The sequence below is a fragment of the Vanellus vanellus genome (genome assembly GCF_965231255.1).
Source record: "Vanellus vanellus genome assembly, chromosome: Z".
Taxonomy (NCBI): Eukaryota; Metazoa; Chordata; class Aves; order Charadriiformes; family Charadriidae; genus Vanellus; species Vanellus vanellus.
The window spans coordinates 82,481,395-82,625,573 of NC_138908.1; the positions used below are offsets into that span (position 1 = coordinate 82,481,395).

A 144,179-nucleotide genomic window follows, 5' to 3' on the forward strand; every position below is an offset into this window, starting at 1 on the left:
TATATGCTGCTGTCCGAACCCTCGGTTAGACATTGCACGTTTGCTCCCTGCTCCGTATGGCCTACTTATGAAAGCTTGCTGAGCACATTACAGGGACAGCTTTCTTTCAAGGCTGGAATTGTAAGAAGGATCACTTTTTGGACTCAAATGATACTACTAGGTTTGAATTTAGGGCAACCAAACCAGTGAGGGGTCTGGAGCACATGTCTTATAAGGAGAGGCTGAGGGAACTTGGGTTGTTCAGCCTGGAGAAAGGGAGGCTGAGGGAAGACCTTATCACTCTCTACAACTATCTGAAAGGAGGGTGCAGAGAGGTGGGAGTCGACCTGTTCTGTCAAGTAACAGGTGACAGAACAAGAGGAAATGGCTTCAAGTTGCACCAAGGGAACTTTAGATTGGATATTAGGAAGAATTTCTTTACTGAAAGGGTCACCAGGCATTGGAACGCGTTACCCAGGGCAGTGGTGGAGTCCCCATCCCTGGAGGTATTTAAGGGTCATGTAGATATAGTGCTGAGGGACATGGTTTAGTGGTGGGCTTCTCAGTGTTAGGTTAATGATTGGACTAGATGATCTCACAGGTCTTTTCCAATCTAGGAGATTCTGTGACTCTGTGAATTTAATGCCAATTTGATGGTTTTTTTTTTTTACAGCTAACTACAGTTCTGCATGTATACTTAAAATTATTCAGTATCTACAGTACATGAATCAATGACCTTTAAATGCACCTACAAATAAATGCCAAAATTAGATTTGAGGGAAGGTATGCTCTTTTCTTAAACCCCATTCTTGTCCATTTTTAAAGGAAATATGATAACCACTGTGTTAACCACCTCTCCATTTTGGTTCTCAAAACCTGCCCGTCATTGTGGCATGCAAACAGCAGAAATTCTCTCTGCTGTACATCCAACATGTAAAGTCTTTCTTGGGATATTACTAGAGGGAATAAGGTGGTTGCCAATTCTGTTTTGTTCCAGTTCATTAGTGACCGAAAAGTCATTACCATCTGACAGATGTACTAAGGGTTATGTATTGTTTTTAATTGTCTCAATCCAGTTTCCAGTGGACAGATGTCCACATTCAGAAAAGATGAAATAAAGCAAGTCTGACAACGCAGCTACTTTGCTGAAAGTCTTTACCAAGAACCTGGGACGTGGGTGAACATCTGAACAGATCAGTTCTCTTGCTTATCGTGGTAGTCCCACTAGCAGAAAATAGATGGTGTATGAGGAAGCAATGTTGTCCTCTGGAAAGATGCTATATATTTCTTAGTAGGGTTGAGAGGTTACATATTTCTTTGTGGCTATCAACTGAATACGGACTGAGAGTGATACTTTTGCTTCAAAGCAAGAAAAATAGCTCTGTTTAGTTTAGAGAATAGTGTCAGCAGCAAAGCTCTGTACTGCTCCCACTGTTTTCTTGACGGTTCACCTCATCAGGGTTCTGAGACCTGACAGACTATCAGACTGAAAAACAGAAAAGGCATGGGGGAGATTTTAATGCACGAGCAAAGTAACAAAGAGTGCCAATCACATGCTTCTATAGGTTTTCAGTGACAAGAATAGCATAATATCAGTAAGTCCAGGTGCAGTTAGCCTGTTACTTATAGTCTTCATGAGAAAAAACAGATTTATCTTCGTGTATCTTTCTTCAAAAACTTTGTAAATGCTTACATGCATTGAGTTAAATTGGTGTTTCAAGATCAAACACTCAGGTAAACATTAGGGCACTACAGGAACGTGTGGCAGAAAGCCGGGGCTTGTCTCACTGCTCCAGCCAGAGAGCAGGGCAGACTGGGGCATGTCCAGGGCACCTCCAGCCCTGGGCTTCAGGGACCTCCATGGGAATGGGACAGTAGCCCAAGAGTGGGAGCTGGCTCAATGGAGACCATGGCTGGGCTAGGCAGGGCCATGGTGGAGCAGGAGACTGATATCTATGGCATTCTTGGGACACAGAACTCTCTGAAATGGAGTCCTGGGCCCATCAGCAGGGGACACTGGTGACCATTAAGGCTTATTAGTCCCTCAGGTCCCTCTCGGTTTCACCCCAAGTCTAGAAGGGACAGATGCTCTTTTTCTGTTGGCATGATAAAGGTCAGAGTTTGCTTCACAACGTACTTGGAGCATCAGCAATCATGACACTCTGGTTTGCTTCCAGAACTGTTACCTGTACAGTGTGTGTGCTAGTTCATTCCCAGACTCCCTTCTGGAATATATTTATGAGTCTCCTTAAAGAAGAAACCCAAGTAGAGTTGCCAGGAGAGTTTGCTTACGGGTGTGCTGCAGATTGGCAATAGGAGAACAGATGTGCCTTGTTTGACACACAGCACGGAATAATCCTGCCCTACTTCAGTAGGCCAGAAGCACTCAACGACCACAATGTGCCTTCATGTCATCCCCTAGATGTTACACTATAAAAACCTTCCTGCAGGCTGCAAAACAACCCTTACATTGGATCAGGCACTTTGAGTTGGAAAACACACACAGAAATAATCATGTCTTTTGGCCACAAGAGCAGTCACTGAAGCTTAGAGAAGAGACAGACCAAATATTATTGCAGTTGGGACACAGATGGACCAGTCTGCAGGTGCCAAGTCAAGACAGGGTAGATGTGAGCCACGCTTACCACTCAATTCAGGGGCAACAACCTACGGTGGCTGTTTTTAGCAGTATAGGTGTTGTCATGAACGCCGAGTGCCCTGAGTGATCCACAGAAGTGGCAGCAGAGAGAAAACGGGATAACGTCCTTATCCAGCTCTGCATCTACTCCCTACCGAACGGCCCTGTTCAGCTCTCATGTGCTACCTCGGTTGCAGCAGCGTGGCATGTCGTACAGACACCGCACCCGCTCAGACATCTGTCACCTCCGGCAAGATCGGTGTCAGCAGTGTCGGCAGTGATTCCCAGACACATATAGTGTGTTCACCGCTGCGTTTTCAAACTACTTTAGGATCCTTCAAGGTGAAAAACACTCTTTCTATCTGCCTTTATGGCAGTATTTGAGAAGGTTATTAATATGAGAAAGTTGTATAAAGTGACATTTTTGATTGAAATCACATCTTTCTACAATTTTATTGTCAAAAATGTCTTTCCTAAATATTTTTCTCCTCTTTTGCCTCCCACAGACTTAATTTACTTACTTAGTTAGGCACACTAGAATCTGAGAAAGTTGGGCAATATACCACTTCAAAAACTTTTTTTGATGCCAACTTCTGAGGTCTTCTGTAATTTTTTCCCTTAGCTTTTTCCTGATAAATAAACAAAATCTGAATAATGACTAAAAAAGTCTCTGCAATGGTGAACTCAATGGTGAGATCATTTAACTGATACTACTAATTCCATTAATTGGAAAAGGATCCAATTTTTCCTGAGACAAAATAATATCAAAATGGGTTCACGCATACAAATTCACTTGCCTTTCGTGTACATACTTACATACACATTGCTTAGCTTTAAAACCGTGAGATTTATTTGTCTTTTAAATCTTTACACTTGCATGGTTTACTTTTTCTCCACAGCCAAGAAGAGCAATACGTTTGTTTATCTTTGTTATGGAAAGCAGAGATTTTATGAAAAAACTGGGCTGGAATCAAACTCATAAACAGAAGCTATCAAAAATTACAAGGCAGGCAATAAATAAATGGCAGTTGCCAGAGCTGTAGAAAGTATAAATGTGATCAAAAAGTGACAAATTAAGATAAAGAAAGCTGAATAAAATATCACTTTTTTTCCCCCTAAGTTATTTCAACATCATCTATGCAAAGAAATTTGTTAATTTAATTATGTTTAAATTACATTTTGCACTCATGACATACGACAGCTTGGCAGTGCTGGAAAGCAAAGGCTTCATTTTAGTGATACATGGTTTTGGGTCACGGCCTTCTATAATTTCCTAGTTTTTTGGAGAAAAGGGAAAAAAAAAAAAAAAGACCTCCTGGTCACAACACCTGAGGGAAAAAAGTATAGCATTGAGGTGAAACAGTCCTTCTTTCGTTAAAGAAGGGTTCCTCCCCTGCTTCAGCGTCTTCCCCCATTGCTGCTGACTTGCAATAGGAAAGGACTGGCTGAAGACATGTCCTCCCACGTCCACCTGTTAATGGTTCTTGATGGTTCTTGCTGTGAAAATGGAGGAGAACATGCTGGTACCAAATGACAATTGTGGGGTTTTTTGTTTGTTTGTTTGAGTTTTTTTTTTTTAACATGAGCAGTGCATGCTGGGGGAGAGCACCTGTCCCGATGCTTCCTCAGGACTGGCGCTGCTGCACGTACAGCGAGCTACACCAAAACTGCACTTTTTATACTTACATTCAGCAGCCCTGAGAAGATCAGCGGCTGTGGTCGATGATAAAACACAAACCTATTTAGTCAGCCCCAGCTGCTTGGCCTGCATAGAATAAGCATACAATAGTAACAATGTGTGTATTTTTATTACTTGAAAGTGCCTGTAATCCTTATTAACCCTGGAAACATTCAGGATTGTTTAAAGTCATACGATTATTTACAATATGCAAGTCATGAGTGATTTTTCTGTTGCCTCTGTCAGCTGTAGAGTCATTCTGCGCACACGTTTGACAATTTTGTTTTCTGTTAGGTGATGATTGCTGATCACCTACTGCTGTTAGCAGCTGAGGCTTCAGGAAAAACATAACAAATGAGCAAAGAATACCCCCAAAGTAAGCGTGGCAAGACTCATGATAAAATCAGCATGATGAATTCAACGATCAACCCGTCATGTCCGCTGCACGGTAGCAGAAAACTGCCGTTTCTACCCGGCCTTCTTCAGAGCTGTCAGTAAGGTAAAGCACGAATCATTAATTCTAAAATTACCCAGTGTGTGGTTACCTCTGGAAAAAAAACATACTGTATACAGCCCATAAGCATCACAGAAGCAGCACCCACCTTCTGGGGCACTGAAGGGTTTTGGAGATGAGGGATGTGGCTGTGGCGTGAAGAATCACAGCCTGAGGAGATAGTGTGAAATCAAGGTAAACTGCTAGAAAACCGAGCAGCAGGTAGAGCCTTGGCCCCTTCAGACACATCACCCTGGAGGCTGCTACCGCGCCGCCCAGCCCTCTCTGCCCTCAGGTGAGACAGGCGGCCATCTCGCATTCAGCTGGGGCAGCAGCCATCTTGCCGTGCCCCTCAAGGAAGCGGCCATCTTGCGTGCCGTACAGCTGGCGGCAGCCATGTTGGTGAGAAAGGGAAACGTGGGCGCAGCCATCTTGGAGACCGCTCACTTGGCGGACTCAGGCTGGCGGCCATTTTGGTAAAGGGCCGTGGCTCCCCCCCAACCCGCTCTCCTTCCTCCCTTAAACGAGATGGCGGCCGCGGCGCATGCTCAGAGGGCAGCGGGGCCCAGGCGGCGGGCCGGTCGGCGCTCGTGCCCGCGGGCCGTTGTGGTGGTGGGGGCTTGGGCGCCGCTGAGGCGGCGGGCGGGGGCCAGCGGCAGCAGTTGCCATGGGCGAGACCGAGAAGCTTTATTATGTTTATAGCTGCGACCTGGACATCAACGTGCAGCTGAAGATGTGAGTGAGGGCGGTCGGAGCTGTGTGGGAAGCGGCCCGGTCCCCTCCGGCTTGGGGGAGGCCGGGCCGCCCGCCCGCCCGCTCACCGTAGCTGCGCTGGGTTCCCGAGGACTGGCTTCCACGCCGGAGCCCGGTTCCGCGGCCGGGCTGGCTCGGTCTGCCCTCCCCAGCGCCAGAGGCTCCTGGATGCCGCCGTCGCCGACTTCCCCGGGCGGAGGCGGCGCGGCCGCGTCCCTGTCAGCGTCCCCCGGCGGCGGGCGGGACGGGCAAGGGGCTGCGGCGGGTCCGGGGTGGCGAGCTTCGCTCTGAACGCCTTACCGGCGTTCGTGGCCTTAGGTCCTGCTGTGTGGGGCGGTGCTTTGAGGCAAAGATTGATTGTCAGTTCAGCGCTAATGTCTCTGATAACCTTTCATCTGCCGGTGTCAACACTCAGTGTTAGGGGAAGGGTATAAACTGGCCACGCTCTTTTTCCTACTTGTTTGTATGCTCCTTCGAAAGCAAGTCGGGTTCTTTGTGCTGCAACATGTGAGTATGTTCCTATTTGGGTGTATGCAAGCACTCTTGTTGAAGCTGGTGTTACCAGACGCTGGTGTATTTGCTGGTTCATCTTTTAATTTTTGAGGCTCTTCTTTTCTGTGTCACGCAGTGGGATGTTTATACTTCTAAACTTTACACTGGCTTTAAAATGTAGTATACTTAATGCTGCCACTTTAAGGTGTGTAGCACTTTTTGGGAAAACTAACATGGGAAAGCATATTCGGAGGTTGTTTTAACTTTCGAATAGAAGGTGGTATCTGAAGTCAGATGCATGTGTCCTCTTTGCTAATTCATTCTGCCTATCAAAAGTGTAACTAGGATTTTTTAATGCATCAGAGTGTATGTCGTCCTGGAATGTGATATGCTACTTTCTTGCAAGAAACTTGTGTACTGTGAAGTGGTTTTGTGGTACTGATAGATTTTTGTTTGCTGGAAGTTTGATCTTACATGTTTTCCCATCACCACCACAATTCCATTTTTGTTTTCATATTTGCATATACAGTCAGATATTTAATATGCATGATTCTTTTCATCGTGGTGTAGCTGAGGCCTGAGAAATTTCATCAATTTACTGTTAACACCAGCATTCTGCAAATTGTTTCTGGGCTTTAATCAAGTTTGATTTGGACAGCCTGCTTAGTTTTGAGCTTTGATTTGTTGTTGGTTTGAGAGACGGCTGGCATCCAAAGCCAGTCATACGTTTCACATTTCATACAGCTTAAAATAAGGCTTTCCTTAGCGTTTTTTTTTTTTTTCAAGTAGTATTTAGAGCATATGTATGCTGACATTTGTTTTGTTTTTTTTAGTAATAGCAGCATATGTCATGTCATTGTTGCCCTGCTTAGCGTACCTCATTTGATGCAGTCTGAGAATCTACAGGTTGTACTAGAAAAAGTTATCTCCATTGAAAAGACAAACAAGTAATTCTTCTCTTCCCTGCTTCCCTCCCACCCCCCCTTCCCAGATCAGTATAACAAATTCTGTATTTGTTTATCACTTCATATCCTGAGTTCCTCTCCAATATTTGGATTTCACTACTGACTAGTAATGTGAAGTGAGGATAGCCTCAGTACTGGGTAATTGAAATACATGCTATGGAAATAAAATAGGATTTTTACTGTGGATAAAGTAAATTTTGGTTTGTTTATTTTTTCTCTCCCCCCCCCTTTTTTTTTTTCTCCCCACATAGAGGAAGTCTGGAGGGGAAAAGAGAACAGAAGAGTTACAAAGCTCTCCTAGAAGATCCAATGCTGAAATTCTCAGGACTGTATCAAGAAACTTGCTCTGACTTGTATGTAACTTGTCAGGTGTTCGCAGAAGGGAAGCCTCTTGCTCTTCCGGTTAGAACTTCCTACAAAGCTTTTAGCACTAGGTGGAAGTAAGTGACTGTCTTTTATTTCATATTCCTCTTACTTGCTGGGGCATCAAGTTACATAAATAAATCTGTATGTTTTTTATTTGTGTCAGAAAGATTTGTTTTCTGTTGTCTTCTTCAAATAACATCTTTCTGCAAGTCTCTGTATGGTTATTAAGCGTTACCCTGACAGCACAAACCCAACCTTTTTGTGTAATGGGTAAGTGATAAAATTGTTGCTTGTGTGTTTAAACATGCCTCCCTACTTAAATAACTTTTGGGGCCTGGACTAGCACATTTTTATACTGTTTACAGGGCAGAGATCAAGCCAGAGTATTTTTCCTTTGGTGTCTAGCCTTTTAATCATGCTCAAGACAGGTATTTGAATGGTTAAAGCCCACAGGAAAATAGTCCATCTGCCCTTAGAAATTTATATTCTAAGGAGAATCTGGGTTGTACGAACTAATACACAGTAACTTGAATTCTAAAGCTTTGTGACTAATAAAAGTGTCTCTCTGCAGCTGGAATGAGTGGCTGAAACTGCCTGTGAAGTATCCAGACTTGCCTCGCAATGCGCAAGTGGCTCTGACCATCTGGGATGTATATGGACCTGGTAAAGCAGTTCCGGTGGGAGGAACAACGGTCTCGCTCTTTGGGAAATATGGGTATACTGCTTTTTCTTCTGTGGTACAGATTTGAAGCTCACTTGTGAATAGTAAGGTAGCAGTGGTTACAAAAGACTTTTAACCTGGTTTAGAAACATTTGAAAAAAACAGTTCATGCTTGAAAAATTGGAATCATAGATGATTTACTCTATTTCCTTCTGAGTGTAACTTCATACATGCTAGTGTTGTAAAAAAAATAAAAAACCCAACAGTATTCTGTCTTATAATACCAAAATTTAGGCTTTTTTTTTTTTTTTTCCAGATCTGTGAACTTGGATTTTAAGGCAGCAAATGCTGAAGTAACTTCATATTTATACTTTTGTAATGCATGGATGCCAGTACTGATTACTTAACATAATTGATTTAATTGGCTTGCAATTGCATTGTTAATGCAGTATTATTTATAACAAATAAAGTATAACTCAGTAAATCAGGAGTTTTCAAAATTAATAATCTGTGATCCAATACAGGGTGGGTTTAGTAAATTTGTTGATGATAACACTAAGATGGGAAGGATTACAGGTGTGCTAGAAGGTGACAGTACGTCAGAAGGATCTTGGGTAATTGCAAAGGGGACTGAAAAAATAGGATGCAGTTTAAGGAAAAGTATAAGGCACTGGTAGTTTTTTCAATTAATTGTAGTCAAATACAGAATGGGGTGCAGCTTCCCAGTAAAACAGAGGAAAAGATTTGTGTTTAAGAGTAAATCTTTAGTTTTGCACAGTTCAGCATTGTGATGCTCTTGTGAAATGTGCAAACAACATTGAATGTATGAACAGTTTACAAGTGTGCACATCAGGGACAATGTGGACAAGTATGGAAAAGGGGGAAACAACTTGGCTGGGATATGTTCAGTTCTATACAACTGACTTTAAGTTGCTGACTACTGGGGGTCTAAGGGAGTCCATATCGTTGAATGTCTAGCAAATAAGTGTGATGGAGGAGGAGCAAAGACTGTAGGAACGCGTTTCCAGTGCATTGTAGGTAGCGTTGGAAAATGGGGAGAAATAGCCTTTTTTGGTCCTGTCAGTGGATGAGAAGTAATAAAGCTAAACTGAAGTACAGGAAAAGTTTAGTTTAGCATTAGGAAAGCTGTTTTAGTCATGCTTGAATGCAGAAAATGATTGTAGAGAGAGGTTGTGTCTCTGTCATTGAAGATACTGCTTTGACAGTGTCTTAGGGCAGAAAATTGAACTGGATCAATTGGACTGCGCCCCAAAGACTGCTGGTAGTTTCTAAAGCACTAGAGCATAGTTCCTGGAAAAAGACAAAATTTATAAATGAAACTTACTTTTATTTTCAGTGTGTGGGGCCTGGGGGAAGTAGGAGGACAGAAAGCAACAAATAATATTGAAATTATTTGGAAATTACATTTACTTGTAAATGGAAGCCCTTGTAGTAGTATTCCACAGAGTGACATGTAAATTCAAAGTCAGATGGTCCTTCTAGTTGGTATTTCTCATTTTTAATGTTTGACTTTTTGCAGTGTTCCTTCCAGTTGTATTTACCTGAAGCCATTAGAGTTAAGTGATCAGTTCTTATTGGCAAAAGTGATGCATTTGATTTCTTGAAACACCTTTTATAGGTGGGTTGGACAAATATGCAAGGGAAGCAGGGTTTTGCAGAGAAAAGGTGTGGTCAGTTAACCTGCAAAGTTCTGTTCACTGCACAGTTTTAGTTGCCAATTCAATTTCAAGCACAGATGGAGAAAATGATGTGTTGAGGGTAGGAGGGGTGTGTGTGTTTGTATTTTGTTTTTTTTTTCTTTTCTTCTTTTTATTTGGCAGCTCAGAAGGCTGTTTTATATCAGTTGACCTTCAGATGAAACTTAGGTAGTTTTTTAGTTCAATTTTTTTTCACACTGGCAGACCTAAATTCAGTATTATAACTTGCAAGTCAAGAGGAATACTTTCTGCTTCATTACAAACAATAAATCTATGAAGGTCAAGCTCTGTCCTCAGTTTGTGTTTGTACCAGCCCACTGACTTTGGGAATTACCCATTTTTCTTCCACTTGCCAAATAACTTATCTCAGACTTCCTCATTTTCATCTAAACTCTGTGTGCCAATAAAAATGAAGGCCGTGGAGGGAGTGAGAACCAAGGCACTTTTGCAGTTCAGTTAAATTATGCATGGCAGTGCACGTTTGTAGGTTTGGCAAAGGAAGCTACTTCATTTTCTTGTAGCTGCTCATGTACTTTGATTCCTGACAGCTGTATTATTTTGAATTTACTGAAGCGATTCTGCATTTTTCCCTGCAGTATGTTTCGTCAAGGAATGCATGATTTGAAAGTCTGGCCCAACGTAGAAGCTGATGGCTCGGAGCCCACCAAAACTCCTGGGAGAACCAGCAGCACAGTCTCTGAAGATCAAATGAGCCGCTTGGCAAAGGTAATGGAATAGCAAGTAACCTTTAAGGTGTATGTGGAAAGCTTGCACTTTCACTGGAGTGCAATGAAGACAAGGTTGAATGAAGACAGGCTTCTTATGTTGTTTTCTCATGTGAAAGCTATCTTCCTTTGATTGTTTAGATATTCCACAGCATTTATACAAATGAGTAAACTAGATCATGCTCATTTGCTTCTGAAGTATTTTTTAAAAAGGGCATACAAATACCTTTTAATATACATAGCATTCTGTTCTAAAAACTTAAATTCCTAATTTTTTGATAAAGATTGAAAATGTAAACATGGCTTGAAGATGCTTGAAGCCAAAATTCCATCAGGTTCAGTAACAGCAGCTCCTAATAGTAACTTGTGAGGACAGTCTAGTTTCTTTTAGTAGCCATCCTTTAGATGTAAGGCTGTCTGGTGTATATGACATACCTCTATGTTAGAAAGGATTTTAGTAGAACTGCAAAAAATTAACAAAAGTTTCATTCATTTAAGCTCACCTGTATGTGTGTATATTAGTATTTCTTCTCCCAGCTTGACGGCAGAGTGTATTTTTGCCATCAGAACTACTTCTGCAATTGATCAGTAAATGTTAGTTCTCAAACTGTTTGACTACCTGATCTCTCTTGTTCTTCAGCTAAACTTACCCTAAGCTTGCCTAATGGTTCAACCCACTTAGTGTACTTTCTTCTTAATCTTGGTCTCCTAGATTTCATCCTTATCTTTGTAAAACTGCAATTGAAAGATAGGTCTAGTGCCATAAGTACGTCCATTTTATCATGTAGAGATTTATCACAGCAATAAACCAACTTTCATTTAGGGTCTGTCTTTTATTAGTTTAGTTCACCTTGACTTTATAATGGAAAACTAATTAAAGCTTTCTGCCAGCAGTGGTACCCAATTTCTTGATCATAGTAGAATAAATCCCCTCTAGCCTAAGGAAGCTCTGTAGACAGACACTAAATATCAAGGCTTGTTTATAGTTCACCAAATGGTTATGTGATGTAGGCAGTGGGTCTCTGAGAAAGGGTTTTAGAGCGTAGGCTTTCCGTTTCATGTTAGTTCTTTTATGCAAACACGACCATACCATACCAATGTCCAGGGTTTTTGTCCTCTTCCCTTCACTCGCTTCTGCTGCCTGGCTCAAGAAATACAAATAAGGTAGACCATTTCAGTCTCAAAATACCTGCGTCTGTTCTAGCCTGTTCTTTTGGCATGTGGGAGATGATGGCTCAAAGCTTCTGAGGAGGAGGAGGAGGGGATTCTTCTTTCACATCCCAGTTGAGAGCTCTAGTTAATGGCTAATAAAAACCTGATAACATCACTGCCACCATGTTCTTTTCTGAAAGCTGTTTTGGGAGATACTAATTTCTGAAAGATGAGAATGTTTTCACTGACGTTTTGTAGTGTTTGTTGATAAAAACATTTTACTATTAGTTGCTAGCAAAGTGAATAGGGTTTCTGGGTAGTGTGTCTGTGAAAGCTTTCATTTGCACAGCTGTTTACACAGCAGATGAGGTTCTTGTGATTTATCATTCTTAAATAGCCATTGTTTGAAAACAAACAGCTTCAGTTTTTCTACGACTTACTCATCAGTTGCTGAATGCCTCCTGATGCTTCTGTATCTGAGGGTAGTTTTAAATATAGGTAAGAGGAGTATGACTAATTAAATGCAAGATGAGTTTGTATGGACTTTGTTATTCCTAGTTTGTTTTTTTTTTTTCTTCTGTTTGTCTACTGGACAGACTTATTTCTAAGTGACATGCTACTGATTAATGTCTGATACCAGAGGCCAAATTAGAGTCCTCCAGGAAATAAGTAACTTTTCAGTAGAGCTTGCTGAAGGACCTTTTCTCCATCTGAAAAATAGCTTTTTGTTTTCTTGACATGCTTCTGAGTTTGTGTGGTATTTATTATTGTAGGGAGTTTGCATAAAAGCAATGACTGGATGCTGGAGGAGTTCCATCCTTTTACCTTAAATAATTGATACTATGGCAAGCCTGTCATTTCATGTTGAGATGCCATATAGTTGTGCTCTTACAAAACGCATGGAAGTTTCTTATAAAATTGCTACTGATGGAAAAAACCATGGCTTTGCATCCTGGAGTTTTCTCTTGAATTTTTCATAAACTATTTTGTATCAACACATCTGAAACTACAGGTACTATGGTTCATATCTTCCTTATCTTTTCTTCTTTTTTTCTTCCACTCTTCTACTGTTATGTAGCCCTTTAAACAGCTCAAATTCCTTGCTATTTTTACAGCAATACGTAGATGTAGGTGTGACAATTGAACTGCTTTTCAGATGACTAAAAGGAAGGAGAACAAGCTCTCTATGACTTGCTATAAGCCTTCAGCTGAGCTTTTGTGATGTGTAAGTCCCAATCCGAAAGCTTGTTTAGGTAAGGCTAACAAGGGCAGAATTATTCAATTTGGATAGTTTTTGAAATATCTTCTTTTCCTTTGGCTTAGTAAGGTTTACTAGATGACACTTAGTAACCCAAAAAATGAAGTATCTTTGCTATATGACTTTGATTAAAAAATAGCTTCCTGTTTTTAATGTGTTAAAAATGGAGAGGTGATGTGATTGGCATGTGGTTTTGGTCTTTGCCACGACTGGTGTTTCAGGTAGTAGAATTATTTTTATGTCATGGCTTACCTGTTCACAAGAATCTACTGTGTGTGTACTGTACAAGCATTTTTTCCAGTTCCTTTATTTTTCCCCCTGATTTCATGGTAGTGTCTCTGTTAAACTGTAACTTTTATATTCTTTTTCTAGCTCCGAGTAATTTAAATGTTATCATTGTGTTTTTTCATGCAGCTTACCAAGTCTCATCGGCAAGGTCACATGGTGAAAGTGGACTGGCTGGACAGACTGACCTTTAGAGAAATAGAAATGATCAATGAGGTAGGTCATCATACATCAGATTTGTAATTTTTTTCTTTGGATCTTGCTTCTTGCCCATGTGGAACCTTTGTTTGCTTAGGGGACAAACTCTAAGCACTTGTCCTATTTTTCTTCAACAGCCAGTGTATATGATAAAAGGAAAATTGGTTCTTTAAGCTTCCACAGTTGATTTTACTTTGGCAATAATGAGAATCATAGAAGAGTTCGGGTTGGAAGGGACCTTTAAAGGCCATCTAGTCCAACCCCCCTGCAATGAGTAGGGACATCTTCAACTAGATCAGGTTGCTCAGAGCTCTGTCCAACCTGACCTTGAATGTTTCCAGGGATGGGGCATCTCCCACCTCTCTGGGCAACCTGGGCCAGTGCTTCACCACCCTCAGCGTAAAAAATTTCTTCTTTATATGTAGTCCGAATCTCCCCTCTTTTATTTAAAACCATTACCCCTTGTCCTGTCACTACAGGCCCTGCTAAAAAGTCTGTCCCCATCTTTCTTTTAAGCCCCTTTTTAAGTACTGAAAGGCTGCAATAGCGTCTCCCTGGAGCCTTCTCTTCTCCAGGCTGAATAATTGCAACTCTCTCAACCTGTCCTCACAGCAGAGGTGTTCCAGCCCTCTGATCATTTTTGTTGCCCTCCTCTGGACCCGCTCCAACAGGTCCATGTCTTTCCTGTGCTGAGGGCTCCAGAGCTGGACACAGTACTCCAGGTGGGGTCTCACGAGAGCAGAGTAGAGGGGGCAGAATCACCTCCCTTGACCTACTGGTCATGCTTCTTTTGATGCAGCCCAGGATGTGGTTCACTTTCTGGGTTGTGAGCACACATTGCTGGCTCATGTCCGGCTTGTCATCCACCAGAATAGACAGCTGCCTTACAAGTTTTCAGCTTCAAGTGAACTTGGGCACGGAAGACAGAATTTATTAATAATTTGGAATAGTTTGGAACAAATGCTATTAGGTATGACTAATTTAACTCTAGGACTTAGATTGTAATGGGAAGCTTTTTGGACATACAGGCTGTTCCTTGGTTTTATACCTGTTCAGCTTTACTGGTTTTGATTTTGGGTGCTGAGGAAAAGTACTTGTAAGATTTGAATGAATATTTAAAAAAAACAATAATCTGGTAGTTAAATACCTGAATGACGTGTTAACCCTCATTGAACAAAATCACCCCCAAACTGTTCAGTGATTATTCTCATCTTGCACAACAAAACTGTTGCACAAAGCAAAAAAGCTTTGTGCTTTAAGATTTTTTTTTTTCTTATTTATAATTAGACCTCTGGGAATCAGATTCTTTTTCAACTCAAATTTGTATTTTTATAAACACTTATGAATATTTTTTTGAAAAACACTGAAGCCTATCCTTTTTTTTTTTTTTTTTTTTTTTCCCCCTTTTCTGTTTCTGTAAACATACAAAAACTAAAAACTCCTGATTGCTAGAGCTGTTCCTTAAATGCATAACCACTTTGCCTGTGCTGGAAAGTCAGTTCACTATTAATGCATGAAACAAACTTGAGTTGCTTGTTGTTAAAGAGGATGCTTATTTTTTGCCTTAAATATATGTTTCTGGTGGTGGTTATGTATAACTCCTTTCTTCTTTCCCACTTAAATTTTAAAATTCTAAGCACTTTTCCTGGGGAAGGCATTTCAAAATGCATACATGAGCAAATCTTCCTCTGAAAGCCAATGAGCTGCAAATCTAATCTTGTAGTCCACATTTAATTTGTCTCTTTCGTGGTTCTATCTAAAATGGTGATTATTTTTTTTTTCATGTCTTCTGGATTTTGACTCTGACATGCATAATTGTGTTTAATGATTAAAAAAAACACCCGCAAGAAACCTCAGCTGTCAGCTGGTTATTCCTCATTGCTTTTTTGCAGACCTTTACTCTACAGTTGTAAGCCACTGATGAAAACAATGTGGTTTTATCTTACATGTGGATGTTTATCATGAAATGGGAATGTAAGGAAGTAAGAATGTCAGGAAGAAGGTGACATGGTCTCAAGTAGTGCTATGAAATGATTAACTGAATAATTGCTACAACAACTGATAATCTAATTAATCAGTTACAGCACAAAGGAAGTAGGGTAATTGCTGTACTGAGAATGTTGAAGATTTATGCACTTTAATATATGATACACATCTGTGGTGCTTCTCTTCTCAGAGGGAAAAACGAAGTTCTAATTTTATGTACCTGATGATTGAATTCCGTTGTGTCAAGTGTGATGATAAAGAATATGGAATAGTTTACTACGAAAAGGTATGTGCCTTGCAGGCTTTATGGTCGTCTTTAAAAAGCAACATATGCACCTAAAATGGATAGGTTTTTCTGCTGAGGTGAAATATTCTGCTGCAGGATAGCGGCAGACAGCTGTCAGTGGTGACTGTTTATGTACATACAAATCAAATAGTATAGATGCAACAAGATTGCAGAAGTCAATCATTTGTGTAATACGGCTCAAGATTACAGAATTTAATAAGTGTGAGTGATTAAAAACTTTTTGATTTATGGTTCCTTCAGTCATCCAGCAGTACTTCAGAGTAGCTGTATGTAAAATTATGTCTTATATCAGGAAGAAATGTACCTGTATTGATTGGTAACTTTATAAAAGATGTTATTAAAACTTTGCACAGGAGCTCCGCTGGTGAACATTTTCTCTAAAGTGAGCAAATGCAAAGGTTTAGTCTTTCATGCTGAAAATGCTTTGGAAGTCAATTAAATAAGAGACTTCTGGATTGGTATGTGTTGCATCTTTGCTGTTTACAAAGCATATCTCCAAAGTAGTGTCCTCAGTGTTTTGTATGAGTGCAAATTTAATGGAACAAAGGATTAACAGTGACGATAACAAAGATCACTGTGGCTTTGGAAGCATTATTAGTACTTCTATGGGCCTCTACATTGTAGAAAGACCCACTGAAATAGAAAAAGCAGTATATCTATAATCTGGTTTCAAAAATAAATTTTAGGTAATTGCCTCTTAAAATTTCCAGAATGTTTAGATTCATAGGATGTCAGTTACTAAATAATGCAGCTTTATGGGAAAGAGAAAGAAGGTAGAAAGAGACTGGAGTCCTGTTGAGATCAGAGGCACTAGGTTTAAGCAGCGTCTGTTCCGAGTAATTCAGTACACAAAATTGCTACAATGGAAAATAGATTACAAGTATTTCTTTGTATGTGATAACATTAGTGCCTGAGCTGGACAGAAGAGCTGTGATCTAACTTAAGATTCTAGAAGGTAGTGGAAAATACAATAATAAATTGCAAAAATCACTGCTACAAAAAAATTTCTGACAAGGCACAGATCAGAATCTGCCTCAAATGAATGCTCAGTTGCAAGTTAAAGCTTGTGAACGTTTGAAAAAAAGAACTGTTTAAATGCTGTTAATGTAGCCCTTTGAATTAAGGTGTTACTGAATACCTGAAGTTATTAACAACAGTAGTCTTAGAACTTATTTTAACAGAACTGCTGTTGTAGAAGAAGCTCTCAAAATTGTTTTTCAAATTGCTGTGGTCATAACAAAAATGAGTGACTGTTTAAGTGATTTTTCTAAGCCCTTGGAAGAGCTGTGTCTTGCAGACGTGTTGTGGTTTAACCCCAGCTGGCAACTAAGCACCACGCAGTGGCTTTCTCACTCCCACTCAGCAGGATAGGGGAGAGAATTGGAAGGGTAAAAGTGAGAAAACTTGTGGGTTGAGATGAAGACAGTTTAATAGGTAAAGCAAAAGCTGCGCACGCAAGCAAAGCAAACCAAATTCATTCACTGCTTCCCATCAGCAGGCAGGTGTTCAGCCATTGCCCAGAAAGCAGGGCTTCATCAAGCATGATGGTTACTTGGGAAGACAAAACGCCATAACTCTGAATGTCTCCCTGCTTCCTCCTTCTTCCCCAGCTTTATATGTTGAGCATGATGTCATATGGTATGGAATATCCCTTTGGTGAGTTGGGGTCAGCTGTCCTGGCTGTGTCCCCTCCCAACTCCTTGTGCACCCCCAGCCTACTCGCTGGTGGGGTGGTGTGAGGAGCAGAAAAGGCCTTGGCGCTGTGTAAGCACTGCTCAGCAGTAACTAAAACATCCATCACCAGAGTTTCCAGCACAAACCCAAAACATAGCCCCACACTAGCTACTGTGAAGAAAATTAACTCTATCGCAGACAAAACCAGTGCAATTTGATATAAAAATTGAGGCATGTGGATGTCCATGCTCTGTCCACATATCCCATAGAATGGTAGCTGCCTTTGTAACGCTTCTGGAGGAAAAGGCAGTTCCAGTTGGCACTTTGTGTCTCCTCCCACAGCCTGAGGCAAATACGTGCGGTGTATTTTGAGGGGGGAGGGGGGTGTTTTGTGGTGTTTTTTTTTTTTTGGTGTTGTATTTTTTCTTGTTTGTGTGTTTTTTTTTTTTTTTGTTTGATTTTGGGGTGTTTTTTTGAGGGGGGTGGTTTGGTTTTCGTGGAGGTTTTTTGGGTTTGAGGTGGTTTGGGATTTTTTTAGGTTTCGGATTTTTTTTAATTATTTTGATGAATTTTGGTAATTTTACTGGAACTGTGCTTTAGGCAGATGTCTAGGTTAGGTCTTTAGCATTTCTTTTTGTGGACTGTAGTTGACAGTGGGACCTTACCCCACCTTTCTAAATCTTTTTGCCTTTAAGTCTTTTTGCCTTCAGAATAGCTTGTTTCATAGTGCTTCTATACAATTCTCCTACACCCAGCTATTGTAGAAGACCTTGCTATTACAGAACTCCCTTGTGTTACAAATCAGAATGAAACCTACTATGTGTCACACTTCTCCAGAAAACAAAATAAAGTTATTTGTTTCTGTGGAAATTGAGAAAGTTGTTTTTTTTCTGGGGAGCATAATGGAACGTGATCAAAATACTGAAACATTTTACTAACCGGTAGCTTTTCACAGGTGCAAACTCATGAGCATGGCTACTGTGTGGCTTTGTGTCCTTTGACTCTCTTATTTTTATAGTTAAATGTGACATTCCTAAAAACTATTTCTCTCCTTCACCTTGTTGCGGATGGAAATATTTAACATGGTTCTGATATAACAGATTCAAAATTCATTAAAAATTTGAGGTAGATCAAGAAGTTGAGTTTTAGCAGCACTTAATCATTAACCGATTTAAATATTTACAAAGTGATTTAACAAAATAATTGAACAGTGACTTAATTACAAATTTGAAGATGGGAAGAGTCACACTAACTTACTCTAAAGTATCCCAAATCAATATGTATGCATATAAGCAAAAATATATGTTTCAAGTTAATATACATGTAAGCAAAAGCATATAAGCACACACACACGGGCCTCTAGCTGCTGGAATCAAAGATCCATTAGTAGTGGGCGACTCTAATGAGCCAACAGGTACTTCCTGTACCTGCACCTGTACTCCTACACCTGCACGGACAAATGGAAGAACATCCACATCTGTAAGAACTGTGTGTGTCAAAAACACAAAGGTGGAGAGGTGGATGAAAGAGAGGCTAGCCTATAGTTAAAAGTTTGTTTTCTGGAGTTTAGAGTAAACGCATTGCATCGGAGTTCCTCAACAGGCAATAATTTAGAGTCAAGAGGAGTTAACTCACCCCGGCCTTCTAGTCCTCAAGGTGGCAGCCTGAGCAGCATCCCAACTCAGGGGAGGTATTTGCCACAGCCTCTCATAATCCAGAAGAGCTGAAAGAGTCTTGCTAGAATTGCTGCTTATAGGATCCAGGATAATTGGCTTTTCATCAGGTACTATTCCACTCTGACCCAGCTCAGACAGCGGGATATTCTGGTACTTCCCACTGGTTACACAAACATAGAATTTTCTAGATCTGGGGGTCTTGGTATCCACCCTTCCTCTTAGGCCACAATCTATATATTGTCAGGAGTGATCGATTATAGTTGTCATTTTCAAATGGTAGGCGTCATGGGAGCCAGGCACACCGAAGGGGTTGCCATAGTGTTCTGGTCCGTTGCGCTCCAGCTTTTCTTTCTTCCATGTTAGACCATTATGTGATGTTCTGGTCCATTGTATTGTTATGTGGCCCAGTTGGGGAGGAAGTCATGCCAAGTTCCAAGTGGCCTAAAGGGGGGTGGGGTTGCACCACCACACACCTCCAGAAACCTACCATTGTAAGTTAATTATTCCTGATTTACACACGTTTTTTGTCGTTGTGGTTTTATACATGTGCAAGGTGAGGGAAAGAAGAGTCAGACTTCAAGCATGCATCTGTCTCTCTTAACGGAGGTTTCTGAAGCATGTTAAAAGTGCCTGGAACAAAATAACTATCAGTTGGGTGCTCTTGTGGATATAAAGTAATTGAATGTGTAATAGTACATATTAAAGCTATAACTAACTGCAGTTTGAGGGCTTTGTTGTTATGAAGTAGCTTTCCAACAAGTTCTTGACCCTTTTCTGGCAGCAGTAGGAAACAGTACATAAATTAGTGCCTGTCTTCCCAGTTTTGTCATGCTTCCAATTACGGTGTACAGTATACATATCTGGCATCACCAATTCAGTATATTGAGTGTAATGAAAGTAGGTTCTGTTGTCACCTGCCTGTGACCGATAGTCGAAGTGGAGATTACTTGTCACAGTTTTGTTGATAAATTTGTTTTCAAGTGTTTACGAAGAACTAGCCTGTTAAACAGTGGCTGATAGAATTTGAGATTCTTTGACTCAACATTCAATTACAATGAAGTGAAGGAGCAGTGGCTCTTACCATGTTCTCTGTTAATTTTAATACAGCATTCAAGACATGAAGGATAGCAGTCTGCTGGTAACGAGAGCATCACTTCTGATTCTCTGTTTAGGCAGAAATTCAGTGTGACTTTCCAAGTGCAAATAACACCAACATTTATCATTAATGTGTGTTTGTGCAGGTTTCAAGTGAAACCTTTGAATAAATAAATTGATTACACTGCTGCATCCAGTTTATTAAAAAAAAAAAAAAAGTCTGATTATTAGAACCTTTTTCATGGCTTGAAAAAAACCAAAGTAATGTCTACAGCATTGGGTGTCCGTAGCCTTTTGTGTGGGAGAAGTTGGATCCCGTTGGTGTTACTTGAAATGATGTTTTGACTAAAGAATAAGATAACAAGAACCTCCTTATTTATTGATGTTGTGAAATTGATTTTCAGGAAAGTGCAGAAGAACCTTTCTGGTTCAGAAAATTCTGCAAATTTTGTTGACTTTCTTAAGTGAACTCTAATATTTGTGGAAAGTCACACTCACTGACCTTAATGTAGTGAAATACCTCTAAAGCTCTGTAACATAATAATTTAAAGCAAGTTAATTGCTGTTTAGTATTAATGTTGCTTTTGTTTCCCAGTGGCAAAATAGCAGGTCATCTCAGGTTCTGGCTGTGCTAGCAAATAATGCAGCCAAGAGGAGCAAATTTGTGGAGTGAAGAAGTTGTTGCTGAAGGCCCAATGTCTGCACTATATACTTATACTTAAGACCAGTTTTAATCAAGTCCTGTAGTCTGAATGACTGTTGGCAGTTGAAGGATATTAAGGATTTCTAAAACCTCCATGATATGAACCAAAGCTTGCTACGTGGGGATGATCAGGAGAGACACTTCAAAAGCACCCACCTGACCAAATTCAAATGCTAATTTAGAGTTGACCGTCAGGCATTGGGATAGTTTAGTAGTTTTGTATGGTCAGGGTCACAGTCATCCATGTGATGCTCTCCAAATATGAGAGAGAATTAGAGCTATGGGTTAATTGGAAGGCAATTAACAACTGAAGTCGTTCACTGGCAAACTAATGGCATTGTTCCTTCTTGAGGATTTCACAAAATAGCCTGTTCTGAAAATGTTAACTCCTGATGCAGTAACCTGTCCCACAAATGCTTGGTTGAAGCTTAAGGCTTTGTTCTAAAACGCAGTGAAACACTGGGAACCGAGTTTTTCTACTGCTTGAGCTAAATAACTAGAGCTTTTCAGCTTGGCTTTTCAGCATAATCTAACTGCATTTGAGAAGCAGAGTTTAAAGAACAGTCATTATAATATTTTATTCGAGAGGTTAAAAAAAAACCCACATCAGCAGTAGGTTTAGAAATCATTCTTTTAACCCTGGTACTGGAAAAAATCCCCAATCTTGGTTTTAAAAAGTGTTATAAACATTTTGACACTAGTCACTGGAAGGCTTTGTGCATTTTTTATTTTAGTTTTGTAAGTAAGCAAATTTTAGGCTTTTGTCATTCTCATCCTAGTAAATTCTGAGTTGGTAATAGCTGTCATAGGCTTTTGATTATGGGGTAGGTGCTCCATTTTTACCAGCCTAAAAGCTTTGTCAGACTCTTTCCTTTTACAGCTATTTTATGTGAATGTTTTCACTGAGAGAAAGATGAAGTAGTATGGGTGGTATTACTGCTTATATCTAGAGAATCCACACGGGATATGGATGCTATAAATGCCTCGGTAAGAGTTTGAACATTTATCAGTTGCTAGTGAATCCACTCGTATGTCAAGTTTTTCCTACAGCGCTTTTACGTGAAGGGTCTAAACGGAGTGGAAACTTGTTTGTCACTGGGGCATTGGAAATCATTTTTTTTATATATAAAGGTTGAGTTAGATTGCAGTCTTATGGTTTTGATTAGGAAGATAACAAATTAGTAGATGGAAATTGATCTGTCATCTTGTCATCAAATATGTTTATTTCAGAATGGTTTTCTGCTAAAAACAATTTCATTGTTTTTTTTATGTAATTTGACTTGAACGTGATCTGAAAGTTCTGTCTGAGTTGGCAGAGGTTTTAGTACACTGCAGGTTCTGATCTGTCAGTGTGGCTCCTATTCAGTTCAGTCTACTGTTACATTGACGTGGTAGTATTTTGTTATAATAGGAAAACTTCAAATCTAAAATTATTTCCATACAATTAGGTTAAAGCTAAGTTTGTTATTTAGGCAGTATGATTTTAAAACAGAGAAACTATGGGTGAATGTCCTCCTCCTCAGTGTTTGCATGCATACTCTTTTTCAAAGCCTAATGGGAAAAGCAATCCTGCTCATGTTTTGGGACCATCATCAGCCACAGCCAGCTTGTATGCATATTTCCTTTAACTAGGAAGGATATGTGTATAGTTACTGTCATTATTTTGACTGTAAAATTGCTACTTCAGAAAGGCATAGGATGTTAATAAATGTAATGGAAGTGTCTTCCTGAACATGTATTTTAATAATAAGAGATCTTTTACTATAGTCAGCAACACAAAATTTATGTAGCTGGAAAAAAATGTTTCTCCTGAAAGGTTAATGGGAATTTTAACTCCTGTGTCTAGTTGGTGACGAATGATTCTTTTCTTCCCCTTGATACAAGTCACTCACGTAGAATCATAGAATCATAGAATTGTCTAGGTTGGAAGAGACCCTTGGGATCATTGAGTCCAACCATCTACCCTACTCTACAAAGTTAAGAGACGTTCTAAACGTCTCTTAAACACATCAAGGGATGATGACTCAACCACCTCCCTGGGCAGTGTATTCCAATGCCCCACCACTCTTTCTGTGAAAAATTCTTTCCTAATGTTCAGTCTAAATCTACCCTGTTGGAGCTTGAAGCCATTCCCTCTTGTTCTGTCATTAATTACCTGTGAGAAGAGACCAGCACCAACCTCTCTACAGTGTCCTTTCAAATAGTTGTAGAGAGTGATGGGGTCTGCCCTCAGCCTCCTCCTCCAACTAAACAGTCCCAGGTCCTTCAACTGCTCTTCATAGGATTTGTCTGCTAGGCCCTTCACCAGCTTTGTTGCCCTCCTCTGCACTCGCTCCAGCACCTCGACATCTCTCTTGTATTGAGGTGCCCAAAACTGGGCACAATACTCGAGGTATGGCCTCACCAGTGCTGAGTACAGGGGCACAATCACCTCCGTACTTCTGCTGGCCACGCTATTTCTAATACAAGCCAGGATGCCATTGGCTTTCTTGGCCACCTGGGCACACTGCCGGCTCGTATTCAGCCGCTTGTCAATTAGAACCCCCAGGTCTCTTTCTGCCAGGCAGCTTTCCAGCCACACTTCCCCAAGCCTGTAGCGCTGCATGGGGTTATTGTGGCCCAAGTGCAGAACCTGGCACTTGCCCTTGTTGAAACTCATACCATTTATGTTGGCCCAATGATCCAATCTATCTAAGTGTCTCTGTAGAGCTTCCCTATCCTCCTGGGAATCAACACTCCTGCTTACCTTGGTGTCATCTGCAAACTCGCTGATGATACACCCTATGTCCTTATCGAGATCATCAATAAAGACGTTGAACAGAAATGGTCCCAACACTGAGCCCTGAGGCACACCACTTGTGACCGGCCGCCAGCTGGATTTAAACCATTGAACACCCCTTTTTGGGACCTTCCAGTCAGCCAGTGCTTGATCCAGTGGATCGTATGCTCATCCAGGCCGTGTGAAGCCAGTTTTTCCACGAGAATTGTATGGGGGACAGTATCGAATGCTTTTTGAAAATCCAGGTATACAATATCAACAGCCTTTCCCTCGTCCAATATTCTGGTAATCTTGTCATAGAAGGAGATCATGTTCGTCTGGCAGGACCTGCCTTCCATAAACCTATGCTGCCTAGGCCTGATCCCCTGGTTGCCCATTATGTGGGTTTTGATGGCACTCAAGATGACCTGCTCCGTGACCTTCCCTGGTATCGAGGTTAGACTGACAGGTCTATAGTTACCTGGATCCTCCTTTTTGCCTTTCTTATAGATGGGTGTTACATTTGCCACCCTCCAGTCCATTGGGACCTCCCCAGTTAGCCATGATTTCCTGTAAATGATGGAAAGCGGTTTGGCGAGCACGTCTGCCAACTCTTTCAGCACTCTTGGGTGTAGCCCATCCGGTCCCATAGACTTGTGTGCATCCAAACAGCATAGCAGGTCACTGATCACATCCTCTTTAATCGTGATGCTCTCATTGTGCTTCCCCTCTCTGTCTCCTAGCTCTTGAGGCTGGGTGTCCAGGGAACAACTAGTTCCACTGCTGAAGACTGACACAAAGTAGGCATTGAGCATCTCAGCCTTTTCCTCATCCTTTGTAACTATGTTTCGCTCAGCATCCAATAAAGGAGGGAGATTTTTCCATAATCCTCTTTTTGTTATTAATGAATTTATAGAAACATTTTTTATTAACAGCTGTAGCCAGGTTGAGCTCTAGCTGCGCTTTGGCTCTCCTTATTTTCTCCCTGCATAGCTTTGCTCTGAAAAGTATAAAAGCAAAGCTATCCCAAGAGGCATATGGGGTTGGAAAAGCAGTAGGAAAAAAAAAAAAAGAGTGGAGGCAGAAGGAAACCTGAGCAATTGATCTCAAAATTTACATTATTAAGGGAAATGTTGGTATGTCAAAAAAACCTTTATTCTGAGCTGAAATTTACTCTGAAATAAATGAACAAAAACTAAGTATAAATATAGCATAGCACACATTATGCTGGCGTCTTGTTGTTTTTTCTCTTTTACTGTTTTATACTCTCTTTTAAATGAAGTGTTCTTCAGTAGATTGTGTCAATTAATCCTTAGTTACACTTCTAAGGTTAAAAAAAAAAAACAAAACAAAACCAGACTGCTGGGTGTGACTGGAAGAGGGAAAGAGATTTGCTGTTTTTGTCATGTGGTGGCAGGCTTTGTTGTTTTTTTCTTCTGCTTGGTTCAAACAGGAAACTTTTAGCTTCTCCCTTCCCTTATTTATGCAGCAGCAGCAGGTTAGATTCCCCTAAGGAAAACTAGCAGGCTCCTGTCCTGCTCCCGAGCAGCACAGCATGAAATTCTAGAAGTGACTGGCATGCTCCATATGGAAGCCAGGATAGATAGACACACATATATCTTCTTAAATCCATCTGTGTTGAACTATTAGGAGGTATTTTCTGCAATATGGTTGTTATTTCTAGGAAATTCACATTTTTGGTGACAATATGGACCCTGATTTGGTTTCCCTTGTGCTTCCAGAGGACATGTGTAATGATGATGGCAAATATCTCTGCTCACCTGTGTGCCAGCATGGTTGCCAAACTGTGTCTCCTTGGATGAACTTTCATCTGTCTTGCCACCTTCTTTATCATCTGGCAAAAACTGACAAGAAAAATAATCCATTTCTTATTCTCTGTTTTCCCCTTTATAGCTATCAAATGTCAGCAAGATGCAGTTGCATCATCCTTTCACTGTAGTATAATTCACTATACATTAATATGAAATGTTGTTTCTTTTCCTAAAACTTGAGATGTTTAATATCCCTTTAAACTTTTGTCATTCAGGATGGTGATGAGTTATCTCCAATTTTAACAAGTTCTGAAATTGTTAAGATTCCAGATCCCCAGATGTCTATGGTAAGCATATTCCATGCAATATAATCTGTATTATCATATTTTTATTGAAGTTTTTATAAAAGGAAGTGAAAGTTTGCCTATATCGCTGCCTTCAGTATTTTAAAATTCCAGTGGAAAGATGTATTTGACCTCTTGAGAAATATCAGCGGGTTTGACTTGTAATTTTTTTTTTTCTCCTAGTGCTGATAGATTAAAATACAAGAATTGATTTAATGCTTATGTTCATCTCCTCTTTTCCATACCTAATGTGCTTGCTTCTGAGGTGTAGGAAAACAGATAAGGGGGATTGTTAGCAAAAGAGATTGGGGGTGGGAATATAAGGTAAGGGGAGCTGAAGAAAAGAAATTTAGGGGAAGGTACAGTAACTCTTGGTCACTTCATCTGTTAAAATATTTTCTCCCTACACTCTCTTGTATGTTGTCTTTCATGTAGACAGTGCCTAAGTACAGTTCTAGAAAAGATTTCCATTATTGTGGATGCCAATTCAGTGGGACAGGTATTGGCAGCTTTGGGAACCTTAATGTAAGTGGGCTTCTACTGGCAACACTGTTTGAGCACTGTGTAATCTAACACTGCAAGAGCAAGTCTGACAATGCTGAAAACTGCCTTGGCTGCTGAAATCTCGTTGACACTGTGGCTCCTATTGTGGCTCCTACTGTTGCTAACATGGTATTAACAGTGGGAAAACTTTTTGAGAAGTTTTTCTTGCATACAAAGCTTTATACTGCAAACATCCTAAAAATGTTTATAAAGTGGCTAGCACGTTTGAGTGCTGTCTAAATCACAGATGTGTTGACTCGCTTGCGTTTTGCAGCAATTCACCAAAAGGCAAGGTAGGGTTTGTAAACTGTGAAATAAAAAAAGGAGGCAAAAACTCAAAATCTCCAACAGCCCTCTGGATATGATTGAAGGAGTTTCTTCTAAAACAACAACAACAACAAAAAAATCCAGAAGACTCTAGTTTTAGATGTGAATTTTAGTTGTCATGCATTATTCAAGATACTGGTGAGTCTTTGCTAGGTGGTTTCATTCCAATAGTAATTTCTCTGGAGTTTAAATATTTATAAATACTGACTTACCCTCTGCGTTTAGGAGAACTTAGTAGAAAGCAAACATCACAAGCTTGCTCGAAGTTTAAGAAGTGGACCTTCTGATCATGATCTGAAGCCTAATGCAGCTACGCGAGATCAGCTTAATGTAAGTCAGTCACATGATCGCTAAATTAAATTTTATTAGGTAGATTGATATTAATATATGGTGACACTTTAAGGAAAATACAGTTCATTTCAGTTTAAAGAAAGTCATTAATGAAGAAATGTTGTTAAGTGCTTCTTACAAGTGCTTAGTTCGATAGGTCCCACTCAGAAAGGAGCAGAAGGTACTTGCTCATTCTTTTGTAAAACAGTTTTAGGGGGGATAAGAATGCATATTGTGCACATGTCGTGTAGCTGTTAATGGTAGTCTTAAAGTAAGTATGTGTATTTTCCTACAGTGCCAGTTCTATTAACCACATAATTGGGAAGCATCACCATGATAGCTTGAGAACTTTGTGTTGTTGGAAAGTTGTGGTTTTTTTTTTCCTAGCTATTTTTATGTGTTGTCAGTGTGGTGCTTTGTCACAGTGTAGTCTGTTAACTTGTTGATTATGCCTGTTCGTGTTTTTAACCTCACTTTCTGGCTATGTATCTAATAGATCATAGTGAGTTATCCACCGACAAAGCAGCTAACGTATGAGGAACAGGATCTAGTTTGGAAATTCAGATATTACCTTACTAATCAGGAGAAGGTAAGTTGACTGATTTGAGAGGACTTGTTAATGCAAGACGTGCTTTATCTAGCACTCATTCACAATGTGTCTTTGCAGAGATACAGAGCTTCAGTGTCTTAGAAGCTAGTCAAGATTATTTTCACTTTTTCTACAATGTTACTGACTTAAAAATTGGTGACTGTAATTTTCCCTCTTATATCATGTGAACTGACTATTACTACAGCAGTCTTTGTACAAACACTGACTGTCAGCTTAAAGTACCAATATTGTCAATTTTGTCTTCAGCAAAAATTATTAGAGAGGAGTTCCTTTATCCCCTTTTAGACAAGGGTTAGCATTACCAGAATAAGCATTAGCACACCAAAAGCCCAAAGGAACTAAATAACTAAATACTCATCCACCAGTGGGCGTTTTTTATGTAGCGGTAGTTGTGGTAGGGCAGTAGCCATTGACTTTGCATTTTACTTAAAAGATAACCCAGCTGCAGTTTTTTAGGACATATTAAAGCTATCCAATATCATGTTGTCATTTACATGAGTAAGGTTCCTCAGGCCTGTGCTTATATAAATAGAGTCTGAATCTAGTTCTACCTTAATGTGAAACTTTGATTTCTGAAATTATTTGTTTAGCCTGGCTTTTCACTGATGAATTGTCCAATCTTTTTCTATTTAGGCCTTGACAAAATTCTTAAAATGTGTCAACTGGGACCTACCCCAAGAGGCAAAGCAAGCACTGGAGCTACTGGGCAAGTGGAAGCCCATGGATGTGGAAGACTCTCTAGAGCTTTTGTCATCTCACTTCACCAACCCAACAGTTCGGCGCTATGCCGTTGCCAGGCTTCAACAGGCTGATGATGAGGTATTCATGGGTCTGTGGGTACATGTGAAAGTCAGCTGGTCTCAGTATTTTTAGTGTCATTGAGTACTTGAAATGTTTGTTACTTTTTAAGGCATTTAAGTGAATAATAGTGATGGAAAACTAAAAAAAAATGAAATTCACTGTGATGCTATTTACTATAAGCTCTTCATGGAGCAAAGTCTTTACGTTATTAAGTGGTGCTCATTGATAATTGTCTTAGTGTGAACAACCAGTGATAGCTGGTTTTGTCAAACAAGGTGAAACAACTGTGTGTTCTCCTCAGAAGCCAGTGATAAATTTTGAATGTTAACCTGCGTGAAGGGCTCTGAGTTTAAATAGTCTACTAGAAGAATTCCAACAAACCCATCTAGTAAATTGAAGCAGTATATCATCATACTCTTTTGCTAAAGAAAGTGAGTAGAAAAGCATCTGTGGAAATGAAGTATATTCTAATTGTATACTGATTAGAATATGATGAGCTGTGGTTTCTGAGTAGAGCCCAGTTACTATATGCTGATATGTTAAATTTTAATTATTTATATATTTTATTTTATTTTGACAGTAAAAAAAATTACTTTAAATGTATTGCCGTAATTCTTCAGTCCTTGGCAATCAATAGAGTTTAAAATAGGGAGCATAAATATATCAAATTTTTGCAAGCCCACTTCAATGGCCAAGGTCATGCTGCTTTGACTTTAAAAATTTACCTTTTACAAAACATTTGAACCTTTGCCATACTAGAGGGAACAAATTCATTATAAAACAGGAAGTGATTAAAATTCTGTTTTTCAATCTAAAATAGACCAGATATGTGGTGTTTTTTTTTGTTTTGGATCTCTGGCTACGCAAGGGATCGAGAGAAAGAAAATGTGTAAGAGGGGATACAATCTGAATTCCTGGTACCACGGCCCAAATTTTATGTTTGGATTTTCTTCTTGGAAGCCACAAGCTGAAAGGGTTTTTTGGTGGATGCTGGAAGCAAGCAGGACAGCTCAACTAAGTAGAAGTTTAAAGTTGTAATTACACTTAAATATTTACTTGAGTAACAAAAAATTAGTAGTGTGATAACTTGGTATCTTTTGGGAGTCCATTCTACACCAGTTTTTCTACTGCGTATTGCTTGCTAGAGAGACCTCAGTTTCCATTTCTTTATAGGTCACTAAATCCTTAGTAAGCTTTTCTATAGATATATTAGAATTTTGAAACATACGGAGTCCTAGTCAGCTTTGACTGACCCCCTCAATTAATTTTCATTTTTTTTCCCCCCTGAGGATTTGCTGATGTACCTGCTGCAGTTAGTCCAGGCATTGAAATACGAAAACTTTGATGACATAAAGAATGGACTGGAACCCAGCAAGAGGGACAGTCAAGGTTCAATGTCAGAAAGTATGACAACATCTGGAACTAACGGTGCAGAAATAGACAGGTAAGAAGCTTAGATTTCCAGTAGAAAAGCAGAAATGTGTAACACTGTAAACCCTCAGATTTTTTCTCTTTTTGGGGGACCATTGCATATTCAACATCATATTTTATAATCTGAAATGATGACATAAAACCAAACAAAAATAACACGTATGCTTTCATGGGATTTATTTTCTGACTACAGATAGTTTACAGAGCAAACATTCTTAATCTTGAAGTTGTGGCCTTTGACTTTACTGCATGAAAGTAAGGCAACTTCTGGAGAGCAGGAAGAACGCTGTCATTGCTTCCTTCTGTCCTTGCAAAAGTTAGGATGTCTTCGGTGATGTTGTATGAGGCTCCACTTCCCGCTTTCATCAAATAATATAGATCTAAAAGTCCAATCATCCTGAAACAGAAGGAAATTTCTTCCTGCTCCTGCAAAAAAGGGTGTAAGGAGAGTCCTTTGAATGTAAAGGGCCTGGGGGAGCACACTTTTTATTCTTGCGGGACTCCGAAAGAAAGGATGAAATATCTAATTAATATGGTATTAAGCAAGGTGCAAACAAACTTTAACTGAAGTCTCCTGTGAATATTTAATACAAATTTCCAGGACTTTTAGTCTTAGGCTTCAGTGTCTCATCACTTGTGTCACTAAGGTATACTTTTCATATTACAAGTATACTGCTTTTCATGGATCTTGCTGCTAAGCTGTGCAGTGGGTGTCCTGGGATGTATGGTGTATTTTGAGGCTGCAATGGTACTTACACATTAGTAGAGCTGTTTGATTACTTCCTTTCAGGTGAATTTACTGTATGATAATTTTGCTTTGGAAGCATTGGGTTTATCTACTTTGTTATGTGTAATTGCATTCCAGAGATGAGTGGTTGCAGGTGTTGTGTATTAGCAATTTAATTTTAAGAATGTTTAAAAAAAAAAAAAGGCTTATCCTGAAAATGTGGATTTGCTAAATTCTCATTATATCTGCTTATTTTTTATGGAAGATAGAACAAAATGCTAAGTTTGATATAAGTGAATGTCCTTCACAGCCCCATAAACGGCTATCCAGGCACAGATTTCTGTTGTTTTCAGGAACTGTAGCTGTCAAAGGTCCTGTTCATGCAGTTTGTTTTGAAACAGGGATGGGGTACTATTTTCATACATACTTCTTGTCTTCTAGTTTTCTGAATTTACTATGCTGAGGAATTGAAATACGTTTTTTTTTTTCATGTGTGCCCCCTGCCCCCCGAGCAAGAACTTTAAATCATGCCTATTACATGCTTTCCTTTATGTAGTTCCCAGATCATGAGTCCTATTCCACCTGTTTCCTCACCACCTCTTACTTCTAAGACAAAGGAGCTGGCAGACAATGAAAACCTTGATGTAAGTCAAATACTTTACCTTGCATTTTTGATATCTGAGGCTTTTTAGTGGCTTAGTACTGGTTTTAGTTTTTGTTTGTGACTCTTTCTACTGTATCTTGCTGAATACTTAAAGCGCTCAGAGAATATAAAAGTAAACTAAATGCTAGGAAAACAGAAATAGCTTAACTGATTTTTTTTTTTTTCAGGCCATCTATTTATGTACATGATCACACTATCCAAAAATGGGTTACTGGGTCTTGAATTCTTCATAAAATTACTCTCCTTTAAAGGAGAAGACTCCTGCAAAGGCTATCACATGCTGATTAATACTGACAATTGCATGTGTTTGAGGTGTTTTGAAGCAGATTTTTTAATGAAAAAGAGTTTTCCTAATGTTTTAATCTCTGCAGTCTGTAATTCTTGTAGCCATATTCCTTGGCGTGGGTGTCATCTTTTTGCATCTAAGTGAGACAGTGTGTTGATTTACATCTGCCAAAGATTACACTCAAGTTATGCCACAAGTAGAAGAGTAATAAAAATGAGACTGAAGGGGAAGGGAAAGATACAAGGAGAGGACAGTTTGAGGGAATCTGATTTTATTCTGATGTGTAGTTAATTGGTCTTTGAACTAAAGATCCATTCCCTGTTGCAAATCTTCCTTTTTGGATATTAGTCCTGCATAGAAAATAAGCCTCAAAGTGAGCATATCAGTAAAGATACACAGATTTCTTGTTAGTTGGAATATTAAACCTTGAAAAAGCAACTAAATACTGTGTATCCTCTACAGATTTGTTCTTTATGTTAAAATGTAGAACGTCTTAATGAGTTTCAGATCTTCTGGATGCAAAAGAGGGTAGGAAATCCCTTTTGAGGTTGAATCTTACAGCAAGGGATAATTGCATAGGAGGAAAGCGTAATATTGTAAATAGAAACTTTACATTAAAGATTTATTGCTGGAGAACATCGCGTACTTCTGACACATTGGAAAATATATTACTGTAGTAGCAGACCTGTTTTTACTTGTGTTATTGCTGGATTTGTTTGGACTAATATTGAAACTAATGTGATGTAAATATTAGGTCGGATTGGATTCTGCTTTTAGAAGGGAATGTATCTCTCAAAACTCCTCACAATTATTTGGTGTTTTTCTGTAACTTCATCTCTGTCCCAAGAGCTGAGACTTCTTTATAACTTTATTTTGTTTTTCTTAAATCCCTTGCAGCAAGACCTTTGCACTTTCTTGATATCACGAGCATGCAAAAATTCTACGTTGGCAAACTACTTATACTGGTATGTTAGAAACTATTTACTCATACTGTATCAATGCCCAATTGAAACCTAAGCTATAATGCCCAGAAGGTTGCACAGCAAAAGGTGACCTGTCTTGAGAACTTGAGAATCTTAATTTCTGCCAGAATGACGTAGTAGATTTAAAACAATATGCGTTTGAACAGGATAATTAATAAAAGGAGGGTTCTGGTTTTTAAAATGCACAAATGTGCTTTGTTGTTAGACCAGGGAAGGTGATTGGTTGGCCATTAACCACAGTGCTAAAAAAGGAAAAAAAAAAAAAGCGTAACTGTCATTTTTAAGTTGTCATTCAATTGCTTTATGGTGGTGGGAAGGAGATGAACTTCATCTTTTCTGCTTTTCTGTTTGGTTTGTCTTCATAGTTATTGACAGCATTAACTAGAATATTAAGGTTATGCACTTCAGTATTAGTCGAGAGTGTACTTTATGAAGGTTCATAAAGCACTATTTTTTTTTTGTGCTAATCTAATTATTTTTTAGATTCCGTTTGTGCTTATGTTATGAGCACAACCAAAATGGCATTGCGGATGCATGCTTTCTTAAGGGGAAACTTTAGTTGTGAATAGTTCATCTAAATAGTGGAGAGGTAAGATTAATGTGCAAGGGTCTTGTCTCACTTCAGTGGCTTAAGAGTTAAATTAGATGCCTAAACTAGTCATCTGCATGCCTTCTGAGTAAGGATTGCAGATAAAATTATCTTATATGAAGAAAGCTGACATGAATAAAGCTGTACTCTGTGAAAGTGTATGTGTATGTGTGTATATATTAATATATATACATATGCATATGCACAGCACATACGGCTAATTACTTGTATATACACACATTTTAAAATAAAGAGCTTAGATGCTTTTTACGTGGCTAAATTTAAGTCAAATGATTCTTATTTTTATCCTTTGTAGATGTATATAATAATTAAAAATATGAATATATATTACTATATGTTAATATTCTATGAATATTAACTGCATATAGGCTGTGAACTAGGAACAGTGTGTGATATGAGATGAAAACCTATCAAACTGTTCTTATAAAATTCTTACAAGGATTCTAACCTACCCTTAAAGTGATTCCAATTGTGAATATCTTCTTAAGTTTTATTATTTCATTGCTTTTTCAGTAGCTTAAATTTAAAATATGTAAGTGCATGACTTAACTACAGTTCCTTAGTGTACATACTTCTATTGCAGTGGCCAAAGGTAAGGTTTGGCTTCAGAAAAAAAGGGCTATTAAATTAAAATGATTAAAACAATTGCAGGCCTGATTGATATGGGTAGAAGCCAAATGCTTGACCTAATAAAATAGTCTTCATTTAAGGTAAGTGTTAGTAGGTTAGCTTATTTCTATCACATTGATAGAACCTGTGCACTTACATTTCAGCAACATCTCAGACATTCAGTCTACAGAAAGTTCAAACATCCAGAACTCTGAAGTTTTTGTCTTACGACTTCAAAAAAAAAACCCAAAACCAAACCCTCAAAAAAAATCCAAAATAAAACAAACAAACAAAAAAAAAACAAAACCAAAAACCCACCAAACCAAAAAAACCCAGTCCATTTATTCTTTGTTTTCTTTCCAGACATCTCAATTTCTCAATGACAGAATACAAATGTTGCAGCCACTGTTTGAGCTGACATAGCCATAAATCCTCTTGGCTGCTGATCAATTGCTCGTTTCAACTACCCAGACACAGCATGCACCTAAAATAATCGATGGAAAAACTACAATAACCCTTGAAAATCAAACCTCCTGCTCGGTCACTTGTCACTGCAAAGCTATCCTATCCTTAGAGTTTAACAGCAGCTATAGAAGTCAGTGCTACGGCCTTTTTCTGTCTCCTCTTCGGATGCATGAGACACCTGTCTAAGTATGAAGCATTACTCTTACTCCTTGTTTCAAGAAAGCTTTGAGAAACTGTCTAGGGCTTTTTAACAAATGCAGATGAAAATGGCATGTTTCAATTCATTACTTCCTGTTTTCCTTGAAGTTTTGGTGCACAGACTTTGTAAAGATTGGCTTTTTTTTTAAATACACATTACTGCAATCTAATTTTGTCCTTTAAGTGAGGGGATGGTGTAGAACAATATATTAGCGAAGTCATAGAGTCATAGACTGGTTTGGGTTGGGAGGGACCTTAAAGATCATCTAGTTCCAACCCCCCTGCCATGGGCAGGGACACCTCCCACCAGACCAGGCTGCACAAAGCCCCGTCCAACCTGGCCTTGAACACCTCCAGGGATGGGGCCTCCACACCTTCCCTGGGCAGCCTGGGCCAGTGTCTCACCACCCTCACAGTAAAGAATTTCTTCCCGTTATCTAATCTGAATCTACCCTCTTCCAGTTTAAAACCATTACCCCTCATCCTATCACTACACTTCGTGATAAAGAGTCCTTCCCCATCTTTCCTGTAGGCCACCTTTAGCTACTGGAAGGCTGCAATAAGTTCTCCCCAGAGCCTTCTCTTCTCCAGGCTGAACAACCCCAACTCTCTTAGCCTGTCCTCATAGGAGAGGTGCTCCAGCCCTCTGGAGTCCTAGAAGAATCTTTTAGTTGTAGATTTCATTGAGATAATATTAATTAATGGAATAAGTTACATATACCTTATTTTAATATATATAATATGTTGTGTATTTATAAATAAGACTAGTCAAATCTATCAGCTGCAAATGACAGTCCTCTAATCTTGTCCCATAATCATTCAGTCACAAAGAGATTCTGCACAAGTGCGTAAGGAAGGGGTAATTGTAGCTGTCAGCTTAAAGTCCAAGTGTGTTTGTTGAGTGTGTGGAGTCACGTTTGAATTCAAATGCAGTGTTTGAAAGTTTTTTAGTAGTGGGGTTATATGTTTTTACTGAGTAATACTAGGAGGTATGTTGGTCAACAGAAGACCTTCTGTGCATAGCTACTTTTGTGCTTGCCAGTGCTGTGAATAGAAGTAAGCACAAAAGCTTTCCAAACAGCCGGTTAACATTACAAATTTTCAGTATAACTGTTCCAAATTGTACTGCTTAAATCTTGTACTTGAATTTTGGGAATGAATACTTATTTTGGAACATTGACTTCACAGAGCTGCTTCAGGACCAATACAGTCTCTTCCACCATTGCTAATGGTACAGCAGGGGACATGTAGGGTGAGACTCTTCTTGTTTTTGCAGGTATACTTGAATAGCAAGTTTGCAGCCCCTACATTATGTAGAGGGTAGTAGCACAGTGGAATGCCCATTCCTCCCACGTGTACTGCTTGATTGCAGTGTTCATACGATTTGGACTTCTGACTTGTCCTTTTTGAGTGATGCCAGTTAACTGTAAGTGGAAGACCTCAAAAACTTGAGGTCTTGACTCTCCTGATCCAAGTGGGAATTTGACTATGCAGTTTTGACAAGTTCGCCTGTTGGTTTATATCTCATTCAAAGATGCACTTTATTTTTAGTTCCATGCCTGTAATACAGGGCTGCCGTATTTGACTCAAATTGTATAGCACCAGAGTACAGCATAACTTGTGTTGGTTTTATGCTGCAGGTATGTAATAGTGGAATGTGAAGACCAAGACACTCAGCAGAGGGACCCAAAGACTCACGAAATGTACTTAAATGTGATGAGAAGATTTAGTCAGGCTTTGCTGAAGGTAATGCCTTCTGTGTAATGAAATACATAGTGGTTTGGGATAGTCATCTTTTAAATGGGCACATGTGTCTAGAAGGACAACAACATACATGACAGTTTTTCATGTCATATATGTTAAAATTTTTAAAAACACTTCCACTTTTGCTTGAACTTTGAGTTTGTGGCAAACCAAAGAAACTACTGCAAAAGGAAAGAACAATTATTGAGACCCTTTTCCTTTGTTGTATTGCTTGTTCCTGTTAGTAACATGCTGGTTCTAAAATCCTCTACCTTGAGTAATCTGTGTATTTTATTTACTATATTGGATTCACTTGCCCTTGCAGTGCAGATTGAGACTAAACACCTATCTTTTGAATTTACAAGCAGTGTTGTTCTGTGTATTAGCAGCAGAGGGTGCTGGAGCATTGGGGAAAAAAAAAACTTTTGTGAATTGCAGTCTATAATTGATAGCAGATGTGGAGTCTTTGCTGGTTTTAGTGTATCTCTCACTTCGTATTAATTCCCATTTTAGGGTTGTTATTCAAATCTGACTCGTAGGCTTCATAAGAATATCCCACGTGCTTATCCTTACTAACTTACTTTGGCTGTGTGAATAGGTTTGTCATGCATGGCTGTTCACCACTGAAATTGTTGATGCGAACTGAAGTGCACTGGTAGGTCAGATAGTTGATTGCCAGCTGCAGTGATTCTGATTGTGTTTTACAAAAAATATCTTTCGAGTTGACAGGAAATTGATCGTTATTCACTTACCTCTTAAAAGCCCAAAGGTCTAAGAATAAAGAGTAATTTCTAGATAAAATAATTACAGAACAAAGAACTAATTTTGTTTCTTTTAATTCACTTAGGGTGATAAGTCCGTCAGAGTTATGCGTTCATTGTTGGCAGCCCAGCAGACGTTTGTAGACCGGCTGGTTCATGTAATGAAGGCAGTGCAGCGTGAAAGTGGTAATCGTAAGAAAAAGGTAACTAGGGGATTGGAAAACTTATCTCTGGCTAGAATTTGACAGTAAGAATGTTAGCTCTTCACTAAAAATTCTTAGGACTGAGATTTAGAACAGATGTCCATCTGTCCTGTAATAATTTTAGCTAACTTTAAACAAACTTTGGGTCAAAGTTCCAAAGCGTTCTGCAAGTTTGTAGATGAAAAACAGAAGAGGCCCTTGAGAAAAATCTTGGGATATTTTGGCAAAAGGGAGATCTGAGAATAATCGAATAGTTGCAGTGAACAAGTTGTGGGGGACGTGGGAAGGGAGCAGAGGTTACTGTGGTGTAAGAATTATGCCAGGATAGATACTGAAATTTGATTAGCAGCAAGAGTTCTTTTATTCCAAGAGCAACAAAACTTTGCTTTCATAAGGTGTGTGTTTAGCAAAACTTTGCTGTCTGTTGCATCTTGAGGAAAAGGATTTCTATCATAGGTGCATTTTAAGAAGCTTTGTCCTTCATAGTTAAAATATTTAAAGTGAACTTGGCAGATGGGTAAGGGCAGGAACGCCAAAGGGCTTTCTACTCATATATTTTCTTTTCCTCTGACACACATTAGTGCTTTTAAACATAGACCTTTCAGTGTAATAATTTTTGTCAGCTCCTTTCTGGGGGGTATGTTTGTGCAGGAAAATGAAACACTTAAGCATTGCATCATTTTTATGAAATGTTCTGAATGTTCTGTGTATCAGTAATAAAGGTGTAATCACTAAAAGAGGAGGAGGCGTTTTCAATTCATAAAAATGTATTTTCTGCTAGTGCAGTACATTTAGCATTCTGTCAAATGTTCTTTTATAATTGCCATGATAGTTCTGTAAAACTAAGAAACAAGTGGCTTTGATTTTTGGATTGAAATCTAGCTAGCAGCAATTAACCACTGGAAGTATTCCTATCAATAGTGGGCTGCCTTGCTGTGTCTCTGTGTTTATGCCTGTTATATTCAGCAGGGGAAAAGACTAGAGACTTTTATGCATTCAACTTTTATTATGTAGGACGCCAAATGTTAAAGTAGTAGAAAATTGACTGGTATTGTATTTCTGGTAACCACAGATGTAGGAATGTAGAACAGACCCTGAAATCAGATCTCTGCAAGGTGTTGGCAATTTAGTTCATTGGTGGTAGGGGATCTCCTTGAGTTCAGGGATATAAAGGATCAGAGCTAAGGATTTGAATTGAGTTTCTGAAACAGAACTAACTTTTGATCCTGGTGTAGAAAACAGATCATCCTGCTACTTCTGCAGGCAATTTAGAAATAAATTTTTGTAAGACTATTATATCTGCCATTTATAAAATTGCTTGAATACACTCAGATTAGATGGATTATCTGCTTCGTTATTGAGATTACTGCAAATAGAGAATCCTTATTTCACTGGATTTTAAGTGTGAAACCCTGATTTTTTGGAAGAGTAAAGAATTTAATAAATTTGATATGTTAATATATCCTTTGTTAAGTACTTTAACTGTTAATATATTCCTAGTATGTGTTTTATGGTTGGTTTTTTTTATTAAACAAATTTTAAATTCTTTTATTCTTTTAGAATGAGAGGCTTCAGGCTTTGTTAGCAGATAATGAAAAGATGAATTTAGCAGATATGGAACTTATTCCACTTCCTCTGGAACCTCAGGTGAAAATTAAAGGAATCATCCCTGAAAAAGCCACACTCTTCAAGGTAAATGAGATCTTCTGAATGGCTAAAATACAAACAGCTCTTATGAGCACTGACCTTAAAAAAATCAGTTGAAAGATTTAAAGGGGGTGACATAGTTGAGGCAAAATGTAATGGTAATGTGCTTCTAAAGTTAAACAACTCTTAATTTTCTTTGTGAAACTGTTTTCAAGTTAACATACAAACTTCAAAACAGCTTTTATAAGACTGATGCATTTTATAAACTTTAGGAAATCCCCAGGCTGAAGGCATTCATACTAAAGAATTTTATTCCATTGCATATTAAAAGTTAAATTTTTGGAGACTGGAAAGAAAAAAGGTGGTCCATTTCATTCTTTTGCGGTAGGCTGGCAGGTAGATCCTGTATCCGTGGGCTCCTTAAACGAATCCATAGCTGTTGCTTGTAATCATACCGCCATTCCTTAATCTAGTTACTAAACAGTCAATACGCTGTTGAAAGAGCTGGAGTAATTTTGCTTCCTATACTACTTGGAATGTAGGTTATTGCCTGTGTCCAGTGATGTAGGACCTCTTTATAAATTTACTTTCAACTCATATAGATGACCAAATTGTGCTTTACCAATCAGGCTTAAATCCAGCAGACATTGTCTGCCAGTTAAAAAATGTTCAAGCCTCTGTGGCAGCCGGTGTTAGTCCGTCATCTCTACTAGGTCATAAATTTATTATACCCAGTAGTTTCAAACTTTGACAGGCTGCTTGTTGCCTGTGATATAATTTCTGTTTACTTAAAATCAGAGATTAATTTTTTTCCATAGTTTTCTAACGTATCCCTTGGTTCCCTAACTGTGGCTTGCTTCTTTATATACCGGTTAGTCTTTTTGAAGAGTATGCTTCAATTCCATGCTCTTGCACCTCAGGTTGGAGGTGACATTGGAAAGAATTTGTCATGAAAACAAGGTGTTGCGAACCTGAGTCAGATTCTGGCATGAATATGATTTAAGGGGAAATATGTTGACAAAAAGTCTGCTGGAACAGCCACCAAACATTTGCTGTTGGGAATGATAGCTTAACTTGATCAGTACAAAATCAAGTTAGATAGTCTTCTACATATTGGTGTTATGTAGCAATGTAGAAAATTTGGAACCAAAAATATGAGTAGTAACTTGTTTCAAAATCAGAGATGGTTTTGATTTTCCCGATTCTGAAAGGGTACAGATTTCCATTTAATTTCTCATTGTGTGCTATGGGATAAAAAACAAACAAATCCAAAGGGGGAGGGATGGCTAATTGTTGGTGCTCTTGGACATGACTTGGCAGCTTTTGTAGAACTATTTAAAGAATCATTTTTCCTTTGTTCATGGAACTTAATTTTGAAACATTCATTGCATGTGAAAATCTAATGTAATTGCTCAAATATTAAACTATATCCTTGATTAATTTTTTGGGTTTGGTTTTGAGGGAAGTGATTTGGTCAGTTGCAGTAGATGAAATCATTCATGTAGGTAATTGATCCCCTTCAACCCTTTTTAAGCAGAGAAGTTGCAAACAATTAAATTGGCTTTCTCAGACAACATTGTAAAAAGGCATTTTTGCTTTTGCTAAATAAATTAAGGGAGCAATTAATTGTTTAAGATGTCTTGCCACTAGCATTTCTTTGATGTTTATCCTATAATTGTGTCTCTTTTTATATCTGGTCAGTTTAAATTTGTTTTGTTGTGACCTTTTGCATAGCCCTTCTATGTTGACTGGAATTACATGCATACAAACAAAGTTTAAGTCTTCCTGTCCTTTCCTCTTCAGCTACTGGGGGAGGGGGGATGGGAAGGAATGAGTCCTTCACACTCCTTGCTAAAAAAGAAGGAGAGCCTTAAGGTATTTTAAAAACAAGCCTAGAACACACTTTTGGTAAGTGGAAATAGTACGTTCTAACTGTTGAGTCCTAGACAGTTAGTAACTGCTTTTAGAAGCTTTAGAATTGCTTCTTTTCTACCAAACTTGAGGAACCTGAAAAGACTTCTGGTGCTCACTGCCACACTTTTGATATTCAAATGGGACTTTTTGTAACTGAATTTGATGCGTGTATCCTGTGTCCTGATACTTGCTTAATTCACCTTTGATGTACAATGCAGTAAACAAGGATTTATAATTTAGAACTCCACTGTAGCAACATGTTAATATGAACATTGCTGTGCACCAGCTGAGTAGAATAAGTTTCCTTTTCCAGAGTGCCTTAATGCCTGCTCAGCTATTCTTCAAGACAGAAGATGGAGGCAAATATCCTGTAATTTTTAAGCATGGTGATGATTTACGTCAAGATCAACTTATTCTTCAGATTATTTCACTCATGGATAAGGTAAGAATTATAATCAACATCCTTATCCTTCTATGTTCTTGATTTTCCTTGTTGAGAGCAAGACTTGAAAACTGTTAATGCAGCTTATGTTGCTAATACATTCCATGGTTCTCAGATCTTAGGTGGCTCTTTTCTTCTCTTTACAGACAATCAGTGAACCCATGTACACTTAAAAATAAATAAATGAAAGGGCAAACAGGCCATCGCTCATTACTGATTTCTGTGAAGAACAGTGGAGACCAATGTTCAATATACATTCCTTTTAGAAATAGAAGCTGTCTTCCTGTTGCATTCATCTTTACTCTTTTTGTGTGTTGTTTTTTTTTTTAGCTGTTAAGAAAGGAGAATCTGGATTTGAAGCTGACACCCTATAAAGTGCTGGCAACTAGTACAAAACATGGTATGAATACATCTATTTCCTAAAAATACAGTATTGGGAGGAGTCTTCTCCTTCTCTTTGTAGACTATTGTGACATGCTATTTTCATGAGAGATGTTTTCCTTAGTACAGCATTCTAAAAAGGAGCTCAAGTGTTTAAGAAAATCTTGTAATATAAGTCATGGAAGTAAACAACCTGAGTGACCGCAGTATTGCATAGGTGACTCAAGTATCTTCGTAAAAGAAGCCCGATCTGGATATTGGAGTATGTGACAATCAGTAGTGTTATCCTTGCTGCCAGCTTGCTGTGTGATCTCAAACAAAGAACTTCTAGTTCTTTGCGTGAAATAGAGGAAAAAAAAAAAAAAAAACAAACACAAAATTAAACTTGGTTCTGCTTTTAGATACATTCTGAATAAATATTTAGAAAGCTGTAGATTTGTCTTTCTCTTCTCTTGAAAACTTGGAACAACAGACTTTTTGTAAGCTAATTTGGTGTTAATGACAAGTTGTTTTAAAATTACTGAAGGAGGAAAATTGGGACAAAACATGATTTTCTGCCTGTGAGCAGCAGTTGAATAAAAGTACGTATTAATGTTGCCCTCTAATAAACATGCATTCTAGAGTAGCTTGAATGTTTTATGCATTGGAGACTTTTTTTGATGTTTTCTGTAACAGGCTTCATGCAGTTTATTCAGTCAGTACCAGTTGCAGAAGTTCTTGCTACTGAGGAAAGTATACAGGTATGTGATGGGGGATTTTTAAGTCATCTTTGGATAAAGCAGTATAAATTGCAGGCTTAGATCTTATGCAGAAGTCTTTAGTCTCTCAACTGATTTTTGTATCTGTTGTAGAAGACACATTACAGCTTGAAATGTAAAGGTATTTACAGCAGAAGCTTTGCTTTAAAAAATATACTTAAATCACTACATGAGTATCTCATGTCCTAGAAGCAAGACCATTTAAATAATTGAAGTGAAATTTAGTCGTGATACTGAAATTCTGGCAATGTAATGACAAATGGCGGGTGCATGACACTTTCTGTACTGTTTTGAAGTGTTTCTTTTGTTCACTTGGTACTTGTGGCTTGATACCTTGTCAAAGTATGTTTTAATGATATATTTTTTTTTTTTTATGGAACAACTAAATAGCTTGTACATACAATTTCTAAAGTCTCTTTCCCTGCAATAGTGGATATATAGATACTGTGTGATTTTTACTTATTTATTTACTTTTACTTTTAACAGAGTTTCTGTAACTGCCATGGAATTGAGTAGAGACACATAACTGAAGAGTGGCACACAAAATTCATGCTAGTTTCAAGCACAGCACACAAGTTAGGTAGCAAGCTCAGCTGGTTGAGGTAAATATAGTTAGATAAAAACATACCAAATTGCCATATGAGGTACATAACTAACAAGTTTTTTAATGAAAACACAGCATGTGTATGTTGGATTCAGTTTGTCACAGTACCTTTTTTCCCTTTTTTGTAAGGGATACTGAAGTTCGTGTTTGTTCATAGCTCAGTAACTGGGAGTCAAAGCAGTAGCTCCCAGCTGGTATAAACTATTAAAGAGATTGAAAAATGCTTATGATTTGTCAGTATCATTTACTTAATAAATGGTTATATAAAATGATTATAATTTATAAAAAAATGCTTATCATTAATGAGACAATGACCATCATCAAGTTGCATAAGTTTTTTTGAGCCTCCCGTTCTGTAAAAGTTGTGGTAACCCACATCTACACATAGAATAATCATACAGTTTATAAAGTGTTTTCTTGGCAGTCCTTTGTAATCTTGGAAATTTACTATTCATATTCTAGTCCATAGTATGTTATTTATAAAATTATAGAATAGAAATGTGTTTGAAACTGTAATTTTGCAGTTACTTATAAAATCATATTCCAATCCAAAATAGGTGCCCCACTGTTTTAGTTGCTGTGCAGACGTAAGGAGCAATTCTTTTTGTGAAGAACTGCTAATCTAAATAAGCAAGACGCCAAAAGGATGTGATCTAAGATTCTTTACAGATCAACGGCAAAACACATTATAGAGCCCAGATTTCCTGTGCCAGAGCATGATGAAATAACTGGGCATTGTAGGCCAAGGAAATAAAAGCTAAATGAACAGGTTTTTTAGGTGTTGTGAAAGTTTGGTTTATGCTTTTTGTAAATGTTCATTTTGGGTGTCACACGAGCTTTAATAAAGATGGGCACTGTATATAAACATAAAAAATGTTTCACTTCTGAAAAGATTTAAAGCAAGTAATCTAATACTGGCTGGTAATGCAGGACAGCAAGGATGTTTTGGTGTTTGAGTGTTACTTACCTTCTATCAACAGTCTGGAAATTGCAGTTCATGCTTCGGAATTATTTCTGTTCCACACTCTAAAGTGTGGCATTAGGATGGTCTGAAATCCATGTTTTTTTTGTTTCTTTTTTTTTTTTTTTTTTTTTTTTAACACATACAACATGTAAAATTTTGGAGCAGTGAAAGTTGTTCCCTCTAGTACCTCGTTAACCATTTAAAATTTTCCTCCCACGTTTTGCTTCAGGATTTTATTTAACAGAATCTTTCTACTCTGTCAACTTTTTTAACATCTCAGAAGGGCATGTTCCTCTGTAAGCAAAGATAACTAAAGCTGTCTCCGAGGCCTTAAAATACTGATACACTGTTACAACAGGACTGCTTTTCCAGCAAAACTTTCTTAGAGTAGCCTGCAGGTACCTTCCTTCAGTACCTACTTCTCTTTTTTTTAAGATTCCCTTTATTTTTTCATCATGATTTTAGTCTCCTATATCATCCAGATGCCTACAAAACTCCTCTTACAGTGCTTGCTTAGCTTTGTGTTTGCTTACTGGAAGAAACTTGTGCTTAGGCTGGATTTAATTTACTTTTGTCTCAATCAAGAAAAATTCAGTTTTCTTCTGAGTGGTAGGAAGGACTGTTTTTGTGCTGTCCACAGTTAACAGCAAATCTGGTTTCCATTTCATGACTTAGATTTTTTCCTTTTACACTCAGTAGCGATTCGTTGTATGGAGGAATATGATCGTAAACCTTGAAAGAGTGTGTGTCCCAAGTGTAGTTACTAATCTGGATTGTTAGGCCTGTTGTAGTTTTTGTTGATCTGGCCTAAACAGTTTCCTGTGGAGGTATTTTGCACTCCTAGTTATTCATGACTTTTCAGTGCATTGTTAATTTTCTGAAGCTGTATAAAGAAAACTGCTTTTCAGTTTGAACTTCAGGTCTGTTTCTTTGGAATATAAGAATGTAGTGATTCAGAGAGAAAATTTTCGGGCTCCCCAGTTCAAGAGGGACAGGGAACTGCTGGAGCGAGTCCAGCGAAGGGCAACTAAGATGATTAAGGGATTGGAGCGTCTGCCTTATGAGGAAAGGCTGAGAGAGCTGGGACTCTTTAGCCTGGAGAAGAGAAGGCTGAGGGGAGACCTTATTATGGCGTACAAGTATCTAAAGGGTGGGTTGAAGGAGGATGGAGCCAGGCTCTTTTCAATGGTTCCCAGTGACAGGACGAGGGGTAATGGGCACAAGTTGGAACACAGGAAGTTCCGTTCAAATACACGGAAACACTTCTTTACGGTTCAGGTGACGGAGCACTGGCACAGGCTGCCCAGGGGGGTTGTGGAGTCCCCTTCTCTGGAGATTTTCAAGACCCGCCTGGATGCAGTCCTGAGTAATGTGCTCTGGGCAATCCTGCTTTGGCAGGGGAGTTGGACTGGATGATCTCTAGAGGTCCTTTCCAACTCTGAAAATTCCATGATTCCATGAAAATAAATCAATATAAAATTAAATTAGATCTCACTAGGGTTTTTCAGAGTGGTTGTTAGTTTAACACATTGTAATAACAGCTGTTTATGGTCTTGATTTAAATCTTTTTTTTAGCAGTTCTAAAGCTCCTGTTTCAGATCATGTGGAATAACTAAATATGTTGATGAATTCCCCTCCAGAACTTCTTCAGAAAACATGCACCTAGTGACACTGGCCCTCATGGAATAAGTGCAGAGGTAATGGACACATATGTTAAGAGCTGTGGTAAGTTACACTCCTACAATTGATAATTTCATAGCTGAAGTATAAAGGACAACATAGATAAGGTTTTAAGGCATATCAGTTTAGGTGACTGCAGATAAGGAACTATGCATGTACTTGCTGTCAGAATTCACATGAAAATAATAGTTTTGAGCCTGGTATTTCATGCACAACTCCTCTCCTCAGCCCTCTTTTTGTTCCCCTCATAGCAGTCTAGATGTTAAATACTCTTCGCTTTCTAGCAATAACCTTACCACTGTCCCATCTGCATCATGAGTCGGGGTCTTTATAATTCAGGGAGATGTAAAGCATTTATACAGTCATATATCAGCTGTGTTTGAAGTAGAAAATTTTAATTTGTTTTTAGAACATCAGGGGTTTTTTTGGGTTGAGGTTACAGTCAATTTCTTGTTCCACTTGGATGACAAGAAGTGGTAGTATAGTTCTTGTTCAGTAAACTGATGGCAATGTTAAAATGTCACGTTTGCTGCCCATTAAATTAAAAACAGCTCAATTCCACCAAAAAAAAAAGTAATTCAGGTGTTGCTCCACAATATCTTCTCCTTTCCCCTTCTTTTTTTGATGGCACAGTCTTTAGAACTGCTTCAAACTGTTTTGGTTTGTGGGTGAAAGTTTGCATTAGTTCTAATTTGTTTATTACTGCCTGGCTTACTGCTTAGCTTGTGAATACTGCTGATGTATACATTCAGATTCATAACAACAGTTCATGCTTGTTTACAGTTGTCTTAGAATATCTTAAGTTAAAAATGTGTACATTCATTTTGCTCAAAATACTTCCCTTGAAGTATCTTAATCCCAATATTGAATAAATTTAGGCTTTTAGTGTTAGGCATGTAATTGTGTAGTAAGAAATTAAAATCTAGGCAGTATGGAATAAACTTCAGAATTTTAATTTATTCCTTCAAATGTTCTTCATAGTGCTGATAATCTTGATTATTCTTCAGCAGCACCCCCCCTGACCCCAGTCTCTGTGGTATATTTATTACTTTTGAACAAGAACTAAAATAAAGTCATATGCTGTTGTTAGTTGTGTGGAATTTGTTGTTCCCCAGGAAAGGTACTTACATTGATATTTACAACTTACTTGTTACAGCTGGTTATTGTGTAATTACGTACATCCTTGGAGTTGGAGATAGACATCTGGATAATCTTTTGCTAACGAAAACAGGTAATTCTTTTTCACAGTATAATTTTGTAACAGCAGGTGTTTAATTTCTAGTGTGTTGGTACGGTTTTGCTCCATTTTCTTTTTCAGTATAACCCACTGAGTATTGTAGATTAAAATGTATTTTTAAATGTAAAGTTATATTGTTTCATCTAATATAATACTTGATCCAGTGAATCAAAGTTTAGGTTTAAACCATTAGTAGTGTGAAGTGGCAGTTGAAGAATAAGAAAGCAAGTAGATTAATTGCTGTCTAAGCACATTAGAAGCAAGATATGATCAGCATATTGTGGTTTTGATGTCAATTTAAGAGCCATTTATACATCTGTAGGTAATGGAAGTCTACCTAAACACAGACTTGCTTATAAACACTGGGGGTTTTGTATAGTTTTCTGTTGTCTTATTTTACAGTCCTGTGTTCTATTGACATGTTTTTTACACTGAAAGCTGGACCTGTAAGTTGTTTTTTGTTAAACACAAGCATTTTCTTGAATTATGCTACTTTTTTTTTTTTTAAAGTATTATGGACATAGTATACGGTGACATTTGACTGCCTTTACCTAAGACCAAGGAACATTTCAATGGGTCGTGGTTTAGGGACACACTGTTATCTTAAACTTGGCTAAAATAATAATTGCAGGTCTTTTTCAGAACTCTTGGTCCAAAGCTGAAAAAAAGCTTGCATTAAAAAATATTTGTAGACTCCAGCCCCAAGTATCCTAATTGTTCTTTATCAAACCATTTAATTTTTCGTTAAATGGTTACTTAAATGGTTACATTCATGTTTAGTAGCTTTTTTAACATGCTATTCGACAGTAAATTCAAGATCTACCAATTGGATACCCGTTGTATTTTAACAGTTGTCTAATAATTCTGCTTTTTTTGTCTATGCTATTCCAAATACAGTAGATGTTTAGACAAGAATTATCAGTAGTCCCATGGAATTAGGTATAACGTTGATGACTTCACTGAGATGTCCGTGCAGATTCTTGTCTCAGATTTGGCTTCCTTTTAAACAACGTGGTTCTCTAAGCTTTCCAAGTCTCTATGTTTTTTGAAAAAAATTGACATGGTGTGTCCCAGAAGTGGGAATGTCAGGTGAGACCTGTCAGAGCAGATTCACTTCAGCATTTTCTATTCCCTATGAATCTTGTCTTCATGATGAAACCAAATGTACAGCAAAAATCCAAGTGTTTCATTACCAGCCTAACTGGGCAACTCACTTCCAGTTGAGAGTATAGATATTTTCTTAGGCCTTCTTTAAAAACAAAGAAGGAAATAGACTCTGTAGTGTCCTGCTCATTACAGATTCACAGCTGAGGGAGTAGAAGTAGTAGAAGATACCGTTTTAAGTAAGTACATTCTTAAGTTTGCAGCAAAACCCATGTGTCTTGAAAGTTCAAAATAGTAGATATGCATTTTGATTCTCCCTAAGTTGTTTTAATTTTTTTAATGTTATTTTTTGTTGCCATCTGTATAGATTAATAACAGAGCAGGTAGACTGAGTAATTCTTGTGATTTTGTATAAATAGAAGATTCTCTACTGGAGGAAATGAAAGATTTGAAAATTAAGCTGCTCCAACTCTTAACAATCAATGCCTCAGCGTGGAGGAAAATTCAAGTGGTTTAGTTGAAAAATTAGTTTGTGGGTAGCTGCGCGAACTTCACAAAGTTTTAACAAACAAAAACATTTCTTTTAGGGGGAAAAAAATTTTGAGTTTTTTTTTTTTTCTTTTGCTTGCTTACTTTTGAACTACAGCTTCCTGTAGAAGTTCTGATGCTTTGAATACCTTCGTTGCATAGTGATCACAGTATCACAGTATCACAGTATGCTAGGGATTGGAAGGGACCTCAAAAGATCATCTAGTCCAATCCCCCTGTTGGAGCAGGAACACCTAGATGAGGTTGCACAGGAAGGCGTCCAGGCGAGTTTTGAATGTCTCCAGAGAAGGAGACTCCACAACCTCCCTGGGCAGCCTGTTCCAGTGCTCTGTCACCCTCACTGAGAAGAAGTTTCTTCTCAAATTTAAGTGGAACCTCTTGTGTTCCAGCTTGAATCCATTACCCCTTGTCCTATCACTGGTCGCTACTGAAAAGAGCCTGGCTCCATCCTCATGACATTCCCCCTTTATATATTTATAAACGCTAATAAGATCACCCCTCAGTCTCCTCTTCTCCAAACTAAAGAGACCCAGCTCCCTCAGTCTTTCCTCATAAGGGAGATGCTCCACTCCCTTAATCATCTTAGTTGCCCTACGCTGGACTCTCTCCAGCAGCTCTCTGTCCTTCTTGAACTGAGGGGCCCAGAACTGGACACAATATTCCAGATGCGGTCTCACCAGGGCAGAGTAGAGGGGAAGGAGGACCTCTCTCGATCTGCTAACCACCCCCCTTCTAATACAGCCCAGGATGCCATTGGCCTTCTTGGCCACAAGGGCACAGTGCTGGCTCATGGTCATCCTGCTGTCCACCAGGACCCCCAGGTCCCTTTCCTCTACACTGCTCTCTAACAGGTAGCTCCCCATCCTATACTGGAACCTGGGGAAGAGTTGATGAAGAGTTAGGAGTTGTGGTTGTTTGTAATAAAGTGAAATATTTATTGAATGAGAAACATGCAAACGAAAAATGTTATTTGAGGAAAAGAGACACATCCATATGGAAGGCTTGTTAGTTTACAGATAAGGCTGAAGCATATATTACTTTGAATCAGCATACTTTATATGAAAGAGTTGAAAATTAACCAGGGGTCCTTGATTAGAGTAAAAGGTCTTGCCCTAAGCACATGGAGGAACAACTAAAGCAAGCGTCTTTTTCCTTATTGGCTTGCAAATGTACAAATGGGCATTTAAAAATCTGTCTTGGGAGGTCTCTGTCAATTCACTGAGGTGACAGGTATAAATCTTTCCATAGCAGGCACTGCTTGCATGCTCAGAGTAGTAATATTATAGTGTTTTGTTTTGGGATAAAGTGCATCTTTCTTGTCTATGTTAAAAAATAACAGCACAATGGCTGTTTGGCTTAATGGAAGAATTTAAGCAGTACAGCAGAGGGCAGCGCACATCCACGGTACGTTCTGAGTCTGAAATGGTTTTAATCTGCTGCCTGTGCTCTGTCACGTACCCAGAGAGGTTTTTTGAGCTATCAAGAGGAATTCTCATGTTCCGAATACAACAAAGGCTTGCTGGTTTCTTGCTCCTGAGAATCCCTTGGACTTAAGTTGGAAAAAGCTAACTTCATTCTTCTCTTGAAGAACAGAAGCTATAAGTACTTTTCTTCAAAATAATATGAACATATATGCGTCCTTTCTTGATGATATTTATTTAATGAATTGAAGCTTTCTAATAGGGTAAAGAATGAATACCTGCTGTGGGTTCACATGCTTTTCTTTGATTTATTTAGTGATATATACCATTACCTTTTGTAGCTCTACCTTTTAGTTTGGTGTATGTAGCCACATCCACGTTGGACTCCTTCCAATAGAATTGTTGCATCATCTTCTAACATGTAGATGTCTATGCTTGTAGTAGATACGGTATAATTTAACTATTAATCAATAGATACTGAAGTTCATAAAAACAAGTTGTTTCCAACTCAATGTTAGAAATGGGATTTTTTGTGCTCAAGGATGAGAATGTCTGTTATCTGGGTAAAGTAATTTGTGATGTCTTTCATGACTTGTTTTAAGTGTCTAATTCTAGAAATAGGGTTACTTTTTTTAGAAAGTCATAAACAAGAAATCTAGATTTTCACATGTTTAAATGCTGTACCATTATACTTAAAGGGCAGCTGTAGAAGTTTGTTTGGAAAGAGATATAGGGAACTTTTTGTCAAAACATCCTCCTCTATCAGTAATGTTAAAAATTAAAAGAATATTTGCATCAGTTTCACAAATGTGCCTTAGATTGTAACCTGAAAGTCATATTATATAGTCAGTATTGTGCTACAGAAATATTTCTTTTCTCTGAGAACTTTCAACTTCCTACTTCTTCTCGAGGTTAAACACATTATCAGTTGCTGTGTGCTTTAGTTTCTTGTTTCCAAATCTATAACAGCCGATATTACTGTGACTTGTAAACAACAAGGCACTGTTTTGCAGCTGAATACCCATCTTTAAGTAACATCAGTGTCTCACAGGATTACGGACTGATTTATATATTAATGCCTATATCTGACTTAGCAGCTAATGTGCCCTTTGTTGCCTTGGAAGGAAGAGCTGTATGGTTGTGAAGCTGAATTGTGATATAAGAGGTGTAGCATGTTCAGTTAACTTTCATGTAATATGCGTTATGCAACTATGTTTAAATTATGTCATGCCTTCTCTTAAAAATACTTTCTTCTGCATTTTTTCCACTCTGGTTTTGACTGTAGAGTTGGGATCTGGCTACTGATGTAACACCCAGATATGGATGTCTTCATTTTTGCTAAGCCTTTTTTAAGACAGCCAGTACAGTCATCATTAGAGCTTACATCGTGTTTCAGCTATGATAGACAAGTGAAGTCTCCTGTCCCATTTGAGATACTGTAATTTTATAGAGAGACAAAGGTTTAACAAAGGTCCTGTCATATTTGCAGGCTATGCATAGGTATTTTAGGCTATGCTGTGACACTCAAATGACATTCTTGAGTAGCACTGCATGTCTGCATCTGACCAACTAACTCTCACTATGGTGACTTGTCAGCTTAATCTGTCAATAACCTTTAGGCAACCTACATGTAAATTCAAGTTCCTGTTATAGGTTCCCTAGATACAGGAACTTTGATCTGAAATCCACACCTGAAATTGCTCTGTAGCAGTAGAGCAGATTGATACATGGATAAAATTAGGTTATTAATATCTGAGGGCAGGTCAAAGACTGAAGGCTTAGAACTTGGAAACCACATTTTCTTTAAGCATCGTGTGTAGATAGGTGAAAGAACTGGACTGTCTTCTCATTTAATGCTTAGAGGTAGGGCTGTGCTCTGTCTTGAGTGTGAAGTGCACAAATTGACATCTGATATATTCTTCGGTCTCAGAACAGGGTTGCCAGGTAAGACAGCAAAGATATGAACAGTTCATATGTGAGATGACACTACGTGTTTGTACTTCCAGTGCTTTTCAGTTAAAACCATTTATCCCAAAGCAGATTTGACGATGATAAAAATGGAAAGACTATAGCATACAAACCCTCCTTCTATATCACTGCTCAGATAAGTATATTGATAAATACATTTATTAATGTTGCAAACATACTATAGTATGTAAAATGCAGTGGAATTTTTAATGTTTTTAAATGCTACTGGTCTTGATGGAGGAACATAATTTTTTAAAAGAAATAACAAAACTAATGCGTACTTTTATCCTTTAGATATCTCTCTGCAACTCCCATTTCTGTGATGCCTATCAAAGAACATAAAGTTTTAGCTGTTGGTATGCTAAAACATGTTCTTTTTTAGCTATCTTCAACAGTATTTCTCATTTAACTATACATATCTGACATTTTTTTTTGTTATACTATGCCTGCATGGAGCGTATTTTGAGAATGGACAGCTTGAGGTCTGAGGGGGAAGAATTGCAATGCTTAGCACAAGCGGGCCCTTATCCATTATATGGATGATGATGATAAACTTTACCTCCAGCTGTTGCTGCGTACTGAGTTTAAAAATCTGTATCCTGAATAAGTCCTTAAAAATTCATACTACTATCTTCCATTTTTGTGTAGTCTTAGAAAAGTTATAACATGTAGCTGATGAAAATATGACAATAAATTAGGAATTCTGATTTTTTTCAGCATGGCAGTGCTCTGTTAACAAAGAAGAAATTTTAACAGAAGCATCAGAATTTGCTGGAAAAGCCAGGAAACCACCCCATCCATCCATTGTTTTTCATCAGAGGAATTTTTATCTCACTGCTTCAAACTTAAAATAGGAATTCAGTTAAAGTAGACACCAAATTGTACTTTTTTCTATATGAGCTAGGTTAAAATAATAGTGGCAATTACAGTTTACAGAAAATATATTGAAATTCAGAGTGTGTTTGGTTTTGTTTTGTTTTTTTTTTCTTTTTTATTGGTTGGGGTTCCCCCCCCCCCCCCCCTTTTCCCAAAGGTGGTAACAGATAAGTTTGAAATAATTTGTAAGGCTTTCTTACCTGTTAAAAGAAAATTGCCATCAGACTTATTTTAGTATTTGTATCTAGTTTGCTTTGCCTTCCACATTTTGTTTAAGGATTTCAGAGTTCTGTGCAGGTTTTCAGTACTTTTTCCTAACAGCCCTCTGGTGAAATAAAACAATTTCTGTGCTGCTATATAGGAACTTTCTCCTGTACTAAAGTCTAGGCATTCGCAGTAAAAGTGATGGACAAATCAGCCTGTCCAGCCGCAGTCAGATGTTATTGGCTGTTGCAAGAACCAGATACCAATTTTTAGCCTCCACAAGTCCATACTTTACTTAATCAAAGATCACTTCACTCTGAAGGCTGAAAGGAACTCAGATGGACTTTCAAATCCCTCATGCCCTGACTACTAGTCAGGAAAACTTTCCATGTTTGATGCCATTTCCTTGAACTCTCCAAGGGCCTGTCCTCTTTATTCCATGTGTTAGAAAACCAGGCATTCAGTAGAAAAATATAGTCAACCTCAAAAAATTAGGGGGAAAAAAAGTAAAAACTTAAAAGTATGCAATAGTATCAGCTTTTAGGTTTTGAACAAAATAATTTTTTGTGTGCATGCTGCATTATTGCATATTCCTGGAAACATCCTCTTTCAGTCAGTAAATGCCGTATTTCTTCCTTTTTCTTCGGTAAAATAGCTTAAATGGGGAGTGGAGAGTGATTACTGGGGCACTGTTTTTTAAGATGAGAGGCTGTATTTGAAGTCTTTCCAGGAGAGATAAACTGTCTTTTCCTGCTTCCTGAAAGAGTGCTAATCTCATGTTTTAAACTTTGAATGGTGAGCCACTTTCAATATCAGAAGTACTTGTCCAAAGCTGTGTATCTTGAACTGTATGTAGGTGCCTACATGTAGTTGTGCTCCTAGCATTGAAACAGGGCAGGAAGTTCATGCATACTTCTCTGTAGTCTCCAGGTGTTTCATGAATTATTAATGTTTTGTTTTGTCGGATGCCTAAAAATCCCCATTTTTATAAGGAACTTTGCATTTCTAAATAGGTGTCTAAAGGTTTGTTTCTAAATATTAGAAATCCAAGGCAGTTATATCTAGCCTTACAAGAATGTAAGAGGCTCAGAGGATGAAATTTGTTTCACTTGTTGTCTTAAGTAACTTCTCTTTTAGTTTAAAACATGACTCAAAAACCCTCACCCGCATGATTTAGCAGTCATTCAGGAACAGTGATAAACCAAAATGAGAAGTCCAGTTTTGTAATTTATAAGCATGTTTCATAATTAAGAGCACTTTACAGTGTAATGAATCTAAGGAAGATGGATTGGAAGGAGGGGTAAAAACATGATGGTCTAAGAGATCAAAATGTGTGTGTTCTGGCACTGGTACTGTATATGGAAGGAGGGAATTGTTTGATAAAACATGGAAGTTCAAAGCCTTTAGAAAAAGTAGTTTTACACAAAGTTCACAGGCGGTCAAATTTTCTGGGAGAACGGATGATAATTATATGTAAATACCATGCTATGAATATGAATTTTTTACTCATAGTGAGAGTGACAGAGCACCAGCACAGGTTGCCCAGAGAGGTCATGGAGTCTCCATCCTTGGAGATAACCAGAAATCATCAGCACATAGTTCTGGGCAAGGCAGTTGGCTCTATGTTGACCAGGAGGTTGGACCAGATGTCCTCCAGAGGTCCCTTCCAACCTCAATCACCATTCTGTGATTTTTTAAAATAAAGGTTTAAAAGAGTCATCTTCTAAATTCAGTTGAGAAGGCATGCTTCTTATCAACCAAATTACATAACTTTCAGGAACTTCCAAATACAAACTGCACAAACTTCATGACATTCCAGAACTAAAAAAATTACTCAACACCTGCCCAGATAAGATGCTGATTATCCTGTAGACTGTGTTTTAGCTGTGATCACTAGGCAAGGTTGGTTTTTTTGTATGACATTTGTCAGCCTCAGGTATGGCACTTGAGTGTGTTTTGAGGAACTGTGCCATTGAAGAAAAAACATGTTTAAGTTGTCAAAAAAACATTCATAAATTGTTACTGGCAGCTTTTGCCTTCATCCTTACAGATGCGAATCTGGAGTGATGGCTATGTCAGGAGACAGTATGTTAATTCACAGTGAAAGTCAGCTCTTATAGAACAAAAATTCTGATTAAATAAATTTCCTGTCCTCTTAGAATTACATCTTCAGTAATTTGTAGATCAAAGTGATTTTTTTTTTTAAGTTCATATAATCTACACCAGTTGCTTTATATAGAGCTGGAGTGTTCAGATGCCTATTTTTATCCTGCTCTTTCTGCTACTATTTAGTATTTTCTGGCACTGCACCTTGTCAAATAGGTACCAGAAACTTTATTTAGACTTGTTCTTGTAATAGAGGTTATACTGAGTGATAGTCTAACAGTTGCATTCATAAATACCATGCAAGTGAGATGTTCAGTGCTTATATTCTAATATGAATTTTTCTTAGGATGATCACTTGAGATACTTGTAACCTTTTATCTTAGTATTAAAAAATTTCACATCATCAGGTTTATTAACTTGATAAATTTATTATTTGTTGACATAAATAATAATATGCACTTCACCTAATTTCCATTATTAAATATACAACCAATTTCATTTGTCCAAAGCAGGCTTGTTCTTCATTTGTTCCAATTGTAGTTAAGTCCTCAAGCAGAACATAAGTCAGGCATCTTTGCAGAACGCTCTAAAACTGCAGTACTCCCTCAAGCTGGCCAGTCAGTCTTTACTGGTGTAGCAGCTTCAGGCAAGCACCAAGGGGAGACTTCTGTCCATATTCTGTAGTATAGTATGCTGGCTTAATTGATATTGGAGGAGCTGCACAAATAAAAATGAGTTAAGTCTGTGTTTAATACATGGATTTGAAAAATATTAAATATTTAATGTATTTAAATGAAAGCCTTTGACATAGATTTTTAAGTCAGCCTGAAAATCTGCTGAAATTTGAAGTACAGCTAGGGAAGCTATAATGTTAATGCAGGGTGGCCTCCACTTATAATTTCTTTTAAACTTCATTCCTAAAATGAGTAAGTAAACTACTTGATATCTAATTAATTTATATGAACATATCAGTTAGCTGTTAAAATGTTTTTGAATGTTTTAGGTGCATATTTGTTACCAATTTAAATTATTAATTATTGCCTCTTACTTCCTGTCTCAAAAACAAAGTAAAAAAAAAGAATTCATTACTGCCACAAGAGTTACTGTTTTATTCAAAATGTTATCTCTTGACTCTTCAAGAAGACAGGTTTGAATAAGTGAACAGAAAACAGACCCCCCTAAACTTTTTAATTAAACATTTTTTGCAACTTAATGGATGATGGGGGCATATATATTTCAAAGTGCCTACTTCAAAAACTTAGTGTGCAAAAATGAGCTTTAGAAGTAACTTCTGTAACAGCTTGAAAACACTATTGAAGGAATGGGGCGCATTAAGCACAATTAGGTGTGCAAAATGTAATGATTGTGCCATTTATCAACTGGCAAATACTTTGCCTGCTTATTAAGCATCCTTGTGATCGCTCTTAGAAAATTGACTGTGATGGAGTTTGTTTCTTGGGTTGAAGAAGAGCGCTGATGACAGATCACAAGCAGACTTCTCTGATGATAGAACATTATTATTCAATGAAGTGGTCAAAGAGGGGTGACTAATTGGAAAATACTGTCTGTTCCATTTGTTTTCAAGAGTGCTGAGCACCTAAGCTTATGAAAACATTAATGTGAATACAGATGCTGCAGGTTAAAATACCCCTTGGCAGACAAATCTATGTCCATAATGCTGTTCAGTTCCCTCATTCTGAAGCAAGACTCTGTCTGTTCTGTGCTTTGTGTGACTGTATAGATGACAATAATTTTCTTGTTTATAAGAAGGCTTAAAAGTTTTATCACCTTTTTGTACTTCTTAATTTACTTCATGATTTACTTCATGGCCCTCCTCTGGACCTGCTCCAACAGCTGTTGGGGGCTCCAAAGCTGGACGCAGTACTCCAGGTGGGGTCTCATGAGAGCAGAGTAGAGGGGCAGAATTGCCTCCCTCAACCTGCTGGCCACACTTCTTTTGATGCAGCCCAGGATGTGGTTGGCCTTCTGGGCTGCGAGTGCACATAGTGTCTACTGACCAGTTTCAACATTGATGCAATCTTTGTGAATATACTCCATATGTCGGGGAAAAAAAAAAAAAAACAACTCGTCTTGTTTGTTCATAGTCCTAATGATTTTGAAATCAGCATTACTTTTTTAAACCCATAATTTCAAAATGGCACCTGAAGATATAATATATACGGTTATAAGATGTGCAGAAAACAGTGAATTCTATTTTTTTGAGAGCTGCTTAGCATCTTCTAGATATTGCACTTAAAGATTTTTTTTTTCCAAGTTTTGCATCAAGATTTGATTTTCCTTCTTCTACAGGTAAACTATTTCACATTGACTTTGGTTATATATTGGGTCGAGACCCTAAGCCTCTACCCCCACCAATGAAGTTGAATAAGGAGATGGTGGAAGGTATGGGAGGCACGCAGAGTGAACAGTACCAGGAGTTCCGTAAACAGTGCTACACAGCCTTTCTTCATCTCCGCAGGTAAAAATACTATTTTGATACTAAAACTTGTTAGAGCCACTGTAAAGCAGGAGATGAATAAATGAATCAGAGAGAATATTTCTGTTGAAAATCCAAAACTTATTTAAAGTCTGAACGTAGACACAAGAATTTGAATGGAACAGAGTAATGAAAACATCACAGTATTGGTGTAACTTGAAGCTTGAGTCTACATTCAAGTTAAATGTCCCCGATTTTTCTTGTTTAATAATCTAAATAACTTTTTTCATAACCCCTCTCAAGTATTAATTTATATCTTGCTTTTTGCATATGTTTTTGCCCTTAAGCAGCTTTTTCTCTTGATTATTGCCGATCAAGTAACTGTCCTTTTAACTCTTAAGTCATTACTCATTTGCTGCTTTATCCGCCTACAGTTTGGGTTAGCAATGATCAAATTTGTTGGCTTGTAGATAGCACATACATAAGTTTAGTTGAGTTCAGGTCCTGCAGGACAAAAATTAGCTAATTGCAGTGACAATCAAGTATGTTAGCAGTTTCTTTAGATACCCAGAACTGTGACAGCAAACACCTCTTTAGACTGTATTTATTTATGGACCAACATATCTCATGTTTAGACTTGGAATCAGCTTCATTATTTTGTGTTGACTGTATCACTGACTATTAGCATTCTAAACCAAGTAGCTCAGCTTTGTTCTGTTTGAACAGGATGCAGGTACGTACGCTTGGTTTGGCCAGTGGTTGATTTTGTACATCTTCCATAGAGGTGAAAGAATTTCACTTTGATATGAAGATCACATAATGTAAACCTCCAAATTTAAAAAAAAAAAAAAAAGTAATATGAAAAGCATATGTGAAAAGTACATGTAGTGTGAAACATGGGCAATGTTTGGAAACAAAAATGCTCCATGTAGTTCTCTTGTTAGAAAGAATAAGGAATTTGTTTATGAACTGACATTATTAATGGGTAAAAAGCTATTTAGCAACATGAAAAAAGAGCAACATGTTATCAGCAAACAATATTCATGACTTCAGAGAACAATCAGGAAGTCTAATATATGTTCCAAGTTCTAATTTTTTCTTAAAACTGTTTGGTAATACTTCATTTCTTATTTGTGAAATACTTGACTTGGTCCTTTGTTTAAACCTGTTTCAGTGGGAAGATCTGCTGTGTCAGTGAAGGATTATCCATTGCATTAATTTATGTAATGATTTGCTACAAAGATCATCATTAAGTGTGGAGTATAGCAGTAATTTAGGTATAAAACTAAACTGTAAATCAAGATGGTTTCATTTTTAATGTCTGGGATTGTAGCTGTAATTATAGTCTCTCCAATATTTGTTTAGTGTAATAGGAAAGTATTTTTAAATGGTTCTGGATAAATATCTTTAAGGCTTTCAACAAAGACAGCATAGGAGAATATTAGTATTTCCATAGCTATTACTTTAAGCAGCTAGAACTAAAAATTAAGATTACTTGCTTATTGAAAAAGAGTAATTAGAGGTGGAATGGCTGAGTTCTAAGAGTTATGCATGTTGATGCAAACATGTTCACGGATACTTCTGGCTAAGGAGTGTGAAATCATAACCTCTGATTGCTAAGACAAAATTCAAACTCTGTTTGCCATCTCCGTCAGTTTGTGGTTTATTCTTTCTTTGTTATTTGCCTGGGGTATAGACAGTTCTCTACATCTTTCAAGTGCTTTATCAGTGTTTCAGGATTCCTTGTAGAATGGGTGTTGCACCATGAAAATGAATAAAAACAAGTTAAAATTTATAAGTGGAAAAATAGTTGTGTTCGTTGTTTTAGGTTGGAAGCAGTTTGGCTAAAACTTACATTGGAATGTGTTAGGTAGTACTAATTCCAGTTCATAATGAAATGTCAAGAGTTTGTGGTGGAATTACGCTTTTCTAGAGAGATTTTGTTGAGCAGTATTTACTTTGTAAAATATAGCTATGAAGTAGTCCTTTTGTGCAGTTAAAATACTTTGTGCAGTTGTCAGTTTATATATATATATATTCAGCAGCTTGCTCATAAACAAGTTTTGATGCTAAGAATTCATTTTCTATTGTCTCTGAAACTCCTAGTGCTCTTAGCAAAGCAATATTTCAGATTTTTAAGTCAGTCAGCAATTTGTCTGTGAAAGGGGACCTAGATCTCTTTACAGAGGAAGGGAAGTTTCAGTTTGTTGAACAGCTTGAAAATTATCCTTTCAAAAAGCAACTTACAGCTAATTTTCTTTAAAAGATTCGCAAGTATTTCCACACCACATTAAAACTGAAAACTCTTCTCTGTTTTGTCTTTTTTAATGCTTATAAGTGACCTTTGTACTTTATAAGTGCAACATGCTTACCTGTGTTACTGCACCTTAACCGAGCAACTGCAGGCTTACATCTCGTTGAATTACTTATATTCAACTTGTTATGGCAAAGGACCTTGCAGCAACTTGAAAAATAATTTCTTGTAATTGCGAAGACTTCAACTGTTTGAATACTAGTATATATAGTGCTGCTATATCACTGATATCCTTTTTAATAAAAAAATAACCTTTGGATCAATATTCTAGCATGTTCTTTGTACTAGACGTAAAAAATGTCATTAAATGCTACAATATTTGAAATTATAGGTTATATATGATATGTCCCTGGATAAATGTTCTGACAATTCTTAGAAGATTATAAAAAAAAACAGAGTAGTGTGTTCAGTTTTAGTAGTTTGAGACAGTTTGAGGGTTAAACTTTCACTGGTAATATCAGGTATCTTATGTTTTTAACATAAATATGTTCAACTAAAGTGTTATAAATGCATCTCCTCTGAACCATTACCAGTTCACGCTGAGATGATGATGTGTTCTTAAATGAAGCTGTTTACAGAATGTCTTTTGTGCAGTTTACAAAGTGTTTAACCTAATTTGCTCTTCTGCTTAGGTATTCCAACTTGATCTTGAACTTATTTTCCCTCATGGTGGATGCCAACATTCCAGATATTGCTCTTGAACCTGACAAGACTGTAAAAAAGGTAACTGGAAAGCTTTCCTTGTCTTTCAATAACCAAAGTCATCATGTCATGAAATTTTCAGTCACTTGTGGTCACATATTTGTGTCTGGTGACCTGAAAATACTTGCTTCTGTTTTATGAGTTTTGAGTAATATCTAGAATCTTTGAAGTTAAAAATAGGGGATTATACTTTTGAGATCACATAGCGCATGTGCCCATAAATATAGAATTGATCTTTATTATCCATCCAGGAGTGCACAGTCTGCTCTAGCACTCTGTTCCAAGTGGTATTTTAGCATTCTGCTAAGAACAGTGATCTCACCTTGTGAAACTTTTGGTAAGTGAAGCAATCAACACCAACTGTATCATGAAAGATTGTTCCATCTAATCTAGAATCCTGTAAGGCATGGGTGGTTTTATAAACACAGTCTGTTGGTGGATATAAAACTAGTCTGCTGAAGATTTAAAACCAGTAGACTGGTGTATCTTCATCACCAAGAAATTTTTGTTTATTGTGAAAACAAACTTGTGTCCCATAATTCTAACTTTGTCCTTTTGTGCCAGCCTGGATCATTCTTCTCCATTTAATGTTTCAACAACAGTTGACATTAAAAATACTGGGTAAATGTTCATCTAGATTTCATTACACTTACGTTTTAGGCAAATGCTGGCTTTTTTATAACCTGATTGATAGTGAAGGGCTGTATATTTTAGTTCCACAAAAGACTCTCTGGAGCCTGTGTATCCAATGGAAATCAGTTCAGTGTAATTTTTATTCGAGCAGTGGATTTTCTCTAAAATAGGCTGTTCTTCAGTGTTTTCAATAAGCTATGAAAATGGAGATTGAGAATCTTTAAAATAATGTTTCATGTTCTGGTACAATTCCCTTAAAGAAAACTAAATTCTGACTCCAACCAAATCTTTCCTTTTCCTTGTAAGAATTTGAACATTCTGTTCAGAGCTTCTTGGTTTCACATTGGTATGAAGTTTTCATGTAGCTCTTCAGTTTCATTTCCAGGAAGGCTGGGATAGCCATAAGTGCTGTATTTTGTGGTAAAGACGACAGCATTTCGTCCACTTGCATGTTCTCCTGAGAAACTGACAGCTAATTCTTTTTCCATGTCAATATATTTGAACCTCTTCTCTGTCCCTAAATGCCTACAAAGATGGAACAGGTTATTCAGGTAGAACGTGGGACATAGAGGCTTAAAGTAGAAAACCAAAATGGTTCAATATCTGCCAAGTTGTAGATGATGGAAGTAACTACATTTTTGTGGAGAGACCTTCCTAACAGTATGCTTGCAACACATGCCTATGATTTTCATCTTTATAAAGATGACACGTTCTGTTTTGGCTACCTATTGGAAAAATGGGGAGAAGTACTTTTTTTTTCTTTTTTTTTTCCCTTTCCTTTGGTGATGGAGTAAGGAGGGGAAACCCTTTTAGATTGCAAAGTCTACAAATAGATACACAGTAAATCCTGGGAGAAATTGAAGTATGTTTCTACAAGTAGTGTAGGGACTATTTGTGGAAACTTTGTTGTTGGCTGAAATAGTCATCAAGAGATCAAGCCGATGGTTTCATTGAATTCTGGAAGGACTGGTTCTTTCATGCTTGCAGCAGTAAGTTTGTGACTTGCTATGTATTTTAATCTTGCTCATCTCTGTCCCAGAATTCACTGTCGCTTGACATGATAGTGTTCACTCTTGCCTTGAATACTCTCTCCTGAGCTCTGACATTTTTTATCCAGCGGAGTCTCCCAGTGTTCACTGCCAATTAACACGCAATATCCTTGTTCCTTATTAGTATTTTGGCATCATATTTTATGTTGGTAAACTCTGTAGAAGCATTTTCCAAGGGTATATTGTTTTGTGTAATTAATGATAACAGGATGTTAGGTTCTGTAAAATATTTGTAAAGGATTGTTTTAATGTAGCACCATTTGAGCATTTCAGACACTTCTAAAGCTCTATTACTGTATATATATTTCCCATATAAATTTCTTGAAATAACAAATCAAGATACAATATTGAAAGCGAACAAGTCCTTTCTATAACTGCTAAGTATGTTACAGATCTCTGATGGTCAGTAGTTAAAAATCAAGACTATGTAAAGCATAATTGTATTGTATCCAATTGGAGATCATGGAAGGAAGCAAAACCTAAAAGGAAGTTCTAAGACCTGTGAATTATATCAGTGTGGTTATTTCTAAATTCCCTTATGAATTACAAATAATAGCGCCTCCTTTACATGGAAAGAACATAAGTTTATTTGCTGTATGACACTTCACTATTATATCAAATGCATTAGTTATTGGGATACAGAACTTTGACAATGCTGCAGCTTGGTGAACTGTGACTTTTGCCGTCACGATGGGTTCAAGTCAGAGGCTTTAAAATGTGAAAAGATCTAGAACTGAACCAGTAAGGCAAGTATTTCTGATAAGGAATGCAAATCACACTCACATTTTCAGATTTTTTGAGAGGAAAAGATTTTACTTTCCCAAGTTCTGTAAGTTTATTTACAGTATCCTTGTTCCTTTAAAAAACAAAACCCATACAGTAAGGTATTATCAGAAAAATAATGAAATTGTTCATTTTGTTCATAAATATTTTCTTTATAATTCATAGACTTTTCAGATCTCCCCCAGGTATTGTTATTTTATTTAAACTCTATTTTTTTTCTGACAGCTCAACTGTTTTTAACTCGTGTTAACTGTTCAGGTTTGGTCCTTTTGGTTCAAAAATTGTCCTCTGAATATACTTCTGGAATTTGTGCAAAAATAATACATCAGAATAGGATCTCAAGAGAGCTGGTGAACGGAGGACCCTTCCATAAAGCAGTTGTTGACATTATTATCTACTGGATGCATACAACTGTGTTAAAAGTTCCTATGACCGTAATTGTTTTCTTTAGTTCTCAATTTTTCGTTTCACTTTTATTTTATTTAAAAAAAAAGCAAATCGGCTGTAAATGGGCTAGGATCAGAATCATCTTAACCCATTATAGAGTGGTGAATAGGTCATTGTTTTTTTAAATAATGTGTTAGAAAACTCGGCTATTAAATGCCCATTAGCCTGTCTCAAATCAGTTATGAGCTTTGTTAGTACTAATAAAAAAAGGAACAAGGTGTCTTGCATCTCTTGGGCTCTGTGGCAAGTTTGTTCAGTCATTTAACAAGATAATACTGTACCTTGTTGTAGGAAAATTGAATAAATGCTTTCAGCATCTCAATTGATTTTTTTTTTTTTCCTTAAAGCTTTAAACAAAAAATCCATATATATTTCAACAGACTCAAATTAGCTAAAGATCCATTTTGGACTGACCTGTAAAATTAAATTACCTTTGATGTGTGACTCCAGTCAATAGCCATTTCAACCATGATATCACTTTTATGGAAGACAAAGGTGGAGATTTACAAATGTTTCTTTATCTAAGAAGGTATCCTGCTTAATAGCGTAGGTGGAAGTTCATACCCAGCATTTTCCTTATTTGTGTTGTAGTAATACTCATTTTATGTTTTGTAGAGCCCTCATTTGTGTTTTAGGGAGCTGGTAAGCCAGTGAGGCTTTGGTCTCAGAGGCAGCTGAAGTCAAGTCAGGTCAAGGTTACAAGATAAAGGTAACCTTATCTAAACTTGATGATAAATCAGAATACTAGTTTATGATTAAACTACAAGGAAATTTGTATAGTAAAAAAAAATAAATCCTGTTTTTAAAGAAAGGAATGCTTACTGAAGGGAGTATTATGCTTCAATTATTTTGGCGAACAATTTGTTTGGCATAGAGATCCTTGATACTGGAATTTTTGCTGTTACCAAGTAGGCATGAATTATTCTAAAGATTCCTTCTAAAGAAAGATTTTTCCTGAATGGTCACAGTTTTGATTCCACTTTACGATGTTAGATGGTACTTCAGGTTCCAGTCGAATCTTTAGCTTCCTGAAGTGAAATCCTCCTCATTTCTGATAGTTGCGGAGGTGGTCTATGTTGCAGGAAATACCTGCTCACTGGTGAAGAATACAGTAAGATGTAGAAACATGCTAGTGAGTGAAGCCGCCTGTGGAAATACTATTGGTGTTCCCTTTTTCTAAACTTTCAGGGAGTAATCTACTGAGTTTTTAGAGCCAGAATGGGGGTTTAATTTTTCTAACATGTACATATGCTAGATAAAAATAAAATTTGCATGTACAGTAATGCTAAACAGTAATGTTGACTAGAGTGAAATAAATTGAAATAGAATAAAGAAACCTACTGTCATTTTTGTATGACTTGATTTCTTACGCTCTCTTTTGTCTCTTCCTGTGATACATATGTGTATTATAACAGGGTGCTCACTAGTTAGGCTGAGAAGATGGTTGGAAGTCAGCAATCCTTGGACTTTCTTATGCTTTGTCTGAACATGAAAGAAAGTAAGATCATAAAAGAAAAAGTATTATGTGGAACATGTTCTCTTCAGTGAGGTATTGGATGATTTGAATTGTTTCTGCTTGGTTTTTTTTTTAAAGAATTTCAGACTGGTATGTTAAATGAGACTTTTTAGAAAAATCTGAGTGCAGAAGGCACTCTTAAGGAATATTACTACTAACCTGAGGAATGAAAGGGAAGGCAGGATCTTTATAGTTGGAGACTGTTTTTTCCAAAATATCGTCTACTTTGCAGTAACAACATGACATTGCAATGAACTAACTGGCAGAATATAATTGTATAATCAAGCTTAAAATCTAGCTGAAAGCATATCATCTGGGTGTTGTTTCTGTCCGATAGTTGTGAAACATCATGGGAGAAATATGTATCGAGTCAAGGCAAAATTGAAACAGCAGCTTGTGTCACGTACAACTTGCTGTAAAATAAGTATAGATTACACCTGTTTGACAGGGTTTATAGCACAGGATGGTGTAAGCAGAGCTGGGCGCTCTGTTCCTGTCATCTGTGAAGGTACTTTCGCATTCTTCTTGTTCAAAAGAGAACAAGCTCTACGCAAACTGATTTTACTTACTGGAGAAAGATGACAATGTGGGTATTTTCTTCCTGTTAGCTTGAAAAGAACCAGAAACTCTCAATGACTTAAACTGGAGATGCAGATTTAGTGCATACCAAAATTTGACAGTACCTTCTTACTTGCTTTGCAGAATATTTGTTTTCAGAAATTAAATCAGTGCTGACCTTAATGACGCATTCTCACACCTAAAATTGGACCGAAAACGAGATAGTCAGCATTGGCCTGAAAGCAAAAAAAAAGCTCTGTTTGAAGTTTGACAACTCTTCTTTGAGAATGTATGGAAAACTGGTTTTCAACCAGCTATCTACTTTCAGCAGGTGTACCCAACATCACTAGATAAATTGGCTAGTACCTTTCAATTGTAAGAAAACCTTCTTTTAGTGACTCACTTCCCTCACTCCAGTTTCAATCACTACTTCTTGCCATAGAAGAACCCAGAAAGTGGTGACTACCAACTACACAAAATTGTCCCTATCCTCAAAACCATAGGAACCCGTTTCAAATTCTTGGCGTTTTGTTTCATATTAAAACGTTTGTCAATTTTTGACCAAGAAAAGGTAGCTGCAGAGCCTGGAATCCGTTGTCGTTTTGATCCTTTCATCTCCTTTTTTCCTCTCCATACTATTTATAAAGAAAACTGTCAGTCTGGGGTGCCTCACCTTATGGTTCATGACACCATCTCCTGCTGCCATCGTTTGATTTAGGCTTTTCTGAAAACACGCTTTGGCTCAAAAAATGTCACAAAATTAAATTAAATTTAAGAGTAGTGGAAGATTCTCCTTAGTTTGCCTCTCCCTTTCTGCGGCCTCTGAGGTAGTTGCCTTTAAATTTTCCACTCTTTGCTTATTTTTTTCCACTGCTCAGTTTTCAGGGAAAGGGCTGGGCTGAAATCTCTTTATGTTGACTTGTCAGTGCATAACTGATAATAAAATGATTTCCCCCCCACACACCTTTTTTTCCTGCCAGTGCTACTTGCTTTTTTATTTCCAGTACAGCTGCAACACTAATTGCTAATTGTTGGGCTTTTTAAAATCAGCCAGTGCTATAAATTTAAGCAGCAATGACTCAAATCTGGAGTCAATTATATAGCCAGTTTTGCGTAAGGAAGAGGTAGACCATCACTCTTCAGATGTAGCTAATGTATTCAGCATTGTCACTTCCTAAAAGAAAAGCTTTTGATTTTTCTACAGGAAAGCCAGATGGTTTCTATCTGTCCTTCATAGCAAATTTTGACCTTTAAATTAGAAAACATCAGGGACCAGTGATTCATTGGCGCACAAAGAACTCGGCAGGCATTAAAGTACAGTGTCCTAATTGACTGAGCTGTGTTTCAGATGCCCATTGATTAAAGAAGGTTCTGCAAAGATACTGCAACTGTTTCATTTACAGGGGAGGTTATTGTGAACGTAGACGGCACAAATACCTGGCTTACAGCAAGCGGTAGGTAACTGCTGTTTGTGCAAGTAGCACCGTTCAGTTGTGATAGTGCCTTTGGGTATACACAGGAAAGGCTAAAATCACACCATTCAGGAGGGTGGGGAATTTTCTTCCTGCAAAGTGTCACACTGAGAGCATCCTGTGTGTTTCCAAGTCTATGCAAACACTGACTAAGTGATAAGAAAACGAGGAGTATAATTGTTTGGAAACTAGCAAGAAGAGAGAGCAGACACATTTTGTTCCTTTTACACGAAACATATCAAGGTGAAATGATTTTTGTTCTGCAGGTATAAAAGCTGAAGCAGAGATATGATGGGACTTGAGGTGCAGAAAGTTTCTGAGCTAGCTTGTTTCTACGCCTGAGCTAGTTTTGCCAGTTTCTTCATCAGGGTTGTAGTAAAATTCCCTGTGCACTTTCCCTCTCCTCTGTCCTCCACAGGAGTCAGTCAATGGATAATTGGGAGTTGAGTTCACAACTTAGTGAAATGGAAAGGACTTTTAATTTGTTGCTTGACATGCCTTTTTAGACAGTGGATATCTGTCCCTTTTCACCTGACTGAAAATATAAGTATTTGTTAAAAATTAGAGCTAGGAAACGTTTCTGAGATTTTTTAATGCCAAGAGGAAATTTTCTTTTGCAGGAGAAAAATAATCAAGTTTTGCTTAGTTAGAGTCTGTTTGTTTCAGTATTTATATTTGCTTGCTGCTTTGGGGAGGTTTATTCTTTGTAAAAGTGTCACATTGACGTGGAGCTTATTTTGCCTAGGCTGACATTCATCTTTCTGTCCATTTGGGTAATGATGCTGCAGCTGCACACCCAGCTTTTCAGTTTCTAGGCTGTTGATTTTGCATGTATATTAATTCATTTCAAAATAAAAAAAAAAAAAAAAGGAGTAAACATCGCAACATGAACCAAGTGTGAGAACACTCCTGTGCTCCTGTTGTTTTGTATCATGCTGCCTATTTGATTTTAAGGTTTTGGCTAATACGATGAAATTCTGAGCTGGAACAATATCATCTTTGCGTACTGCAGCAGCTGAAACCCTTATTTTCATAGAAGTTCAATTTAGAGATGTTCAGTAGTGTCTTTACTGGCTTCTTTAAAAAAAAAAAAAAAAAAAAAAAAATTACTGAAGCCTAAACAGCCTTCTTTAGAAACTGCAGTTTGTTCAAATCAAACCCTTGAAAACAAAAGCTATTGTTGAAAGAGTATTTCAGATAAAATTGTTCATGCAAATAGAGCATCTCAGTAGTTTGTAGTGAGAGTTGTTTGGACTGCAAGCAACAGGGAAAGCAAGAAAGTCTTTTGCTGAAAAAGATTAAATGTGGTGAGTGTTCAACCAAAAATTTAATACCAGTTTCTGCTATATGAATGGTGGATGCTGACTGATGGTGACAATTATAAGGCAAAACAGTAAAAATAGTCATGAAAACCCCACTAAATATTCTTGTCTTCTTTTTTTGGCTATCAACTGTTTTTTATCTGAGGTTTTAGTAGTAGTCAGGATGTTTATATCCAATGCATATTATGACCAAAGGAAAAAGGACATTGAAGTTTCTCTTAAATTTAAGTAGCTGACTTTGCAATGAGCGATCCTATATTGGACTGATAAAATTATGTGGCTAGTAGTCATAGAAGACGCCAGCAGTGCTGCTTAATGTTGCTGGAAGAAGAAATATTAGAGCAGCCTCCAGTCTTCAGAATGGCTGACTTGCAATTAGTCTGAAAACTAAACAGGACTGAGAAAGGTTTCTTGTATGTACGTGTGATACATTACCTCAACATGCATTACGACCTTCTTCAGTAATTGTGAAAACCATAGCTACAAATGTTCATGAAGCATGGATTTGGATACTGCCCTGAAGTTTATAAAAGCTTCCTAAGAATTTCTAAAAAGTTTGTCTTAACCTTGAATAACTAATCCATTTTAGGTAATGTTTTAGCAGTGAGAAGATGCTTGGCTAGTAAAAAAGAAAAATTCCTGAGTTTTAATACAACGATAACCATGGCCTATACAGTAGGTCAAACTTGAGGACAAAAAAAACCCACAAAAAACAGTCCATACAAATCTATTATTTGGTGAGAGAGAAAGGGTGGTTAAGGAGCAAAAATGGTAAGTGAAAATCTTGCAATTTTGCAATGAAGTGCACTTACCTGCACTAACACTATTCCCAACTGGGTTTGTGTGTCATCTCTCAATCCTAAGCCTGTCACACTTCCCAAAATACAAAATACCAGAAAGGAGAAGAGAAAACTTGGAGACTGGTTCAGCTGAATAAAGACACAGGTCTGCTATTATACCATGCTTTTAACTGCAATTTTTAATATGATCATTAGGGTTTTCTTGAGTATTTTACTTCTTCTTCATTGCTATCCTGATTTTTATAGTGTGCACAGATCTGTGGGCCTGACTGGGAGTTTTCTCTTAAATCAGCTTCATACAACCTGTTTGATACTATTTTCAAAACGATAGTCTTTTTAGTTGTCCTTGAAGATGCTTCAAGCAAATATGGAGTGCGACTTTACCAGTAATTAACACTGCCCATTATTCTGATAGATGTTATGCTTTCCCTCTCATTAACTTTACCACTTTCCTTTTTTCTTGTGAAATGTCACATCAAATGTAAATATACGTAAAGTTTAGAGGTTTTGAAATTTCCTATCTTTAAAACAGGGGGTTTGGAGTTTGATTGTTTGTGGTGGGTTTTGTTTTGTTTTGTGGGATTTTTTTTTGTTGTTTTGTTTTGTTTTTTAACATGAAATAATTTAATTTCTACTGCAGTCTTATCTCTCATAATGTTCTGCTTCCCCATAACAACATTTGTGGTGTGGCACTTGCTTTACTTACCCCGGAACTTAAGGTGTGGGATTCTGGTTAGTGTTTGCTCTGATCAGGCTGTGTCATCACAGGATCCTGGGATTTTTACGGTAGATGGATGAAATGACCACTTGGTTCTGGGTTGAGCTGTTTTGTTTGGTTTTTGCAGGTAGAGGAAGTTCATTTTGGTTTTGACTGGGGTTTTAAAGGGTGTTTGTGTTTGGGGTTTGAGGTTTTTCTGGGGATTTTGATGGTCTTGTTTGGTTTTTTTTTCAGCAAAAGTGTAGTCAATACTGATGTCTGTTTTTGTTATTTCACCTCCCACCCTCGTGTATCTTAGCACCTTATTCCTTATGTTTAATCTAGAAAGCATAATAATGTCTGCAAACTGTGACCTGATTATAAATAAACTGTGTACATGCAATATTAGACCATAGTGAAAATAAGTTCATCTTTACATTAAAAAAGGAGGATCTTTTAGTTAATGCTTTAATCTGTAGTCTGTCTCTCCAGATACTGAGAAATTCATTGCATGAGGCAGCAATAATGGAATGTGTGAAGACCAGTAATATATATCAGTCACACAAACAAAAAAAAAACCACCACCGAAACCCCACTGTGTCTGTTATTGTGTTGGTTTTGCACACTATGCTGGAAGGTGAGGGAGCTACTATGTATCCAGTTCCTCCTCTTGTAGTGCTTTTCTCTTGAGTTTGTTCCAACTGTAGTTGATAAACCTGTAAATTTACATGGGATAATCATGATGCAAAGTAATGTTTCTTGGTGGGTTTACTGTAAAATATATATTTTTTTCCTTTTCTTGGCTTATTACCATGCTAAGTTGCCATCCTCTGTGTGATTATGCAGCACCCACCCCCCTAGATTTTCTTCTGAACTGTCCCTTGTGGTTAATGGCCTCTTCCCCTTTTAATTTTTATTTTCCTTGTTTTTTGAAAAAGAAAAGCACTGTCATGATAGTAGCTTTCTTACAGGACACTTCAGATTTAAATAAAGTATAACAAAATCTCTAGGCATGCAGATTCATAAAACTGTTCAATCCTGTTTTTTATGCTTTATTATTAAACTGTCCACTGTGCAGGGGGATAGGAAGTGGACAACTTGAAACCTTGAAGTTGCTTGTCAGCATCTTCATGGACTGTCTAATTCTTTATCCTACCTTTTCGTCCTTAAACATTCAAATTCTGCTGTTGAGACCTGATGTTAAAATCAGTGTGTGTCTACAATGTGGGATTTAAAACTTTTATTTCTGGAAACAAAACAAAAGTTTACTATATTTATCAAGTATGTTTCTTTTTTCTTTTGACAAATATTAATGACTAAACTAAAACAATTTAACTTAATTTAAATACAAAAGTGAGTTCTCTAAGTAAATAATTCAGATGGAATGTTTTTGATGCCTTCATGGTGGCTATTCTTAAGTGTGTAGAATGACATAATTGTGTAAGTCATCAGAACGTGACACACACACCCCTTCACTTTTTTTTTTTTTTTTACACCATGCAAAAATCTCTTCCTTAGTTGCACCTCCTCTATGAGAAACTATTGGCTTTTAGAAAACATGGTTTATTTGGAACTCAGAGATTTCAAATAGAAACTATTACTGGTTTTGTTAGAAGAACTGTAAATCAATGTATATTAATCTTGTTGCTGCTGTTGGAGCTGAAGAGGTAATTTGTCATCCTGCCGTGTTTCTTCTCGGCTAGATTGCAGCAGTCCATTTTAATTGCAGTGCTGAAAAACTTTCATGCAAAGATCTAGTACTTGGCAGCATTTGATCTGCTGTTAATGGCAAACTGATTTGAAGATCTAACTGGGGGGAAATTTCTTTCCACATGTATCAGTGTGCCAGTCAGTTCCTGGGGAAGGTGGGAAGAGGGTTTAAATAGTCATTAATTCCATAGAATGAAGCCACATCTTAACATCACTAGCTGCAAGTCTTTCTGCGAAGTTCTTCTATGAACAAATTAGAATATCACTGAAGTGCCTGATTAATAGAGTTGTGTAAAGAGTGTTACAGTGTTTTGGTGTGGTTTTTTTTGAAACTGCAGTTAGCAGTTTTGCTGAATTCTCATTACGTCACCTTTTCTGTGACGATGAAAATATATCTGATAGAAGTCTGTTTTCTAAATTGGGGGTATTTAAGCTTGTGTATAATTGGGAGCATGTGAATAGTCCGTTAAATTCAGTTGAATTCTACTGTGTGTTTCATTGGCTGTCCAACTTCTAATATGTCTGTAGAAGATAATAAACTTCCTTCTCATCATGATTATTATGAAGATAAAAGTTCTGTGATATTAGCCTGAATATCTTCTACATCTCTCCCTGGTACTTGCTTCCTTGAGAGTTTGGACTTTTTTAGCTTAAACTATTCTTCATACTGATCAAATTTCTTTTTGATGGGAAGTTGAGGGAAATCTCGATTTATGCTTACTTCAAACGTATCAGCAGCAGAGTTCTAACGTATTTTTAGTGAAGCAACATCATCTTTCCATGCTTGTGAAGTTGACTCATGCTTTTTATTGTAGTGCTGAAGGGTACCATTCTGGAATACATTGCCTTTGAAAAGAATGCAGAGCAATACTAAAGTAAATCTCAGAATATTTTGCTGTCATTAAAAGGGTGGTTGCTTATGCAATATCCTTGGTGATAAAAATGAATATAAAATAGGATGAGAAGGTAGTATCATCTCACAAATACAACCTTATTAAGAACCTTGTTGAAATAATTTGGCTTGCATTTCTGTCAATGCTTAAAAAAAGTGAATGCATGGAAGATGTTCAGGAAAGACTTGATTCTGTCTTACAGTCAGTCTTCTCAGTCATATACAGGAGAAGGTTAAGAAGCAACTTAACTAATTTGATATTTACCTACACAACAGAGATATTTGATGGACAGTTCTTTAACATAAAAAGTTGTAATGAGTTCAACTATTTGAGATGGAAGTCGGACAAATTCAGGTAGGAAATAAGTCACAATTGTTAAATAGGGCAATTAATCATTGAAACAATTTACATAGAATGTGAAGCATTCTGTCTCAGCATAAAGACTCTATAAAAGAGATTCTTACAGATAAACTGGAATTTACATACTTGATGCAAATATTGTTTGATACAGTTTTACCTAGCTTATTATGCAAGAGACTCAAGTAGATGGATGTGATGAGCTCTCCACAAGAGCTCATATTACTTGAAATTTGTCTTTATGAGAATAAAGCATGTGGTTAGATGGCAGCAATTAATTTTCTGCAAGTAGTGTGAATTTGCTGGGCAGTTTTTGTACTGTGATCAGCACTACTTTGCAAAGTGGCTAGTAGTTTTAAATTTTGGGCGTAGGATTGATTAGAGAACACTGGGATCTTAGACTCCTTAATTCCAAGAGATCATGGACTCCCTTGGAGGTCTTAAACAGCAGAAATGGCATTCCAAATTAAGCACCCAAAGTTAGTATTGTTATCCAAAAAATGTGCTGTTACTTTTTTCTTTCAGAATAAATCTGAACACTTGCCCTTTCCTACTTACTTCTACTTTGTAGACGACAGTACGTTAGGTGGGAGTGCCAACCTGCTTAAGGGTAGGATGACCCTGCAGAGGTATCTGGACAGGCTGGATCGAGGGCAAAGGCCACTTGTATGAGGTTCAACAAGGCCAAGTGCCAGGCCCTGCACTTAGGTCACAACAACCCCATGCAGCACTAGAGGCTTGGGGAAGAGTGGCTGGAAAGCTGCCCAGCAGAAAAGGTCCTAGGGGTGTTGGTGGACAGCTGGCTGAATATGAGCCAGCAGTGTGCCCAGGTGGCCAAGAAGGCCAACAGCATCCTGGCCTGTATCAGGAATTGTGTGGTGAACGGGACTAGGGAAGTGATCATTCCCCTGTACTCAGCACTGGTGAGGCCCCACCTCGAGTACTGTGTTCAGTTTTGGGCCTTTCACTACTCAAGTCAGCACTGGAGGTAGGTAGAACCCAGCCCTTGATGTTCCCAGCTTTCCACATCCTCCATGGATCAGTTTTGGGTCCCTCACTGCCAGAAAAACGTAGACGTGTTGGAGACTGTCCAGAGAAAGGCAATGAAGCTGGTGAGGGGTCTGGAGCACAGGTCTGATGAGGAGCGGCTGAGGGAAGTGGGGTTGTTCAGCCTGGAGAAAAGGAGGCTGAGGGAAGACCTTATCACTCTCTACAGCTCCCTGAAAGGAGGGTGTCGCGAGGTGGGGGTCGGTCTCTTTCCCCAAGGAACGAGCGATAGGACAAAAGGAAATGGCCTCAAGCTGCACCAGGGGAGGTTTAGATTGGATATTAGGGAAAATTTCTTCACTGAAAGGGTTGTCAGGTATTGGAAGAGGCTGCCCAGGGAGGGGGGTGGAGTCGCCATCCCTGGATGTATTTAAAAGACATGTAGATGTATGCTGAGGGACATGGTTTAGTGGTGGTTTTGGCGGTGTTAGGTTGATGGTTGAACTTGATGATCTTAAAGGTCCCTTCCAACCTGGACAATTCCATGATTCTGTATGCAGACCTTTCTGCACAGGCAGCACTTCAGAAAACTTAGAACATGATGTTTTGATATCTTTAGTGCTTCTTCAGATCCATGTGTCAGATTATTTGAACTCACCCAAAAGGCTTGCTTATGCATCCGCCTCTCATAAATGTTGTGACCGATAAGGCATGTCTGCAAAACTTGGCTCCTGTAAAGCAAAATCTTCTTTTTTTTTTTTTCTTTTTTTTTTTTCCTCCTGAAGATCTGTTTATGCTCTTGCCAGTTTGATGTACAGAGGTTTGTGAGTATTACCAAAGGAATGTCTGTGGGAACAGTGCTTGTGAGATGTTGACATCTGGAGCAGTCCTGAACAATTGCCATGGAATTAGTTGGAATTTACAGAAAGGCATCCACTTCACCTTTGTAAATATTCATGGGTCAAGGCTTTGCCAAGACAAAAATAGGAAAGTATAGATGTTGTTGCTATATTCTTAATTATGGTGCTTTCAGCATTTAATTCATATACAAATTTCAGGTACTAAGCGAAGTGCGTTATTGATACAGAAGTTAAAATATGTTGCTGTTAAAATTAAAAACAGTGTAAGGGGTAGCAGTGTCTCCAACCGACTGTTCACGGATGGTAGATATAATCAAAGTTCATTAAATTCTCAGCTGCCATAAAAAGGTCAGTTTTAATAGGGTTGGTTTGCTACCCCTTTCCTCTCATTCTGTATTCATTACTTAATTGCCTTACAGTATCTGAAAGACAATGTTATCTGAAAATAAGGAAGTATTGCATACTTTCAGAAATTATTAGGATCATCCAGACTCTTACAACTTTGTATTTAATATGCAAAGTTGTGTGCTTTTTTTTCCTCAAGTGGCATTTCTTTCTTGTTTAGTGAATATTGACTATTTTCTCTTTCTCTCATAGCATTTTAGTTCTGTCTCTTATGTCTTTTCACTTTCTGGCTTCAATCTTTGAAATTACTAGTTGGGGGGGTGAGTTGTAAGGGTCTGTTTCTAGCTTATTTGAATACTCTTTTTTACGAATCAGTTTAAAATAGGCATTTTACATAATGTTGCAAATTTCCAGTAATCTGCTGTAACTTAAAAGAGAGATTCTCTACTAAACTTCCACAACTGAAATCGTTAAGTCTGCTACTGTATACTTCACGTAGAATAGTGTATGTTTTAACTGTTGAATTGAATTAATTTTTGTCATCTCTGCCCCCATTCCAGGTGCAGGATAAGTTTCGTTTGGACCTGTCCGACGAAGAAGCTGTACATTATATGCAGAGTCTAATTGATGAAAGTGTCCATGCCCTCTTTGCAGCTGTGGTGGAGCAGATACACAAGTTTGCACAGGTGAGATATTTTCTCGGTGGTGTCAGTGAAAACTGTTTGAGAGGTTGCAAGTGGTAAGTTCAAGACTTAACTTCAGTGTTTATGATGTTTTAGTTTGTTTTCCAACTTGCGTTCTTGCTGCCATGACTTGACAGCAAACTTTTAGTGGTTCTAAAGAATTCTTTAAAGCACCTTAACAGGTATGCTAACTGCAATATAACTGGTTGTATTATTAAGGGTAAGAACTTCAAATTGGAAAGCTGGAGTTCTGAGGGAAGGATCCAGAACTTCCTTAGCTTTCATTCCAGAAGTAAATGAGTGAAGGTGAACTTCCTTTCTTTGGCTTCCTTAACTGGGCATTCTAGCTAGTTATTTTGATCATTAATAGGCACAGCAGCTTGCACAGAAGGGGCCAGGAGCTCTGCTCATAACAGTATTCACATCCTCTGCAGTGTTGATGCTGTACCACAGAACACGGTCCTCTGCAGCTATATGAGCAGCTGTCCCCTATGTCAGAGACCTCAACACAGATGGAGATCCTAAGGGATAATGCAGTTTTCCAGATTTGGGGCTGTAGGGGGTGGCTAAGATCTCTTGCTGGGGCAGTAGAAATTTGGCTCCTTGCTTGCAGGAGTTGTGCAGTGTTGGAATGTCTACATCACCAAGTAAAGGACCTATGGGAGGAGGTCAGCAAACTGCACAGTACCAGAGCTGACAAGAAAGGGATTGACCAGGTCTTCCTGAAGACCTTGGAGATAGGAAGCCTGAACCTCCAGCTGCACTGAAAGAGAAGCAAGAATATGTTGTGCTCATCAAGTTAGGATATGGAGACTCCCAGGATGGTAACAGCTGGAACCGTGGGATTTCTGGTATTAGGAGGGATGGCTTCTGCTCTACCTGCAGGTCTGCACCTGTGAAATAGATTCAAGGTGATTGGGAGTAGGCAGCATGGATTTACAAAAGGGAAATCATGCCTGACCAGCCTGATAGGTGCTTAATGTAAAATGGCAAGCTCAGTGAACTGGGTGAAAGTTGTAGGTATTCTTTCTCTTCTCTTTTGCAAGGCTTTGACACTGTCTTCCATAATATCCTTGTAAAGAAACTGGAGCAATATAGACTGGAGAAATGGACACTGATGCAGACTGGGAACTGGCCTATGTGCTGGGATTAGAAGGTTGTGATCAGTGGCACAAACTTCATCTGGAGGCCAGTCACTAGTGGTATACTCCGAGGGCTGATACTGAGGCCAAAATTGTTGAGCATCTTCATTAATGACCTGGATGATGGGATGAAGTGCACCCTCAGCAAGTTTGCAGACAATACAAAATGGGAGCAGCTGATACACCAGAAGTGTCAGCTGCCATCCCCAGGGACCTTAACAGGCTGGAGAGATGACCACATAGGAACCTTGTTGGGTTCACCAAAAGGAAGTATCCAAGCGTATGTGGTGTGGACTAACCCTTTGTACAAGCACAGGCAAGGAGGGCAGTTGATAAGGTGGGAAGCAGCTTTTCAGAGAAAGCTGTGAAAGTTTTGGTAGACAACTTGCGCATGATGTGGACCACTAGTACTGGTCAACAGCTCAATGTCTGGATTGAGATTAGTGATGAGTCATGTCTCTCAGGGGTCAGTACTGGGACCAGTACTGTTCAATACCTACATCAATGACACAGTCAGATCGAGTGCACCCTCACTAGGTTTGCAGACAACACCAAGCTGAGTGGTGCGGTTGACATGCTTGAGGGACGGGATGCCATCCAGAGGAACCTGGACAAGCTTGAGAAGTGGGCACCTGTGAACCTCATGAAGTTCAACAAGGCCAAGTGCAAGGTCCTGCATGTGGGTTGGGGCAGCCCCCAGTATCAATACAGGCTGGGGGATGAAGGGATTGAGAGCAGCCCTGCCAAGAAGAATGTGGGGGTACTGGTGGATGAAAAACTGGACAAGAGCTGACAATGTGCACCCACGACCCAGAAGGACAGCTGTGTCCTGGGCTGCATCAAAAGAAGCATGGCCAACAGGTCGAGGGAAATGATTCTGCTCCTCTGCTCTTCTCTGGTGAGACCCCACCTGCAGTGCTGCCAGCAGCTCTGGAGCCTTCAGCACAGGAAAGACATGGACCTGTTGCAGCAGGTCCAGAGGAGGGCAACAAAAATGATCAGAGGGCTGAAGCACCTCTGTTATGAGGACAGACTGAGAGAGTGGGCTTGTGAAACACTGACACAGGCTGCCCAGAGAGGTGGGAGATGCCCCATCCCTGGTAACATTCAAGGTCTGGTTGGATGGGGCTTTAAGCAACCTGATCTAGTTGAAGATGCCCCTACTCATTGCAGGGGGGGGTGGACCAGATGACCTTTAAAGGTCCCTTCCAGCCCAAACTATTGTATGATTCTATGCAGCAATATGATCTTGTGGCAAAGAAGGGCCACCAGCTTCCATGACCACATTAGCCAGAGTGTTGCTGGCAGGTGGAGGGAGGTGATCCTTCCCCTCTGCCCAGTGCTACGTGAGATGCATCTGGAATGCTTTGGCACTTTTGGGCTCCCCAGTACAGGAGAGACATGAACATGCCAGCGTGAGTCCAGCAAAGGGCAATGGAGATGATGAAGTGCTTGGAGCATCTGTCATACAATGAGAGGCTGAGAGAGCTGAGAGTGCTCAGCCTGGAGAAGAGGATGCTCAGGGGGATCTTGCCATTGTGTATGAACGCCTGATGGAAGGGAATAAAGAAGATGGAGTCAGGCACTTTTCAGTGGTGCCCAGTGACAGGACAAGAGACAACGGGCGCAAACTGAAAGACAAGAAAGTTCATCTAAACATAAAGAATTTTTACTGTGAGAGTAATCAAACACTGAGACTTGTTTCCCAGAGAGGTAGCGGAGTCTCTATCTCTGAAGATACTTTAAAATCCAACAGCACAATGTCCTGAGCAACGTGTCATGTTTGACCCTGCTTGAGCAGGGGGCTTGGACTTAATGAGAGGTCCCATACACTCTCACATGTTCTCTTGATTCTTGCTAATGCTCTGGGGTGTCAATAAATTATCTCCACTATTTTTATTATTAAAATTTACGCTTGCTCTAGTGTGGAGAATGAAGTGTTTAAGCATGTGTATGTGTGCTGTGTTACAAGACACAGTAAGCCAATAAAATGTTTAATTATCATATTGACTAAAACTGTCTTCACAAAAGCATTTCTTCTTTGAATTTACATTGTTTTTTCCTTAAAGCCATCCGTATGTAGACCTTTCTTTTAATCACAGACTGACAGTCACTTTTTTAAAGACGTGTCTTTTTTACTTCATTGGCTTTAGGTGACTGCCAGACTCTCCCAGATAATTGTTACTGCATTTGTGAAGCTGTATTAGTAAGGCAGAGTTTACAGGTTTGATTTAGGTGACCTTTTCTTTTTCCATTCAGACTTGTTCTTGCTTGACCTTTCTTCAGTGCTTACAAATGCTTTTAAAATCACAGGGCAGATTTGTTCAGAATATTTAAAAATACCCGAGAATTTGAACCCAGGCTTCTAGCTCCCAGGAGTGGTGTTCTAAACAAAGGCTGATGTATACAGCAGCTGGCAAGAATTGTGTCTTCCATTTATATTTTGGAAGTTAAAAAACAAGCCCACATTGTGTACATATTGCACTTTGGATACCAAATTAGCAGATGTGACAGCCACTAATGCACACCTGATCCAGTTGTTTCATTTGGGGTTTTTACCTCTCCAGCTGACTGATGCTGGGTTCCAGCATGGAGACTTATGGGCTCTTTTTCGTGAGGCCCTGAACTCTTCTCATGTACTGCTGCAGAGTTTGCTATCTGTGTGCTTTTAGCTTTCCTTTTTACTGTGGGGATCAGGTGTCTGAAATAAAGACAATAGTGTGTTGCTTTTAGTGCTGAATGGCTCCATGTGATATCGGATTCTTCTGCTAGTTTTGGAGTTCAGATTATTGCCTCCATTCATGTTCTGCAAGTAATTACACTTGCAGGCTTCCCCCTGCAAGAACACTGCATGCTTGTAAGTGTGCGAAGGGTACAAAAAGAATAGTCACAAATTAATCAGCAGTTGACAAGTCTTAAGAATCTAAGGTCCATTTATATATATTTTTCTAAAACTTATAAAAAAATCTATCAAAATTAAATGTAATTAATGTCTATTCTCTTTGTATTGCAAGTGAGGTAGGACACTTTTTAGTGATATTTAGTACTTCATTAGTCAAAATCATTATCTTTTTTGTCTGAGGCAGTCTTAAGAATTTGCTGCTGGAGTCTTCACAGAGTCTGTAAATCGTTGAACAAATGAACAATTAATGCGTCATTGAATTTGCTGTAAAGGGGTCATATTACACAATGGCCAACTGAAGCTTTCAATTTGTTCATGTATAATGCTGCATTGCCTTGCAAGTGGCCTCATTCTTAATAGTAATATAAGTAGTCTAAAAAAAACCCAATAACAAACAAAAAAAAACCCCACACTACACAGGTGTCATGACACATGCTTAAACAGCAGATTTTGGCCTAATGCCACATGATTTTTCATTTGAAATGCTCTTCAGCATGGTTTTTGTTTAGTGATAGATACTTATTTTCTTACTGCCTCCAAAATAAGCCTACAAGGAATCTGTGCTGTCTACTGCAGCAGTTAAGAGTTTTTAATAAGGTTGGTGATTATAGAAACTGTTGTGTATCAGCATTCTATATGTCACTCTCTAGTAAGTAAAGCTCTGGGATAAAGCGATCTAGATATTTTGGCATCGTCTTAGTATTGTTCTTTTGTAACAGTATTGTAAATTGAGTTCAGTTTAAAGCTGTGTTATAAGGCCTTTAGTTTCTAATGCATCTCTAATCTATTATCAGATATTTTACAGACCTTTTTATGTAGTACTTGTCTCCTTCTTAATGGTTATCAAAAAACTGTTGTCTCAAAAGTAAATAAATTTAACATTTAGAATAAGTTAATGGTGTTCCACAATAGTGCTCAAGAGGATAAAAAGTGCATACTAATTTTAGTTAATACTAATGAAGACTGGATAGCCATTTCTCCCTGGAGAGTCATTTTCATTTTAGCAGCATTATTTATTTCTGCAGAGGAAAGAAGCAGTCTTCAGTTGAGATGACTAATTTCACATTTTATTTCCCTTGTAAATTTATAAGTCAAGTCAGTTGCATTCAGGGCTTCTGTTAAGCACTGATTAAAAAAGTGAAAGCTTGGGGGATGAGGAGTGTCCCACCTAAAATGTAGCTGTAGAATTTGGGGATGTACTAATGATTGGCTGCTCTCTGTTGAGAAACAAACACAAATTAAGCTGTAAATGTTGAGTAGCTTTAGGATACCTCAAGCTGTGGTCCTGGTCCTGCTGCATCCCAGAATGCAGCTGTGGTTCCTTTCCCTCAGGACAAAGCTTCTGTTTTCCTCCTATTGGATGCCAAAATAAAATAGGGAACATCTACCAGCAGGATTGTGTAGACTGGATGAAACCATTTGTCAAGGGGCAAATAGAGTTGCTTTCCAAGCTGTTTGTTTTCCTGAAGGGTTGTGAAAATTGCCTGCGTTTAGGCATTTCACCATGCTTTTAAACACAGGGTTCAATTTACGCATAACTTCTGTTCTTTGAGAGTGAACCGAGTTGAATAAATGCTGTGCTATGTGTTTTTTTGTTTTCTTTTAGTATTGGAGAAAATAAGCCTTTTGCCTACCTGTGGTGGAAACAAGGAATGCTCAAGAAAAAGACTCTCAAGCCCTTGTGGACTTCACCAGACAGTTTTGGAAGGTGAAAGCTGCTGATTTGGTAGCACGGAGAATTGAGAACTCAGGAGGTGGAGAAGCTTTTTGAGTGTCCATTCTATGAAGGTTTGAAAACAACCTTTTTCCTTTTTTTTTTTAAGGAAAACGGTTGTTTATACCATCCTTCAGGCTCAGATACTATGGCATTTTTTTCTAGTGAAAACATTTGAGCCTCAAAGGTTGAAGTAAGCAACTTCCTCCTAAGCCAAAGATAACTGGAAGGGGCTGGATTTGATGGTAAATTCTTGTACCTGTTAATATATTTTCTTATTTAAAACAGAAATCATTGCTGTATTGAACATGGGTATGTACAGAGTTACAGCAGTGAGGCTACAGTTCCTCCATGCAGAAAACAACACAAAACCCACAAAACTGTGGCAATCTCCCCTCTTCCCTTCCCAGCAACTTTGTTCCTTGAGTAAGTTTTAAATGTAATATGTATGATCCTTTATTCCCACCTTTGGCAATGTTACCGTTTAGAAAGGACAATCATTTCCTCCCTGCTTACAAAAATGTTCTGAAGTGCTTCTAAGTTAGCCAGCTGTAGGCAGCAAATTAAATCATCACTAACAGGCTCAGCAACCAGAATGCACAGTGAGCGGTTCAGTATTTCACACTTTAACTCTGAATGTTTTCTGTACAGGGATTATATATTCTTGACTCTAATAAACTCTTTGTTGTTGCAGTCTTGAGGTGTTCTGTTTTGTCTTTTTAATCTTACCTGCTGAGATACGGCATGCTAGAGGATTATGTTCATAACGCTTGGCTTTTTGCAAGAATTTTCACTCTTCAGTTTGCTTAATGCAGGAATAAGGCCACTCATAAAATGACTTTTGTGCCACATGTTGAGTTCATAATGAATCTGTTTTGAATGATCAACAATGTAATTAGCTCTTCATAAATGTGTGGATCTCTTCAAAGGGTGCTCTGATACTCCTGTATTTTTTTTGATAATAATTTAAGTCAGGAAGAAATCCCTCCCAATTACAAAGGTGAGAAGGACTGGTTTGAATCTGAATCTGATATTTGTGTGTCAGTCTTGCTTTGTGCTTCTTTTGCTAGCAAACAGCAGAATAGTGTTGATAGAGGAAAATCTACTAGGGTTGTGTTGGGTCCTTAGTTATTTCAGCATATTACCTGAATTTGCTAGTTAAACACAACATTGGTTCAGCCCCTGTCTTCCCCTATATGTGAGACTTAGAGGAACTATATTGCCCTAGTTACTTAGTGCTTGTGTTAGCTGGCAAAACACAACATCACAGAGGAGCCACAGCAATACCTCATATCTTTAGTTGACTCTTCTTTGGAGAAGTATTAATTATCATTTTCTTGTGGGTTTTTTTTGGTTTTGCTTCACCTGGCAGAAGCACGTATTTCTCTACTGCCTCCATTTCCCATGAGCTCATTATACATACAGTACTTTGTGGTATCTTCCAAGGATATACTTGAGAGCATGGATTTTTCCAAAATTCAGAGAAAATGCTACAAAAAAATTGTCTTTTTTAATTTGTTTGAAGGGGCATCCTATGTACTCGCACAGGTTGTTGAGTTGTATGATGTAGCCACACTTCATTTGGCTGAGTTCTTAACTCCTGATCCCCAGCCCTTTCCTTCCACTGTACATATTCTAGGATTTTTACACCAGGATTTTTCTTTTGAAGAAAACTCGCTCTTCCCCTTGCCCAAGGCTAGTTGTGAAGAATATGGGCATGAGCCGCTCTGCACCAGTTGACCAGACAGGCCAAGGATGACGCCTTGTTAAAACCCAAAAGACATCGTCAGCCTGGTCTTACAGCACACGTCACTTTTTATAAAGTGTTTTATAAACACATTATGAATGAATGCATGGTTGTTCACTATGTCTTGTGGTTTAAAATGAATATATGAATATAATAACCTGTTCATATGCTGTACTATGCAATTTTAGCCTATTTTTTTAGCCAGTTTTGGGCTCCCCAGTTCAAGAGGGACAGGGAACTGCTGGAGCGAGTCCAGCGAAGAGCAACTAAGATGATTAAGGGATTGGAGCATCTGCCTTATGAGGAAAGGCTGAGAGAGCTGGGACTCTTTAGCCTGGAGAAGAGAAGGCTGAGGGGAGACCTTATTATGGCATACAAGTATCTAAAGGGTGGGTTGAAGGAGGATGGAGCCAGGCTCTTTTCATTGGTTCCAAGTGACAGGACGAGGGGCAATGGGCACAAGTTAGAACACAGGAAGTTCCGTTCAAATACACGGAAACAGTTCTTTACGGTTCGGGTGCCAGAGCACTGGCACAGGCTGCCCAGGGAGGTTGTGGAGTCCCCTTCCCTGGAGATTTTCAAGACCCGCCTGGATGCAGTCCTGAGTAATGTGCTCTAGGCAATCCTGCTTTAGCAGGAGAGTTGGACTAGATGATCTCTAGAGGTCCCTTCCAACTCTGATAATTCTGTGATTCTGTGAAAATATACATGAAGTCAGTTATGAATGTTAGCATGTGAACCCAAGTGGGATCTGAGTGTGATATGTAAGGCTTAGGAAGACCCTGACTTCACTGTAAATCACTGACCACTTTATAAATGGAGAACCTCAGGCACAGAAATGGAAAAGCTTGCCTGAGTCAATGGAACGTAATCCAACTTGTGTGTTCATCTGTGTTTCTGCTTGTTGAGTTTTTTCAGTGTATTTTCTAAAGAATTTTGTAGTGTACATATCAGCTGAGTGCTGACAAACTGTCTGGAAATAACTGATCCAACTAGTGACTTTTTTGGGGCTGGGATTTATGGGTGTTCCCAGCACCCGTAAACCCTTACAGCATGAAGAACAGGGCAGCATTGGGACTGCTACAACGTAGTAGAAGTAAGTAAATTGATGACTTTAAGCCTTGTGTTCTGAATACCAAAGTATTGTTTAAAAATATTCTTAGAAGTCCCCACATCAATAGATATTTTTTTTTTTAATCCTCATGTACAAAATTCTGACTTTATTTTGTAAAATCTGATGCCTCTTAGCACTTTGTACAGCATCAGTAAGTAAAAGTAAAAAAAAAAAAAAAAAAAACAAAAAACCAACAACTCCAAAACTTGGGGGAATAAGCTATTTACTTTTTTTAAATTCAGGCTTTTCTTTTTTGGTGTGTTAGTGTAAAGCTTTGACTTACTGGAGTACAAATGTTTAATGGATTATCTATCATGGTTCGATATATCTATGTAATCCAGTACTGAGTGTATTACGTGCCTGTCTCTAACAACTTCTGAATCCCCTGAATAACTACTGCCAGTTTTGTCTTGAGGAGTACAGCTCTTAAATGTGAAATCCTTATGTTTCCCAGAGTAGAGCCCCAGCCAGAGGAAGGTCCCCAGGGAACGTCAGGCAGCAGTTTCACCCCGCACATGTATTTGTAGGTATGTGTATGCAGTGCTGCATATATGCACTAAATTCTGCACAGATTGAGAACTCCATCACGTGTATCAAAGCACAATGCAGTGGTTGGTAGGAAACCAGGCTGTACCAGTTGTGTCTCAAAGTAACTTGTCAAAAGTCATCCTGTTAAGTCTCTCCAGGAAACATTGCAGAGAAAAAGAAACAGAACAGTCAAAAAATAACTTTGCCATGGGCTTGTTTTACCTAGCATTGTTATTTTGTATAACTAGAGATAAAAAGTACTATAACGCCATCTTGCTGGGTGCTTTATTTGCCCTTTGTCATCCAGCTTGGTTTCATCCTAATTTTATTCTGGAGTCTCTGGTGGTCTTTCTGTTGGGATTGGAAGTGAGGGAAGCAAAAGAAATTGTTCCATCAATTGTTTGGTTGTTTTTGTTTGGTGTTTTTTTTTTTTTTTCCCTACCTATACACTGTCTTTGGTTGTTTTCAACTGCCAGTGCTTGAGGAGCAGAAGGTGGCACAGTTGTCTTTTTTGTTTCTTTGGTTTTGTTTTGGGTTTTTTTTTGGGGGGAAGAATCAATAATTGCCAAAGTAGTATTTTTTTTGGGGGGGGGGGTGGAGTAGGGGAGTGGGAAGGAGAACAATGGGCTCTTTGCTTTAATATAAAAGTCATATATTCTTTTGGCAAGAAATGTAGGGACATTGTTACAGACAGTTACCTGGCTTTGTTCTTCTTGTGTGGAATCTAAAATAAAAAAAAAAGTGATTTTGCAAGGCTTTGGGGGGAATAATGGCTTTGGAAAAAGGAAGAAAGAACAGAGAATGGGAATCTTAACGCCTCCTGGTGGAGTGGGGTAGCAGCAAAGAGAGGTGGTTCGGCTAAATGGCCCTCCTTGTGTAGTCAGCGAAGGTTTTACTCACAAGACCCGGTGTCGTCAGTGGATGGTAAAATACCATGGTTGTTATGAAGTCTCTGAAGCACATACATTTAAGGAGTCTTAAGGGAGTCGTTGAAAACAGATTGCAGGTGGATTGTGTTAGGATAGATTTTTGTAACCTCTGCAGCAGATGTGATGATTCTTTGTGATAGTGAAGCTCCTTGAACTGCAGTGTCGGTGTCCTCATGTCCTTCCAGGCATCCCTGACTTAGAAGGGACTCTGCTGGTTGGGGAAGAAATTTCACTTTGGAAGAAAAATACCTAACCCCAGTTGCTGCTGCAATATCGAGCAGTGACGGGGTTCACCTGCGTGGGTTCAGACATCGAACGGCAGGGACATTGCTGCCTCAACAGGAAGAATTCATAGCTCTTCTACACACAGGCGCTAGTCGATTAAGCTGTGTGTGGAATGGTCTGTTCCAAAGTGGATTAAGCTATGCCACAGGGAGGTACTTAAATTCTGAATAAAACCTCTCCACAATTCGATGTTTTGCAAAATTTAACAGAGCCACTTTGAACGCCTTCCCTTGGCAGAAGTGTGTTTGTACTGATTTTTTCCCCGTCCCCCTCATCAATGGTGAGGGATCAGAAGATGGCGATTTTCTGGACTTGCTCTGAGGAGGGTGTTCAGTTCATAAACGACAGTGCGTGGGGAGGAGAGCGATGTGAGGGGAGCGCTGAGCCAATGTGGGGACACATTCCGCAGTGTTGAACAAACTGCTTCGTCTGTCCTTGATCTCTAAAGTGGGATGACTTTTTGCACAGTCCTTTCTTCAGTGTGTCTTCTTTCACTGGGAATCAGATCGTGAAGTTAATTGTAACCAAAGGCTTCTCTCTCCCATGTCTATTTAGTGTAACATCTCTCGCTGATGAGAGACTGAAGAACGCATATTGAGAAACAAAATTGGCTGCTTTTTTTTTTTTTTTTTTTAAATTTAATAGGTTTCTTTTCTGGCACAATCATATACAAACAGCTTTCTAGCTGAGAAGATGGGAAGTAATTGGGGGAAATCTCTACTTTTAACAAACCTTTCACAAACTACTTCCCTTGGAACTTCAGGTGGAGCAACAAGCTCCACGTCTGCACGCCGGTGTGGAGAGGTGCTTGTTCATCTTCCCGAGCTGGTGGTGTAGCACCCTGTGACAGCAGCTGTGTCCCCAGGACAGGGACAGAGCTTTTTTTTTTCCTCTTCCAGTAAAACACTGGTTTGGTGTTTTGTTTTTTTTTTCCATTTTTGGTGACGTCAACTAAACTCAGTCCAGTCAGCCGTCTGTCACCTTTCTGATGTTGTATCTTTGTCAACTGGCATACCAGGAGGGATTTCTGACGAAAGCACAGCAGGTCTCCTAGCCGTGTCTGTGCCCTGAGGTAGGCAGCTTCCCTTTCAGCCTAAACTCGGGCTCTTTTTTTCCCTTTGGCTGTCCCTGCTGAGAGCCATTCTTGTGTGGCTTCACTTCTGACGCTCAGGTTTGATCGTGCGGTGCCTGACTCGGATGTTAGGTTTTCTGACCCAGCAGAGGTGAAGGGGAGGTGGCGGGATGCTGTAAGGATTATCTGATTTATCCACCAGCCTCAAGGGCACGGAGGACAGCAGCACGCGTGGCAGGGAGCTCGCTCTTTAAAGGAGTGATTCAGCCGAGGTCTCCGAGGGAAAGCATAGCAGCAGACCCTGGGATAAGGAATGAGGTGTTTTTAAAAATGGAATACATAGTAGAGAGCTGGCTACTGCAAGAGCTGTGCTTGTTGAAGTCCTGAATGGGGAAAAAATTGTGGTTGTATAGTTCGGAGGTGTTTTGTGCGGTTAGTCAACACAATTTACTAAAATCTGGAGGTGGTATCTTTTCAAGGATACCGGGACATACGGCATTTATCTTCTCCAGGTTGCAAACAACATGCCAATAACAAGGTGCTGAGTGGCGTCATGCTCTGCAAATGAGGAGATGACAGGTCTTAGCTCCCTTTCTGCTGCTTACTTGACAAACGCTGCTTTTGAAGGGAGACCTGAGAGACTCTGCGTGACAGTCTGGGCTGTGGCTTTCCTTATCCATCGGCCTTGAAGATTTTTTGCTTTTTGAACTTCTATTTCTCTCCCAGCTCTGTAAACTCAGCGGTGCAGGACGCATATTTGACTTGTCTCACGCAAGAAGTACTTGTAGCTTGGGGCTTTAATTTCAGATGGATCTGGGAAATGCCATTACAATCTGCCAAGACGCAATGCGTTTTGATTGCATTTTGCATCCCGCCCTGGTTTGTTGGCTTGTATTTCTTCCATGCGTTAGAGTTGAAAGACGCCTGAAGAAATGTACTTGCTGGAACTCCTGTTCCTGTCAAAAACTGGTCTGCTGGTTCTCCCCATCCTTCTGTTGTAGAAAGCTGTAGTAAAAATAAGCAGAATGAAAATGTTTCTTTGCTTCCATTAACTAACCCTAAAGTTCTGTAAATACAAAAAGAAAGCTTATCCGAAATACAGCAAAATAAGATGGTCGGTTTTTCAGCTTAAGCAAGCAATAGCCACCCTGTCAGGCCTTTTTGTCGGGGTCCATGTTTTCTGCATCCACATCATCCGGCTTAATGGTTACCTGATCCTGAATTAATACGCTGCAACAGATTAATGCTTCTATTCAATGAAGAAATGTAGTCAGAAGGATAGCTAAAAGCTGTACGTTATTTTCTAGTTTAACACCATATGGATTGTAAATGGGTGCGTACAAGAACAACTGAGAATTACAAGTGCCAAGAATTATTTTCTCAATTACAGTTAGAGCTATATAATAAGCAAGAAGACCAGCTCATTTAAGACATGTAAATCAGCATAAATCGTGACACACACAGTTCAGTCTTACATTGCTATTATGTATGTATACAAAAAGCTTACTTAGCATATGTTTTTCCACTACTTCATTATTTTGGTGCCCATGCTAATGTCCTTGGTCATGTACCTACTAATGCTCCTCAATAGCAGTTCCAGTGTGAAGCCTTTTGTTCGATCATAAAGATTGTTCTTTTTGTTACTCAGTTTTTTGCACGTTGATTTCTAGTGCGTTTCTATAGTAGCGTGACATTTCTCAGCTGTTAGTGTCAAGGCGAGCACAGGTGTGGTGGTAGGGTTACCAGCTGTCCTAAGTTTTGTCCCTGCAGAATGTTGACCTTGGACTAGAGTATCTCTGAAGGTGCAATCACTGCTCAAATACTTGACTACATTTTACACAATGTACTGTACCGCGTAATATGGGAGCGTGAAAAAGGAATCTGGAGCCAATTGTAATTGGTGCCATACAGACACAGATTTGGGGCAATCAATCCTAGATTAAAGCTGCCAGGTGTACACGTGTTCTAATCCTGTTGTTTACGGTATCTACAGGATCCCGTTCAGTTCTGTGCTGCCCTTGGATAACTATTGAATAAACTCTTCCTGCCCATTTGTCCTACCAGGCAAGCAGGTAAAGATCACGAACCTTAGCTTTATATCGTGGTATTTGGATCACAGGTTAGGATTTCTAAAGGAATTTTGTTTAAGGTATGTCCGAGATCTAACCAATATTCCTCCTGGACTCTCGCTGCTTCTCCAGAAGAACAGGGGTTGCACGTGTTTTCCATGTTTTGTTTGCCAGTCTGCCATGGATGTCTTTGCTACCCCAGGCCGTTGCAAATGGCACTGCGTGCTTAGTTTTAGATAAATTGAATCAAGGTTTATGTGTCTACTTTAGGATGAGCTGAATCGGAAATCATTAGATTTCACCCACGGTACTGAGTGGATTTCCATGGACCACATCGGGAACTTAAATGCAGTTATTTCTATGAAGCTAAAATACACACGTGGCAGTTGTGTTTTCCAGTACTGGCACATTCCTTGCAAGGACCGAACAGACGGCACCCCTAACTGCATCTCCCAGTCGTGGGAAGTTTGTATAATTTTAAGGGAGTCTGAGGTCCTACTAGTTGGCAGGGAGAGGTTCAAGGCAGGAGGCCATCTCCTCCTCTCGGGGGAGGCCACAGTCATTGGCATGCAGACATTATGTTTCTCTCCGAGCAGTGGGATTCATGCGAGATGTGGACTAAGTGTGCGTTCAAACCATATTTAGACTTTAGTTTGTTTGGCTGTACGGTCACACACTTGTTTCCTCAGGGGAGTCATAGGTACAGGAATGGTCAGAGAAAGGGCTAATCCCATCATGTTTTCATCCAGCTGGTTCCCTTGAAAAGATCGTTGTTCCCATGAGCCCACCTCCTGCAGAAGTTCAGAGTTTCACATAGAGTAAAGTATTAGGAGTACAGCCCCATCACTGAGCACTGAGATACTTCCCATATTCAAATGCCCGTAAACTTAACTAGAATGATGTGAACGAGAGCTCTCCCCCAACCAAGAACCATTGGAAATTGTGGTGTCCCAAGAAGACAGACTGCTTTTACCTAAATTTATGAGTGGATGATGTTACAGCAGAGACTACCAGCTTTCTGGAAATGCCGTCTTCTCAGGAGCTGGAGCAGAAGTCCAATGTATTTCACACAACTGGGCACGTTAACCAAGCCTAAATCACAGAGCAGATAATTACATTGCCCTAGGAAATCAACTAGCTGTTCTGGTATGCCCAGCTTTGGGCTCTAAATCTTCATGTAGCGTCCAATTGCCACGGTAGCTAGGCTTCAGATGCGCTTGCTCCGATCTCTATTCTTTACCTGCTTTCATGTGTTTTGTGAAGCTTAAAATAACAAATGAGTTCAGGTCCTGGTACTGGAAAGATGCCAGGTGAGGCATGAATTACTAACATGTAATATAGAGGTTTTCATGAATTATCTGAAGTTAAACACGAATTTGTACTGATAGTGTAGGTTTTTTTAATGTCTTTTAAGGATTTTATTGATTATTCTCCTCCTATTTTGTTTAATTCCATAAAATCCAGTATGATTGAGGGTGGGAAGGAGGCTACTTTTACTTTTTTTTCTTTAATTTATTCTTCAATCTAAAAAGGAAAGGAGCATTACTTGAAATTTGAAATGATTACAGTGGATTTCTGCTGGCATAATAAAGGACAGACTTGATCCCAGTGCTCCATAAGATATCATGCCAGCTCTTTGTCATTTCATATGTGTGAAAAGTTTATCCAGTCTCCTTTAAATCCTATATATCTCTGAAGCCACGTGTTGGACTGCAAAAACAGACAGCCAAGCTTTGTCTGTAACAAAATCATAGAATAGTTTGGGTTGGAAGGGACCTTTAAAGGCCATCTAGTCCAACCCCCCTGCCATGAGCAGGGACATCTTCAACAGATCCTGTTGCTCAGAGCCCTGTCCAACCTGACCTTGAATGTTTCCAGGGATGGGGCACCTCCCACCTCTCTGGGCAACCTGGGGCAGCGTTTCACCACCCTCATTGTAAAAAATTTCCTCCTTATATTTAGTCTAAATACTCCAAGTCTTACCTCATTCATAACATAGCACACCTCTTCTGCCCCTGAACGAACGGCTGTTTCACAGAATCATAGATCATAGTTTCTGATCAAATCACGTGGGGTTTTGCATCCACTAATCTGCATGTCAGAAATTAAACAAGACTTTATTGGAAATGTGAAGAGACAGAAAACAAAGCGAAGAGTTACAATAAAGCAGTCTCTATGCATCTCTATCTTGTACCTCAGGCTCCTCCAAGCATCTAGTCATAGGTCATGGTAGCCAATCTGGCTTTGAAAAGCAAGTTACATAGCAGAAGTAGGTAGTGAAAGGGTGGCCCTTCTTCTTCTTTCTCCATTTCACAAGCCAGAAGTCTCCATCCCTTGGAGTGCTTACTTTGCATATGTGGAAAATTGTACCCACATTGTTGATAGAGGTGTCTGAATTCTTCTGTCATTGCATAGACCAGCATGTGAGTGTAGAAGGTATTCCTATAAGCTATGCTCCAACCATCTCAAAACGAAAATCATTTGTAGGATCACTACATTACTTCAATATTCCATCTTCTCCCATACATTTCTATCATTTTTATCCTTCTCTTCCCCTCCCCCTTTCACTTTTCTGCTTTGCCACTGCAAAATAATTGAAAGGGGGCAAAAAAGCTAATGGAAAATAAATTCCTTTTTCAGTTTTTGTTTAAGAAAGCAAAGCAAAATTGAAGGAAGAATAGGGGGAAGGATTTGAAAGTGATTCTAATAATAATATCATAAGGAAAATCTGGCATTATACAACACCATCTGTTAAAAGGCTTATTCAGGAAAGAAATCTCAGATTCTTCCCCTCTACTCTGCTCTCGTGAGACCCCACCTGGAGTACTGCATCCAGCTCTGGAGTCCCCAACATAAGAAGGACATGGACCTGCTGGAGCGGGTCCAGAGGAGGGCCACAAAGATGATCCGAGGGCTGGAGCACCTCTCCTATGAAGACAGGCTGAGAGAGCTGGGGCTGTTCAGCCTGGAGAAGAGAAGGCTCCAGGGAGACCTTATACCCCCTTCCAGTACCTAAAGGGGGCCTACAAGAAGGCTGGAGAGGGACTTTTTACAAGGGTAGTGATAGGACGAGGGGGGATGGCCTCAAACTGAAGAGGGGAGATTTAGAACAGATATTCGGAAGAAATTCTTTACCGTGAGGGTGGCGAGGCACTGGCCCAGGTTGCCCAGAGAAGTTCTGGATGCCCCATCCCTGGAGGTGTTGAAGGCCAGGCTGGACGTGGCCTTGGGCAACCTGGTCTAGTGGGAGGTGTCCCTGTCCATGGCAGGGGGGTTGGAACTCAATGATCTTCTAGGTCATTTCCAACCTAAACCATTCTATGATCCTAACACACAGGTTTTGGAAAAGATCTTTTCATGCTTGGTTGCAGTCAAAGAGCAATTGAACACTAGGAGTTGTTGGAAGAGGAATAGGGAATGTACAGAAAACATCCTCATGCCACTGCGTGCATGCATGTGCATCCACACACTGGATGCAAGGAAAGCTACGTTTGTCCCATCCCCAAATGGATATATGGGATCTAGAGAATATGAAGATGGGTAAAAAGGATAAGCAAAGGAGAAGATAATTCCCAAAAGAAGATCAATAACTGGACTGGGAAGTTTCAGTCTAGAAATTAGATAGCTGAAGAAGGGTGTGTCAGAGGTCCTTAAAATCTACAGTACTGTGTCCAGTTCTGGGCTCCCCAGTACAAGAAAGATACAGACTTCCTGAAGCAAGTCCAGTGAAGAGCCACAAGGATGATCAAGGGACTGGTCCGTCTTTCCTATGTGGAGAGGCTGAGTGAGACTCCAGACTGGAGGAGAGAAGGCTCAGGGAGGATCTTATCAAAGTGTATAAATACCTGGGGGTGGGGAAGGAAGAAGACGGTGTCAGAGTCTTCTCGGTTGTGCCCAGTGACAGGACAAGAGGCCGTGTGCACAAATTAAAGCACAGGAAATTCAATCTGAACACAAGAAAACTTTTTAAATTATTATTATTTTTTTAAAATTTTATTGTAAGGGTGGTCCTAATTGAGCACAGTCCTGGACTACACCTGCTCTAGGTGACCCTGCTTGAGTAGGTGGTCTCAAGAAGCCTGGTCTATCCTAAGATATTCTGTGTAAAATCCTGAGTAATATGGAAAAAAGTGAACAAGAAAGGATTGTTTTTTTTCTTTCTTAATGAACAGATTGTATCAAAAGGAAATTAGCAAGAAAAATGTTTGAAACAAAAAGAAGTGCTTTTTACACAGTGCACAATTGAACTATGGAGCTCCTTATCATAGTGATTTGTGGATGATAAATAGGAATTGGATAAATGCATGGAAGAAACATTCATCAGGGTCAGTTAAATACAATATTACCCACAGATCTTGAGTTTCCTGAACCTACAGACCATTGCAAATTGAGAGAATACAACAGAGAAATATTAATATATTCTTGTCCTGCTTCTCACTCTTCTTTTGACTTTTGCTACTGGTCGCAGTTGAAGACAGGACACAATACAGCTGTCCTTGCATAGCTGGTCGTGTGTTTAGAAGTATAATGTGTGTGCGCTTTGTGATCCATTTCACTGCAAATGCTCTGTAGAAAAAGCATAAGAGAGAAATGGGTGTCTATCTTAGAGAATGAAAATATGCCTCAAACAGAGAAATTATTTGTATAGAGGGCAGATTTTTTTTTGATCAAGAAAGTTCCATTCTCATATCTGTTTTTGATGAATACTGTATTTTAAGACTTTTTTTTAATTGATGCTTAATACAGGAAAATACATACTGAAAACTATTCAAGCACAAATGAAAACAATGTGTTTTTCAGAGGCTTGGTGTAATTCTGAGATATATAAGTATAAATAAAATTACTTGAATTGCTTAGAGTCAAATGGGAATTAGGAAGTCTGTTCCTTTTGCAAAACACAGGAGTATATCTGTATATTAGGAGACTGATGAGTTTCCCATTTTAAAAAGCAAATCATACAGCTTTAGGAAAATCTGGAGCATATGCTGAAGAAACTGTTCATCATAATTAATTCTTAGGTAAAATAGTAAAGAACTTGATTTGCACAAGACAGAAAATGGACAATCTCTGTAACCGACTAAAATTGTGGAGTCCAAGCCCTGGGAGTTATTTTTTGTTTTGATTATGACAAATAAAGCAAACGAAAAAGCAGCCATGGTCTTGACTTACCGCACAGGGAAGGAAAAGTCTGGATAAGAGAGTTTTCTTACTTTTTTGGCTGAAGACCTGTATATTCAAACTGAGAAGAAAGAACAAGTGGAAGAGACAGGATTTTGTGCAAAGAATCTGTACAAAGTTGAAAATGTTGAAAAATTAGACGGTGTGGGGATTAATTGAAGTCTGGGCAAGAAAGTTCTCTCTTGAAGATGAGAGCAGCTGAAGCTGCCTTTGAACTGATGTCAGTGGGAGACTGTGATTAAATACATCTTGTTTTTAAAGCACTGCCGGTCCCTGTGGAGCAGTGATTAGGAACCCAGATCAATTATATGTCAGTATTGGTTTAAGACTGCTTTTTTCCTGCTCTTGCCTTCATTGCAAGCCTTTGGAATGAGATGGTAAAAAGGAGGAACTTCAGGTTACTAACCTGGAAAAGCTGTTAGTTTTGTTTGGGTAAGAAAAGCCCCGTGGAGTACCACATCTATATCTTCCTCAAAGTTCATTCAGGATAGTCCCACTTTTTGTTTTGTTTGATTTGGGTTGTTGTTGTTTGTTTTTTTTTTTTTTTCCCCTATCTGCCCTGGGTGAGTACTGACCTTTTGTGGGCAGCAACAGTGTCTGGTGCTTGCTGTGCCTCCAAGCTGTCAAGAGCTTCATCTGGAGGGCTGAATGCAGCTGTAAATACACTAAGTGCCTTTGTTTGTAGTTTGATTGCTTTGATAATATTTTTCTCTCATGCGTGATGGCAATTAAAGAACATTTAAAGCATCAGACACAAAAGAAACATGAAGGAGCAGTGCTGGATGCAGGAAGAAAAATGCTTTCATTTACATAGTGAGATGTCAGGGAAAGAAAGAGAAGGAACCCGAGTGCTTAAAATTACTTCTAAGCAGAATTTGTCCATGGTGCTGACACCACCCACTGAGTCAGGCAGGACTTTGACAAATCTCTCAAGGTCAGCTTGAAGTTTGTGCCTCAGGATGAGCACAATAAAAAAAAAAAATAAATATATATATATATATATAAAGGAAGTGTGGGAGGGAAGGTGGTGGAGGAGCATTTTTGCTAGGTTTCAACAACACCAAAACTTAAATCAGGACTCTGAGAGCAGGTGACCTTCAGTTTGTGACTGAATCTGATGGGTTCCCTCTGAGGAAATGCAGAATGTGCCCTTCAGGAAACTGGGACGTCAGACAGAGTCACACCAGCCACATCACAGCAGTTTTCTGCTGCTGGTAAAACTTTTCCAAGAAGAAGGACGGCCAAAGGCTGTGACCTTCCTGGGTTCCAGGCTGCAAAACGGGTGCTGACGTCCTTTCCTTGAGCACTGCTTGTTTCCATAGGCTGTTCTGTGATGTCCCTCTCTACCGGATGACTGAATGAAAGTCCACCATTACTCCAGGGGCTAGAGCAAGGCGATGGCCAGAACTCCGCCATGTGGTGTGATCCGCCAATCTGTTGGACTCCTCAGTAATTAGAGCTCTCAAGAGCAGCTAGTGTTGATGACTGATTGATATTAATTACCTTTAGGATATAATCCCTTCTGTCTCTGACTGCTCAAATACCGGCCTGAAAAATCAAGAGAGAAAAAGAGGAAAAATCCCCTCTTGGAAACTGTTTCCATATCCATTATTCTTAGCCCGTTGGCTGCTAATTATTCACTGTGTGAGAGCTCACATTATCGTACATTGCAGAAAAGATGTTATAGATAGCGTTTATGAACACAAAGAGCTTTGAAAAACTACGTTTAGTCCATAACAGTCAAGTCAAGCCTACGCTCTAGTCAGTCAATCACCTCTTATACAGTCTGGACAGACTTTCCTAAAACTCAGCATATAGTGATTTTGATCTCTTTAATCATTTTTCCATGGAGGGACTTGCTATGAAAGCAAACCCTGGCCATGCTGACAAATGGAATTGAGGGTGTTGGGGTTTTCTCCCTCTTCCAAAAGAAGTTAAAACTATAGATATATTTCTGCATGTATACTTAGTTCAGGTTTGTTTTCAGAACCAGGTTTTCAGCTGGTGGAGCTGTCCTATTCAGCAGATTAACTATAGTATATGGAAATAATATTTGCTATAGGAAAAAAACCCAGAGTGACACAGCGGTACACAAGAGGCTGATCTGCGAGGAATGGTTTCCCCTTGAAGACGGTAGAGCTCGTTCTGGGGCTCCAGTATAACCATGTGCTGTGGTATCCCAGTATGTAAGAGAGATCCCTGGCAAAGGGAAATTGCTGTCTGCAGATCATATGGTGCAAGAGACATGAAAAATGATGCGCTACTTCCAGGGGGAATGATTTACTGGCTCAGCACGAGGGCCAAAGAAGGACTTACTTAATTCGGTTTCTTCCTAGAGGATGAGGAAGGGACACCTGTGCTGGGACTTGGAATAACTATTTCAAATCTTACTCATAGTGACTTTCCACGTGAGATTTTCTCTAGCAGCAAAGCCAGTTTAGGATAGCCTTTTTTTGCCATTGTCCCAAAGGTTCCTTCTCACCTATGTGTGCCTCTTCAGTTGGGCCACTGTAAGATTGTGTGTGATGAAATCATCTGAATTAACACAAAACTCAATAAAAAATCCAGGACTCTTCCAAATGAAGAAATGGTGACAGGAGAATGGGGAAAGAAATGGGATGAGAGAAGAATTTAACTCAGAGATGTGAGGAACATAGAATCATAGAATGGCTTAGGTTGGAAAGGACCTTGAAGATCGAGTTCTAACCCCCCTACCATAGGCAGGGACACCTCCCACTAGACCAGGTTGCCCAAGGCCATGTCCAGCCTGGCCTTCAACACCTCCAACACATAGTTGTTGTCAACTACTTACAGTTGAAATGAAGATATGCCTTATTAGCATTTTAATGCACAGAAGTCAAACCCTGTGCACTGCTTAGAGTCCAAAAAAGTGTGATACGAGTGAAGGCTCCCTACGAGACAAGACATGCAGGTACCCACTGAGCAGTACTATGCGAGGAAAGGGAGACTCCAGAGGTCCTCCTTCCCCAGCCCCTGTGGAACCTCTGTCCGCTTGGGAACCGTGTAGCTATTCCCGGTCACACATTGCTTCTTAGCAATAGTAAAGATGTGTCTGCCCTTGCCATACAGCAGCCTGCAAGCATCTGCTGTCCGTTTTGCTCATTCCCCAAAGAACACCACTGCTGGAGTTGTCCCTGCTAGTGCAAACCTAACTGAATGCAGCAGTGTGGTGCTTCCCTCCTCAGAAGGCGGATGAGCTCTCCTTTTTCCAAACAGGTCCAGTCCTTTCTCCATTATCCTGCCACCTTCTAAGGGCTTTCTGGTGGTGGTGGAAACACTTTGCAGAAGTTTCATCGTGGGGTGAAGGTGGTTTAGAAGATTGGCTCCCATTCAGCTTGACACTTAGCCATTTAATTCTAATAATCAAATAATCCAGTGGGACAATTCAAAGGCCTTTAATGAGATGGATTAAGCTTCTTGGAAACAAGGTGTTTAATAGCCATTAGAAGCCATTAGGCTTCTCTACTTGCCTGTTATAAGAGGTGGCTCTGGAGTTTGAATTTGGTCAACTAAAGCTGTTCTCTAGGAGACGTGCACATGTGAAGACAGGCAAGGAAAATACCCCAGAATTAGTTGCAAAAGGAGAAAAAAGACAAAAAAAAAGCAATTCAAAGAACCCAAAGAGAGCTCTTGGGTTAAATACTGGCCTCAAGTTGCCTGTTTTGCACAAGCAACTCAATTTCTGTTTTGTGGAAGAAGATACTCGATGTGTTTTTTGTGAATTAGAGGCAATAAAATAGCCACGATAGAAGAAAACGGCAACAGCAAGAAAAATCAATCAACAACAGTAAACATGAAGTCTTATTCTAGCATCACCATCTTTTTCTCCTAAGAATGGGAGAAAATATTCTTAGGACACTTCACATGACCTCAAAGTTTGGCTAGATCTAGAAGGGGTCACCATTTAGGAACTAAGCGACAGAGTGTATAATGCTGATTCTTGGTGAACCTGTTGCTGAGGTCCTGAGACATATAATTCATGGCAATTTCTATGATTTCTCATCATGTACTGGGTAGACTATAGACTGGGACAAATATATTTAACGCAACACAGTGATCACCAACCATTCTTTTGCTTTCTTAGAGTGTTAACTTTGCTTTCTGCTAAGCGCAAACTGAATCCAACTCGGCATCTCTTGGACACCCAAAATAATGCACTGGAAGAACTTGTTCTTTGACCAGTGGAAGTGTTGAAGAACTGAAGAGACTGGTCTGTTATGGAGTAGTTGCTCAGCTGAATTTTCTTCTGCTTGCTAAATTGCAAATAGTGTCAGTGTCTGTTGTTTTGGGTTTTGGGGTTTGGGTTTTTGGTTTTTTTTTTTTGTTTTTTTTTTTTTTGTGTTTAGGTGTTTGGTTTTTTTTCCCCTAAAGCTAAGGAGTTCATAAGAATTTCTGGTGCAGCTTCTGTTTAACGATCCTTGCTTTCACACTACAGCTGTTTTAATCAGCAGAGAAATTAATAAGGTCTCCCTTCTTGATTAAAGCACGGAGCACACATTCATATAATATCTTTGAGATCTCCCTGGTCCACCACACAGAGTTGAAACTGGCCAACAGCTTCAGCAAAGAAGAATGGACAGATGGTTGAAAAGTGATAACATAAACCTTTCAGCTTCAGCATAACATCACTAAAAATGTTGTTCTTAGCTTTGATGTCTGACAAATAGAATTTGATTTCTTCACTACTAGTCCCCAAAATGAGGCCTATTAGGAGTCTGGATTTTATAAAATTTTAGTTTATGAACCCAACATGGTGACTTGTTGAAAAATGTTATTTATCATTTGAATCCAGGGAGAAAGCCTTCACCTTTGCTGGGAAGCATTGGCTCTCACTTCTCCTCACCTGCACCCAACAAATTATTTTGTTACGTGTTTTATCATTGTGAATGTTAAATTTAAAATAATCAACACCGTCTGCATTTTCACCTTCTGGGGGTGCCATTTCCACTGTCCTTCAATGTCCTTTTGAAGAGCGTGGCATAAATTTGGCGAGCAGTTCCATGGATGCAAATGTAAAATATCTGTGATAGGGTCTGGACCTATCCCCTGAACATCCTGGTCTGCAATTTATTGCAAGCCGCCTGAGCAGTCTGACCCTAATGAAGGTTTTAAAGTCCTGTGATGCAGCTTGAGGAGCCCCTCAACTTTATAGCCAGCCCAAACAGCGCCAAGAGCTACACTTTGCTGGGATTACAGCGGAGTTCAATCAAGGTGCAAGAGTTATAACGGCTCTATCTAGCTTTGCAGTTCTGGCTTCAAGTATTCCAATAAATTACTATTTCCAAAGCCTTGATGGTTTGTGATTTCACATTTCTCACAGAGGACCCATTTTTTTCCAAGCTTCAACATCTGCAGTGAGGCTGAGTGGCTGCATGTGAGACAAGGAGACAGAGAATGATCCCTCCGGCTACGGCAGGGATACATTTAAGGGCACAATAATCTCTTTCTCTCCGAGAAGTGATGGAAAAGCTCTGTAATGGAGCAGACGTTCCCTGAACTGTACAGATGTCACATTAATGCCATACTCGGGTGTACAATGGAAGCTAATTGAGGCAATTGAGCAAAAGATTGGTGCACTGCAAAAGATGTCAGTCCGGCATGCAGAACCCAGGTGTTCTCTGGGAACTAATTTGATCAGGGAGCGAAGGCGAGACGAGGCTTTGACAGGGGAGGCAGGAGGCTTGGGAGGGAGAAAAAGCAAAATAAAGGAATAATTAAATTAGAGGAGTTTGGTACAGCAAGGAGGAGGCATAGTGCTGAAAAAAAAATGCACAGTGTGTGGCTTTGGGGCAGTCAGTAGGATTGGATGAAAATCCCACGATGACGTGCAGGCAGAGCTGTTCCTCGCTGAGGCTCACTGATGCTGCTGGTGCTGCTTGGGTGGGCACTCGGTGGCAGCGTTTGCAAGCGAGTTCCTCCTAGCAGAGCCTGGGCATGTGGTCAGGGAGGGGAGGGAAGGACTGGGGAGGCCCAAGGACGTGTGCTCGACAATCCCTGTCATCCCCCAGCTGAAATCTTTCATGAGAAGACAGACAGCAATAACAGTCCTGCCTTTCTGGCAGAGGCAGGTTTCTAAAATGTTCCTTACGCTCTCATTTTGAGGTTACTTTCCTCTGTGCGCAAGCCCATCTGAAGGATGCTCTGAGGTGCCGCTGGAGTACAGACCTGCTCTCATAGAATCTCAGAACAGAATCATAGAATCGTAGATTCGTTTTGGTTGGAAGAGACCGTTAAGGTCATCAAGTCCAACTATTAACACTGTCAAGTTACCACTAAGCCATGTCCCTCAGCACCACGTGTACACACCTTTTAAATACATCCAGGGATGGCGACTCCACCCCCCTCCCTGGGCAGCCTCTTCCAATACCTGACAACCCTTTCAGTGAAGAAATTTTCCCTAATATCCAATCCAAACCTCCCCTGGTGCAGCTTGAGGCCATCTCCTTTTGTCCTATCGCTCGTTCCTTGGGGAAAGAGACCGACCCCCACCTCACTACACCCTCCTTTCAGGGAGCTGTAGAGAGCGATAAGGTCTTCCCTCAGCCTCCTTTTCTCCAGGCTGAACAACCCCACTTCCCTCAGCCGCTCCTCATCAGACCTGTGCTCCAGACCCCTCACCAGCTTCATTGCCTTTCTCTGGACAGTCTCCAACACGTCCATGTTTTTCTGGCAGTGAGGGGCCCAAAACTGATCCATGGAGGATGTGGAAAGCTGGGAACATCGAGGGCTGGGTTCTTCCTACCTCCAGTGCTGACTTGAGGACACACAGAGTGGCAGTCTGCGTCTCTCTTTCTTTCTTCTTTGATTACAAAGGGGGACCAAAACCCCTAACATAGGTAAGGTGTCTCAATTTTAGACTTGCCAACTTAAGGTGAGATACATCCTGACCCAGGGGTAGTATGTGTTTGTAATCGGGTAAGGTTAGCAACCTGAAAGCTTTGCTGCATCAGTGCACTATGGCTGCAGGATGTTGTAACATCTGCCTGGAGAAATTGTTTGCTGTCCATGGGGTTACCCACTGTAATTTTCATCTGTGTGCAGGCTGAGTGTTCACTTTGTGCATATTTAGCTATTTTACTGTTTGTTCTTACTGATGTAACATAACAATGGTGTCTGTTCTGAGTTTCCCATGGAATTTGGCTTGTTTTGCCACCATCTGTCTGCATTACTGACTTTCAAAGCTGTAGGCTGTGAGATAAAGACTGATAGTTTTGTCAAGCCACCTCTCTGGTGTTTAGCTTTTTCCAGGCAAACTGATGAAAACACGTGTTGAATCCTAGTCATATCTTAGAGGCAGAAAGTAAGCCCTAAAATAATCAAGTAATAACTATTCTGTAATGCTCTACCAAAAGCTAATGAAGTGGTTTAGACCTCTATGTGATGGGTCTTGTATGGCTCTTTATCTTCTTCAAAGAAGATTGAAAAAAAAAAAAATATCCAAAAAGCACGGGGAGGAGTGCTTTATTCTTCTGTACAGTAGTTTCTTTAAAAAAATTTAAAAAATGTCTGTAAAGGGTATGGCACCATCTTCTTGAATTGGATTAAGTGATTCCTGACACCTAAATATCAAGAAATATATTGGACTTCTCATTCATTGTAGGCATCTGATAGTGCTGGAATGGCTGCAAACCTGTGAAGTGCTCTGGACTCGATATATGTAGACCCAGGCAAAGGTGAGTTTTGTGCTGTTTTATACACGATTGGTCTTTAGAAGGCAGGATTTCTAACCTGCTTTGTTTTTCGGGGAGCCACAAAATGGTTTATGCTGTTTCCAGCATGTAATAAATTGAGTGTTTATCTAATTCACAGTGATTTTCATGACACAATGTCTCAGGTCTTTAGGCGACTCCTTGGATTTCCATTTTTCCTGTATAATCTCCTCTTAGCCTCATTTAGATTCTGTAAAGTCAAAATTAGGTTAGAGACTCTAGTTTTAAAAGATCGTTTATGTACATTAACCCAGGGAAAAAAACCCCACCACACGACACTTTGGCATTGAGCAAGGTCCTAACTGCCGTGCAATCACATTGAACTGAATCTGCCCTAAAATTTGCTCTCCCCAGGCAGAATGGGCACGGCAAACCGTTTGACTGAATGGCCCCGCCGGGAGCAGTAATATGCTGCATTTTTCCTGCAGCATGCCAAGTTGCCTGCTGTCCCTTCAGCTGCGTTGATACAAGCATACACGGGGTTGCAGTTTGAACCCGGTCGCTGAAACTATCTGAGTTAAAGCAAACAATGCAACCTTGTTCTCCAGTTTATTTTGTCCTTTTTATACCTTCTTGCCTTGCCCAGCAGCGCAGTAGACCCTGTTGTGCTTGTAGAGCAGCGGAGCGGGGAGGGGCGCAGGCAGGACTGAATGCTGGGGAGGGAAGGGAAGGATGAGGACCATGAGAAAGTCTTTAGAGAAGGAAACTGAAGAAGCGTGTGCAGTTTCACCCTTGCTCGCTGTGCTCTTTGCTCTCCTGACAGACAAGCGTTTGAGCCGGGCACGTCCCTTTGAAAGGGAAAAAAGATGGACTGTGACCCCAAGTTAGAAGGGAAGGACCAGCACAGGGATGCTATATATAGTGCATGCATTTTCCTGGCATATATGATGGATTCCTTTTTAATACCCCCAGCACTTTGTAATTTGTACTGCTGCCTACTATTTATTTTACTTTAATCTGTGTCATTTTTCTGTGTTTTTTATCTTCCTTCCCACTGCCCCTCAAGTTATGTATTTCTAGCCAGGCTCCCATAATGTTAGGGGGTCTTTTTAAGAAGGGGGGACTGGGTTTGTGGGCAGGGAAAAGTTCAATAAATTATCCATGCAATTTGTAACTGTCAGAGTACAAAATACTTAAAAAAAAAAAAAAAAAAAAAAAGCAAATGTTTGCCTTTACATTCCATACTGGGAACTTATATTTTAAACTAAATCTAAACCCTTTATCTGAACTGTCAATGTTATAGATGGTGCCTTTATATATATTGAAAGATTTGCATAGTTTTTATCAAAGTGATGCAGTTAACTGATTTAACTTTCCAGCCTTTTATTTAGGAAGGAGGAAGAGATAATATTTTAAAAGAATACGACACATGGGTCACTTTTATTCAGGCCAGCCCATCAATCTGTCGTGCATTAGTTCTCTTCAGACACAGGAGCTCTTTTTGGTGGTTGTTCAGGATATTCTGTCTGCGAGATGGATTCTGGGTCTGGTCTTCCATCTTGGTTTTCAAACTCCATCCATAAAGTGTCACTCCTCCTGTACTCTTACCGCACCAGAAGTCCTGCACATGGTGGTGAATGTACTGAAGACTAACTTGGGAATTGCCGGTTGGAGCAATGAGGGTTGGGTTGGGTTGGTTTTTTGAAGCCTTGCATTAAGTTCAGGATTGCATCTTCAGGTCTCTGTGACATCAGCTGTAAGCTGCTTATCACTGTGTGTTGTGTGGCCACGCTCCACAGATGGTGCAAACCTACCGCAGTTCTCCCAAAGCGAGGTTCATCATAGCCTGACTCAGTCTGTCAGAGCTGCCTTCCCCTGTCCCAGCGCTGGGTAAGTCGTGTCACTGCCCAGTTCAGGAAGCAAGCCAACAAAAACCTGATCCATCGCTTTTATAGTGTTGGATTTCTTACGGCTGAGCACACTGAACTGATTTACTCAGTGAGCTGAAGAACATGAGGTCTGGTGCAGGTGGGTCAGGCTGTCTGTTTGTGGCAGTTTGTGGCAGTTCAGCTTATCCTGCCACGAAGCAGCACCTTTGAACTATCTCAGACTGTTAACACGGACAATTTTAGCACTGAAAGTGCCCGTTTCAGTCCCCGGTGTCTGGCATGTAGCGGTTTGTGTAACAATCTTAACCAGGGAAATTATATTAAGGGGTATTCCATCCAGGGCAGTAGAGCTTAATAGAATCGGATAGCAGGAAGTTGAGGTCAAATAAATTCAAATGGAAAAGAATGAACTCTGTCAAGGTGTTTAAGCACATTGTAAGCTTACCAAAGAAAGTGGTAAATTCACAGTGGAGCGTTTATGCCGAGACTGGATGTCTTACTTAACAGTAAGCTATAGTTCAGCCACCAGCACGTTATTGGGCTTGATAGTGTTCAGTTAGGATGTAAGAAAGAATAATTCCGTCCGCCACCGTGGGTGAAATCCCGTGGCCTGTGTTAAACAGGAGGTCATGCTTGCAGAGGGCTATGATCAATTCTCTTTTGAGATCTATGGATCTCTGCTGCCGGGTGTTTTAAGGCTGCCATTTGCTATGTGTTTTACTGGGTATGCGAAGTCCCAGACCTCCATATGTGAAACTCATTGCAGGTGTATAAATCTCTCCAAAAGTATCTAGCTTTTGAACGCGCAGGTCTCAATACAAACAGTAACAAACTGCCGTGTCATCCAGGCACTCCCGAGCTGCTAGAGCCCTAGTGTCTGGGGGTTAAATCCCATTTCCAAGAAGGAAGCAGAAATTGGACACAGGCTCATTCAAATTGAGGCTTTTGTCCCTTGTCACCCAAAGAGACTCTGCAGCCTCAGTATTAGGGGGCCTGGATTCCCATCTGAGAGAATCTGATGACTCAAAAAGATGGGTCCAACTCCTCTAAATGGAGCAGAGGGGAACTCACAGTAAGAGATGGGTCTGAAAGCCGTGGGCGTGTATGTCCATTGATAGTCCAGTTCCGGATGGAGTCCTCTCTAGATAGCAGTCTCCATATAATATCCATCCTTTCTGATGAAGATCTAACTCTCTGCCATGGGGTAGGGGGGAACCAAGACAAAACAAACAAACAAACCCCAGCCCAAACCAAAACAAATTCCCCATGATCTTATGATCTTCTCCATTCTAAAATTAACCTTGCCACTATCTTCACTCTTCATTGGAGTCTGTCTGCACTCTTCCTGAAGCCCCCAGAAGTTCAATACAAAGCTAGAATCGGGGTTCAAAAATTCCTCCATCTGCTAGGTTGGTCTGCTGCTATTGTCCCCAGGCCTCACTGGTCCGTGGAAAGAAATACTAATGCAGTGAGTACATTCTTCTTTTTCTGTCTTTAGACCATACTGAAAGCTTCCTATGAGCATCATTAACATTAAAGGGTCTTCTAGACAGTGTGTTGTCCACAGAAATATGACAGAAGTGTTATGGGCTCCCAGGCCCTTCGGTCCCTTTTTTTGTAAATCCCTGACAGATGGATTCAGATTATTCACATGAGAATCCTTGATTTATTTTTTAAAGATGAAAATATATCTCTATTAGTGTAGAGAAAAGAGTTTACAATCTCCATCTGAGAGGAAGCTGGAGGCTGCAAATCACAACACAAGGATTTTGTTTTCTTTTTGAATATTGTGATTTTTAAACTTGGTCAGAATTTTTTGGGATGGGGAAGGGCAGACTAGTATTGTTATCCTGCATCTCTCAAATGCCTGTACCTCCTACTATTTACTACGGCTTTGGAGAAAAGTGAGTTTTACTACTAGCCGAGATTATGTGAATCCAATGCAATGGCAATTGCGATGTGTTACAGCAGCTCTGGGCATAGAACTGCAGTTCTAACGTGGGCAAAATCTTCCACTGCTGTCTCTTCCTAAGCAGCAAGCGTCTCATTCATTTTCCTTGTTTCCTCCCTTTGATGTTCTTCCTGAAATTAATCACTTGACAGCAGCAAAGGCTTGCTACTGGCCTCCTGTGACTTAGCTATCTATCATGGCTTTTATTTAATATAATGGTACAAAACCTTCTTGCATTCAAATTTGTTTTGATGTTTGTTTAGGAAGTTCATCAGTTATTATCTCCCTCCCCACACCCGCTCAAGCCAAGAGCTTAGGATTTGCTGCTTGTCTATTCAGAGCCACGGTGGCCACCTGAAGTGCTTGTAGCCATTGGTATTAAACTAAGCTTGCCCTGCTCCTTAAGCCCAAGTTGCCGCCTTCTTATCTCCTGCTAGAGATAAAGGAGAATCTCTTTGACAGCTTTGCACACAGCCTGTGAGACGCACCAGGGCTGTGGCAATTCTGTCACGCAATGCACATTTTGGTCTGGGAATAGTTCTCCCTTCTGCACGTTTGTTAGGCTGTGATCTCTCTGAAACCAAAACCCTGGCACAGACACAAAACAAGTCTGGAGTGTACCTCCCCTCTGAAAGACAGGCTGTTTTTCAGGGAAATGGGCAGGGAACTGAGGTGCATGTTAACTGCTTTAAGAGCTAGGAATTCAAACTTAGTCATTCACTGGAGAAACGGGCATGTGGTCTCGAAACAGATGTCAGACAGGAGCACAAGGAGTCCATTTGACTGGCTTGGACGAGATACTGACGTACCGAAGCTAAGTGAGATGAATTGCAACCTGTGTGGTCTACCCAAGCTCGCACAGTAAATGCATGTCTCATTGAAGAAACCTGAAGGTCCTTGCCAGTTCCTGACCAAGAAGGTCATTGTCTCCTTCCCCATCCCACTGAAATCAGTGGGATCTTAAACTGCTCTGATAATTGAACTAGTGAACAGTAAACAGAGACCATCTGGGGTTTTGTCTCAAAATCGCGCTACAGCTCCAAAACAAATCACTGCAGCCACTGTCAAACAAAATTTGGCAATCTGGTTCTCTTTTCTTACAGGAGTATAGTGAAGGGCCACACTGCTCCTGGAGACGGACCCAGAACAAAACACCAAACCAGTGGTCCGCAATGTGAGATTGTCAGCGCCCCCATTTCAAGACCACAGTCTATCATCTGCTCCATCCCATAATACCATGATGCAAAGAAAAGTATGTGTTTCCTCTCTTTAGCATTTGGCTTCCTGAGACTGTTGTTTAATTGAAATAACATCCAAGCATTAATCCTGTGGTGTTAAGACACAAATTATTTTTATTATTTCATTTTTATATTTGTATTTTTACATTTATTGTTTTATTTGTATAAAGATACATTACATTTACCTTTTTTCCTGAAAGTGTTTTAATGGGAAATACCTTTTAGAACAGATGAAGTGAATCACTAATGGGATCGGTAACTGGGAAAAATAAAATTCTTTAATCTCATTTGTGTATATTTATTTACTTAATTTTCAAAGTCTCATGTCTGTTGTATTGGCTGAAATATTGGCACCATAACTTTCTGTCAAAGACCTTTCATTTCTTCTGGAGAATTATCTCTGCTGCAGCTGGTGTGGCAGACAGAAATGGATACATTTATTCTTGAATTTTCTTCCATAACCCAAAACCTTAACAATTAACACGTATTGATTGAAGTACTGGACCGTGTTGAATGTTCAGAGTACCTGAGTTCATGTACCTGTTGACTCCAAAGGCAGAGCGAATAAAAATAACCCTTATGAAATCCAGTATTTTCAATAGAAAGCATGCTTCGCATGTTCTTTCATACTGTCAGTGGCTGAAATTGGATTCCTTATTTTTTCTTCATATAAAGAAGGGTTGTACTCACAGGTATTTTAAATACTATTATGAGAGTAGTATTGAAGATACTTCAATAATTCCCTAAAACAAACAGAAAACTTTTAGCGATTTAGTGAGCGGATTTTCCTGTGTTAGAGGAAGACGGTTATCCCAAAGCCACAGTTACATATGTCTAAATCATCAATTCTGGTTTGAGTCCTTAGAGAGATTCTATGTTATGCTGCAGAAACCGAGGGTGGTAATTAAGAACAACAACAGCAAAGTGTTAATAGCGGTGAGAGTTGAGGAGGGACTGTTAAAATCACACAACAGGAGCTATATTTTTTAGTCTAAGCCAAGACTCCGTTATTGTCTGTTAGATTTCTCCCAGGAAAAACTGCTGAGAGACCAGCAGAGCCACCTACGTGGGTATTTGCTTCCTTTACCTGCTGGGGCAACAGCATGTTGGTACACCGTCCGTGGGGTCTTCCTGGAAACAAACCGCCTCTGTTAAATTAAACCAAAGCCAAAGACTATCATCTAATAATTTAAGCTGCTATCAGCCTCGTAATTTGATTTCATTATGTGTTGTATTAATGCAGTGATTTGATCATTCTGAGTCTATTGATTTACTGATTCAATTTTAATTGTGACCTCAATTTGACCATCGTGTTGTTCGGTCTTTAATTGTCCTAGTAAAAATGTAGTATATTAGCTCACTAACAGGCGCTTTTAAGTGAACATTTGCTTGCTCATCCTTTTAAATAAATCCATTAGAAGTATACAGAACTGTTTTATTCCATCTGCCTGCAATGTGGGTCGCGCGTTCTGACGACACAATTAACCTCAAGTGAGAAATTTGCAAGCCACCAAGTTATTGCACTGAAAAGTAAAACGAAGGTCTTTCCACCTTATTATGTAAGACACTATAAAGCGTTCATTTTCTTGCTGGAGAGAGAATTCCAGAGAAGAGATGAAAAGATAGGATGAAATGAACAGAAATGCTGAAGTTTGGGGTTTTCTTTTTGTTCTCTTTTCCATTTGGATATCACTCAGGGAATACAGAACTACCGAGGGCCCATCTGGTGGCACTGCTAGCTGAAGTCTTTATTTCACAGACAGAAGGACATACCTTACACAAGAAAAAAGAGAAAGAAAGGGGCAATTGTCACTAATGGAGCTATTCATGTTGCAGTGGTCAAGTGACATGGTCACTTTTGCGTGTTTGTACCATCACGTTCTCTTCAGCCTCATTCTCAAGATTCCTGCAGGTGGGAGTATCTGACTTCTTTTATCTTTTTCTTTTTTTTTTTTTTTTTCCCAGTTGCAGCAAACACCAGAGAACAGAAAAAAAATGTCCCTTGTTAAATAAATGCCCAAATGTATGATCATCTGCAGATATATGTGTGAGTCTACTTTTTTCCTGTAGTGTCAGAAATTCGGTAACACTGAGCCTGATAAACTTATTAACCATCCTAAATAGAAATTCAGAAATTTGAAATGCAGATGTGCTGAACACATAGAAGTATAGAGGAAATCTTTTATTTATTAGTTCTTATTTTATACCTTAAAAAGCATTCAATATGCTCCTACTTGGAACTGCTTGTAAAGACACCCTCGTTTTCTCACACTTTATGCATTAATGAAGAGTTAATATATCCCATTTTCTAGGGCTAAATACACCCCTTTTAAGCCATTGAGATTACCAAATTTTTAGTGGTATGACTTGAGGTCACTGACGGAGAGATTCAGGTGCCTAAACCTTGGTGTCCAGGGCCGTTTCAGGTGCCATAGGGTATCCAAGACACCTCTGCTGGGCTGCAGATAAGACATGGGAAATCTGGGGCACCCACATCCCGTTGGAAAGCATGTGGGCACCAAGTGGGAACCCACATGGGATTATCTCTCCTCAAGTGTTACAAGACATTTGTGAACTCAGGATGCCTCAATCCTTTAGGGAACTGATGCAAAGGCTGCCCATATCAGTGTCTACTGAGCACTGGGGTAGGAGCTCCGTCCACCTTCCTCTCCTGGGTGTCTTCGCTTGTCACTCATTTGGTGTTGCCTTTGGCATTCTTAGGACCTTTGCATGAGCTAGTTTACCTCACTAAAACAGCAGCAAATGTCTCGGGGGAGGGAAGAGGGAAGAGTCTTCTGCTATTTTATTTAATTAAATTGGTACAGCACAGGTCCAGAATCAGCTCAAGGGAGGGTGGGAGTTCAGGGCTGTGAGAGGGACAAAGAAGAAGCATGGAGACCTCCTCTTCTGGCAGCAGAAGTCCATTATAGCATTTTCCTGCAACTGAAACAGCATCTCTTGTGCGTCCCCTTGGAGAGCTTTGGCACTCTCTTCACCAGGCCAGCTGGCTGTTTTGAGGCCCCAAGCCAGCAGCTCTCCCGAGATTTGATGTGGGAGGATATTTGGCGTCTCCCTCAGCATGACTTACGACCCCTGCAGAGCTATGCACCCAACTTTGTGGTGCTGGCTGAGTCATGCAGCCTTTGAAGACATAATTTGGCTGCTAGCATTAGAAAAATGTTCCACACCTAAAGATGCAAGTAGGTACCTCAGGGCGTTTCTGAAAGCAACAGCAAACCGGGCACCTAACTTCAGATGGACACTTGGGAAATTCTCACTATAGCCTCCAGCTTCTTATTCATAAAGAGATGCCCAGGACTACCTACCGACCCCTCCTAGGTAACTTAGGTACTTAACCTCTAAAATACTCCTAGTTAAGTTAGCAAGCATAGATTCTGTGTATGGTTGCAGTGAAAGTTTCACTGAGTTTAGATCCCCTTCTTAATCAAGCCATTAACTTTTAAAGAAGCAGCAAAGTACGATGTAACAGCAATAAAAATAATTAGGGTTGGAAATGGGTCTTTGTTGCTATCTGGGAATTTGCAGAGGAAATCTAAGTTTTGACAGCCACTGTTATTGTCATGCTGCGTTGATACTCTGATGGTTGTTCAATGAACCTCTCTCTCTTTTTTCTAGTATAATGTGAGACAAATCTACACAAGATGAGAATATCTACGTGTTCAAAATGCAGACTTCCAACCTGATACAGTAAGAAAGGAAGTTTGTAATTGAAAATTAATTCATACTGGAAAGTGTAGTCAATAGACAATTACTGAGATACAGCTTGTGTTTATTGCTTGAGGAATTTTACACAAGATTTATAACAAATAAAAGCAATTACCTTTACATGTAAAGAACAGTCTAAAAAGATGAAACTTAATTACTGTAGAAGCTTTCAAACATTCTTTATCTTATGTAAATAATCACCAACCAGACAGTAATTAAAAAAAAAAAAAAAATTAGATCTGAAACTAAGCACATTATCCACGTCAAAAAACATTACAGGAGAATAACCATATTGTCCACTATTCTTGTTCTATTCATTTTACAGAAGTATGGCACAACCGTTTTACTCCAGATGTAAAAGGTGAAAATCAGATATCATGTTTGTGCAATTGAAATCAAGTAGGCGTGAATTCTTTTTAAAGTATTCAGGTACACCACTGCCTCTTCCATCCTCTATGTCTACTCTTTAGACCCCACTGATAATCTCAGATACATGGGATTTGCATTCTTCACATGGAGACTTCTGAAGGAGCTTCCCCAGGTATATTAATTCCCATCTGTGTGAAGGGAAAAAAAATTGTGTGTTGACTCAAGCCAGAATCAATGGCGTGCTCAGAGTGCTGCCTGGTAAGAAATACCTAATGGCATTAAAATGGGATTCTTGCACCAGTGGCCACTCTTTAGCCCCTTTTGCCTGACCCAGCAGTCACGTTCATGCTCTTTGAAAATAATTCCTTGGCACAAGTTACACTGGGGACAAGATGCCTGACTGAGTGAAGACTATGTGCTACCTTGGAAAGAGAGATGCTGAATGCATAGCATCAATACAATTTAAACATGTCAGAGAAAAAGGATCTGTAAAAACACAAAAGCAAAGCAGCCAGATATAACTGAGAGTCCCAACAGCAAATATAGAAGATGGTCTGGAAAGAGGTTTTCCCTAGGCTTTTTTTTCTGGGGATGACTGTATTTTGAGATCAAACTTGGGGAGCAGGGGTGTGGGTGGAGTATGAGTTCTTTCAATTTTATTTTTTTTTATTTTTTTTTCATTATGGTATGGCTCACATCCTGAACAGGTCTCTGGGCCTTGGGCATTAGTATTATCTTTTTCTTTTTTTTTTTTTTTTTTTTCTGTCAGTGATATGCAGTAGTTTAGACTATCAGGGTCTGAAATGCCTCGCTCCAACCGAGGGATGTGGTCAGGATAACACGTGGAAGACGCATACAGTGGTCTGTAGAATATGAAAAGTCACATAGGATAAAGTAATGGTTCCTTATTTTTTCTTGAAAATCTGTGAAATTCAACATGGGTACTTTGGTCTTTTAGTGAGTTAATATACTTATAGTATTTTCCTCTGTCCCCAAATCAGAATGGAATATCCAAAGTGAGGGGTGTGAAGTTTCTTTTCTCTTTCTAATTGCAATGACCATCATTAATTTTTAGATATGCATTCTGTTTTCTTTTTTTTTTTTTTTCCATATGAAGACCAGTATGTGAATAAGTGTTTAATGCCTTGTGCTTAAGACAATGAAGAATTCTAGTATGAAACCACATGAATACGTTGTGGCGATTGCAGGGGAGTCTTGACTTCATGCACAGGTGCGGAGAAGAGAAAAGATGAGAATTGCAGTACGTTTTCACTCTGGAGTGAAAAGAAGCTGCAAATTGGTTAGAGAGAGGGAAGTAAGTGTGTGTGAGTGGAAATTTTCCTCTGATCTTCCCTCTGCAAATTGCTTTTGAGATTAAAAAAGTAATTAAAAAAAAAAAAAGCCACAAGAAGATTTATTGGTTAGTGAGTCTAGAGCTCCGGGTTTGCGTTGCTTTAGCTGGAGCTGCAGCAATCTTTCTGCTTTATTTTAGATGCTGGGAAAGCATCTTTAGCAACTGCACTGAATCAGAAGGTAGTGCTGAAGTGGCTCAGGAGGGGGAGAGACGTGCTCAGAGAAGGTGCAAGTTCCTGTGATTGCCTTCAGAGCAGCATGCCACTGGGCTCAGTGGGATGAGTTTTCCTTTTTGGGACCCAGATGACATCCCCAGGGCTCCTCTGCTGGACGAGGGAGGTGTCCTCTCTGTCCCTTCCATGCTTGGGCTTCCTGAGTAAGAAGTACCAGTATTTACCATCAGAAACACGGGCAGACAAACACCCTCCTGCTGCAGCCCCTTCCTGACCTCCAAATCAGAAAGCGAAATGTAGTGATGTGCAGTTACAGGGTACAGCTTAACAGGGGAAGATTTTTCTGTTTATCTGATGGGGTGTGACTGGGGACTGCCACAGCTGGAGGGCCAGAAGTAGGGCTAGACCCCTTGTGACAGTGCAGAGCTGTCCTCTCGGGGTCAGTCTGCTCCTTTTTCATGTGCAATGTGGGAATCGGGACTTGACGGCAGAACAGATCTGGTCCTTTGTGAGCTGCTTTGGCACAAAAGGCAAAACGTGTGTGTGGGCCATTATGCACAGACCTCCTGGGTGACTTCTCAGTACTTGATTACATTTTAATTATTTTTGTAATGTGAAAGTGAGCCTACTCTCCTGAGAAGAAAGAACTGTTCCTATTAATCTAACAGGTTATTGCAGAGGATCAGCAATTAGCTGTGTGCTTTTTATTATGCTATAATTATTAATAATGAGGGGCCTCCAGGAGCCCCATTTTCGATAGCAAATCCCATTTGGTCAAGCAGTCAGATGGTTTGGTTTGGTCTAGGTTTGACGGACGGATCAAAGGTGGTGTGATCTGCGTTGACCTGAGCAGAGCCTGGGCAGGTGTCTCTAACTGATGTATCCCATACAATGTGGTAGCACCAACAGCACCAGTTCTGGATACTACACAAATAGTGTAGTATCAAAGAAATTTCCCTGCAAAACGCAACCCACAACCTGATCAAGGAGCTACCTTCTTTCATTTCTGTTGTCATCATGAACAGCACAAATAGATTCCCCAGCAGTTAAAGCGACCTTTACTGCCATTCAACTGGAGGCAGATGGAGAGTATTTGAGGGTTGTATCATAAACACTGGTCCTGTTATTCTTTAGTGATCTGCGAATGGCCAGTCTTGGAGTCAAGGGTGTGATATGTATGCCTGTACATATTACAACACCACGTTTCTAGCAACCTATGACTTGCCCAAAATTTATTCAGCATCACATTTTCCAGGCCACATATATACAGCCATGTCTGAGAACAAACTCAGGGAGAACTATTTTTTAAATATTTCCTTTTTACACAGACAAACCACAGTCTTACCACTGTTTTACTGAAAACTCATAGTTACTCAGCTTTTCTCCAAGAGAAGCTGAAGCGCCAGTGGGCAAGTAACTGTGGTATCAGAAATTGTACACGTTGTGTCTGAAAAATATCACATGTGCAAAAGAGATTTCAGGAACCACATTTCTGAGCCCTGCTACCTGGTTAAAGCATGCCCCATGGCTAGCTCTCCCTCTGGTGCCATCTTCAGAGCATCTTCCTGCTCCTTCCCAGGATGGCTAAGGTTGAGAAGTAATTTTCCCTGCTATGACTGCTGCTTGGTGTGAAAATTTAGTTTGTGGGAAAGAAAAAGTATGTGTGACCTGATAATATAAACACAGAATCACAGAATCATAGAATGGTTTGTGTTGGAAGGGACCTTAAAGATCAATGAGTTCTAAGCCCCCTGCCATGCTCAGGGACACTTTCCAACAGACCAAGTTGCTCAAAGCCCCGTCCAACCTGGCCTTGAACACCCCCAGGGATGGGGCATCCAGAACTTCCCTAGGCAACCTGTTCCAGTGCCCTCACCACCTTCATAGTCAAAAAATGTCTTCCTCATATCTAATCTAAATCTCCTCTCTTCCAGTTTAAAGACATTACCCCTCATCCTATCACTACATGTCCTTGTAAAAAGTCCCTCTCCAGCCTTCTTGTAGGCCCCCTTCAGATACTGGAAAGCTGCTAAAAGGTCTCCCTGTAGCCTTCTCCAGGCTGAACAACCCCAATTCTCTCAGCCTGTCTTCATAGCAGAGGTGCTCCAGCCCTCTGATCATCTTTGTGGCCCTCCTCTAGACCTGCTTCAACACATCCATGTCCTTCTTATGTTGAGGGCTCCAGAGCTGGTGCAATATTTCACATGTGGTCTGATGAGAGCAGAGTAGAGGGGCAGAATCACCTCCTTTTGACCTGCTGGCCACACTTCTTTTGATGCAGTCCAGGAAATGGTTGGCCTTCTGGGCTGTGAGTGCACATTGCTGGCTTGTGTTGAGTTTCACATAAACCAGCCCCCCCAAGTCCTTCTCCTCAGGGCTGCTCTCAATCCATTGACCGCCCAGCCTGGATTTGTGTTTGAGATTGCTGCGGCCCACGTGCAGGACCTTGCACTTGGCCTTGTTGAACTTCATGAGGTTTGCACAGGCCCACTTCTCAAGCCTGTCCAGGTTCTTCTGGATGGCATCCCTCCCCTCCAGTGTGTTGACTGCTACACACACCTCGGTGCGCTTGATCCCAGCATCCATGTCACCAACAAAGATGTTAAACAGCATCAGTCCCGCTACCAACCCCTGAGGAACACCACTTGTCACTGCTCACCACTTGGTCATGGAACTGTTGACCACAACTCTGAACATACAGAAAAGACGGTGAACTAAACCCTCAGTTCTAGCCTGTATAAATTTTTCAGATCTTGATACTGCAGCCTGATTATTCTTCTAAGACTGTTTTTGGGGGACTGTTTCTGGGCTTAGTAACTTCTCAGCAAAATGGAAAATTTAACAACTATAATTTTATTAAGGAGTCCTGCTTCTATTTGATAGCTTCTGCTAGGAAAAGAGCTTTACAAGATTAGTGTCCCTCTGAGCAATTAAGTAGCAGGGTCCCCTAATCTCTGAAGTCATACACAAAACAAATAGAGTAGTAAATGTTGCTTCTCTGGGATCATAACAATTATTTATTGCTTTTAATAAGTCTGAGTTTGCTTGGATCTGTCAGGATATCCTTTTGTACTAGTGTCAACAGGTGTAATTCTAACAGTCAGTGGAGTTGATAAGGTGAAATCAAAATTATGACCAATGTATTTTCTATTTTCTTGCACGATGAAGGAAAAAGAGAGCCTACAAAAACTCCGGGGAACTTCAAACCTTGTGGTTTTCTAGGTCTTTCGTAAAACCCTGTTGTTTTAAAGTTTCAAATTTATAAATCTGTTCTCACTTTTCCACATCTACTAAAGCAGTTTTATAGTGAGCTTGTACTTTTCAAAGTACTACAAGACGGAAAACCAGTCATGCTGATCTTCTTCCATGCTTTTGTTTTGATTTTCATGGCCCGTAACACAGGTCGGGGTACAGCTGTGATCTGGAGGGTGGGAAGGACATCGCAAAGCTGTTTCCCTCTTGCATGAGTTAGACTGAGTGTCCCTAAGAAGATGGACTATAATGTCATTGGGTTTATTTTATCATATGTTGCTGTATTTGGTCAGGAGAGGTGTTTCTAGCATGAGAGTTCCAACATAGGGACTGTCACTCCAGTAATAGCTGGAAGTGTAAGTAAGAAGAAGTGTAGTCCAAATGACAGAGCGGGTCACAAATACATATTTTGGAAACCAATGATCTTCCCTCCGTGTTTTTAAGCAGGCAGGGGGACTCCACCCCTGTGGCTTTTTGCCCTGGACAGTGGTACCACTAGCTGTATCCAGTTTTACTTGATCGAGATACTTAGCACCTCACCTCTTGGGGCAGGAAAAAGTGCTTGCAGTTAGGCTGAGGCTTGATTGTGTTTTACCTTTAGGAGCCACTTGATGGCAGTCAGTAGCGTAACAAAATTGCATGTACAACTATATGTGTTTGCATATAATATACATAGATAGTAGAAATCATTTCTTAGTATCAACAACAGTCTATTCTCTGCTCCATTGTGCTTATATACAATGATTTTCCATGTATTTTCCTGGGTTGCCGTAGCCTTTACGAAGCATTCTCCAGCTTCTCAAAGCTCTTCACCAAAAGCCAATTCACCAGTCGTCACACGCTCTGGATGAAGCTGGGCTGTTCTTAAAGAGTGGAAGTAAAGTTGGCAAACATATTTTCACAGCCATCCCTGATAAGCTGTATTAATGATACAGCCTTCAAAACTTGTTTTACGTGTATGACACTTAGATAATACTTGAATGCAATGTACATCCTCCCATGCAAAACGTGTTCTCCTGGAAACTGTGTGTGCAGAAGTAGACAAGTATTATGCACCAGCACAGGCTTCTAAGGATAATCAATAAGGGACAGAAACATCAAGTTATCAGGAAGAGGGGATTTCTCACTGAATAATCATTCTAGCTCTGGCCCCTCAGTCCTGAATCTCAAGGGAAAGCTACTCTACACACCACTCCCTCCAGAAACCCCACCCAAAATCCTTCAAAAATTAAGTCTGTGAATTGGAATTCAAAATTGCCCTGGAAACTGAAAATCCTGGACTGAGGAGAGATGCTGGCTTAACGTGTGTTTCAGTTTCCTCCTCCCTCCTCTTGCCACCTCCTGCCTTTCCCAGAGGTGATAAATCACCTGGCTCTACTCTCCCCATAGGAGATAATTGCCTCACCACCTTTTTCCCTGTGTACGCTTATTTTTGCTTTACAGATACCAGCAGCATCTTTTCTCGGATGATTTAACTAATTACCATATCAAGTTCTACTCATAACAATTGCTCTCAACCTGAATTTGGCACTGACAGTTGCTGCTTCTCTTTCAGACCAAAAGAAGAACTTGTGTGCCTGAAAGCTTGACTGTTTCTCCATCTATAGCAGATACTACTTCCCCTAAGCCCTCACCAGCCCTTAGAAACACACTAGAGCTCTAGGACCGTTCTTCCAAGGCCCATGTTTCATGCCCTGAGGATTACGGCAAGCATTTTAAATCCAATTATTTGATGCTGCGATTTCAAATGAATAAATTACCTTTCCTTATTCAAGTCCCGACCAAACCTTGATGAAGGGAACAAAGACCTTTGTTCCAATGTGGCTCTGCTGAGCCCATCTGGAGTGCTGGACCACGGGGCTGTGAGGTTGAACAGTTAAATAGCGCCTGGGGGGGCAGTAACAGTAGATGTGACTCATTCCCGTCAGAGGACTAGGCTGGCCTTTCGTCTGCGCACAGAGGATGCCCATGCTGCAAGTAATTCTCTTTCCACCGCACACTTTCCACCTATTATTTGCAGTGGGAAGGATTATTTTTTTTTATTTTTTTTTTTATTTTTGACTAAAGGCAAATGATGGTAAACAGAGATCTGCAGAGGGTCAGGTGAAGGAACCCAAGAAGTCTCATTAATCAGTGAAAATGGAGGACACTGAACTGCATACTCCTGAGGCCATCAAAGGAGAAGGATTCACCTATTGTCCTTCCTCTGAACCCCACCAAAGGGAGATGACCAAATAAGTTCTCCCCAAAACTCTTTTAGACTAAGGTGTCCAGGACCCTGTGTTGCCCTTGTACTGCCTACAAGGGCATAGGACCTATTATAGAGTGTGCAGAGAATAGAATTTGGGGACTGAGTAAAATTTGTGGTGACAGGTTTTAAGAGGATTACGGGCATGATATACTGATGGGGTGTGTAGGGGAGAAACAGAAGTTCAAGGGAGATTGGGAGGAAAAAAGCATGGGAAAATGAAAGGAAAAGGGGATAAAAGGGGCCAGTCAAGTGCAGACAGGCGACTGACCAGCAGCCTTCACCTGTGCTTGTCCTCTGGCCTTTCCACATGCTATTTCTGACTGTGTTTTGTACAGGCACGCTCCCAGACGATGCGTGTGTGACACTAGCCAACGTCAGGCTGGACTAGCCAGCAGCAGGATAAGAGGTTTGAGTATATACCCTGGTGCAGGACCACGAGTCTCAGGGGATCAAGGGTCCAGGTGTCAGCAGTTGTCTGGGGATGGGGGACAAGGACATTCCAGCTCTCTGGGGCTGGGGTGGGAGAACCCCCCTGTGTCCCATAGCCCACTGGGTCATCAACCTCTCAGCAACTAAGAGGCTTTATTTCTCAGTAGTATTTCCCTCCCTCCTTTTTGACAGAAGAAAAATCATGGAGGAGACACACTTCTGGAAAAAACTATATGTCTTTCAGGCTGAATGGCTTTATTAACTGTGGGATGGCCTTTCTGAAACTGAACTGTGATGCTCCACCCATCCTGGAGAGGAATTTGCCTCTGCATTTGAAGTTTACTGAAGGTTTATGTGAGGATGTGTGCTGTGATTTTCGTCAAGTTTAATGATGTCTAAAATATAACTGTTCCACAGCAAGATGCTGCTCAGTGAATTTTATGGTGAGCGTTTCTATTAAATCCCTATAAACAGAAGTATCTGCAATTGCTGTAGCTGTCTTTCATGTCATCAGCTTAAATACCAGCAAGATTAAAAGTGCAGTACAACTGAAGAATGGGAAAAATCCATGTGGGCTCATTTAGTTGTCTGGGCAGAGGGCTGGTCCAAGCTCCATGGAGGAACTTGACTTGGAAAAGTCAGCTCAAACCCCTTCTGATGAAAAGTTGGGCAAGCTGATACATGCTAGTTGCACAGAAGTCTTGACACTGAACTTTCACGAATAGCAGATATTTAAATTTAGAGAAGCCTTATCTCCATGGAAACTTAAGTTTTTCTGTTTTTCCAGTGCCTAAAATTTTTCTTCTGGCCCTGTTCAGGTGGAGTGATGTGGTGTCTGAGCAGTGCTGGGAGTGACCGGTGGTGTTCCTCCACCAGCACAGCCTGAGATGGTTGTTCTTCGCATCCTTTCTGTGTCTCTCAGGATACCAGGCACTATCCTGGGCACATAAACAACATTTGGAGAATGGACTTGAACTCATTGACACGACATTACATGACACTGGGCATCATAACATACCAGAAAAATTTCCCAAAATGAGTATTTCACAGTTTAGATGAAATATTTCCATAATGATGTTTTTTTTTTCTGAAATTCAGGAATGTCTATGGGACTCATAGATGAAAAATATTTTTGTTTGTTCTTGGGTTTTTATTAATATTTCTAAGAAAAATAGCTCATAAATCTCTAGCAAAGGCTCAGGTTTACAAAATACCTTGTTTATAGACTCTTTCAGGACCCTTTGGGAAATTAACTTTTTCAGAGGATTCTGGCCTGTATTAAGAAAAGGAACTAGACCTGATGCCAGCTCTAGCCAAAATGAGCAATTCTGACTTTTTTTGAGATTCTGATTGTATGTTCAGAGATCTTCAGAAAGAGCTGCCCAAAGTCAACACCTAGGTACTGATTTGTAGATAGACAGCTATGACGAATTTTAAATGGGAACTTAAGTCATAATTCTGATGTCCTTATTTAGACACAAACCCAAGCATTTAAAAATGCTGAACACAAACCAGCTAGTATAAAAATCAGCAATCAGCAGCTCTGAAAATCCGTCACTTCTCTCTCTACTGAGCTGCGTTATTCTTTCCCCTGCTCTACTTGTTTTTCAGCAGGAAAAGTAAATTGCACTTATTAGGACACTGTCACATATGCACCTCATGAAAGCCTACAAATATAGACTATAGGAGCAGATAAAGGGAACAGGAAATTTCAAGCGATGGTGCCGTAGAAGGATAGCCCGCAGTCATGGACCCTCCCTCACATACCTCACTGGCATGCGTCCTGTAGTGTACAGCATGCTCCAGCACAGCTGGCATTTATAATAAAATCTCAGAAACTTTATTCCAGACATTAGATAAGATTTCAGGAGAGGTGGGTAAGTCAGGTGCCTCTAACGCTGTGGAGTTCGCCAGTTTAAATTCTGAGCTGGACTGGGGAGTGGGCCACATCCCCAGGCAGGAAGGAAGGAAAAAGGGAGCAAGGGACGGAAGGAGTTTCTAACAGTTTTATCAAAGGAAGGTTTTCTGCTGTAAATCTGATGCCTGGTTCAGCTCCGAGAGCATAAAGAGACACGAACCAGTCAGCAGAAAGGACTGGGCACTGTGAGTGCCCATAACCCTGTAGCTCTGTAATACAGCACTGCCATTGCTAGGGGCAGGCTATGGGCTGAGCTTGCACACAGCCTCAGGATGGAGGCTTGTCCCACCTGCTCTCCTTGAGCTTTTCTTGACCTGCCTGGGTCTTTGTTTTACTTGGTTTAGCTGAAACTGCGTTTTTTATAACTGGTGTTTATGGCTAATAAGTTTTACTTTTGTTTGTCTTTGTGTGGTGCCACCATGGTTTTATGACTCTAACTTGCTAGGAACTAGAGGTGGGGACACAGGGTATGGCACCGATGGGCTGGCACTGGACACCCCGTGTCTATAAACGACTCGCCGATATGTAAAGAAAAGCAGATCTGCAGATGGATGAAGATGTTGTTAGTGCTAACAAAGAGAACAAAGGAATAACATTCAACATATGGAAAAGGTAGCATATATACTAAATTCAGGTGTAATGTTGAGGCGCAAAGCAATGAAGAAAGAGAAAGTTGTAAAAGTGGGCCAGGAAACATAAAGTGACCCCAAGTGGACCAAAGAGTGAGGAATAAGAAACCATCTATGTGACCATTATATTTATCCCAGAAAAGGACTCCAGACCCTGATGACTCACTGTAACAAACCACCACCATCACAGAAAAACTGCCAATCTTGGGACCCAAAACAAGATGAGAAAAGTGAGTTAAAAGCAGGAAAAAGGGTAAAAAAGTAAGAAGTATATATCTAAAAATTCTGACTTCTTCTTCTTCTTCTTCTTCTTCTTCTTCTTCTTCTTCTTCTTCTTCTTCTTCTTCTTCTTCTTATTATTATTATTATTATTATTATTATTATTATTATTATTATTATTATTATTATTATTATTTATGTATAGACCATGGTTTCTCTTTCTGTAATAGTTAGATCTGGACTAATAATGATTCCAAGGTTAGACCTTTAAGATTTCAGTTATACTAACAACCAACTCTTGGCTTTATAAATAAGGTGGGTTTCCTGTTTTCACATAAGCAAGATTTTGACCTAACACGTCCTGGCCAACCCTTCCTGCGCCTCCCTACACCTACCAAATTTCTGATGTCACTGTGAATGATGGAGAAAAAGGTATTTGGTGTTTTGGGGTAATTGACAAAGGATGGAGGGGCACCAGGTTGAGTTTGTGCTTTGTGTCTGTTTGTCTAGCTCCTCTTTTGTATTGCACTTTGTCTTGCCATCTTTGACTATTCTCTTTACCAGTTTTTCCAACTGACAATTAAATGACAGGTATTGAGGATCATTAAACTCAGACACGTATCATCTGTTTTCAGCTAAACTGCAGACAAACAACTGAAAGCTTAGAATTCAAGATTTCTCAGTTCTCAAAATGCAGCTGTTTGTTCCTTGATCGCATTACAAGTCTTCAGAGCTATGTATCTCCTTTATTCCCCTTTTAGTGCAGTCAAAGCAGATAAAATGGAAGGTTACTTGTAACCATGCTGTTTGTCTTTCCAACTAAGGCATAATTTTTCTTCACCAGTGGTACCTCAGCTGTGTTGTGCAGACAAAAAATGACCCCGGAGGTGGTCTGTAATTGATCTTCAAAATCATAATATGCCATACAATTCCTTGTATATGATTTCCAGATAAAAATTCTGATTCTAGGAAGATGTGATGTTGCAGGAAAAAAATTGACCCTCAACAGTAATCCACTGATTTGGAAGCTTTAGTAAAACTGCCAGTGCCTTTTCACATCCTTTGTGCTGTTACACAAATGAGAGCTGTTCCTTCGCAATCCCTCCTCTGTGGTATAGTTCAGAAAACATTAAAGATGGGTGATAAGTATTATGTGAAATTATTTCAAAAGGCTGTTTTAATGGCAAAAAGATGTATTTAATGATTTTCCACAGTAATCACTAGGTTTTTCAAGGTTGTATTTTTTTTTTTTCTTTACTGATATTCAGGTTATGTTTGTGTTTATGTGTGTGTGTGTGTGTGTGTGTGTTTCACCTGTCTGTGTGCACTTTATTTAATCTTTTCCTCTATCTAATCTCCTGTGGAGAGAGGAGAGGAGACGACAAAGAGGAGAGGAGAGGAGAGGAGAGGAGAGGAGAGGAGAGGAGAGGAGAGGAGAGGAGAGGAGAGGAGAGGAGAGGAGAGGAGAGGAGAGGAGAGGAGAGGAGAGGAGAGGAGAGGAGAGGAGAGGAGAGAGGAGAGGAGAGGAGAAGATATCCTACTGTAAACACCATCCATTTGAGAGAAGGTGTAAAATGAAAAAATGTAACAAAAGTTAGAATCTTTCAAAAATTACTGAAATAGTTTGTAAAAATATTTGCTTTCCCTTTTCTTATCTTCTTAATTTGTGACTGTTTATCCTAAATGGTAAACATGGGATCATACTTGTTCAAACAAACAAACAAACAAACAAATCCCAGGGATATAATCTGATGGCTAATCTGATTAGGTCAACCAAGCCTTATCTAAAAACTCTCTGCCTTCAGAACATGCAGTGATTTCACCATTACTCAAAGTCTGGATTAATTTCATCCATTTCTGTTTCTTCTGGGAATTTAGCAATGCCCTTTGTAGCAAGGCTCTTCTCATCTCAGTGGTGTTGCTATATACGTATTGACCTTTGATAATACAATCTTGTTTCCTGGATGGTCTGCATCCATTTGAGGGGCACATTGTGATTTAATTACAGAAGGTGACTGTACGTACCCTGTGTGGTTATGTCCAAAACCAGAGCTCTGAGCTTCCCTCGCATCTCCCATACTGAAACAGCTTGTTTTTCAAGTTTACAGGTTGAGGTGGAGTTCCCAGTTGTACAGCCTCATTTGCAGTTATCTTTTTGTCAGGAAATATCCAGTGGCTAACTCAGACCAGGGGTAAGAGAGGCAACACCTCTGTAGTACTCCCCCTGAAGGTACCTAAGACGTCTGCTGGCGTCTGGGAGACACGTAAAATGTGGCATTTACCTCTTGGGGGTAAAAAAAAAAAAAAAAAAGGAAAAATCAATAAATAGAAATTAATGTGCCTTTGTGAAGATTCAAAACAGATGGGGAAAAGGTCAAGGATTCTTTGTTGCTAAGTGCGTTTCTATGACAACTGCAATGTGTATGTTATGAGTGAGCAATCATTTATTCCAGATGCTGGATCATTAAAGGGGCAGCATTTCCCGCAGCACTGGGAATGTTATTCATGGCTTATTTACTTTTTGTTTACCCCTCTTTAAACCAAGGTTCAACAGGTAAGACTCAGTGAGTACATGAAAGCTCCAGTGAATTGCTGCATGCTACGCCATAGGTCTGGATGAGTCTGGATTGCATTGTGCGTGCCTTAGAGGCTGCTAAGGGAGCTTAGTAAGGAGATTAGGGAGGTTAATTTACATCCAATCATGCAATTAAATCTGTACACTCATGATGAGATATTCTGTGATTCTATGATGCTGGGCTGTGTTGGATGTGTTTCTGTAGAATTTATGGCATGTGACTTGTCTCTCCACTCATCTGTAATATGGGAATAATACTATGTACAAAAACTTAGAAAACTTTGGGGTATCACCTTAGAAAAAGTTAATTAACTGAAATGGTGATAGAAAACTACTTTCTTCACACATTGAAATAAGAGGATAAGCTGTCATCATGGGCTTGTTGTCCATTGCTTCAACAGCATGGGGATTTGATCCAAAAAGGACAGATTTTATTGTTCAGTAGGAGTCAAATTTGTGAAACCTTTCCATTCACCTCATTTTAGTGATTTTTTTCCTTAATGCTTAAATTAAAAAAAAACAAAACAACAAAACAAACAACGAAGGAAACAGCACTAGAACAGGGTTGATACAGGGTCAATATCCATTGCCAGCGACATTGAAGAGTATGTAAGGTAATACATTTATTCTGTGAATTGTGTATCTGGAACAGGTGACTGCTTCAGTATCCCTGAGCCTAGCAGTCACTTCTGGTGGCACACACAGCCCTCTGTCTTCTCTATGCTGGAGTGCAGTATGCCAGGTGATAGCCAGAAGATGCATCTCTAACTTTCAGTATCACATCTCTTTGGCTTCTGGCTGCTTCTGTGATTTGACTTTCTTCAATAAGAATCTTATTCCCCCCCCCCCCCCCCCCCCAATATATCAGTGCAATGGAAGATATCAACTTCTACTTATTGATTAAAAGAAAAGGGAAAAACAAACAGTCCCAAAGAAAATTCTGTGTCCACTGGGACTGACTGCTTCTCTAGATTGATATCTTCTTTTTGACCTTGTCTGGGAATTAAAATATCTCCCACTGTTTAATGGCTTTATGAGATTTTCTTTGGAAAACTCACTATGAAAACCCATTACTATTAAGAAATGAAACTTAAGAGTGATGAATGTGGGGGAAAAGCTTTACACAAGAAGCATTAGGAAACTGAACTTGGATGTTGGTAGACATGGCAGTCCAGTTGCCATCAAAAGACTTCTTGTAGCAGGAGAGAGAGAAATTCTTCTATAGCCATAACTTGCTTTGGCCAAGCAGCAGAGTAGGTGTTATTCAGGTGAGAAGTGGGAGTTCCAATAAACCCAGCCCTTCAATATCAGAAAGCCAGGCCGTAATATAAGCTTGGCTAACAACTCTTTTGTCTGTCTTCTGACAAATAGTCTTTCTTTTCTGCACAGATTTTTTTTTTCCCCTCACGCTTTCTTTGTTGCAGCTGGTGGAAGAAGAACAAAGGAGAGCGGCTGCTCTATGTTTTGGATCCTGTCCATCTTGCCTCACTTCACCATATGGAGTGATAATAGGCTCTTCTATTCAGATCTTGTTTTGTTCTTTAAGAAATATGGAGAGGGAGGTATTTATTAAATTCAGTCGAGAGTGGCAGGAACAAGCCTAAGCAACCTGGAAACTGAGCATCCCTCAGTGATTTAGCATCTATGTGGCTGACTGTCTTTCTGGAAGCCTGGGCTCAGCATCACAGCTCTTTATCCCTCAGTTTAGCCTTTTCACAGCCAGCCATAATGCAATTTTTTTCCATGTCACTCATATAATTTTGCTTGGTAAAAGAAGACTTTATTCCCCCTTTGCAGCCACAGTTTGGTGAAATAACTAATTACATTAGTGGCTTCAGCTTGGTGCCTGTGCCTGTAGATACAAAGACCTGGACTCACATCTACTCCAAACTGAGTACAGACAGGGCAGCTTAACAGCACACCGTTGGACTGAAATGTTGCAAGGGCCGTTCCTGTACTGGGTCACTCACATTTGGACAATGGGAACGAGGAGATGTGAGAAAAGAAATTTGATGGGGGACACGTTCGCTGAGAGTGCAGCTGAGGGGGAACTGGAACGAGTTGTACAAAGGTACAGAGATGGGATGAAAACTGATGCACTGAGATAGCACTTAGATTAGCTATCTCAGAGCAGCTACATGAGGGGAATGGCAGAGAAAAGATGGCTGGAGGAAATGAGACTAAAACATCAGCTTTGGAAAAAACAAAAACAAAACCAAAGCAGAATTGGTGGTGACCTCTAGAGGATGCCGATTTCCAGAGCCTTGATGGTGAAGACAAGTTCCAGAGTCTTGTGATCTGCTGTAAGAAAAAAAAAACAACAACAACAAAAAAACAAGAAAAAAAACCCACAAAAGTCCCATTTTTCCTGTGGGTATATCCAAAAAGATAAGACGACAGATTATTACTTCTGCCAGTTATTTCTCTACCTAAAGTATCTTATGTGATGCAGTTCTGTGAAAGAAGACAATCATGCCCCATTTTGGGGTTACTGAATTTCCTGGTTGGGTTCTTTTTAAAATCTTGGAAGTACTTTTAATTTTCTATTGCTCCTTTTACAAACACTAATCACACAAAACTTTGCTTAGAGTATGTAAACAGTTTACCCACACTACCGTATCCAAGTGCCTCACAAGTAGTTACCTCCTTCACCAGCTTTAGGGTGGAGAAGAGCAAGGCACAAAATCACATTTATGTTATTCCCAGCAGGCTAGGTACATTTCAGCTAGCTGGATGTGAGTTGCTTGAGCCACACACAATCTACCTGTACTCCCGTAGACAGTTCCCAAGCTGCTAAGCCTTAAGCTGTACACAAGTGGAGAACAGGGCAACGGGGATAACTTTTTCTGAAACCTTATTCTTAATGGTAAAAACTAAGGCTTATAAAATATCCATTTTCATTCCCTTACTGAATTCGCCATTATAACCAGTTCTGAAAATGCAGCTGTTGACCACCACTAAGAGCTGCTGATATTCACACCCACTCCCTCACCCCATCACGTTTTGGTGACAGAACGGCTCCCGTTGCCAGTCCGACCTGACCAAACACCAGTTGTAAAACTATTTCCTCACCTGCTGCACTCACTTCCACAGACTTTTACAAGCCTGGATTTACCAAGGGATGGAAAAGACTCTCCTGAATCCTGTACGGTTCTCATTGCTGCCTGGCTTCCTCCTCCCTCCCCAGACAGTTGGGGATTTAGGCTGTAATCTTCCCGTGCATCAGTGGTTCTCAGTGTCTTTTGTGTGAATATGTGCATATACGACACAGCATTGCAGATGCAATGTTGCTCGTAGATTGACACATTTGTGAGTCCTTTAGGAGAAAGTTTCCTTAGTGAAACTTATATTCATCTAAAAGGCTATTAGCTATGAAGAGAGCAGAAAAATGAAAGACTAGTTAGAGCAATAACCAACATGTCTGAAGATGGAGCTAAGTGCTGTGTTCACAGATGTGAATATTAATAAGCATTTGCAAGGAAACATAAGTTATTTTGCAAGGCATATGCTGTAAAATGAAAATTTATTCAGTTAAAAAAAAAAATAAAGATCAAAAAAAAACCATCCAGAACAAATCCTCAAGAAATATTAATCAAAACATAACTTAATTCTAAATTATTTATTATTTTATTTATTTTGTTTATTTTGCCTTTTTTTTTTTTTTTACCCACTGCAAAACCTCAGGCACTTAGGTAGATAGAAAGGCCTGATAAGAGTCAAAGCCAAAAGAGGTGAACCTACCAACCCATGAAGGAGGCACACTCACCTCTCCCCTGCAAGTTCCCTGGATGGCTCCAGTAGTTGCCAAAACAGCTACAAAAATTAATTAGGGTAGAGGAATGACAAGAGCTGGCTGCGGTAACGGCTAATTAATCCTCAAATGACAGTGAACTGGACCACAATTCTTAGGGCTTTCAAGAGTGGCACTGCCATAAGGTGGTGGCATCCCATAAGGGGATGCCAGGAGGAACACAGCTCTTTACCAGGCTAATGCCAGGGCATCCACCACTCCATCAGGCTAGGAAGCTGTATCTGTGAGACTAAGGACAGCCCCGCTACTGGAAAACGTGCCCAGCAGTGGGTCCAGGGGTACTGGGCACAGTGTCAAGCTCTCAAAGTGCTAGGCAGCTCATTCAGAAGCCCCCAGAGCAACTTGCCTAAGGGTCACACCGACAGGTTGGGAAATTGCAAGCTGCCAGCTCGACTGGAAGGTAACCTAAGGCACTATACTCTAAGTGTCATAAACACCAGTCATGTTATCTGCCCTTAATCAGCTTTTGTTCTTTTTTTTTTTTTTAAAAAGGGAGAAATACCAGAGCTGAAAAGATTTATAATATTTATTTTGTTAATTGCTTAATTTTTTTATTGATATTCAGCTCCAGGGTGTGCCTTTCCTGATTTACTGCATATCATAGTTGTGAAATACTTTTCTTAAATTCAATAACTTCAAAATAGCTCTCTAATGACAGGGTGTTTTCATTGCAATCAGTAATAAAATTCTCCTTAATTTAGGGGAATTGATAAGCTAATGCTCCGTGTGTTTCCAATACTTCCCTTGAAGAATTTTCTAATTCTAGTTCCCATCTTGTCTTTTTTTAAGAAAATAATAACATTGTTGTAAGAAGCCCAAGTAAAGTTTCTCTGTTTTAAGATATCCAGCAGAGAATTGAAGTAGGCATAAGCTCAAAACAGCAGGTAGGAAAGAAACCATACTAAATTAAAGAAGATATCTCACTCTTCAGAATTAAAACCGGAAGTTGTTTACTTTTGAGGAGATAGAAATTTTTTGATTAATCCAAACACTTCTTCTTTCAAGACAGTATGAAGGTTAATTGTGCATTTCTGAGCTAGAACGTACTAGAGAAGTGCGGACTCTCAGCGATACTTGTTAACCATTTAGCCTGAGTCTTTCAATTATTTAGAGAGAGTAATTACTTATAAAAGTACTGTAATCATAATCGTTACCTACCTCTGCTGATGTCAGTATGATATTCACCTCTCTAGGAGAGTTTTTACTCTGTGTATTATTTCCTTTGCCTCACAATTACCAGTTTGTTTTACACGAATCCAAGTTCAGTGCAAGTCACCAGGAAGAAGCCCCAGTGCAGTGATGGGTCCCACAGATATTCTCCTCGCAACAGTTGAACTCTGTGAGTCAAAAATGAAATAAGCTAATGCCATGGTGGGTCTCTGGTTTGTTTTGCAGGCTGAAGCTCTATGGGGTATAAATACGAAAAGAGGCAGTTTGCGCTGATAGTACTGCCGATTTCAGTAACAGGCTTTCAAGTGCGTGTGTGAGTATTTGCAGAGGAGGTGGCAAAGCATTCGCTACAAACTCAATAACAAAAAAAGAAGAGGGAAAATGGTTGACGTACAAGCACTAAGTGTTGTTCATACTGATGGAGTTCAGAGCTGAAGTACTCTGGGGTAAGAACGTGTCTGCAAAGATCTGAGAAAGTAAATGCTGAGTTATAAAACACTGTGATTGAACTGGGATACAGCTGGCCTGGGAGGAAGATAGTATAGTCTAGTACTAAACCTCTTAAGAAAGGAACCTAAAAATGTTCAACCACTACCCTTGTTTCCATAAACTTACATGGTGCATCATGATTTCAACTGATATGTGTTAAAGACAGTATTACTTTTAGATTAATGAAAGAATGGCAAAAATACCCATTCATGTTACCACAATATCAGACACCCCAGCTACTGACGGAAAAAATTAACGCGAGGAATATAAAAATCAATCTTAACGAGTCTTGACAGTAAAACAGATTATATCAAGAAAATATGATTATTTTTGACCGTTGTTATTTTTATGCATTCTGTATCAGAATATTGCAATAGATTTGAAATTGCTAAGGTTATGTTCCCATGTTAAGAATCAGCATGCAAACTGATATTAATGGGAGTAATGATTTTCAATGTTTAAAAAGTCAATATAATATGGTCCTTTCACCGACAATGTAAAACACATTTCGGAGACACCGGTGATATTAAGCCACACAGCTCACCGTCTGACTGTCAGGAGAGCTGGCTCTCCATTAACTGCTGTTTAAATATCTTCAATGTGTTTAAAGAACTACCTGATTAACCGTTCAGCATCCTTTGACTTTCTGTGTAGAACGGGAGCTAATAATTTCTCAAGCGTCAGTGGCTGAAGTTTTACAAGTTTAATGAGATGAATGCTATGTAATTTTTTGCAGATTTGATAAACTCAGGGGAAATGGTTATTGCCAGACACTTGTTCCTACAATCCTCCCTACACTGGGAGGATGCAGGTGGTTGCACAGTAGGCAGGAGGAGGCGGTCTACCGCCACTAGTACGACCAGGAGTTTTGGCGAGAAGGAGGTGGAGCTAAGCCAAGAGAGTGAGAGGAAATTTCACTGAAAAGTCTCCTTGGAAAAATGCTCAGCTGTGTGCTGATGTGGTAGACCAGGAGTAAGACGAGTAGTTGGAGACCTTCAAATGTGAAGGAAACACCAGAAGAGCACGGGACAGAAGCCTAAGGGCTTCTAAGGGCTAAGAAGCCTAGCCTGCCTAAGGGCAGGTTAAGTAGCAAATAGGTCCTTGAGGGTTTTGTAGAAAATGCATGATCTTGACTTGATGGGCACTTTGATCCCTTGAAAAGTCCATATCATACATCATTGAATCTTTCTATGTATAAAGGCATGTGTGTCCCACAGGCTACACTCAGTTTTTGAGCGTTAGCGACCTTGTCCTCCTCTGAAGCACTCTCAGCCTGCAGCTGTGGCTAAAACCAGTTCTGAAATAAATCAAATATCTTAAGTGAGCAGAGACTTCCCTACATGAAGGAGAACAAAAGTTACCTGCGAGGGTCTCCCCTGTCTCATAAGTCATGGCATGTGTTCCATCTCTCTTCTCTCACTCTCTTGTAAGGCTCCAGGGTGAAATCCTGCTCTTTCTAAAGCAAATGGGAGGTTTCACTTTCATTCCACTCAGCCAGAATTTAACCTTTATGCTCCACATTGCCTTGTGTCAGGTTGGTGTCCTTCCTTCCAGTCCCATCAAAGCAAAAGCTCAATTAACTTAATTGCAAATAAAGGATAGTTTAAGGATTCCAGTTTCACATTATTGTTTTGATGCAAGGAAGTCCCAGCTGAGATTTGTACTCCTTACCAGAGTATAAAATGAAACCTTAAAGAAGATGGCTGTGGTTTTGGGGATTGAATGTTCAGAACCAGATTCTTGTTTATGACACGTGCTTTGCAGGTGGGTCTTCAAGACAAGAGTTATTAGCGTGAGGGAATATGACTATTTCTTGGCATAGTTTAGATCCCCATTTAGTGCAAATTGACTTTTCACTGTACTCAGTGAAACGATAAATGTTTTAAATAAACTTGGGCTTTGCCCCTATTTGCATTACCTTTGAAAAATATTATGAGTAAGTGTAAGAATTTAATTGGACTTCTGTTTTTTGTTTTGTTTTGTTTTGTTTTTTTTTCTCCGTGAACTTGTACTGTTCCATTTGTAGCTAGGGAAAAAAAAAAAAAAAAAAAAAGATCAAAATATTGCAAATCAGAATAAATATTTCTGTTCCTACTATCAAATGAATTTCTTTTCACTGGTGGTTCAGTAACCCTTATACATGGTGATCCATTATGTTGAGGTCTCTTAGGATACTTGCATGAGTAAAGCCTCCTTATAGCAGACTGAAGCTCTGAACTGTGATCTATGTAAATAGCTTGTTGCTAGTATGCTGAGTTTTACCTTGGATATTGGTGCTGGGTTATTTTTAAATGCCCCAAGTTCATGGATAATGCAGTGACTTGAGAATTCTGTTTTTCTTTGAAAAGCAAGTACAAAAATCAGGCAGTCAAAAAGCAAAAGCGAAAGCCTGACCCCTACCTTGGATCTCTGAGGAAACACAGCTGGAGATGCAGGTTTAACTCAAACCAAGGCACTGGTGAGTTAAGACTGTTAAATGCCTTAGTAGATTAAAGGTGCCTATCAGGGTTGTTTCCTGAAGGGTCAGATTTTTACAGCACAACCAGTTTCCAATATACTTGGCATCATTGCGATAACCTGTCAAAAAGTCCCATTGTACCACCAATACAAAGCTTACGTTTTTTTATGCCTTAGGCTTTTTCAACTCCTGTAACTGGCCGTGTTGTTCATGTTGTTACGATCTTGCAATTTCTTTTTGTTCCTTGGGTTTTGATTTTTTTATTCCTGACTTTTTAGTTGGGACTATTGTACTACTTTTAGAGTTTATTCACCTGAAACGAATGGGAGCGCAGCTTTGGCTTGTTTTTTCAACACAGGTTGTCATTACTGCGTGTTAAAAAGCATGCAGCCAAATTGAAGTGCCCCACTATTTTATTTCTGCTGTGTGCACAAGCTACTAAGAGGAAAAATGCTACTCTTGTCATTGCTTACTTTAGGAGGAAACACAGTCAGCTTCCCTTAGCCTATTAAAGCAGCTGATAGGTAATTCTGGTGTCTGCAGAACTCTTCGAAGAACAACTAGCTGTTCACTGATGTGCTAATACAAGCAAATAGATAACACCTTCTCTGAATTTAGATATAGCTGGAAGGCACGATTAACCAACTGTGTCCTCTTTAAGTGTCTGGTGCCCCAGCCATGACTTGGAGAAATAGCTTAGAACCTGATTATGCACTGAATGGAATTCAGTAACTGAGGCATTACTAACAAAATGAGATGCTAGGTAAGTGTGACAATACCATGCCATCTTACTGCTCTTTCTCGATTTGAAGAAATATGATTTAAAAGTGCTTTTCTATAATAAGCCCACAATTTGAATAAGTATTCTACTTCTCCTCCCATCTCTGGACTCTGTTATTTATTTGTTGTGTTAACAGCAATGCAGAGGCAAGCTGATCTTTCTATAGACACACAGGAAAATACAAAACAGTTTGAAATATGGATGTACTTCGTTCTTTTGCATGTGGTAGAAACACAGACCTTTGAATAAGCTGGCACACAGAGACATCTGCCCTTTGAAATGAGACGTTACCATCAGTGTGGTCAGCTGGCAAAAGTGTATCAGAAAAGAGACAGTGAGCAAAAAGATGTGTTAAAAGGGAGAGTCACTGGTGTGGAAATAAGAAGGGAATTCCAGCTGTTTGGACATGTCTGCTTGGTAAACGATGACTGGCTGTGAAAGACTGCTCTTTGGCCTGAGAAGAGGCAGTAATCACCATGGAGCAATCAGCTAAGTCATAAACCAGAAAAAAAACCAAACAGGCATTTAAAGATACTGTATGTCAAAGCGCAGAAAGCAGCTCACTACTGAGCTAGTAGAATTTGTGAGGCTGATTCATCTACAGGATGGGGGAGGAAGGTTTGTAACAGTGCTTGGGGCTCTTCTCACTTGATGTTGGACAAACACATAGCGTGACCTGAGACAGCCTCACAAACATTACTGAGTTGAAATTAAAAAGCCAAACCCTCTGAATCTCTACTTTATGGATGAGGAACTGAAAACAGTGGTGACCCCTCGATTCCCATGTTTTCTTGGGTTTGGTCCTGAATTCAACATGAACGCTCAGATGGTCTTAGCTACCTAAATTTGACTTGTGTTCAGCTTTGGATGGGGAGCAAGTAGAAGGAGCCTCGGAAAAAGGTGAGGATTGACTTCTGCTCTTGCTCTGCATCTGCTCCCAATACAGATGCAATGAGCTTGAGCCAGCTAGCTCTGAGGTATTTGATCCAACCCCAGTGCATGTGAGCTGTGAGCTCCCAAAAGAGCACAGGCACAGCCAAAGAAACTAAATTACTCTTCCTTGCGTTTCAGAAGACAACCTGTTTACTGGGAAACTAAGGGCAGTTTTAAATGGGGAACTAAATATTTTCCTACTTGATTAACTTTAATGAGCCAACCAGCATAAGAGTTAGCTCCAGATTAATAAGGCAAATGTACATGTAGACGTCCACATGTAGCTCCCGTTATGGTCAATGGGGTTTTAGAGTTCAGTTGTTCATGCATCGGTATCCAAAGCTATCTGAGATGTCTGCAGGTATTTTCTATCTGACTTTCAAGTGCAGCTGAAAGATGGCGGAGACTCCCACAGATCCCATATGACAGTCGTCGTTCTCCACAAATATTTCATGGCACCAGAGACCTGCATGAGGGTAACTAAAGCCTGACCCAGTGACTAGTTTGTTGAATAGCTTAAGCTTCACTGACTGTACTAAGCAGACCTCCATTGACTTGTGAACATCTGCATTTAGGTGTCTTAATCTTGAAATGAATCTCATGCAGATTAGAATCAGTCTTTGAAAACAATAGGTAGTTTGTGAATTCATTAGAATCTTCATGTTAAAGACAAGGGATTTTGAAAAATAGAATGTGCTTTTTGTTGTTTCATAAACCAAGCTGTATTTAATTGCTCACATTGATTTCGGCCTCTAAGAATCATTGCTAGAGATATCCCAACAATAATTCTCCTCTATAGGGAGCTGCTTTTGACTTCTTAATAATTTTATGACGTAACATTACACCCACACTGTTTCAAAAGCAGCCCTAAGGCCTAATTCACCAGCTGTCCTCAATGTCTGCTGTTACCTCGGTGCTAGTGCTTAGCTTTCAGATGACCACCTGGTGTAAGTGGAGGGAAAACCTTAAATTTGCCTGCTGAGTTGGACTGCTCTCTAGTGTACAGTTATCTGCAACACAAGTGGAGCTTCAGAAACTAAGATCTAATTTGCCAAAAATAGTTAGTTCTCTAAATCCCTACAGTTGGGGGTCTATTCCCATACTGGCTGACTAGTTAATGGAGAGAAAGGACAATTCTTGATCTCAGGCCCCTTCTTATTCCTTTCTTCTTAACCCAAAGCAGACCCATAAGTGAACAGTAGAGTAAATAAAGGAGCTCTTATTATGCACATTTTCTTTTGGTAGGCTATTCACCGTGACTGCTAGCCACAAACGAGTGGTTTGTGTCTATAAGAGATGACACAAAGCATAAAGGATTCTCTGTTTAACAATAATTCTGATCAAAATGTTAAAAGCTTATTCACTGCTGTGTGTCAAACCTTGAAAATAATTGGCATTTATGAAGAGAAGGCCATGCAAGAGCGGTTGCCTGGGTGATTTCAGTGTAAAGTATGACCACCTCTGTGGAGTTTAAATACCTTTTCTTTAGAGACAGGTGAATATTTACCATGTTAGTCCACTGCTCCAATAAGCTCAGTCTTTGTTCCTGTCGACTCGTTGCCAAGTCATTCCCAAAGCAAGAGACATTTCTGCTTCGCAACGTTGCATGGCTGGCACGTGAACTGCTGCATCCCCAGGGAAGTGTCACAGATATCACAAAGAGAGGAGGAACGCAGAGTGCATCCCAAAGTCCTAGATGCTAGGGAGAAGAGGGAGCAATGAGATTACCTAGCTCCATCTGTCTATTCATGCAAGATTGCTTCCAGTGATATAGTTTCCAATCTAATTGCAAAGGCATGAACATGAGGTCTCCACTTCTTCTCAGGGGGCAACCGTTGCACAAAGTAAGCTGTTAGGATGCTGAATGAAGATATAATTTCAGTTTGGAATGCTGTGAAACAAGAAAGAAAGGAAAAAAATAAAACCACCGCATTTTACTTTTTCAGTGTACTGAACTATGTTGGGAATATTCATAAGTGGTTTAAAAAAGTAGAAGTTACAGCTGCCCTCTATACACTCTACTTGCGTAAACAAGGAAAACCACAAAGTAACATTGGCTTCTTCTCTTCAACAATTAACTTACAGAGAATTAATTTTTTTCAGACTGTCTAACCACCAAGATGCAGATGGATAAAAAAACATGAACGATGCTAAGATGCCAGTAAGAATTTGGGTTGACCAGGAACAGAGAAAGATCAAGTTCAGACCTCTGATGGACCACCAGGAGAGAGGGAATGATGAAAAAGATCTTCACAGGGACTGATTAGAAGAAAATCTATCAGAAAACTCCAAAGAAGAGACAAAAAGGAAACCTCAAAACCAAAGGAATACCAAGTTGCAGAGCTGAAAAAGAGATTGAGGAGGGACAGTAGTTACTAATATTTGTTCAGAAAGGGGCCATTAAAGCAACAGTAAAGAAAGATTCAGTGCAGAGGAAGAATCGCAGCAATAACATCAGAAGAGCTCCCTGATGCAGAGAAGCTTCAATGATCATGGATAGTGTTTTTGATGAGTTTAAAGGGGAGGGAAGTAGGCAGAGAGCTAGAGAATGAGAATGATTCTGTATTTTTCCCACAAGGCTGGGAAGAATAACTGAACATTTTTTTATTTACTATGAAGAAAAAGCAGTTTAAACAGAAAATTAAGGAGAAAGGTTGCAACTACAGTCCACTAAGTTCAGAAAACTTGAAGAACTGGGCACAGTGATGAGTCAAGAAACAATGGTGATGGTAAAAGAGAAGGAAAGGAAGGTCATGTGTACCTGTGATTACAGGTACACAGAAAGAAACCCTTCTAAGCGTGCTTTTGAATACCAAAATGCTACAGAAGAGTGTGTCAGCTTAAATTTCAGGAAAAAAAAAAAAGAAATCCTGCCATTTCAAAACTTAAGGGATGTCATAATTATGGCAGCCAATCCTTGACAAAATTTCTTTCACTAAAGGTTTTTAAGGACAAGTTATATGAAGTTACATTTCAGTTGTAGACTTTCATAGAGTGCTGTGCTGTGGCTCACATGACTATTTATGCACGCTCACATGGCCATCGTGAGGCTTGTGCAGTTACAGCAAGCGGGCATGCCTACCTAAGTGATGAGAGAGCTTTGGATGGCGTGACTGGTGTTGCTTACATGTCATGTACAATGCCCAGACCTCATGACAGGCGCTTCAGGAAAGAAAGCCCTCAAGATGACAGATCTGATGCTTGGGCTTGAAATTATATGTTGGGCAAAGCTGGGAATTAATTAGGAGAAATATTTAAGGACGCCTTATTGCAGCATTACGTGACATGAGAAATAACAAAACCTTGTCTTCACAAAGAAAATTACTGAGGAAGGGTTCAGCCCTAATGAAGTACTTGATACATTTGCAAAATTGAAGAAACACAACGTGTTGATCCTGATCCCACTTTCTTCCACAAGGCAGCAAAAAGTCAAGTTGCAGACTGCTGTATTAGCTGGCGAAGAGCTTTGGTTTGCCTTCATATCCATTTTGGAACGATTATTCCTATTGGAATTCTGTCTGGCTGTACAAGGTGAGACAGTTCAATTATTTAATCATGCCATCACTCTCAATTTGAAAGGCCAGTGCTGGAGCAAATGTGCTTTCTGTTTAATTTATACCAATACTTAACCTAGTTGGTCTGTTCCCTGTTTGCGCGTCTTCAGTAATGTAGCAGAATGTAATGGATATTTCCTCCATTTTTCTATCTGTCAAATTTTATGAGTCTCAGATTCAGCGGGTGGCTCTGAATATGAAAGCTTTGTTCATCTCTATGTGCACTTCCACAGACGTGAGGAAGCTGTGGCTGTGATGGGAAAAGAGAGTTCACTGTAAGTCTGTCCTCTTTCATGTTGAGGCGCAAAGTTGGAAATTTCAGTATACACCTGCCAGTAAATTATAAATGCTTATACCTGGTGATTACTTCTGTTTGCTTCATTGTCTTTGGATGCTTTTTGCAAGTATGTTAGCTTTCTCTCGGTATTCTAGTGACTATAAGCCTTTCAAATACATCCTTTCTCAGCCTGCGTTATAAAATCTAACAATTTTGGTTTCTGCTATAGTCTTTCTGAGAATCGTTCTGGGGTCACTTAAAGTTTGTCTCTTCTTATAGATAGTAAAATGCTAAGAGCAGAAATCAGCACAAGAAAAGGTGGTGGGTTGTGGGGTTTTGTTTTTCTTTTTGGTTTTTTTTTTTTTTTTTCTAGACAATATCCTTTACATAAAGCCTACTTAATCAAATGCCATCCAGACTAACTGAACAACCAAGGTAAAATTAGGAGGTGTGTGGAGAAACCTCATGCGTGAGATATTAAAAAAGAAAGGTTTTTTTTATACTATATATAGCCATGAGGATCCAAACATAAATATGCAGGAGTATGAACTTTAGGGTGATTGTGGAGTTGTGCTTAATTATCCTTGGGAACACACACAGACTTGAGGCTGGCTGGGAAATTATTCTTTTTAATAAGTTCCTATGGAAAATTTCGATATAGAGTATATTTTACAAAAATAACATTAAGCTATGCTTTTTTCTTTTTTTTTTTTTCTTTTTAATTTTAAAACCAGGAGGTTCTGGTTTCTGAAAGGTAAAAAAATATTCTAATTTAAAAAAAAAATCCTCCTATATTTTTTAAAATAAACCTTAATAAATTCCATCTTTTGAAAAAAAAAAAACAAACACAAGGTATATCAATAAAATATAAAAATAAATGGAGTAGGTGGTAAAAGATGTGCTTTACCTTTCCATGTTTCTGAAATAATCTTGGTATTTCACAGAACTAACTTCACACAGGTTCTGGAATAACTTTGATCAACCTACCTCAAAAGATTATTCATTTGGCTGGGATATTAAACCTTCCTGAAGCATTGTTCTCAGACATCACAGTTAAAAAATTAGTGGAACACTTTCTGCAACAAAACGAATTTCCACTGAAATCAAAATGTATATTTACATTATGAGAACACTTTTTCAGAGAAACTGCGAGGAAGGAGTTGTGTGAAGGGATGAAGCTCTGACAATATTTTGGCATCTTCTTTAGACATTTAGGAGTGAAACGTTTTCAACATGTTTTTGAAGGGACTGTTCAAAGCTATGCTTCTTCCTCTATATTATAATTTTAAAACAAAAGTTTGTATCTAAACATTTCAAAACATAAAAAAATATGGTTTTGAAGAGATGTTTCTAATGTTTCAGATTTGTTATAATTCTAAGAAGACAGATTGAAATCCTTAAACCAGTGTGAAGTGGTGATACTTCTGCATAGAATCACTTCCCGGCTGCTTCATGACCGTTGTTGATCTCCAAATCCCAAAGTGCTCAACTGAGCACACCCCAAATGGTAGCAATCTTTCTTCCCACGCTCCTTTTTATGCAAATGGAAATGACTGGAGTTACACGTCTTCAGTTCTGTGACATTATTTTACCTACGACTGTACCTTTTCTGACTTCATGCCCATTTTGTTCTTTATCTGCTCTCGCTGCTTCTTCAAACAAAATTGACAAAAGCCACTGGAAATAGATTGGAGATTATTAACTAAGGGAAGTCAAGTGAAGTGGTGCTCAAAAGGTCTGTATTCATACATCATTTATTTCTGAGAAAAGTCATAATTAAAAAAAATAAAGCAGATTAATGTTGGGGTTGAAGAAGAACGGTCAACTCCAATATTCCCCAGTGAGGTGACAGACAACTATGAGCCCTCTAGTTTTAATGGTTACTATGTTTTGGTTTAGCGTATATCATATACTTTAATTCTCAACTATGAAAATAATGTGCAGGCAGTATATTTTATCATCTAGTGACAACAACTTACATGACTGCCATGATGGACTACTGGTGTTATTCAACCCATGGGAGGAGAACCACTGTCTTATTCATTGACATAGCAAGAAAGACACAGGGAAGGCATATTTCTGTGAAACCAGTATGTCAGCCTATGTTTGGACCAGTTACACGATCCTGGACTGATATCACATGATTGAAAAGCTGTTGTGAGTGCAGTAGAGTCACACTTGTGCAATGTGAGTTCAAAAGAAGTTTGAAATAATATTTGCTAAGGGGCAAGGAACGGAGACTGCAGCTGTTTGCCCAGTAAAACAAATTCAATATCTGAATGAAATTGCAACATATAATCAATATTGATCTAGAGAGAAAAGCAACAATAATCTTATAGCTCATTGGAAAAGGCTTAGCTTTGTTAACCTTCTGGTCATGCTGCAAAGCCATGTGTTTTCCTTCCCTTCTGCTCTGTTAAAGATTATGAGGAGGACATAGATTGAGCTTGCTGTCCTGCAGAGCCGACCTGTTATTCTTTGTCTCTGTAAAGATACTATTATTCCATAGTAATGAAATTATTTCGTAGGAGTAAGTGTACAGGAAGGACTACAGGAGAACACGGAATACAGAACACCGGTTTCACAGAAATAAAAGAGCATGTAGAATAGATCCACATAACTAAAAGTACAGGCTCGTGGAAATGACAACTTCAAGATCGAATGTTCAGGGAAGCTGGCCACAGATTTGCCACAGATTTTAAGTATATGGCAACATTCAGAGAAAATAGGGAGACTTTTCTCCAGCAAAAGAGTGGTATTTCTTTTCAATTGAGGTGGCAATGCAAATGCCCTAGGAACACGCATGTGGGGTGTACGACTTTCTGTAGCTAAAGAGGCGAAGTTGAGAGATCCTGGGCAACCTTGGTGGTCTAGAGGTATTTCTTTCATATGTCCGTATTTTCAGTATGATTTTAGCTTCTCAGTTTTCCCTGAAATTCAGCTTAACGCATGATATTTATGAATGTTTCTTTCTCTTTCTGGTCTTTCCCTCTATCTTGGAGTGAAGTGAATTCACCTGAGGTATTTTGAGAGCTAAGAACAGGACATTTCATCCTTAAATTCGAAGTCAAACGTGGATTAAAAGCTCCTGTTGAAAGCTCTTGAGCTTGTAGGAGCTCTTACTTTGAAGAATACAAGAGTTTTAGAAGGCATGAATGTGAGACAGTGAAGGTAGACCAGAAGGTGGAGATTTGGGAAGAGAAATGTCATTGGCTTCTTCAAGAACGAGAAGCAAAGCTGCTTGTGAGGGGCTTGACTGGAGAGGGGAACAGGAAGAGAGTGGGAACAGCAAACTGAGGATGTGAAAGACCACTGAGAGCATGGGAAGGAAAGAGAAAGAGAAGTACCAGCTGGAGTAAGGAGGATGAGGAAAAGGATGGGTTATACACAGTAGCACAGGTTAATAATGACTAAAAACTTGAAATGATCATGTGCTAATTTAAGGACATGCATTCCAGTACTTTATCAGTCCTGTTAGAAACAAAGATGCCAAAGAGGTGCCAAATACTCACTCTATTCAAGAAAGAGAAGAAAATGAGGATAAACTGCTGTTTTAATGGAATCTCTTCAGTCTCAAGCATGAGAGCCACTAAATTAGAGAGGAAAGTATAGAGATTTTTTGAGATACAGAAGTCAAACTTATTATCCACTGTGTTTGGAACAAAAGGACAAAGTATCACATATATAACCTTATCTCTGATAAGCTTAGGTTACAAACTTTTATTTGGGTATATATGGCATTTCTCATGTTCTGTGACTGACAAGTATATTGCCTTTCTATTTATGTCCTCCTGCACAGTATCTGTCACTGACTTTACATTTTACCGCTGTGGCTTTTCAAAAATGGCAAAGTTTAAATGGCAATATGCAAAGTTCTGAGTATTTCTCCTAGTGTATTTTGCATGCCAACAGTGGAGCAGACACGGCGCATTCCAGTTTGGAAGACAGACTGCATAAGAGATCAAAAGCACAAAAAAATACAAAATAATCAGACTGAAATCATGTTTTCTGAGTGATGGCTGCAAACAACAGGCAAAAGTGCAGAAAAGATTCATTGGCAAGATATCTTTTCCAGTGCCGTATGAATATAGCAAGTACAGATACACAACAAAGTTATATACTGATTTGTTTTTTAATACATATATTTTTTAAATCAGGCCCATTTCTTTGCTTGTGCATATAGAAAATACGTGATTTTAAAAGTTCATCTAGACCAGAAGGTTTGCAAATGTGTTCAGACGATCTTTCCATTCTCTCAGCACAAATTTGAGATGCAGTAGACATTGTGAGGAAAGTTGAAATCATCAATAATGAAAAATATCCTTTTTGTGGTTTCTGCCCTGCTTGGATTCCAAGCAGTTAAAGCCTCTCTGAAAATATACCATGCTTCCAAATGAAAGTTTCCAAACTGAGTCTCAAGGAAATCCAAATGTGTCATTTAACATAATTCCTCATCTGATGCTGAGCTATCCGCGGCGGGCACGGTAACTGCCTTCCAGTCACAGAATGCTAATGTGATGTGCATGGTGCCATTTGGAAATTTAACTTGGAGTCAACTTTCAATAAGCCATTTCTCCTTTCTGATATGAAGGTTTTCTTTCAAAATAGACCTATTTGTGTAAATTGCAGGCAGGCCTGTTTGGAGTCTGACTATTTTACACAGTTGAGGGAAAGCAGGCTAGGGCTTTTTATGGAGTGAGCTATCAGGTAGATACACATTTGACACAGAGCACGCTGAGTTATCAACTTTCTCCAAGGGCAATCATACATCTTGTGTATCCAGAGCCAAATTATATTTGACATTTCATTTAAAGCCTGAGACATCCTGATGCTAAAGCAGAGTGTGAGTGGTAAGAGTAGTAGGGCGTTCAGCTAGATTGGATGGATGTTTCTACTCCTGCCCTGCTCATCTGGGTTGTAGATGAGGTCTAATTGCCCACCATCACCCTATATTTTAGCCAGATGATGGAAATCTCAGATTTAACTCTTTTCCAATGACACTGCTTCCTATGTTAGCTTTTGCCTGGCAATGCTAACAGGGACTAATCTGAGATAGCTTTAGATATAACATCATAACCAGCATTATTTATGTAGCAGGTTGTGAAGATTTCTTTGGTTACACCCACAACTTTCACATCAGGCCTGGTAGTTTGCAGATGGAAATGCAGTCCCTGCGTTTTGCAACCTCAGCCTATTCAAAATCTTTATATCTTATTATGGGTATCCATTGCAGCCAATCTTTCCATGCTCTCAACCTCAAATTAAAAAACCAGACTGTTTTGCTGGGGTGCAGGATGGGTAAAGGTCAATGGGATGGGTATGGCAAAGGTAGCATTAACCACTTTTATCCTTCATGACAACCATAGAAATATTCAGTTGTTGGACTGGTTTGTGACGTTTATTGAAATAGACTCAAAGCTTCTCAAAGCTTACACAGTATCACCCTGGAGTCATGGGATATAATCTATATCTACGGAACTAGGCTGAAATTCTGTGTTCATTGCATTTGTATTAAATTATTTTCCAGTGAAAACTGGATCAACAGTGATGACCCAGTCATGACAGAAACATCCACAGCAGGAATAGGTTCAGGATGTAATTTTCTAGGTATTTCATAGCAAAATTACTTCTGTATTTTGATACCTCCTCAGCCATGCCATCCTGGATCTGTTCTGAATATCATTGTATGCAGCATGATTATTATGAAGGACTATTTCTTCTGATTAAGAATATTGTTCATGGCAGCAAATGCTATTGCTGAGGGTGAGGAGGCCCTTTATACATGCTTGCGTTGTTTTCTTCATTATATTTTTATTTCACGTGTCATAGGCAGGCAAATCTCATACATCTTAATTATATGATTATCTTCCAAGATGGAGACAACTTTCCTGCCTCTAAGGTGGGGGAAGTTGCATGGGGAGGGGCATCTTCTATATAAACATAAACAGAAATAAAGGAAGCTACACCTTATATCAAATTGTTTTCACATTTCCTTTCCTATTGATTTTTCAAATGCTAATTATTGTGGGTCTAGCGTGAGCTGCTCTCATTAGGAACCCATTGATTGTTATCCACTATTATTGCTTCAAATGTTGGAACTGGGAAGGAACAGATAAAGGGAAAAATTAGAGTCAATATTTTATTGCTTTAATGTTTGTTAAATGCATGCTTTGGGCAGTTCCTTTACCATTTTTTTTTTTTTCCTAATAAAAACCCTGGAAAATTAATTATCTTTTTTACACAATGACCTACTTGATTTTATTAAGGTCAAAGAGGGAATGTATATTCCTTCATAAAAACTAACCTTGGATTGATTGAAAAGACAAAAGCCCATTCAACTCTTTTATTGCAAAATGGCCAGTCTTTCAAATCGCATCCACGCTAATCTGTGCTGGAAAGAGCAGAAGCCCTATTGTTCATTTAGCAACATCACTCACTGCTGTAGAGTCTGTTGGAGAGTGCCTGTTAATTGTGAAGTTACCGATTCACGTGGCTTCCTAGAATGATCAGGGAAACCTGTGAAATGCTGCTAAAATTACAGGTTCTCATTTTTCCTGTGTAAACAAAATTTGTCTGAAGCTTGTCTTTCAGTCTAAGGTATTTGGTATTGACTCACTCCACAAACTCCTTCTGCCCATTCTGAAGGAGTCTTCTGAATTCAGAGGTTTCCCTGGTTGGTTTGCTATTGTTGCAAGGACTTGTCGTTGTTAACATACTAGTACTACGGCATACCCCGGAGGTAAAATAAAGAAATAATCCCCAAAGCCCACATAGGAAGCCAAGAGAAGCTACTGGGCAAATCCCACAAAGACACCTAGACGTTACGTGCCCAGCTCCATGGCAGAGTTCATAACAGAGCTCATTGTTTCCTGTGGAGGTCATGGGTAGGTTTAGGCACCTATGATTGGGCTTCCTAGCAGCCAGTGCAGAGGCTGAAGATGTAAAGGACACCTCAGACGTGCCAAAAATATAATTGTGATCTCCTCCCACTGCTGGA

General features: G+C 39.5%; 1 protein-coding gene across 1 annotated transcript; it reads left to right on the plus strand.

Moving 5' to 3' along the window:
* Nucleotides 1-7,242: 7,242 nt before the first annotated feature.
* PIK3C3 (phosphatidylinositol 3-kinase catalytic subunit type 3) lies at nt 7,243-81,838 on the plus strand. The gene is made up of 24 exons (XM_082497616.1): nt 7,243-7,438; nt 7,936-8,079; nt 10,340-10,469; nt 13,293-13,379; nt 15,538-15,633; nt 25,608-25,679; nt 26,772-26,876; nt 27,373-27,465; nt 28,120-28,305; nt 29,577-29,731; nt 31,002-31,089; nt 32,293-32,360; nt 35,901-36,006; nt 36,851-36,967; nt 38,528-38,659; nt 40,842-40,970; nt 41,301-41,370; nt 42,027-42,091; nt 45,318-45,402; nt 46,514-46,588; nt 57,133-57,301; nt 60,206-60,296; nt 75,265-75,390; nt 81,038-81,838. The coding sequence occupies exons 1-24, from the start codon at nt 7,308-7,310 to the stop codon at nt 81,050-81,052; spliced, it is 2,535 nt and encodes an 844-aa protein (XP_082353742.1). The 5' UTR covers nt 7,243-7,307; the 3' UTR covers nt 81,053-81,838.
* Nucleotides 81,839-144,179: the final 62,341 nt, after the last annotated feature.

Excerpts from the sequence above, each read along its gene's own strand:
- PIK3C3 (XM_082497616.1), top strand. The coding sequence starts at position 7,308 with ATGCTGAAATTCTCAGGACTGTATCAAGAAACTTGCTCTGACTTGTAT. Across the intron at positions 25,680-26,771 it reads CAGATCCCCAGATGTCTATG|GAGAACTTAGTAGAAAGCAA; the intron begins GTAAGCATATTC and ends CTCTGCGTTTAG. Across the intron at positions 38,660-40,841 it reads AAAAAGCCACACTCTTCAAG|AGTGCCTTAATGCCTGCTCA; the intron begins GTAAATGAGATC and ends TTCCTTTTCCAG.